Here is a 144,179-nt window from a genome sequence, read left to right on the forward strand (position 1 = left end):
GATTTGACCACAGGTACACAGCTATCAGTGGTAGAACCAAAAGTTATCCACTTGTTTTGAATCCTAAACCTGAGTTTTTATGTTTTTTTCTTTTTTTTTTCTTTTTTTTTTCTTTTTTTTTCTTTTTTGACAGATCCTTGGTCAAAGATCAGTGGGAGAAGAGGGATGGGTTTCTAGCAACCTTTATTATTGACTTATTTTCTTACAGCCTATTAATTTCTCTTGAGAAAATACTAAGTGGCACTCAAGGCTTGCCCTGAGTTTTCACATCCTTTCGGAACTTGTGAACCTCCTTTCCAGCATTCTTTCATACTTTGTTTTACCTGCTAGTCACTAAAGGCTCACGTCAGTCTCATCCTCTGAAAAGTGTGGTTCATGACATCTGAAGACCACTGGCTAACACCCACCAGCTCACTCCTAGACCACCACCCCCCACTTTACTTTCTTCAAAAGACATATCCCTGCCTAAACTTATTTATGTGTTTATTTTCTGTGTGCCCTCCAGAATGGTAGCGTGGCTAGGGAGGCAGAGTCTATTTTGTTCATTGCTGTATTACCAAAGACTAGAACAGCACCAAGCACACAGTACAGGTCTCAGTAATTATTTGTTGTCAAATTGATATGGACATGTTTTTAAACAATATCTTCCATTTACTGAATGTCTATGCAGAACAACTGTACTAAATGTTAATGCATTTCTTTGTTCCTATTCTTAAAATCTTCCAGCAAGGTTGCTCTACCACCTTCTTTTCGAGCCTCAGCAGCAGTTAGGTGACTAGCTGGAGAACACCAGACTGCATTTAAACCCAGATCGCCCTTGCATTTGCTCTTCACCTGCTGTGGCCGGCGTTCAAGTGCCCTCTAGCTGTAGTTTTCTAGAGTCAGCGCACAGCCACGCAGTGTGCTTTAGAGGTTCACAGAAAGGAAAATAACGACAAAATCTCCATGAGAATCCTGACTGTTTCGTAGGGGGCAGGTGGGGCGGATTATTCATATAATTGTTATACCAGAGGGACGCAGGCTTATTCCAATTGCAGAGAACCCGCTTCCCAGGATTCTGAGAGTCCCGGAAGTGCCTAAACCTGCCCTTGGGTTCTTGTCATCACCCGGGGCGGGCAGCCGAGGGGTGCCTCCCGCGTGTGCTACACCCTCTCTCGGCCCCTCCCCTCCGGCCCGTCCACGGCAGGTGACCTGGAGGAGCAGGCAGGCTGCCCTGGCCTCTTGCGTCAGGACAACGCCCACCAGGGGCGTTACTGTGCCGGATGCACCGCGCAAGGAGACACCCTTTGTAACTCTCCTCTCCACCCTAATGCCAGGTTAAAACCCTCAGCCCCACGTGCTGTTTGCAAACCTGCCTGAGGCCCTCAAAAGCCAGAGACCTCACTCCCGGGAAGCCAGCATGTCCACTGCAGTCCTGGAAAACCGAGGCTTGGCCAGGAAACTCTCTGACTTTGGACAGGTGAGCCACAGCACTCTGAGCTGCTCAGGTAGGGGAGTTTGGGCCTCCAGAGAAAGAGGGCTGAAGTCGGCTGGTGCTTCCTAGTTTCATAAGCTCAGTAAGAAGTCTGAATTCACTGGAAGCTCATGAGAATGTACAGGAAGTCAACAGACAAATGTCCTCAACAATGGTTTCTAAGTGGGAGAACATCTGTCCTGTGTGGCTTTCACAGGAATGAGTGAGCGTTGCTTTAAGGGGCTGGGGATCTGGCCTCCAGAACTGCGACCAATTAGCTGTGTGTCTTTGGACAAGTTACTGTCCCTTTCTGTTGTCTGTTTACTCTTCTGTACACTGAAGGGGCGGGTCCCTCATGGTCTGGGGTTGGAGATGGGGTCCTCTTGTTCTCTTCCGTAATATTTATAAAGTGCTCTCAGCCAGGTATCAAAATGGCAGAATGATAACTATCCTCCTTTCACGTTGGGAAGCCGATGAGGCACAAAGAGAATTTAGGCAGAAACTTACTCAGACCCGGGGAGGCAGGAACTAAGCAGAGAGGAAAATAACCAAGAGTTAGCCCTGGGCGTGAATGTGAAAGAACCCTAAATGTGACTTGAAAATAATGGCCAAGGTATATTCCATTCTCCAGGATTTGTTGGCATTTTCTTGAGGTGAACAATTGCAAAATACATTCTTTAATGTAACCTATACATTTACACAAGGCAGGAAGTCTACTCCTGGACTCTGAGATTGAGTCGTAAAGCCCAGGCCTGGGAGGTAATGTGAGTCTGCAGGCCCTGTCATCTGCAAGATTAGGGAGAAGAGTTGTCAGGAGAGAACAGGAGGCAGCTGTTAAACTGTTAAAGTTAATATAACTAGAAAGTCTGCAGAAGTTTGGACTGATTTTTTTTAATCCTTAAAAAAAAAAAAAAAAAAAAAAGGTGCATGGCTCTTAGGAGACGGAACTTACCTTGCAGAGGAACAGTGTGAGAGTCAGAGTGATCCCAGAAGAGATCCTGGCTTCATCCTCCACGTAGTTTCAGGGCTGCTGGCAACAGGGTCCCCACAGCTGTGGGAAGGGATTAGGGGCAGGGATTTGGTCAGGAAAATGTGGGGCTTTAAAGTTCTTTACAAAGCACTTCATAGCTTGAGAATCCACAAATAGTATTAATATCAACCAAAAGTAGTGTCTCATTATAGAGTAAATGTGAATTTGCAGACACATTTAGGGAAAATTTATAATTCAAAAAAAAATTAGGCTGTATATTTATCAATGGTTCCAACATTTTCTGTGGTTAAGAATCACCTGAGATGGTTTTGAAATGGCAGATTCTAAGACAACCTGATTTAATAGGTTTAGGTAAAGCCCAGGGAACTACATTATGAGGAGGAATCACCAGGATATTCTGGAGTTGAGATCCAAGGAACACTCATCGAGAAACACTAATTTAGAAAGCGTATGGAGAGAATGGAGCAAGTGAAAAGGGATCAGCATGGTGAAATGTAGGCTGTCAGGAGTGGTATTGACTAACTGCTGACTGGACCAGAGTAAATCTTTGACTTTGCAAGAAACAGAGAACTGAATTCCTACATTATGTTCATAGCAAGGGGAATTACAGAACAACTGATCATTAGGAACCTGAGTTCTTGACCAGCCTCCACTGCCTTTGTGACCTCAGGTGAGTTATTTTCTCCCTTTGCCTCTGGGTTTTGCTTCTCTCTCATGTGAGGGAGTTTAACTAGGTGAGCACTAAGGACAAATCAATCTGTGTGAGTCAGTTATCATTTCCACACGGCATCAAATGCCACGTGGAAAGCATAAAGAAGTGATTGTGCACGTGGGATGAGGGGCACAAACATTTCCTAAGAGAGGTGAGACCCAAGAGAGCCTTTAAGGAAGGGTGAGATCTTGGAAAGAGAAATTTGGTGATTTGCTCTAATGAAGAGTTAAAAAGGCAAGAAAGAAAGCAGCTTGGCTGGAAAGGAGGTTCCTGTAGATGGGCCACCAGAGGCGAGGTACCGCAGAGACTGCCAAATATCAGCAAGAAGCACTTTATTCTGATGATCGTGGGGAGGGAGCCTTTGAGGGATTAGAAGTAGAAGAAGGAAACAAGAAAAATCGTCTTAGGCTGGATCAATGCAGGCCACTAAGAAATGGTTTCAGGTGATGACAGTGGGAACAAAAAAGTGCCTGGCGCCCAGAGACATTTCTGGATAAGATGAGATCAGACTTGGCATTTGGCTGAACACACGCTGGAGTAGGGTAGGGGTGACTGAATTTCAAGCCCAGGTACCTTCAAGTCTGAATTGCCCTAGTCAAAGGTGGCATCTGTTGATGTGTATCAGAATTATCTTACTTTTCTCAGACGCCAACAGGAGAAAAGAGTGTTGCCAAGTGAACTAGAAACAGAAAAATCTTTTGTCATTTCTATGAAACTGGAAAGAACAAGGCTCAGTGTTCTTTGGCAGGAAGAACACTGAAGTCAGAGACTCTTCTGTACCTCTCTGGCAGGGTTTAAAAGGGGGAAGGAGTATAGAGGCTGTGAGAGATTGTGATTCATGGACAGTATGCAGAGATCAAATAACCTGGGTTCAGATCCTGGCTCCACTGCTGTGTAACCATAGGCAAGTTACTTGACCTCTCTAAGCCTCAATTTTGTCATCAATAAAAGGAGGCACTTGGTGCATAATAAAACCTACTTCTTACATTGTTGCCAAAATTACATGATATAATACAAATCAAGTGCTTATTATAATACCTGGAAATTATAGGCTCTAAATAAATGGTTCATAAACAGTTTTTTAGAAAGATAACATCATGATCAAAATAGGAATATTTAACAGTTTAGTCTTCCATGTCATTTGAAGCTCACTATAATCACTCTTGCTGGCAAATATGGTATTGACTTCACACCTCAGTTTCATGGGATATTTGGGGGAAAATCTGAATTTTCTGAATTGAAAGAATTTTTTGCTAAGGGTCATCAGTATTCATGCAGGGCTTGTTATTCTGAGTCACTATGAGACTTCTAACACAGCCTTCTCTCATTCAGATGATGTAACGTCTATTCCATTAATTTCATTAACTTGCTTACAAGAGAGTAATTGTTCTGCAAATTTTTTTCTTTCCGTTTTTAGGTACCTGCTGTTTATTGTAGACACACGTAGAATTTTATATGTTATTTTCAAACTTAGGCTAATGTTTTAGCAAACTCTGGAATGTCAATCCTAACCCTGCCTTTGTTTTCCGTCACATGCATGTAGTAAGTGCTAGATCCTGGACATTCTTTGAGATTTAGTTTAAGACTAAATTTATCTTCTGATAGGTTATTTGTGTACTTTCATGAATTTTGTGACTCTTTCTCAACAATTAGCTATTTCAGATCTCAGCATATGGGAACATGTTAATACTTGCTGAGAGCTTTGCCAAAGCCAAGAGGTCATTTTTGTGTATTTATAATATTTCCATCATTTTTATATATTTATCAATATTCTATTAAAACTGATCTTTTCCTTTTTTCTTTATTTTATTTTATTTTTTTATTTTTTTATTTATTGCATTTTAGGTTTTGGGGTACATGTGATGAACATGCAAGATTGTTGCATAGGTACACACATGGCAGTGTGCTTTGCTGCCTTCCGTCCCCTCACCTGTATCTGTCATTTCTCCCCATGCTATCTCTTCCCACCTCCCCACCCCCCCGCCCTTCCCCTTTTTCCCCCAACGGACCCCAGTGTGTAGTGCTCCCCTCCCTGTGTCCATGTGTTCTCATTGTTCAACACCCGCCTATGAGTAAGAATATACGGTGTTTGATTTTCTGCTCTTGTGTCAGTTTGCTGAGAATGATGGTTTCCAGGTTCATCCATGTCCCTACAAAGGACGTGAACTCATCGTTTTTGATGGCTGCGTAATATTCCATGGTGTATATGTACCACATTTTCCCTATCCAGTCTATCATCGTTGGGCATTTGGGTTGGTTCCAGGTCTTTGCTATTGTAAACAGTGCTGCAATGAACATTCGTGTGCATGTGTCCTTGTAGTAGAATGATTTATAATCCTTTGGATATATACCCAGTAATGGGATTGCTGGGTCAAATGGGATTTCTATTTTTAGGTCCTTGAGGAATCACCACACTGTCTTCCACAATGGTTGAATTAATTTACATTCCCACCAACAGTGTAAAAGTGTTCCTATTTCTCCACATCCTCTCCAGCATCTGTTGTTTCCCGATTTTTTAATGATCGCCATTCTAACTGGTGTGAGATGGTATCTCAATGTGGTTTTGATTTGCATTTCTCTGATGACCAGTGATGATGAGCATTTTTTCATATGTTTGTTGGCCTCCTGTATGTCTTCTTTTGTAAAGTATCTGCTCATATCCTTCGCCCATTTTTGAATGGGCTTGTTTGTTTTTTTCTTGTTGGTCTGCTTTAGTTCTTTGTAAATTCTGGATATCAGCCCCTTGTCAGATGGGTAGGCTGCAAAAATTTTTTCCCATTCTGTTGGTTGCCGATTCACTCTACTGACTGTTTCTTTTGCCGTGCAAAAGCTGTGGAGTTTGATTAGGTCCCATTTGTCTATTTTGGCTTTTGTTGCCATTGCTTTTGGTGTTTTGGTCATGAAGTCCTTGCCTACACCTATGTCCTGAATGGTTTTGCCTAGATTTTCTTCTAAGGTTTTTATGGTATTAGGTCTGATGTTTAAGTCTTTAATCCATCTGGAGTTAATTTTGGTGTAAGGTGTCAGGAATGGGTCCTGTTTCTGCTTTCTGCACATGGCTAGCCAGTTTTCCCAACACCATTTATTAAACAGGGAGTCCTTTCCCCATTGCTTGTTTTTGTCAGGTTTGTCGAAGATCAGATGGTTGTGGGTATGTTGTATTTCCTCTGAGGCCTCTGTTCTGTTCCATTGGTCTATATCTCTGTTTTGGTACCAGTACCATGCTGTTTTGATTACTGTAGCCTTGTAGTATAGTTTGAAGTCCGGTAGTGTGATGCCTCCTGCTTTGTTCTTTTTGCTTAGAATTGACTTGGCTATGCGGGCTCTCTTTTGGTTCCATATGAAGTTTAAGGTGTTTTTTTCCAGTTCTGCGAAGAAGGTCATTGGTAGCTTGATGGGAATAGCGTTGAATCTGTAAATTACTTTGGGCAGTATGGCCATTTTCACGATGTTGATTCTTCCTAACCATGAACATGGAATGTTTCTCCATCTGTTTGTATCCTCTCTTATTTCATTAAGCAATGGCTTGTAGTTCTCCTTGAAGAGGTCCTTTATGTTCCTTGTTAGTTGTATTCCTAGGTACTTTATTCTCTTTGTAGCAATTGTGAATGGCAGTTCGTTCTTGATTTGGCTCTCTTGAAGTCTATTACTGGTGTATAGGAATGCTTGTGATTTTTGCACGTTGATTTTGTATCCTGAGACTTTGCTGAAGTTGTTTATCAGTTTCAGGAGATTTTGGGCTGAGATGATGGGGTCTTCCAGATATACAATCATGTCATCTGCAAATAGAGACAATTTGATTTCCTCCTTTCCAATTTGAATACCCTTTATTTCTTTTTCTTGCCTGATTGCTCTGGCTAGAACTTCCAGTACTATATTGAATAGGAGTGGGGAGAGAGGGCATCCTTGTCTAGTGCCAGATTTCAAAGGGAATGCTTCCAGTTTTTGCCCATTCAGTATGATATTGGCTATTGGTTTGTCGTAAATAGCTTTTATTGTTTTGAGATACGTTCCATCAATACCTAGTTTATTGAGGGTTTTTAGCATAAAGCGTTGTTGAATTTTGTCGAAAGCCTTCTCTGCATCAATTGAGATAATCATGTGGTTTTTGTCTTTGGTTCTGTTTATGTGGTGAATTACGTTTATGGACTTGCGTATGTTGAACCAGCCTTGCATCCCCGGGATGAATCCTACTTGATCATGGTGGATGAGCTTTTTGATATGTTACCATTTGGTGTGTTTTTGGAGTGGCTGGTACTGGTTGTTCCTTTATATGTGTAGAGCCTCTTTCAGGAGTTCTTGTAGAGCAGGTTTGGTGGTGATGAAATCTCTGAGTGCTTGCTTGTTTACAAAGGATTTTATTTTTCCTTCACTTATGAAGCTTAGTTTGGCTGGATAGGAGATTCTGGGTTGAAAGTTCTTTTCTTTAAGGATGTTAAATATTGGCCCCCAATCTCTTCTGGCTTGTAGGGTTTCTGCTGAGAGATCTGCTGTGAGTCTAATGGGCTTCCCTTTGTGGGTAACCCGACCTTTCTCTCTGGCTGCCCTTAGCATTTTCTCTTTCATTTCAACCCTGGTGAATCTGACGATTATGTGCCTTGGGGTTGCTCTTCTTGAGGAATATCTTTGTGGTGTTCTCTGTATTTCCTGGATTTGAATATTGGTCTGCCTTGCTAGTTTGGGGAAGTTTTCCTGGATAATATCCTGAAGAGTATTTTCCAGCTTGGATTCATTCTCTTCATCACATTCAGGTACACCTATCAGACGTAGATTAGGTCTTTTCACATAGTCCCACATTTCTTGAAGATTTTGTTCATTCCTTTTTGCGCTTTTTTCTCTGTTCTTGCCTTCTCTTTTTATTTCATTGAGTTGATCTTCGACCTCTGATATCCTTTCTTCTGCTTGGTCAATTCGGCTGTTGAAGCTTGTGCATGCTTCACGAAGTTCTCGTGTTGCGTTTTTCAGCTCCATCAATTCACTTATACTCCTCTCTATGCTGTCCATTCTCATCAGCAGTTCGTCCAATCTTTTTTCAAGGTTCCTATTTTCTTTGCGTTCGGTTAGAACCTGTTCTTTTAACTCACTGTAGTTTCTTACTACCCACCTTCTGAAGTCTGATTCTGTCATTTCATCACCCTCCTTCTCCATCCAGTCTGGTTCCCTTGCTGGTGAGGAGTTGTGATCCCTTTTAGGAGGAGAGGTGTTCTGGTTTTGGGAGTTTTCATCCTTTTTGCGCTGGTTTCTTCCCATTTTTGTGGGTTTATCCACCTGTTGTCTGTCTCTGTCCCAGGGAGTTGGAGCTTTATGAGTTTCCCTTGCACTACTGCCTTTTTTGATTTTTCTTTCAGGTCTGACCCTCCCAGCTAGCAGCACGCCTCAATCTTTTCCTTTTTTCATTATCTGAATACTGTTTTGACAGAGCTTGTTTTTAGCATGCTTTTACAGATGAGAAAACTAAGAAAGCTGAGTGATTTGCCCAAAGTAGTCCACTTGGAAAATGAAAGAGAGAGGATTCCAACCCAGGTCTTAGGACTCAAAAGCCTGTGCATATTCTATTTTTAGTACTTTCCATACTGTGTTTCTCAATGTCTTTCTGGGACATTTTATAAACTATATTATATCACTTCTAACGATCTTTTGATTTGTTATGTATATGTCTATTAAGTTAAATTGTGAGCTCCCAAAAGATAGAGCATTGTCTTATTCATCTTTAAATTTCTCAGAGCCTGAATAGTGCCTGGAACTTAGTAGGTGCTTATTAAAAGGTATTGAATTTACAGGACCGAGTGGTAACAGCAATGAATAATTGAAGCTTCCTTAAGTTGATAACTGACCCAGTAGCATCACTGAACATTTAATTGCCCTGGACTTACTTATTTTCCACCACACTACATATTTCTATATAGAATATATATAGCTCTTTGTATTGCAAGACTTAACTAGAAGAAAGTGTTCATGTTTGCTTTGTTCATGGAGGTTTAATAGGAATGAATTGCTGAACCGTGGAAAATGTTTTAACCAAATGCATCTTATCTTGTAGGAAACAAGCTATATTGAAGACAACTCCACTCAAAATGGTGCCATATCACTGATCTTCTCACTCAAAGAAGAAGTTGGTGCATTGGCCAAAGTATTGCGGTTATTTGAGGTCAGTGCTTCATTCATGTTTGCTTGGATAATGGCATAGCAAACTTCCATGTTATTTTCTAGTTACATGCAATGAAAAGAATGCAGGATCTGGACAGGAAGGTTTGATTTTCAGCTCAGGTTCTTACGTTAACCAACTGTGTGACCTTACCTAAGTCATTCGGTCTCTCTGAACTTCAGTTTTTCCATTCACAATATAGTGCTGATAATATAATGGACTTTGCTTATCAAACACAAATTCCAAGGTCATTATTAAGAATTTCAAGAAAGTTGCAAAGGACATGAAACCCCAAGTGTGATTCCTGTGGGATGACACTGGTTGCACATCCCAGGAGCTGGCCCTGGCTTCAGTCCTCTTTTATCAAGCTTTCCTTGAATTAATTACAATCTTCTCAGTGTTCCCAAAGCACTTCTTATTTTGAACTGCTGTACTTCTTCGCTTGTTCAGTATATACATTTCTGTCTAGCCCTGAGGATGGCTGCTTCAAGAAGAGAAACTTGCCTCAGTCATCTTTGCATCCTCAACAGAACCTGAGTTTTATATACCTTGTGTTCAATTAAGAATGAAATTCAATCTAAAGAAAAACAAGTTTTTCATCGTTGGGCATTTGGATTGGTTCCAGGTCTTTGCTATTGTAAACAGTGCTGCAATGAGCAAACCACACAGCTATGTGTGTACCTATTGCAACAATCTTGCATGTTCATCACATGTACCCCAAAACATAAAATGCAATAAAAAAAAACTACCAAAAAAAAGAAGTTTTTAACTTAATAAGTTCTTTTTAAGTAAAAAAAAAATGTTTTAAAAGTCTCTTTTCACTTTTCAAGCCAATTAATTTTTTTTTTTTTTTTTTGATACAGTCTTACTCTGTCACTCAGGCTGGAATGTGGTGGCATGATCTCAGCTCACTGCAACCTCCACCTCCCAGGTTTGAATGATTCTCATGCCTTAGCCTCCTGAGTAGGTGGGACTACAGGCACATGCCACAATGCCTGTCAGATTTTCATGTTCTTAATAGAGACAGGGTTTTGTCATATTGCCCAAGCTGATCTGGAACTCCTGGGCTCAAGAGATGGGCCTGCCTTGGCATCCCAAAGTGCTGGGATTACAGGTGTGGGCTACCAGGCCTGGCCAAAGCCAATTAATTTTTACCCTGAGTTTTTAAATATAATTAAATCTTGTGATTGAATATATGAGTAAATAGAGAAAAGGCAGATTTCTTATCTAGAATTCCAAATAATTTAAGTAGTGGGTTTTGTATAGTGACTTTTTTTTTTCCCAAAAAGTACCCTATGGAAGGGGGAAAAGAGTCTCTTTACAGTGGTGAAATGTGACAAAGACACCTCAGCCATGTGACCAAAATCAGCATTATCAAAAAAGAAACTGAATATTAAAACAAACCTTTTCTTAATAGTAAAAAAGAAAAAAAAAAAACTAAAAATTAACATCATGATTGATGTCATATTGATAGAATGTATCCTTGGTAGGATGAAAATGGCACATTACTACTGTGGTCTTTCTCCCCAGAACCCATAACCTCAGTCTAACCATGAGAGAAAAAATCAGATGAATTCTAATTGAGGAACATTATCCAAAATACATGACCAGTACTCCTCAAAACTCTCTGGTCATCAGACACAAATACTGCCTGAGCAATTGTCACAATGAGAGGAACCTAAAGAGACGTGAAGACTAGGTGTGACATGGTATCTTGAATGGGATCCTAGAACAGACACAAGACATGAGATATAAACTAATGAAATCTGAATAAAGTATGGTCTTTAGTTTATGATGTGCATCAATATTGGTTCATGACTTGTAACCTATGTTCCCCACTAATATAAGATGTTCATAATGGGGGAGACTGGGTCCAGGTTATGTGGGAACTCTCTGTGCTATCGTTTCTATTTTTTCACAAAATTATTCTTCAAAAATCGCCTTTAAAAATTAAGCCTAGGGGAAGAGAATGTGTGTCTGAGTGAGAGCAAGTAATGAGTGTAGAGAAGAGAGAGCATTTTTGGAATGACAAACTGTTCACGAGAAAGAATGTATCTGTAAAACGCACCTTTGTAACTTTTTAGCTTTTGTATTAGATAATCGGCATTTTCTCCTTGAGAGGTTGCCCCTTAGGCCTAAGACAGAGTTAATAAATTAAATAATAGTAAATGAGCAGAATGTTTTCAACCTAATAAATAAACCACAAGTAACTAAATTACCAGAACTGGATGAAATGCACTCAAGACATGTGTGTTTGTGTGGCGGGCGGGGGTGAGAGAAGGGGGTGCATGTATGTGTTTGAACTCTGGGTGAACTCTCTGAAACATTATCCAGAATCTCAACTGCACAGGTCAGTAAGGGATGTTATTACACCCATTTTACGGAAGAGAAAACAGAGGCCACTCTATTGGGTGACTGAAGAAGAGTTGTTAGTGAGTATTGATTTTTTTTTTCCAAACATATTTCAGACGTTGCTGTAGAAATTGTATAGGCCAGCATACTTCTCTCCTTATTAACAGCCTGCCAAAATGTCACAATCATTCAAAGTGCTGAGTTAAGGCCAGGCATGGTGACTCACACCTGTACTCCCAGCACTTTGGGAGGCTGAGGCTGGCAGATCACTTGAGGCCAGGAGTTCAAGACCAGCCTGGCCAACATGGTGAATCCCCGTCACTACTAAAATTACAAAAATTATCTAGGCGTGGTGGTACATGTCTATAATCCCAGCTAGTCAGGTGGCGGAGGCATGAGAATCTCTTGAACCCAAAGGCAAAGGTTTCAGTGAGCTGAGATCACGCCACTGCACTCCAGCCTGGGCAACAGAGTAAGACTCTGTCTAAAAAAAAAGATGCTGCATTAAGAGAGAGAATCTAATTCTTCTATTTGTGGAACCACATTATGTGATGAGCCAGGCACATACGACTCTTCATTTAATCCTCATTAAACTAAGTGAAGGTAGTACTCTCTCTTTATGTTTGAGGGAACTGAAGTTCGGAGCAATTGAGTAATTTGCTCAAGATCACACAGCTAATGTGCAGTGGAAATGTCACTGAACCCTGAATATCAGATTACCAAGCCCATGATCTCTCTATTACACCCCACAGCTCTGCCAAATACAGCTATCCCTAAACATCTGAATCACTCTGGAATTTTTCAAAAAATGCAAATATCCTGACTGCAGTCTCCCATTCTTGGGGGAAGGGGGCAAAACTGTCTGTCTCTAGGTATTTTTTTCTTTCATTAAAAAAAAAAAAAAAACCTTAAAAATCAAGGCTTTCCACTCTCCCTAGTCTTCCAAATCTTTCTCATCTTCATACTTTCTCAAATATACCTGATGGGAAAAATGCATTTAAATGCAAGAAAATTAACTACTAATATTCCTTCCATCTATTATCAAACACTGTTAACATTTTGACATATCACTTTCATTTTTTCCTGTATGATTACAGTTTCAAAAACTACAAATTAACATATTGTTTCTTGAGAAAAAAAAATTGGAAGATAAAGCTACAGTCTTTTCTGATCTTCCCTCTATCCTGATCATTCTACAAACTTTCTAGCCAAGACAACGTAATTATGAGTGTAGCATATTTCCTTCCATTCCTTTGGAAAAGTATGTTGATATTGACCAGTGGCATGCTGTGCACGTTGGTCTGCAACCTCTTTCAGTAAGCACAATGGAGCAGCCAAGAGGATGGACCCCATGGATGCAGGACTGAGGCTTAGAGAGAGTCACTTGACTTCTCCGTGCTTCAATTCCTCATCTGTAAAATGGAAATAATAGTCTTGTCTACTAATAGGGTAATTCTGAAGATTAAATGACTTAATGCATGTAAAACCCTCAGAATATTTATTAACTGTTAAGTAAGAATTACTATATATATATATTTTGTGAATGCAACATTTAAAAAATGTACACACAGATCAGGTTCATAACTTTTAACTTCTGAAGTATGGTTCTTAATATATGTGTATCATATTTTATTTATCATCCCTCTATTTTTGGCATCCATACTGTCTTCTATTTTCTATAGTCACAGACAAATCTGCAGTATTTTGTTCAATTTTTTGGGTACATAATATGCAAAAATATTTTTAGGGTAGATACTAGAAGTGGAATCTGGTCCTAGAATATGAGCATTTTTAGTTTTAATTAAAACTATAAGTTTTTCTCCAAATGTCCTGTAGGAATTTATACTCCCACTGGTTCAACATGAGAATACTCATTTCTCTATACATTTAAGAATATATGCTTATTATTGCCTTTAATCTTTGACAATATAGTGAGTGAAATGTGGTAATTTGATTTAATTTTCATTTTCCTGATTATTAGTGATACAGAGGTCATATTTTGTGACTTTTTAATTTTTCTTTTTGTAAATTGTGACTTGTCTACACATTGCATTTTTTGTTGCAAATGTGCCTTTTTGTTACTGATTTCTTGACATTTTATATAATCTGAATACTGTTATGTGTGTTACAAAGATTACCTCACAGTCTTTCTTATTTTACTTGGGTTGATGGTATAATTTGTCATACTGAAATTTAAAATTCTGATATAATCAAAACATTTTCTGTCCTTTTTAAAAATGTGCTTTGGATTTTTGTTTGTTCTAAAGTTTTTTAAACTCTACTGGTGACTCTGATGCCCAGTCAGGAATAAGAGCCACTATTCTAAGCTATTGCCTGGGAAGAGATTCTTGCTGTGTATGAGAGACTGTGTTATCACTTCACATGAATTAAGTTATATTTAATACTCATGATAGTGCTATGGGGAGTCAGCGATGCCATACCCATTTTAGAGAGGATAAAAATAAAGCTCAGAGACTCAGTAGTTTGTCTAAGGTAGACAAGGTGGTAGAACTTCGGAAATTGACCCAGGTATATTATTCTATATATTTTTTGTATTTTTTTAATCAGAGAAAAACCAATTGCTATGAGAAAGCAAAATTACACAGCAGTTATTTTGCATGTCTCATTGTAAAGAGAATGATTTTTATACTGGGAATGTTGAAACAAAATGTTGAGAGCCAAGAAAAGCATGGCTGGTAGGTCTTAGGACTCTGCCCTTGGGCTAGTGACTCCACTTCATCACCTATCTGTTACTTATGAAGGGGTGAATCAGAGAGCTATCTGGGGCCAAGGTATTATGAGGAGTCAAGAGATCACTATTTGCCCATAGATGAATTCATATCTTTGGTTCCAAATATTATAGTAGCCCCATGTTGTGATATAGAGTAGAAGGAATATAGGCTTGGTACTGAACATCTAAATCTCAGATCTGCCAGTGATTAACTTATGGGCTACGCTATGTCCGATGTGACTCTGAGGCCACAGAAGATGCTCACACAACTTTTATTCCTTTACCCCTTCCACATGTGATCTATGAACCCCATCAGTAATCTTTGAGAAAGCCTGAAGATGAGAAAGATGTTGAAAGACTAAGAAGAGTAGAAAGTCTTGATTTTTAAGTTTTTTTTAAAACGAAAATCTAGAATGAATGATTTGTATTGTTTGTGCACACTTACAGAAAAATGGCAATGACCAATAATAGCTAGGGTTGAGCCATTCACCAGAAGAAAAGTAGCGTGGCAGAACAGGGGGACTGAGGTGAACATACTGTGCTCGTGTATTCATCTCTCTCCCAACATCTCTGTGAATGTGGTGGAGGAGCAAGCCGTAGATTAAAATACAGACAAGATCTTTAAGTTGTGCAGTTTACATTTCTGGGCACTATACAATGAAATTAAAGGAAATAAGTGGCGAAACAAATGAAACAATCTGGACTGTACTTTAGAGCAATGTTTCCTAAATAATATTCTGCCAAAATCTGTATGATAGTAGATGTTTTATCAGAGTAGAATTCCAAGGGTCATTATATCTGAAAAATTCCACATCTAGGTTTTAGAGAGCCATAGTGCACATGAATTTATTAAAGACTGAGAAGTTCTGCAGAGAGGAAACTTGTTCAATGTAATCTCATTCAGCATTTCCTATATGTATGGGACCTTGTTTATGGAAAATCTGTTAATACCTTCCAGGCACTAGTATTGCACTAAACTTATGCTGTTTTAGAGTTATGAACTCCAAACTATCAGCAATGACATAGGTTTGGGGTCCTGAGGGATGGAATAGCATTGGGGTTAAGAGTGTACCATCTAAAGTCAAACTGTTTGGATTTGGAACCCAGTTGCACAACCTGTGAGCTTGATGACCTCAGGAAAGTTATTTAACTTCTTAGTGGCTAGGTTTCCTCATTCTACAAATTAAGATAAGGAGCAGAAGTTCTAGTGAATTGGGGCCAAGTGATTAGGAATATATCAAAACCCCTATCTGCTAACCTAAAAACATCCCACTGACCTCAGTAGATTGTTCTAACTTTCAATTATTTATGCATTAATTTAAACATTTTCTGTGGTGCTCTATATTTTTAGCCTCTACTAACTCATGTCCATACCTTTTAGGAAAATAGTCTCCTGAGAGCCTTTCCTGTAAGTAGCTCAGTAATGGGTTACAAAATGAGAAGCAGGCTCCTGGGGGAAGTACACTGTTCACCTTACTGTGTATTCTCTAGGGAAGGGAACAAGCAAACAAGCAGATATACAAAGCTCTGAGCTCCAAGGCTGTCTCTGACATACATGGGTATGCTTAAAGACAGCATCATTCAATTGATGAAGACAAAGAGGCTCAGACTAGACAAGCTTCCAGGACCTAGACACTTAGAGCCAAAAGCTGCTTCAGAATTTACCATCCATTTTTACAGTAGACAGGCTTTTTGGAAGCAAATGGGAAAGGCACATTATCTATTAGTCATATCCACTTTTTTGTGCCCTTCTTCTGCCTAGGGGATCCACTTCTCCCCTCATCAGATGTTCAATGATCACATCAGATATTTAGTTATCCTACCCTCATCAGATATTCAGTGATCAATGACCTCAACAGATATTCAGTGATCTCTCATTTATACACTTAATTAATTTTTTTCTGATTGTCTACTTTGTCAGAGCCTATATAAATGTTGGGGACAATGGAGTGAGCCAAATAGTCAACCTCCATCCCTATAGAACTAATGGACTCCACATTAAAGGGCAGTTACAATTGAGATGTAACAAGTGCTATGAGGAACTTAAGGTTTTATGAGCATTCTTAATTCAGATGTGAGGCCAAGGAGGCCAGGGGAGGTTTCTTGGAGATGTCAAGCTGAATCCTGAAGGATTTGATAAGGAGAAGGAAGAAGTAAATTCTAGAATGAAGGAACAACTGATTTAGGGGAAGAGAGAACAAAACGTGGTCGGGTCACAGAATCCTCAAAAGCTTTCCCACTTGTGAACCGCAGCATTCCAGGGACAGAGAGGACATCTAGGCAGGTACATGATGTTTGTTACTCCCATATTTGGATTTTAAAGACCTGTCTGTGACCCCTGGGCCTGGTGAGCGGGACTGGAGCAAAAGTGAATCACGAGAATGGCTTTTACCCTCTGGTGTCAGGTACACAGCAGCCCGGAGCAGTGAAATGTTTACCAAGAACATGTTTTTCTTTAATCAAAATAAGAAGTTTGAGTTTCACTGGAGAAAAAAAATGTTCTTATAGCACAGATGACATTTTTATTTTATTCAAACCACAAAATATAGATAATGATATAAAGAACAGCCATGGAACTCAATTCCTACTTAAGAAATAAAATGCTGCAGAGATAACTGAAAGCCCTGAGTAACCCCCTCCCCATAGATTCCTTCCTCAGGGGCAATTATTAATTAGAATTTAGTATGGATTATTCCCACACATCTTTAAAAACTTTTGTTATATATGGATATCCATTAGTGATACATGGCATAGATAGATTTGCAAGCTTCTCAATTAGCAATAATTGATCCTCAGATAAACCTTACTGGTTACAATACTGCCACTGTGCAAAGTTTTGCAAGCTTCATAATATTGGAATCATATTGTACCTCTCCTTCTGCAATTTTGTGTTTTGGGCAGAGGGTGGTAAACACTGGTTTTGAGATTAGACTGATTTGCGTGTATCTATCTATATCTATGTCTATAGATATAGATAGTAGATATCTACATCTATGTGTGTTTTCACCTATCTATATTTATAGATATATGGAACTCTACCTATATCTAAATAGATATAGATAGACAGGTATAAACACATACATATCTATATAGAGAGACACAGAGAGAGAGACAGAAAATGAAAGAAGAATTGTGTTATGTGTATACAGGTATTGATCAACTTACGACCTATGCAACTTACAACCATTTGACTTTACGACCACAATCGCTATACCATCTCCGCTTGCACCATTTCAACTGTACATATAGCCTACTCAACTTACGACCAAATCGTGTTACGACCATTCCGCAGTCCCGACAGTGGTCGTAAGTCAAGCACTGGCTGTATATATATATGTATATATATATATATATATATATATATATATATATATACACATATATATGTATATATATATATATGTATATATATGAAGGAGCAAGAACTGTTGAGAGACATACATATATGGATATCTATCTATTTATCATCTATCTATCTGTCTGTTTCTACAGTTCTTGCTCTTTCGTTTCTCTTCTCTACATTCCATTGAGTGATTATACTCTATCCATTTTCTGTTGGTGAATATTTAGGTTGTTTCCATTGTTCATACAAGCAGTTTTCACTGAACATTTTATACAGGTCTGATGACTTTATTTCGTATCAGAATTTCAAATGGAAAGCTGGCACTGTGTTTTTAGCTGCTAAACAGTTCATATCTGGGCATACTTAAGAAATAGCAACACAAAGCTTGCATTTTAAGCTTTCGTTATAAGTTAGATCTTATACCGGAAACATCTAGACAGGGGCTGTGGTCCACGGATACCATGAGTTGTGATTTTGCTCATTGACAGCCTATACTGAAATAATCCACAAAATTTTTGTTGTTGTTGTTGTTGTTTTTGACAGAGTCTTACTCTGTCGCCAGGCTGGAGTGCAGTGGCGCGATCTTGGCTCCCCTCAACCTCTGCCTCCCTGGTTCAAGAGATTCTCATGCCTTAGCTTCCTAAGTAGCTGGGATTACAGGTGCCTGCTACCATGCCTGGCCAATTTTTGTATTTTTAGTAGAGAGGGGGTCTCACCATGTTGGCCAAACTGATCTCGAACCCCTGATCTCAGGTGATCCACCTGCCTCGGCCTCCCAAAGTGCTGGGATTACAGGTATGAGCCACCGTGCCCGGCCCACAAGGTCTTTTTGATCCAGAATATCTTACCAATTTGGTGGTATAGGAAAAGAAACACCAAAAAATGAGTTATTTTCCCTAAAGGCGTGAACAGAGCCAGATTAAGCTGCTACCCTGGCTCTCTCCAGCAAAGAGTCTCCTCTGAGTTAGGCAGCCCCTACTACCTGGAAGAGGGAGTAGGGGAAGAAATAATCTCATAAAGAGGGAGATGACTGAAAGAAAAAAGGTCCAAAGAATCATACAAGAGACATGCCAAGAGGATGCAAGAATGAGATCTCAAAAGATGGTCTTTGGGGTGAGAATCCCGTGGAAGGTCCAGCTTGAACCTCTCCAAGATCTCCTCCTCCAGACCAAAGTGGGGGATAATCTTGAGCTCCCTGTAGAATATAATTGTGGTGCTCATACTTTCTGGAGTGTTTCTGGTTTCCTGTAAATGACAGTGAATTTAATTCCCATATCCTTGGTCAACTGGGGCATTCTTGGCCCTCCCAGAAGAGGAAATCAGTGAGACATATGAGAAGTTACATCAATATCTCCTCCCGATTTCTCTAACCTTTGCAACTACCATATCTCACCCCCAAATATTGCTGTTGCCACCAGAGAGTTCCCGTCCCGTCCCACTGCAGTTTTTTCTCAAAACAGCTGCCAGAATGCATCATGTAAAACATGAGTCAAATGATATCTCTCTCCTGCCTAATTACTTCCCATAGCTTCTTATATCACTCACAGAGCAAAACCAACGTTCAGATAATGGCCAACGTGGCCTTCCATGGTCTATTCCTGGTCACCTCTCTGCCTGGTGTCCTCATACCCCCACCTCCTGCTCACTCTGCCGCAGTCACGCGGCCTCCTTGCTGGTTCTTCCTCACATTGTGCATTCTCTTACTCCAGGACCCTTGCATTGACTGTTCTCTCACATTTTTCTCCCTCACTGATTTTAGGTTCATGCTTACATGATACCTGTTTATTTTTTGATGACTTCCTGGCTGCATTGTTTAAAATGGCACCTCCATGCACAATGGTGTAGCCAGGACCTCTTTCCTGCTTCGTCTTTCTCCATGGTGCTTACCACCATCTGAAGACTGTAAATATTATTTTGCTGACCATGATCTGAAGACTGTAAATATGTAAATATTTTACATATTTACTGTAGCTCCTGTTTGTCTCCTCCTTTGAGAACATAAAGTTCCACAAGAGCAGAGTTTTTTTTTTTTTTCCTGCTTTTCCCACTGTTACACCTCAGCACCTAGAACAGGGGTTAACACAAAAAATGAATTATTGAACATTCCTGTCTATTTACCTAAGACCAGTGATTTAGAGCATTTTTTGTAAATGTCTTGGTTGTTATTCGCAGTAACCTCTGAACTAGGCCAGGACATAACTTCATTTAAGTTTACTTCAAGGCAACAGCACACAGGTGGTTCAAGAAATTCTCCCTTGCCAGCCTAGTCTCATCTCAAAAGATGATCAGACTTTCCTTCTTTTTGAAGTGTGCTCTCAAAAAAAAAAAAAAAGCTGAGAAAAATAGAAAAATTTAGGGTAAAACAAATATGAAAGGATAAAATGACAAATAAAATGTAATGTGCTCCATCTTTCAGAGAAATGTGTATCTATACCAAGTTGAGGAGGCAGAGTATAAGGAGTACCTACTGAGTATCTATTAATGAAGACAAAAATTGTTTTGTTTTGTTTTGTTTTTATTGCATTTTAGGTTTGGGGGTACATGTGAAGAACATGCAAGATTGTTGCATACGTACACACATGGCAGTGTGGTTTGCTGCCTTCCGTCCCCTCACCTGTATCTGTCATTTCTCCCCATGCTATCTCTTCCTACCTCCCCACCCCCCGTCCCTCCCCCATTTCCCCCCAATGGACCCCAGTGTGTAGTGCTCTCCTCCCTGTGTCCATGTGTTCTCATTGTTCAACACCCGCCTATGAGTGAGAATATGCGGTGTTTGATTTTCTGCTCTTGTGTCAGTTTGCTGAGAATGATGGTTTCCAGGTTCATCCATGTCCCTACAAAGGACGTGAACTTACACCAGAATTAACCCCAGATGGATTAAAGACTTAAACATCAGACCTAACACCATAAAAACCCTAGAAGAAAATCTAGGCAAAACCATTCAGGACATAGGCGTAGGCAAAGACTTCATGACCAAAACGCCAAAAGCAATGGCAACAAAAGCCAAAATAGGCAAATGGGACCTAATCAAACTCCACAGCTTCTGCACGGCAAAAGAAACAGTCAGTAGAGTGAATCGGCAACCAACAGAATGGGAAAAAATTTTTGCAGTCTACTCATCTGACAAGGGGCTGATATCTATAATTTACAAAGAACTAAAACAGATCTACAAGAAAAAAACAAACAAGCCCGTTCAAAAATGGGCAAAGGATATGAACAGATACCTTACAAAAGAAGACATACAGGAGGCCAACAAACATATGAAAAAATGCTCATCATCACTGGTCATCAGAGAAATGCAAATCAAAACCACATTGAGATACCATCTCACACCAGTTAGAATGGCGATCATTAAAAAATCGGGAAACAACAGATGCTGGAGAGGATGTGGAGAAATAGGAACACTTTTACACTGTTGGTGGGAATGTAAATTAATTCAACCATTGTGGAAGACAGTGTGGCGATTCCTCAATGACCTAAAAATGGAAATCCCATTTGACCCAGCAATCCCATTACTGGGTATATATCCAAAGGATTATAAATCATTCTACTATGAAGACACGTGCACACGAATGTTCATTGCAGCACTGTTTACAATAGCAAAGACCTGGAACCAACCCAAATGCCCAACGATGATAGACTGGATAGGGAAAATGTGGTACATATACACCATGGAATATTACGCAGCCATCAAAGACAAAAATTGTTAGGGGCTTTTGCTTTTTAAAATTCTCGTTAAGCTGCCAGATAATATTATCATCTTCATTTTAAACATATAATACCAGTTTTGGAATGGTCAATTAATATATCCAAAGGTAGTGAGTTAGCAGAACCAGAATTTGAACTCTGATTAGTTCCAAAGCCCACATACTTTGCAAGATACCATTCTCCCTTTCAAGGAATAAAATAGAGGAGGAAGAGAATACAGGGCCCTCAGTTTGGGGTCAAAAGAAGATCCAAGAAGGCAAGCCAACTTTTCACCATTATGAATTCTGTTTCTATAGATTTATTTCCTTGTGACCAATACCCCTTTACAAAGATTTTCTTAAAGGATAGGAGAAGAAAGGGGTTTCTGGTGAATCCTTAGAAAAATTGGCAGTTCAGCCGGGCACAGTGGTTCATGCCTATAATCCCAACACTTTGGGAGGCTGAGGCAGGCAGATCATCTGAGGTCAGGAGTTCAAGGCTAGTCTGACCAACATGGTGAAACCCCATCTCTACTAAAAATACCAAAAAAAAAAAAAAAAAAAAAAAAAAAGAAAGAAAAGAAAAGAAATTAGCTGGACATGGTGGCTCATGCCTGTAATCCTAGTTACTCTGGAGGCTGAGGCAGGAAAATCACTTGAACCCTGGAGGAAGAGATTGTGGTGAGCTGAATTCGTGCCATTGCAACTCCAGCCTGGGTGATAGAGTGAGACTCTGTCTCAAAAAAAAAAAAAAAAAAAAAAAAAAAAAAAAAAAAAAAAATAGAGAGAGGAAAAATTGGCCCCACACCTTCTATTGGAGTCCTCATTAAGCAAGGTTTTATGCTGCCATCGTTTATGCATAAGTTAAACATTAGACAAATCATGTTTTTGAAAAGTGTAAGCCTTTATTGACTTCCCCTAGACATCCACTTGTAGTAGTATCAAGAGTGCTTTCCTTATCCATCGACAAAGATGTGGTGAGTGTACATGGGTCCATTTGTAAATCTTCACAGACCTCTTGTTGAAAAGTAAAATTTATTTGTTAAAACTATAATCCTAATCAGGCTTGGAAACTAACTTTTGAGGCTCTCTTAGCAATCAAAATTATTGGTTTCTGAGGATCCACACTAGTAAATTAAAAAGATGCCAATAAGGAGATTACATGCCAAACTGGAGGGTTATTTATTAACAAACTGATTCAAATGGGTAGGAAATGATTTAAACAATTCAGCTATATGTTCAATGTGTAATTAACCAGAAACTTCACTCATATAAGACTTTTGCCAAGTAAGTAGCAGTTAGACATAATCTCATCATAACCCCCACACCCCACCCCCAATTTGTTAGCCTAGGCATAATTTTTTAAACATGTTTTCATAATGACTTACCTATATCTATCATAAATATTTATCCCTATGTTTATCATTATAACCATTTCACAAATAAATTTAATTTTTCATTATAAAAGTAATAAATGTTTTTAGGAAAGTTAAACTATGATTTTTAAAAAGAGAAAGAAGGAAACAAAGTCACCCCTGAGCCCTTCATCTGTAGACCAGCACTATGATCATGTCTTGGAGTGCTTACTGGCACGTTTTTTAATGCATGTTGTTGTTTTTGTTACTCCCTCTTTAATGATTGCCTAATCTTCCCTTGTGTGATTATACCACAGTCCACTTCATCATTCCCCTATTATGGGAGTTTAGTTAGCTCAGAAGTTTTGGTGAAATGCTTTGTGAAGTTTCTGATAAGATAAATCTCTAGCACTAGAAAAACTGAGTCGTGAATCATAAATTGTTTTATTGTTATCCTCAAAGCTGGAAGCCTCTCTGTAAAAGTGGATGCTTCCAGGGGTGGGGTATGGGTAATGTGCACTATATCCTATGGTCTGCTTCCCAGCACTTCTTCCCCTCTCCCCTCCTTTCCCAAACTCTCCCACAAATAAGCATGCCAGAGGTGTATCCATTCTTGGTTCTTGGATTTGCTGTGCTCTCAGCTCTACATAAGGCAGGGATTGGTTGTCTTCTTTTAAAGTTTCATCTTAGGTAAACAGTAGGTGGAACCTAACCATTCTCTTTCTTCCTGAGCCAAGAACGATGACATTGCTCTTTGCTTTGTTTAACAAATAATCTCTGTTTACCAGAGAAAGCTTCAGACCTACCACTGTCTCTCTGGCATTCCCTCCCCACTATTCTCTCTGTCCCCAGTTGGGGCCCTTCTGTGGGTTTCCCTAGCCTCAGCCCTCAGGGGTGTGTTCTCTGCAGTTGGAACCATAAATAATGGCTGCACTCTGAGCCTGTTTGTGGTTACTTATTGTATTTACTATACACAGAGGTTTTAATTATTTGTGTTTGACATAATTATAATAATAGTAATAATAATAATAAAAGTTGACATTTGTGGAGTGCTCACTGTATGTATGCCTGGCAGGAAAGACAGTGTGGGTAGAAAACTACTGACTCTGAGCTTAGAAAAAAAATGGGCCTCACTCTCCCACTACTTACAGCAAAGCACCTTCATCTCTGATTTTATTTTTTATGTCTCCGTTAACCTTTTCAAAGGATTGTTGGGACAGTACAGAAAAGAATTCTATGCTATAAAGTGATACTTAAGTATGAAAAGGTATCACTACCTTTCTTCAACCTTATACCATTAATGATCAAGGCAAGATACACCTGTTCAACTACAAGTTCAGTGAATTTTATTTTTTGAAATTTTAGAGTTAAGTTATATTTTCAGATTACTTTCTGTCCATTTAAATATTGGAGCAACTCCTATCATGTGTTTGTTTTAATGCATGTATATGATACTCCTTGGTTTTAGCCATAATAAATGGCATTACCAAGGAAATCACATATTTTCTGACTAAGTAGCAGATGATTTGCTAGGCATTTATATCAGAGACCAACTAAAATAAATGACTGTTTTTGTAATAACTATAAGAGCTAAAATGTCAGCACCTAAAGACATTAAAATTGAGTAGCTGTAGTAAATAATCATTATTTTCACATTTTTATGGCATTTAATGAAAACAGCTTCCCAGCTCTTTGCAAGAATGTGGGAGTGGGGTGTTTTCATGCCTAGTAAGTACTTCCAGCAGGAAAACACCGACTGATGACTGTAAGCTGATGTCTTTGTATTGGGGTTCAAGGTATTTTAGTAGACTCTGCCAAGTTTTGCTGCTGACCAGCTTCATTTTCTAGTCCATTTCTGCTTCAGAACCAGTATAAAGAGTCCAGGTTTTGCAAGAAAACTGTGGCATAATTACAAATGAGCTTCAGTCCCCTACAGCCCATTCTCAGAAAGGGACAACATAGATGTAAATAAGACTCTTGAGTCATCCAGTCAAATTTTTTTTTAGGGGATGCATTTGGACAAATTATACAGTCCACCTTGTGCTTCCTATTTATGTCTGGTGATTTTACACCTAGCACTCAGCGGATGCCATAATAATCCAGAGGAGTCCAAGGAACTTGGTTCTACAATTAGGGAGCACTGGAGACATCAAGCAAATGCAGACACTCAGACAGTTACTGCCTTTGAGAAAAAAGTTATTGACTTTTTCTGAGAACACAGCATAGCTACATTCCTTAAAAATTCTAAGACTATTAATACTTGTGATGTTCTAACATTTTTTAGAGCATTTTAAAAAGTGTTTTATTCACTGAGATGTTTAAGAATAGTCAAGAATAAGTGTCAGTTTGAATATATATGAGAGTTAATGTGAAAATATAAACAATCATTATAAATCAGTAAAAAAACTCTGTAATAAGAAAATAGTATAAATTGATACTTAATAAAAGAAATGCAAATGGCCACTAGACCTAGGACAAATGTTTAATGTCATCAGCAATTAAATAAAAATTTGAGTGATGAGTTATTTGCTGTTTTCATCTGCCAAGTCAAGAATATTGAAAATCCTGAAAGTTGGTACAGATAAGAAGCATGGCTCCTCTAGTGGAAAGATAGAAGAGAAGAGTATAGTCTTTCTGGAAGACAATGGAACAATATATAAAGAACCTTTAAAGGGTAGTTTCTGGTTAAACAATTTGGCCCCTAGGTATTTATGCTGATAAATCAGCTAGGCAAGAAGGCAAATATTTATGTATAATGCTGTCCATTGGTTTCTAGTGGCAGAAAAATAAGAAGCAACACACATATCCATCACTAGAGTATTGGTTAAAGAATTTACGACCACATCTATGCACTGGATCATTAGGCAGCCGTTAAAAATGTTCTGATGAGGATAGGAATGGCTAATGTAAAAGTAGGAAATATTTTATTCATCCTTGCATTGTCTAAGTACCAGGTTGGCCCGTGATATTTGATTTAAAGACAGTATTCCTCAGGGAGCTATGATGTGCTCTTTTCTTCCCCGTGGATTCCTGAAATTCTCCTTATTTATTCACATAGTCATCAGAGTGGTAGTCAAATTTGAGGGTGGTATGGAATATGATGGACTTTTTTCCGTCTTCTCACCCACAAACTCTTCTCCTGTCCTTGGATAATTTTGATCCTTTTGAGGAGATTCTAGAAGATATCCTGAATATAGTATCTTCTTACCACCTTCACGCCCAACACCATGGAGATAGCCATCTTCACATCTCATCTGTATTTCAGCAATGGCTTCTTGACAGGCCTTACTTGGTCTATCTTATCCCTTAAAGTTTATTCTCAACTTGATCCTTTTAAACCTGTGAGATCATATTATTCCTCTGCTATAAACCTTGTAAAGACTCCTATTTCTTTCAGAATCAAACCCATACTCCTTAAAATGGCCTGCAGTGACCCTATGATTATGATGACAATGTCTCCTGTTATTTTCTCCTTTACTTCCTCCACTCTTGTGAACCCACCTCATGGCTGTCTCTCCAACAGGCCAGGCATGCTCCAGCCTTCACCTTCCTCAGTTCCTTTAGGACTGTACCTAAGTCTTGTCACCCCAATGAGGTGAGGCCCCATGTGCCTGCCCTATTTAGTGCTGCAGTCTGCCCTTACCCTGCCTCAGGAATGCCATTTTCTTCCCCCTGCTCTGCCTCGCTTTTTTGCCTTAGCTCTTCTCACTTAACATGCACAAATGAGTTTCTTTTATATTTGTTGTTTTTATCCTCTCAACTTGAATGTAAGCTTTATAAAGGAAAGCATCTTTAGTTTGTTCACTGATGGATCCCAAGCTGCTAGAAGGGTAATTGGCCACTGTTGAGTGCTACAAATGTATATATTTATTGACTACCTTGAATAGAAAGTAATTATATACATATATTAATGGCAATTATATTAGATAATTTTCACTGAGCATGTATGACGTGCCAAGTGGTATATATGTATGATCGCATCCAACACTTCCAATGAACTTATGAAGCAGGTATAATTAAGACCGGCAAGTTATAGATGGGGAAACTGAGGGTTAGAAACATGAAAGTACATTGTCTCAAAAGCAATATAATTTATATCTTAGATATAAATCAATTAAGTCTGACCCCCCTATTCAAGCAGAACAATGTTGCTTCTATATTGTTTGTTTATCGTAATTCCATAGAATTTCATTTGGGAAGGGCGGTTTTCCTATGTCAATATTTTTGGCAACTACTGTCCTAGATATTTTAACCAAACCAAAATCTTACAGTGGCAATTCTAGACCTTTAGCAAATTTTCATGTGATTAAATTGTGACATTTGAACTAACTGCCCCCCTCCTGCCACTTAATATTTGGTTTTAAGGAAGAAAAAGTAAAAAACTTTTGCAAATTGAAGGACTTTTTTATATCCTTATAAAAATAATTCTATACTTGAATTTTCCATTTTGTTGTGCTAGGTTTTCTTGTTCGAGTTCTGCATATTTGGCCTTCATTAGTTCCAGTGACTCTCCCCTCATGCTCCCCATTCTCTCTTCTAGGAGAATGATATAAACCTGACCCACATTGAATCCAGACCTTCTCGTTTAAAGAAAGATGAGTACGAATTTTTCACCCATTTGGATAAACGTAGCCTGCCTGCTCTGGCAAACATCATCAAGATCTTGAGGCACGACATTGGTGCCACCGTCCACGAGCTTTCACGAGATAAGAAGAAAGACACAGGTGAGAAGTAGAGAAATTTTGCAACATAAGTAACTCCACACTATCTTCATAAAATACTAGCAATATTTAAATATATGTATATTTAATGTATATATTGCTGTTATTTTATGGAAGTAAAATAATATATATGTGTTGGAAATAATGACTGGAGGATTAAATGAGTGGACCTAGACTGGGGACCTGGACAAGTGCCTGGTGTATTTTAGACATATAACAAATATTAGTTCTTTTTTCCCTTCCTAAAGATAGCTACTTTTTTCTTTATAAACTTTTAAGTTTTTTTCTCATTTTTTTTCTTTTGATGTTTATTTTAAATTCAAGGGGTGTATGTATAGGTTTGTGACGTGGGTAAATAGTGTGTTATGGGGATTTTGTGTACAGATAATTTTGTCACCTAGGCAATCAGCATAATACCCAATAAGCAGTATCTTAAGTTTCAACAAAACCAGTGAAAATAAGCAATGGGGAAATGACTTTCTATTCAATAAATGCTGCTGGGATAACTCAAAAGCCATATACAGAAGATTGAAACTGGATCCCTACATTTTACCGTATACAAAAATCAACAGAAGACAGTTGAATGGATTTTTGAATATCTCCATTCCAACCAGAGAGATCTCCCCAAGTCCTTTTAATAACATGACAGTTCCGGAGCTGGGACTGCCTGGCTCCTTGTTCCTAGGGCTTTCATTGTCCCTTTCCTTCTTCTTATATGAGCTCCTTGTGAGTAGGTGACTCTCTTATTTACATTTCTGTCCTCAGAGTTTAGCACAATGCCTGGTACACAGGTGCTCTGCAAATATTTCCTAATGAATGACTAATATAGGAATTGTCAAACTTGAATTGTCCCATTATTTACATACTGAAATGCTACCCATCTTCTGGAGGGGAAGAGAGTGATAGAGTGTAGGAATTCTAAGTGTGGGCTTGAAGTTGCATAGACTGTGGTTCAAGCCCTACTTCTTCCACATACCGATTTTGAGACCCCTGACACGTTGCTTTAACTGTCCTGACCTCAACTTTCCATAAGGCATTTGTGAGGATTAAATAAAATCATACTTAAACAGTGCTTAGAACAGTGTCCTGGTGCATTATAAGGTTGGACAAATTATAGCATGTGGTTTTTATTATGATTATGATTAGCTTGAAATCAATACAGAGGAGCAAGCTGACTGCTTTTTAGGACCCAAAACATATTCAGATGAACCATGTTTTAATGGATTTTTTAAAAAGAGCAGTATTAGGCTTACAGAAAAATTGCACAGAAAATACAGAGAGTTCACAGGTCTTTCATCCCCACCTCAGTTTCTCCTATTAACATCTTGCATTAGTGTGGTATTTTTTTCTTTTTAAAATTGATGAACCAGTATTGATATATTATCACTAACTGAAGTCCATAGTTTACATTCAGGATCATGCTTTGTGTTTTACTTTGTTACTGGTTTTGACAAATGCATGATGTCTTGTATCTAGCATTTCAATGTCATACAAAATAGTTTCACTGCCCTAAAAATGCTCCATGCCCTAGCTGTCCATTCCTTCTTCCTTACACACCTCCTCCAGCAACCAGTGATCTTTTTAGTAGCTCCATAGTTTTGCTTTCTCAAGAATGCCACATAGTTGAAATCATACAGTACGTAGCGCTTTCAGACTGGCCTCCTCCATTTAGCAATACAATTTATAGTTTCTCTATGTCTTTTTGTGACTTGATAGCTCATTTCTTTTTGTTGCTGAATACTATTCCATTGTCAGGATGTACCACAGTTTGTTTATTCATTCACCTATTGAAGGACATCTTGGTTGCTTCCAATTTTTGGTGATTATGAATAAAGCTGTGAATAAACATTTATGTGCAGGTTTCTGTGTGAAGATAAATTTTCAACTGATTTGAGTAAATACCTGAAAATGTTATTGTTGAGCTGAAGGTTTTTTAAAAAATTATTTTTTTTCCTACTTATAAAATCAAGTTTCTTTCCAAAACACTTGGAAAGACTTTGGGTCAAGAGGGGTTCAAGCACCAGAGCTGAAAGAAGCATCTTAATAGGCAGAGATGCTTTAAATGAAACAATACCCACCCTGTAAAACAGGTCACTGAAACATTTATTAAAAGGTAGCTCCGTGGCCTTTCTAGGAGACTTGTCTCTGCCTTCATTCTCCTGGGTGTAACCAAGGCAAGGAAAGCCCACCCCAGTGTTCTGCCCTTGCAGAGAGAGGACAGCCATGCAGATGGGCTTAGGACCCTGGAGGGCAGGCACTTGGAATTCTTCCCTGGGTCAGCCCTATCTGCCTTCTTTCCCCTTCAGCCTCCCAAGCTGCTTCCCCAGTGACTGCCCTCTTTGCATTTTTCCGGCCACCTGCTCTCAACAGGAGCTGCAGACCCTCTGGACAAAGGACCTGCCAGATCCTGGGGCAATTCTGCCTCTGGTTGGAGCAGGTGGAGGCAGGGCCAGCTGGGGCCACGGGGGAGGAAATCAAAGCAATTGACAGGCAGGCAGCCAGCCCCTGGAAGAGCCAGGGAAGATGTAGTAAACCAGCTGGAGAGCCAGCAGCCTGAACTGGAGGCTCAGAAAGGAGGTTCTTAGCAGGGATATAGAGGGGAAGTTAGGAGCTCAGATTCAGGAACCATGGTGACCACACTTGGTGTGACTTTGAGCAAATCATTGACCTTTGCAGTTTCCCAGTGTATCAAATGGGAGTCACAAGAGCCTCTGCCTTATAGGATTTGTGAAATCACACAAATGAAGCACTGGGAACAGAACAGAGCATGTTTAAGGAATTAAAGATATTCTCTATTCTTAACATTATCATCATCAGTATTATTATAAACACTTGCATGAGCACAAAAATGACCAAAATGCAGCCTGTACACAACTATTTTTTCAGAGAGTCTGACAACTGAGAAATGACCTGAGAGGTCACGCGGCGCTACAGATCCCTTCATTTTTCACTGTGAAAACAGAGGCTGTAATTTGCCTCAAGGCAAACAGTGGATTTAAGGGGGTCCTGGGCAAGGGTGTGTTGAGTGCAGCTCTGTGCTGGGTACAGTGCTAGGAGAGAAAGGGTCAAACTGTCTGTTCTTAAGAAGCTCATAGCCTGGTAGAGGGGATGAGACACCCAGGTAAGTAGAATAGAGGGACAGGTGCTGTGATGGAGACAGGGTTGGTGCAATTCGGCCTGTGTTTAGCTCTGAGGATCCAGGAAGTATCAAAGTAAAAAAGCTATTTTTTTTTTTTTTTTGAGACAGAGTCTCACTCTGTTGCCCAGGCTGGAGTGTAGTGGCACGATCTTTGCTCAGTGTAACCTCTGCCTCCTGGATTCAAGCGATTCTCCTGCCTCAGCCTCCCTGAGTAGCTGGGACTACAGGTGCATGCCACCACATCCAGCCAATTTTTATATTTTTAGTAGAGATGAGGTTTTGCCATGTTGGCCAGCCTGGTCTGGAACTCTTGACCTCAGGTGATCCGCCCACCTTGGCCTCCCAAAGTGCTGGGATTACAGGTGTGAGCCACTGTGCCCAGACTAAAAAGCTAATGTTTTCACATAGAGGCACTGTATAAAAATTGGGCTTACTGGAGCCTGGAGGTAGCACGGGTTCAATTCCCTAGCAGGGCTTCTGAATTCCTTGCTCAAATTGGCAAGGTTGTTGATATTTGAAATGGGATGACATTTTCCCTAGGAAAGAAAAACTGGCTAAAACCAACCCTTTAAAACAACTTGTGTCTTGTGACTCTTACTTCTTCAGATGGTTGGTCACCCAATCCCATAGCAGCTGCCCCCAACTGACCTTAACTTACCTGTAATGAGACAGCAGATGCAGACGTGCCATGAACTGGCATCTCCTGAGAAACACTCTTTGGGTTTCTGTGGTAGTTTCTGTAAAGTGGGGTCTGGGCCAAGAAACAGGTCTTTTTAGGGGGAGCAACCATTCCTTTGCTGTTTCTATAGGACTCAGTGGGAGAATAGTCAGAGGAAGAAAAGCATTGTGGTAGATCTGAACCTTTGATTCTTTCTGCGGACAAAATGCCCTTTTTATTGAGGGACTCAGATCTCAGAGGCAAGTCTGACAGCAGGTTCAAGTAGGAGATCTGAACCCCTCAAATCAATTAAGCTAAACCACTTTCCACTCTAGTTTTTAAACCATTCAAAAAGCCATGTGAGTGATAGAAAATAAAAGGTTTTCAGTTTCTTAATTGCTTAAGTTCCCCACCCAAAACAGCTTAAGGGGCGGTTAATTACGGCGACATGGCAAAGAAACCCCAACCTTCTCAAATCCTCCTGGAGAAGCTGATGTGAGTTTAATAGGATTTTAATCCAGAGAGTCTTTTGAATACTTGAGGTCTATTCTCCTGCTACCCTCTTTCCTGATGGCCTCAAATCCTTCTTCAACCCAACATGAAAGAGCATTAATATCTTTCATCGATCAATCTACTAATCCTTTTACCTTTCCCTTTAAGTCGACTGCATGACATTACACTTACTGAGGGCTAGAAAATTCCTTCATGGAGACAGATTGCAGCCAGGAGAAGCAGACAGATGAAGGTCTTGGATAGAGAGAGGTATACAAACATCACCTTTTGAGAAAAATGTTTGGAGTTATTTTCCAAGAGCAGATAAACATTTATTGGATTTTGTTTAATTTATGGTGACTATAAGGGTCCTGGTGGGGAAGAAAAGTGAGTCCAAATTCCTACAACAACTGCAGGTTCTTTGTCTGTGGGAAGCAGGAAGATCTATGTGCCTGTCTGTCTGTCTGTCTGTCGATGTATCTATCTATCCATCCATCCATCCATCTATCCATCTATCTATCCATCCATCTATCTCTCTATCATCTGTCTGTCTATCTTGCCTGGGGACACTTGTGATTACTGTGAGAACACAAAAGCAACCAGTATAGTTATTCCTTCTCTCTTGTTGCCTCTCCTTGCCTTCTTGATTTTTTTTCTGCTACAGCATTGCTGACCGACAGTGCTGAGTAAAGCTGACATTTCAGACCAGTTGGGACTGGAGGGAGGATAGGATTTCTTAGAGGGCTCTGAAAAGTTCCTGGGATTGTGGGCAATCCCAGGTGTGCCTGCATATTTTTTTGGGAGACAAGATTTTTCAAAAGGGCTATGGTTCCCAAAGTGTTAAGAATTTTTAGAGAGAGGCTGCTTAGGGCTGGAAGGGAATCCATATGGTTGGAGTTTTCCCCACTCCCACCACCTGTGCTTTTCTTTCCTCTCTTTTTCTCTGCTTGGCTTTTCTGTCTCCACCTCCCCACTCTCCTCTTCTCAGCTCTAAACCTCCTCCTCCCAGGCATTTCACTTTGTGCATTCCATGTGTGCCTTTCACAGTGGTAGATGTATGTGGCTCTGCATCCGCAGGAGACCAAGTAACTGAATGTTTGGAAAAACACACAGGATTGGCTGCCTTTTTCAGTCTTTACCTGTATACTTGCTGGATGCGCTGATGTAGCACTAAGTCCTGGCAGCTGGGGAGGTGACTCGTTTCCACAGACTGTCTAACTGAGACAAGCAGACCCCAGCTGAGAGGATCAGCTCATTCAGCGGTACGTGACACCAACCCAGGAGCAGGAAGCAGAGTCTCTTCATATCGTTGGTAGACTGTCTGCTTCCTGCACTTGGTCACAGGCAGCTCTCTTTGTTGGTAATGGAAAATCCTGTGCCAATGCTATTTCTGCAGCCCATCTTGTTTGCCACATCACAGGGCTTCGAGCTCAGGAAGATTAAAAAATTATAAGGAGCCTCTCATTCTAAGAGGAATCCCTCACTAGTATGCCAAATTTAGTGTTTTCCAAATTCTTTCCCATTAGGTTGTCTCATTTAAGCCTTGCAACAACCAACTCAGACAGCTAAAGCTAACACAGTGTTATTCTTGTTTTTAATATTAGAAAAACAAGTTAGAAAGGTATAGTTAAAAGGTTGCATGGATTTTGTAGTCTTCACTGCTCCGGTTCAATTCCTGGGCTGTAGCTGTTTAGCCAAGTTGCCTTCCCTCTTTAGGCCTCACTTTTCTCACCTGCAAAATGAAGAAATCCAGGTATCAGTGTGGTTGTATGGATTATATGATATAATTTGCATAAAGTGCCTTGCATGTAGGGCCCATGCAAAATATTACATGTAAATTTATCCTTAAGTCTCTCATAAGGATACACAATGAATCTTAGGGTTGAGCAAGTCCAAACTCCCCAAATTCCAGAACTTTGATAAACAAAGGCAACCATGAAATGCTATTTGGGTCAGTCCAAAAGACTGTGAAAGTTAGAAAAAATTAGACTGGGAATACATTTCCTCTGTACGACAGGTGTGTTGTCTCAACTGAAGAAGGAAGAGGACATGGAATGATTGTAACTGAATGTCACTTTGCCACCATGCTGGATTAAGGGAGTATTGTCCTGACACACTAGAAGCCATGAATTTAGAGTCAAGAGCCTGGATTCAGGTCTCCATTTTGTATGCTACTAGCTGGGTTTGAATTCCATCTTCAAACCTTCCAGATAGATGACCCCTTCCAGATAGATGACCCCTTCTCCTTCATCTGTGAAATGTAGCAAAGACCCACTTTCCCAATTCCTGTGGTTCGTGGAAATTATGTGGAATACCCTGTGCGTTAGGGTGCCTGAAGGATCAAGTTGAACTTGCTTGAGTTGAATAGGCCCTTGATCTTAGACATCCTTAAGCTTCAGTAGGGAGAGCTTTCTATGATCTATAGCCCCAGCCAACAACAGGTCATGTGTCACCACCAGCTTCATGGACACAGACAACGACCAGGCCAATCATACTTACATAAGGAGTTGCTGGCAGCCACCACCTCATTGAAGCCAGGGCTTACATAGCAGCCATGGAGACAACTTTGTGTGTGGGATTGGATGAGGGGCCCTGTGAATGATCTCTCATTTCCAGTTATTTTTTGTGCTTAACATCATCCACTTGAATTTGTGCTATATTGAACGTGGCACTGGTGAAGGAGATAGAAGGTCAGCTTTTCATGCAGCTTTTCTTTCTCCTTCCCTTTTTTTCATCTTCCCTTCCCTACTTCCACCATCCTCTTTCCTCCTTGCTTCCTTCTTCCTTCCTTTTTTCTTCTCTTCTTCCTTTCTTTTGTACCATTCTGACAATACTCAAAACCAGTAGCCTCTTCTTTTTCTTCATCCTCTTTGACATTTTTATAGCATTTGACACAATTATCCCCCAGGAATTTTCTCTTTCCTTAGCATTTTATACATTATGTGGCTCTTACTTTTGAAAAATCTTGACTATTGGGATTTTCATTTTTCACTTACTACTGCTTCTCAAACAACACAGCTTTGCCAACTTCCTCTCTCATTCACATCTGTCTCCTAGTTTAGTCGATCATTTATGCCACCGATATCGATTAAGTGCCCACTGGGTGTCAGCCACACATAGGATACGATAGTGAAAAAGACAAACATGGTACCTAGACCCATACATTTTATAATCGAGTAGGTTGTGGCTACATAATACATTATGGCATAATACATGGTAGTGATAGAGAAAGTAGCCTGCCTCAGGAGTAGTCTTAGGAGGTGCACTGAGGCACTGAGCCCAGTCATGAGTTCAGTTGATGAGAAGAAGGGGAGCGGGGCCAAACAGGTGCTGCTGGAGTGAGATAAACAATACCTGGAGAAGGCTAGAGATGTCTCGTGTCTGACCCAATGTTGGCTGACCGTAAGTAGAGTTGTAAGTAACAGGGAACCAGATCTCATGCAATTGTGAGCTCTCAGAAGACAGAATTGGATATCTGGGGATATAAGGGCCAACCTGCCAATGTATAATGTTTATGAGATACATAACATCTTTAAAAGGATATTGGGCAGATAGTTCCAATTTAGGTGAGTGGCTGGAATAAATATTCCTACAGGTTATTTTATTTATTCATAACTTCACTCATATCTATTCACTCACTCTCTTCATTAAGCACAGTTTCACTCTTTATTTCATGTGTGAGATCTCTTTTATTCATCTGGTTCCAGGATTCTTAATTTTCCATGTGAACAGTGAGAACAGATGCTTTGCTCTAAAACAACCACTCCTGACTTCTGACCACTGCTGTCTCCAGGAGGCAGAGAGTAATAGCTGGGCACCATCAGCCAGCCTTTGGCTCATCATTCTTGCCAATAGCTTTCTGAAGAGCATTCCTTCTCCAGTAAGAAAGTAGAAGCTACTTAAAAGAGAAACATAAAACCCTCAAAACTCTTCCTCCTGCAGGATATTGGCAAGCTGTCTCTTCTCCTTTTTTGGAAGCTGTTGAGATCAGTGCACAGGGACTGGAAGCCATTGCCTCGGAGGAGACATCCGGGAGCCTGGGAGGGGGTGGTGAAAACAGCCTTCTATTTCAGACCCAAGAAACCAGGATTTATTGCTCTCCCTGAGACAGGCTGGAGGCAAGCCTGGGTGCCTTGCCGGCTAACCCCTGGGGCTGGTGAACCTCGGGAGGAGGGAGGGGGTAAGATTGACTCAGGCTGCACCTTGAACTGCTGTAAATTGAATGAGCCTGCTCTGACCCACTGGCCAGGAAGCAGGCTCCAGCCAGGCCTGGGGGGCCTTTTGCTCAGTGGTGCTCCTGAGCCAGCCGCCCCTTGGCGTTCTGGCTGAGCAGTTGACCCCGACTTAATGGGACCACTACGTGGGTGTCCAGGGCCAGCTCTCCAGCGGGCTGCTTCCTTTGGAGCCAAATCAATATTTATTAATGATCTGCCCCCCACCCCCGTGCCTCCGCTCCACAGAGGGCCTCTGTTGCCCCAGCCTGCCCAAGTCATTTATTAACCATGGAGCCCAGCCGCCCGCTGGAGAGGCTGTGGAGGGGCTCACAGAGGCCAGCCCACCGACCGAGGTATTTGGCAAGGCCATTAATGAGCTAATCTGATTTAACTTTTCAAAACGGAGGCCTGGGTCGCTGGGGTCAGTCTCTATTTCCAGCTTTGTGAGAGAGACTGGGTAGGGGGAAGGGACCTGCAGCCTTCACTAATGAAAATAAGGGGTATGTGAAGGAGAACTTAGGTTAAAAAGTGACTGTCCCTAAATCCAAGGATGCTTAGGATGGGGTGGACCCAAGGCTGCCCTAGGGAGCTTCTTCAAGCACCTTTAGTGCCTTCCTTTAGTTTGTCACACTTCCTTTCCTCAAGATGAGAGAAAAGGAATCTAAAATTTAAAAGCACCCTTCACCACCACCACACATTTATTCTAAGCCCAGCATCACTTCTTAATGAAGTGCATCAGCTGCAGAATTCTTTCAGCTCAACTATCTCCGTGATTTTGAGCAAGTCCCTTCATCTATTTGAGCCTATTTGCTTATCAGTTGAGCAGCAATAATATCTAAGGCCTAGGACTGTTTTGAGAATTAAAGGAGATAATTAAAGTAAAGCACTTAGCACAGTATCCAATGCACAATAAGCTCTCAAGAAAATGTAACTTTAGAGGAAAAAGGGTAGCCATACCTTTATGCCTGGGAAAAACCGGAAGAGCCCAGGGGCAGAGGTTAGAGGCACAAGCAGGGACAGGCTCTCCCTCTAGTGGCGTCTTAGACAAGCTGCTCTGGAGTTTATTATGAGGTTCAGGTGCAAGGACTGATGTCACAGATGCACCTGTTGTGGGTCAGTTTCTTCCCACCCCGAACAAGGAGGCAGGCAAGGGCTCAGCACCTTGCCAATTTCACAGAGGCAAAGCCAGAGACTCAGGAATCAAGCAGCTTGCTCAGACTCCCATGTTGTGTGGGTGGGAAAGATGACACTTGAACTCAGACTTGCTGGCTTCAAGCCTGAGATGTGCACACTCTGCACAATGTAAAGAGTCAGTACATGTGTCAAGGCTCAGCACTGAGTTTGTCGGGAGTCCTCTGTGGTCTCTCCTGCGGTCCTCACACGGCCTGCTTCACACCTCTGCAAGCTGAGAAGAGAGCCACATCAGGGATCAACCCTCCATCCCCAACACCCAGCACCCAGGTGTGTCTTCCTGGTCTCGTTCCTCAGGCTTTGTCCCTGCTCTCCAACTGGACAGCTGGTGAATTTCTCTTAATGGTCAGGCCTGACCTGGGTCTTCCTCCTACCTCAGAAGACACATAGGCTGCATCTGAGGGCGTTAACTTCAAATGAGGGAATAGATCAAAGGTGGGGCTGAGCTGCTGCATGGAGGAAGTGAGCAAGCACCAGGCCTTCTCACCCTTTCTCACTTGCCCTTCTAGAATGAGAATACCACTACCAGATACTTATAAGTGCTTGCTGTGTGCCAGCCATCGTTCTAAGCACTCTTTATACATGAGCTCCTTTGAATCCTCCCATCGACCCTCTGAAGGATGCACTGTTATTGTACCTATTTCGTAAATGGGAAACTGGGGAATAGAGAGATTGAGCAATTTGTACAAAGTTTCAAAGTTCCGAAGTTGAGATTGGAGCTAGGCGGTCTGGCTCCAAAGTGTGTATCATGAGTCCCCGGTCTTTGCCACTTCTCCAGCCTGGCTGCCTGTGTTTTGGGCCTTTTTTGAAGGTGATGGGGTCCCAGAGCCACCAAAGGCCCCTGGACTCAGGTGAGCTACCTCAGGGTCACTCACAGCCCCTGCGACAAGGTGCTGAGCTCAGAGGTCTGCAGTGTGGTGAGCTGTTTTGATCTTTGTCTCCTTTTTGCAAAGACTTGAATCTTCTGAGTCTTGACAACTTTCTCAAGTTCTTCAAAGTGTTTGTTTTTATTTTGTTTTGTCTTTCCCCTGACCAAGGGGACTGAATGAAGCCAGGTGGCCCAATAAGAGGTTTCCTTTGGAGAAAGGAAAAAAAAAACTGGAAATAGGCTGGTTCTGCTGCCCTCTGGCGTTCACTGGGTGTCAGCCAGCTCGCACAGCCCCGAGTCCAGGCGATGCCCACAGGCTTCCGTCTGTGGGGAAGAAGGTTGTTTCTCTGGTTGGAGGAGAAAGGGAAATGAGGCAGTGCATTTGGGAGCTGAACAAATGTAGTGACTGTACTAAAAATAAAGTTGACACATTGATTGAAGTGGAACTGACTTTTCAAGTATCCTCTGGCCAGTTTCAGCCCTTTACAGGATCCCGCAAGTCCCAGAATATGAAACTCAAAAGGGTTTGCAGCAGCCGATTAATCTAACACCCACGTGTTACAGAGAGGACACTGAAGCCCAAGATTAGAAACCTCTTAATATCAAAGCTGGACAGAAAACCAGTTTCTTGATCCCAATCTCTGTTCTTCTCCTTCCTCTTCTTCCTCCTCCTCCTCCTTTCATCATCATCATTAAAATCTTTGTCATACTGACAGTTAACACTGATAAAGCACTTATTATGGACCACTGTGCTAAGATGTGTCATATTGCTGCCCCATTTGATTTATCCAATAATATGGAAAGAACAATTTTATTTATTTTGTGGATAAGGAAACTAAGGCTCCAGGAGGTAAAACACTTGCCAGTTATACAACAAAATAAGTAGCAGATTTTCTAGCCCTGCTGGCGAACTTTCCACTCTGTTCTCTGCTGTAGGGTGGAGTAGAAAAACTCTCTCTATATATAAAATTATATATGTATAATTATATATAACATAATAATTATATATTTTAATATATTATTATATAACAATTATATATTAACACATAAATGTAAGAACTTTAATATATTAGTTTTATAATATAAAGTGTTTTATTTTTTATAAATATAAATTTATTTATAATATAAAATATTTTTATATATAACGTGTGTGTGTATATGTACATAATACACAAACATCATGTAACTCACAGCTTAACAGTGATACTATCTACTATGTGTCAGTATCGTTTATGATAAATCACATATATTAACTCATTTAACATTATGTTGTTCTTATAAAGCAACAGTTTGTAGTACTACTATTATCACCATTTCAAAGATAGGAAGAGTGAGGCACAGAGAGATTTAATAACTTTTTCTTGGCTCATAGATCGTTAAGTGCAGAGATGAAATTCAAACCTGGGCTGTCTGGCTGTTACAAGACTCTCAACCATTGCTGGACTGGCTATTCATGACACAAATAGAAAACCAACTCTGGACTAGGGACAGATCCTGACTATCCGAGATTCTATTGAGCCATGACAAGGCAATGTCAAGTCCCAGGGTCTTTCCTCTGGGGTCTAGAGGCATAGGATGTCTCAGTAAATAGCACGTCGTCTTTAACATCAGAAAGACAAGAGATAAGTGTTGGCAAGGGTGTGGAGAAGGGGAAACCCTTGTACTTTCCTGGTGGGGATGTAAGTTGGCACAGCCATTATGGAAAACAGCATGAAAGTTCCTCAAAAAAAAATTAAAATGTAACTACCATACTTTCCAGAAATCTCACATCTGAGTATATATCCAAAGGAAATGAAAGCAATATGTCAAAGACATGTCTGCACCTCTTGTTCATTGCAGTATTATTCACAAGAGCCAAGGTGAACCACCTACATGTCCATCAACAGGTGGATGAATGAAGAAAATGTGATATTATTCAGCCATAAAAAAGGACATCTTATCATTTGGAACAACATGGGTAAACCCTAAGGGCATTATGCCAAGTGAAATAAGCCAGACACAGAATGACAAATACTGCACGATATCACTTATATCCATTAAAAAAAAAAAAACCTCTTGAATTCATAGAAGCTGAGAGTAGAATGGTGGTTTCCAGCAGGCAGGGTGATGAGAGAAATTGAGAGATGGTCAAGGGTGCAAACCTTCAGCCATAAGGTGAGCAAGTGCTGGGGATCAAATATGCTGCGTGGTGACTATGGTTAATCACACTTTCCTGTGTGCTTGAGATTTGCTCAGAGACATCTGAAGTGTCTTTGTCTCCTCCATCCCACACAGAAAAAAATGACAACTACATGAGATGATGAATATGTTCATTAACTTGATCATGGTAACCACGATGTATGCATGTATTAATTACATTATATTTATACTTTTACAATTATAAATATATGCAGTAGGCCAGGCGCAGTGGCTTACGTCTGTAATCCCAGTACTTTGGGAGGCTGGGGTGGGTGGATCATGAGGTCAGGAGTTTGAGACCAGCCTGGTCAACATGGTGAAACCTTGTCTCTACTAAAAATACAAAAGTTAGCCGGGGGTGGTGGCACACACCTGTAATCCCAGCTACTCTGAGGCAGGAGAATCACTTGAACCTGAGAGGCAGAGGTTGCAGTGAGCTGCGACTGTGCCATTGCACTCCAGCCTGGGTGACAGAGTGAAACTCTGTCTCAAATAAGTAAATAAATAAATAAATAAATAAAATATATGTAATATATACAAATATAATTGTAAATATATAAATTATATAATTTTAATGCAATTTTATACAATTGTAATTTTATATTATAAAAATATATACGATTTTGTTCAGTTATACCCCAATAAAGATGGAATAGTTAAAAAATAATTTTAAAAAAGAGCATCCCCATCACTTCCTATTTTCTTGTCCTTCTTTATTCTTCTTCTTCAAGAAATTCCTGACATTGTCATGCATTTACATTTATTTATTGCTTATTTTGTGTTTCCCCTGCCAGAATGTTAGCACCACAAGGGTGGAGACTCCCTTGTATGCACCCCCACTGCTTTGTGCTTGGTATGCAGGAGGTGCTCAGTACATATTTGTGGAATCTCCTTTGGTGATTCTAAGGGTCCCCTAAGTAAGAAGGGGTACAGCAAGAAAGGACCGGCCTGCCTTATTTCTGGGGCAGCTGTGACTGCCAGAATTATGAATGATTCCCAGGCAAAAGAGAGATAATGAATGAATGGAGACAGGATACCTCTGCAGTGAGGGGATGGGGTTATCCATGGTTCTGAACACACCTTGTCCAGGTGGGTGCCATTCATTGAAACCTCTCAGTGGCAATGTTCTGGAGAAACAAGAAAGGTCTCTCAGAAGATCCTGAGCACTGGATGACTCTGAAGTGCTGATTCCTTTCTGAAGCCCTTGCAAACCTGGGTAGGAAACAGTCCCCATTTCTGGCACTGACAACAGAGGTTCAGTGTGCAGTGCAAATGCTGGACTCAGAGGAAGGACAACTTGCAGAGGAGTGTAGGTGACAAGGCAGGACGCCAGGTTCTTCAGCAAGTCAGCAGAGCATGGTGTTGAGTCATCTGAGACTCCAAAGTCTCAGCAGTTGGCACCAGTGAGGTCTATCAAGAGACTTGTCCTCATTGTTCCTCAATTTCTTCATCTGTCAAATGGGATAATAATAATACCTACCTCAAAGGATTGCTGCAAAATCGAAGGGGGTAGCATATGTGAAATGTTTAGGGCAGTGTGTTATCTGGAATGATGGCTACAGCATCTGCTTCTGTTCTTGCTGACCATAAGGAGCCAATGTGGAAAAGAGGGCTGGGCTTGGGGGCATGGAAACCTCTGGGCAGGAAACCTGGCTCCAGAGCCAGCCATCCTCACCAATATGCTCTGCCACCTTCCCATGAGTGGCAGGATGGATTGGTGATCAAGACCAGAGGCCAGAGAGTCAGCTGAACCTGCATTTGAATCCTGATTCCACTGTTTCCTAGCAGTGTGTGTATTTGGGTGTGCACTAAACCTCTCTGTACCTCAGTGTCCTTGTCTTTAAAATGGGAATGTTAATAGTATCCACCTCACAGGTAAAATATTTAAAACAGCAATCAGTGTTAGCTTGCATTGCTAACATGGGTGGTAGAGAGCCTAGGCTCCTCGGCTCTGCAAGGAGCTATCAGTGGATTTCTGTGAACTGCTGGAATCAGCTCTCCATGCTTTGCTGGAATGCAGCTGCTGCTCCTCCTGAGGTTCCTGTTTAGATCACGGATGACATTTCCAAAGGCTGGCCACTAGATGGCACGCATGCTCTTTCCTTCTCCATCTAAGCCGGTCAGAACCAAGAATAACGGGTGTCAGATGGAAAGTCACCTTTCACGTGCCAGACACTGCGCGGCGCCCTTTGCCTGTTTCTCATTCACTGCCCACAACGATCCTCAGATTCAAGGAGCTACTGAAGCAGAAATGCGACGCACAGTGCCTGGCACATGGGAAGTCTTCAAAAACAGCAAAAACGTTTGCTGTTCTTCAGTTGTTTTATTCCCATTTGATGGAGGAGTGACTGAGACAAAGAGACGATAAATAGGTAGATGGAGCCTGTATTCTAAGCCAGACCAGATGCTGATTGGAAGTCCAGTATCTTGCCCTCGATCTCATTTCAGGCCTGGAAGCCTTGAGCTCATTTCAAGTTTCCCAGCACGTCTATTTTGGCTCTGTGGATTCTTTTTGAATCGACCACTTTCTTACTCCTGATGTGACCAGCTTTTAGAGTTTATTTTTAGAACCTCAGTTTCTTATCCACGCAAGAGGGGTTATAATGCCTTCCTTATCTTGGAGGTACTTCAGAAATAGCAGCTATACCAGAGCAGGCACTCTGGATGGTGGTTACTGCTGTTAACACCTTAAATGTTAACATAGCAGGGTGAGCCCATGACTTTTAAGATGACTTCTCTTTCCCCCTTCCCTCACTCCCTTCCCTTTTCCTTCCTCCCTTCTTTTTCTCTTTATGTCTGGTACAACAAAGTACCCCTGGTTTCTGCCCTCATGGGACTTACAGTCAAAAATGTCCTTGTCTCTGTTCATTCCTCGGACAATTTCGCCCGCGATGTGTCTGGTTTCCCGTAAGCCACAAGGACATTGGTGCTGCCACCTGCCTTTCCTCTCTGCAGGACCTGGGCGCTGTAGTCCACCCCACTCAAGCCCAACCCCTTCCCCTGTATGCTGCTTCAGAAGCAAATCTGAAATCCTTTAGGTGCTGTGAGGCGTCTTCACATCCCAACATCCATTCACTCTGCTTCAACACTAGCTTTCTAACTGGTTTTGGGATAGAAAGATTTTGCTGCAGTGCCTGGGGCCTTTGGGAGGGAAATACATAATGGGAAGATGGGGTCTCATGAACTTGTTTACATGAGAACAGTTTGGTTTTATATAATTTATATTTTGAGACTGTATGTCTTCTGCTGCTAATGGCCGGACACAGTGGCACATGCCTGTAATCTCAGCACTTTGGGAGCCCAAGGGGCATGGGGTGGGTCACCTGAGGTCAGGAGTTTGAGACAAGCCTGACCAACATAGTGAAACTCTGTCTCTACCAAACAAACAAACAAACAAACAAACAAAAAACAAAAACAAAAAAAAAACTACAAAAATTAGCCAGGCATGGTGGCACACTTCTGTAATCCCAGCTACTCAAGAGGCTAAGGCAGGAGAGTCGCTTGAACCCAGGAGGCAGAGGTCACAGTAAACCGAGATCATGTGCCAACATACTCCAGTCTGCAACAGAGCAAAAAATGTAATAAAATAAAATAAAAAATTCTGCTGCTAATGAAAACCATCAAAGAAAACTACCATGATGGGTGGTTTTGAGGGAGATGAGTTTTGAGATAATTCAGAGAAAATCTCCAGGAAAGAGAATGTATTTGGGAATGGGTTTTAAAATGAGTTTCTAAGGAAACTGAGTTTAACTTTTGAATAATAGTAATTGGGGGGTTATCTGGAAGCCCACCTGCCATCACCGCTAGCCGGGATCCCCAATTCTGATCTCAGTGAGGCCTTTGGCCATGCTACTCTGCACTCAGGACTTTGCCTTCTCTGTGTTGCAGTGCCCTGGTTCCCGAGAACCATTCAAGAGCTGGACAGATTTGCCAATCAGATTCTCAGCTACGGAGCAGAACTGGATGCAGACCACCCTGTGAGTTTACAGCACGTAGAATGAGATTCTTTCAGTGCTTCTCCTCCACTCCCATCCCCTCTTCCTACCTCCTCCACTTGGAGCAATGTGCTTGATCACTTGTTCAACATACCCTTACTGTGTTACTATTTACACGAGGGCTGGGAAAAAATTAACATGACATTGTCATCATCATTATCATGGCCGTTATTATTGTATGAGCAAATCTAAATCACTGTCCAGAAACTATTGTCTCTATATACTAGATCTACGTATGCCCAAACACACACACCCATGCAAATCATCACTGTTTCTGCCTGTGTACATCTATGGAGGTTTACATCCAGTGCTCGGTAAACAGCAACCCATGCCGACAACTCTGCCAACTGCAGGGGGCAGCAGGGAGTTGCGACATTGAAACTGGATCTTAACACCTGGTCAGATAAGGAACGCAGAGGGCTTATGGCTGAAAGAACAGTGTATGAGAATACTCAGAGTCCTGGAAGCATCCACAATATTCTGGGAATGACTGGTTGGTGCGTTAAGTATGAAAATGAGAGATGGATCTTGGGCAGTGGGTTGGGATCAGATTGTAAAAGGTCTGGTGGACCACAAAGAGGAACATGGACTGGGCCTGTGTCTTGCAGCCACGGAGACAGGCCCTTTAATGGTTTTTGAGTAGAGGACTGGGGTGGGGGGAATTTCATTGTTCCCTCTATTCTGGGGCAGAGGGACTGGGGAGGAATAGCCCAGGCTGCCGTGGCTCGGGGCCGGTTCTCAAGGCCTCCTTCTGTGGGAAGTACCACCATCCCGTTGCCTGCCCTTTATTCCCTGCCAGGCAAATGGCTCCTTCATCTTTAAATGACTTGTAGCCATTTATATCAGTGAGGGTTTAGCAGAACTCAGAGGAAGCGTCTACACTTCCACAGGAGTCTGTTTTCTCTTCACATCTATGTGGGTCTTTACAATCAGCAAAGAATGTTCACAAGGGCCCTTTCCAGGAGGCAAAGAAGATGTTTCCATCTTACAGAACTAGTGAGCCCCGAGGAGCCAAGAGGACTTTTTAAGGCCCCGTGCTAGACTGAATCCTGAGAACTCATGGTACCTGAAGACAAAGGCCTGGCTAGTGGCAGAAATCCAGCCTCTTCCCAGAGGCCAAAGGCGAGCTATGAGGGACATGCTGGCCTTTTGAAATAGGAATGATTGATGCTTCTGATTCAAATCGTAAAACCTGTTATAGTGGGCTTGAAAACACAGAAGAGCATGAGGAGGAAAATGAAGATCAACCATAATTTCAGTTTTTTTCTATTTTTCTGTCCAGACTATTCTGCATTTGTTAAATAATGAGAAAGTACATACAAACAGAAACAAAGGTGAATTTCCTCCCATCTCCCAGACTTCAAAACAGAAGAAAAAAATCACCTATTATCACATTATTCTGAAATAATCAATAAATCCATATTAATATTTGGGTATGTCTCCATCCTTCTTCCTTTCTCTCTCTTTCTCTCTCTCTCTATAGAGAGATATAGAGATATATATATCTATATACATATATCTATCTATGTATATAGATAGATAGATCCATATATATAAATATATATATATATATAGAGAGAGAGAGAGAGAGAGACAGAGAGAGACAGAGAAAGTAATATATACTTCATTTTCCTCCTCATGTTCTTCTGTGTTTTCAAGCAGATAGACATACATATATATGAGAGACAGAGAGAGAGACATATATATGTATGTCTATCTGCTTGAAAACACAGAAGAACATGAGGAAAATGAGGTAACATTATATAATATATATTTAATATTAATATAATACTTAATATAATACTTAATATAAACTTAATATAATACTTAGTATATACTATATATCTAGTATATATTGCTTAAATACTCCCTCTCCCCCAAAACTAAAGGTAAATGCAGGGACTTTTGACCCCATATGCCATGTAGCCTACTCCCAGGAGCCCTGGGGTGCCAAGGTCACTCCAGGTGGGACTCTGCTCTGTGTACCCCTTCAACAGGTTTCTTGGGGGGACCTTTCAGTCATCAACTCTGCCAGCAAAGCATCTCCAAAGATGCTTGTTCTCAGAAAAGCTGTATCTGTTCGCCTCTGATCCCATGCAAGGGGTATGATTCTCCTCTCACCAAACTCCTGTCTTCCTGTCCCAACCCGGCATTCTTCCCAGCAGCCTGTCTTCTCATTTGGGGCAATGGGAAACGCTAGTGCAATGAGATGGACATTTTTCTCCCTGTACCCTCATGTCCCCTCCAAAGCAGCTGGCACTGCTTTAAGACTCTCTGGAATTAATTGGTCTCTAAAAGCCACATCTTTGGCTCCCTGGCTTCTCAATGTTATGAATTTTATTGTAAAAACACAATATATCAGGTACACAGGCCCCTGAAGAGGAAGCGCCAGGCTCTCTCTGTTCCTTTGGTTTCTCATTAGATCCCAGGGACGCGGGCCAAGGACAAAACAAACCGTCCAGCGTGCTTTCCCAGGGACCCCGGGGCCCGCAAGGCCTGGCCTCCGTGTGTGGCTGCAAACAGACACCAGCACGGGGAGTGGTGCAGGCAGGGGCTGTTCTTCTCCAAAGGACCCTCTGTTCCCTTTGTCTGGTTGCATCCCATGTGACCTTTGTCCCTGATCCCGGCCTTTGGCGGTACGCATGGATGTTTGACCCAACATCTCTCTTCAGATTTTGAAAAATGAAGGAAAGGAAGGATTGTTTCCAAAATAGAGGGAAAGGGGCCTCTGCCTTTCAGTTTTCGCTAAGTGGGAAAATGAAACGGGGGGGCTAGATGTCCCTGCGAGCCCCTCGTCTCCCTCCTTTCCCCTTTCCCGCCTTGCTTGCTCTTTTCCACAAGCTTTTATTTTATTTATTTAGCTAATGATATGAGGAGCTAATGTTTCTAGAGCAGGGACTGCGTGCCAGGCACAATGTTAAATGCTTGGCATTCATTTTTTAATTTTAATGCTATCACCACCCCATGAGGGCTGTACATCCCATTTTCGGATGAGAAACCTCAGAGGGCTGTGTAGCCTCACCTGTACGTGAACTATGTCTCAGGTCATATAAACAAAAGGGTGTTGAAGTGACAAATAAGACATGATCCTTGCCCTCCAGGGGCCTGCAGTTGTACAGCAGAGGGAGAAGGGATGCTGACTGTTTTCAAAGCAGTGCAGGAAGGAGCTGGAATAGCAAGTGTAAATTTGGCAGGCAGAATCCAACTGCTTCTATTTAATTTCCATTGCCAAAATTTACTCCCCTTTCTGTACGTGTTGTTCCCTTTACCTGAGATGTTTTTTTCTTGTCAACGCACCTGTTCTTTCCCCACTGGAAAACCTCTGTTCATCTAAGGTCCAACCCATATATCTTGCCTCCCTAAAGCCTTCCTCCTCTCGCTCACCCAGACTTAAGTTTTTTACACTGTTACTCTACTGTCTTCTCAGAGATGGTCACTATCACACTGTGTTTAATACTTTAAGTACAGAGTATCAGATCACAATAAATTTACTTCTTCATGATTTGTACCTCATGAGAGACACAAGATATATATATATATATATATATATATATATATATATATATATATATAGCAAGTGAAAGGATCATATGCATGTTTCCCAAACTGTAGTTTATAGGAAAAAAATTCCATGATCAAAAAGAGAAACTCTGTATTCTATAACTCTGCTTTAACTATAGAAATTCCATGATCTCATTAGAAATTTTGGGAATTCCTGCAAAAATGAAACACGCGCTATCATTTAGGTCACTAAATGATAAGGTCACTGTGGACCTTCGGAATGGTTAGGGAGGACTTGTAGAAAGAGAAAGGTCTGCATTGAGCCCTCTAGCAACCAGAGCAGTCTAACTACTCAGCAAACAACCCCAAGATCTCCGTGGCTAACCCAATAAAAGTTCACCTTCAGTGTGGGTCAGTAAGAAAACTGCTCCACATGGTCTTCTGGAAGCGAAGCTCCTTCCTCCAATGGCTGTACCCTCCTCCAACTCCTTGGAGCCCACTCATTTTGCCAGTGGATGAGAGAAGAGAGAGTGAGAATTGCTTCTGGGAAGTTTTCATGGGCCATGTCTGGAGATGACTCACATCCCTTCAATCAAATTCCATTGAGTAGAACTCAGTCACATGGCTGCTATTTACTGCAAAGGAGATGGGGAAAAATACTGTAGCAATATTGTCTGAGCAAAGGAGAGAGGACAGATCTTGGGAAGCACCAGGAGCCTCTGCCACATAGACCCCAACTCCAGAGCTACCTACTCCCATTTACTTGGTACCCATACTAGAGTTTAGGCTACAGATTTGCAATAGAGAGGGCTTCTTAGTGAAGAAAGTATCAGCCAACACAGCTGTCCTTCTGTGTATATTTCTACTTTTTTTTTTTTTTTTTGAGACAGAGTTTTACTCTTGTTACCCAGGCTGGAGTGCAATGGCGCGATCTCGGCTCACTGCAACCTCCGCCTCCTGGGTTCAGGCAATTCTCCTGCCTCAGCCTCCTGAGTAGCTGGGATTACAGGCACGTGCCACCATGCCCAGCTAATGTTTTGTATTTTTTAGTAGAGACGGGGTTTCACCATGTTGGCCAGGATGGTCTCGATCTCTTGACCTCGTGATCCACCCGCCTCGGCCTCCCAAAGTGCTGGGATTACAGGCGTGAGCCACCGTGCCCGGCCATATTTCTACTTCTTAATCCAAGTCTTTGAAACTGCTTTTTTTTTTTTTTCTTTTGAGATGGAGTTTCACTCTTATTACCTAGGCATGATCTTGGCTCACTGCAACCTCCACCTCCTGGGTTCAAGTGATTCTCCTGCCTCAGCCTCCCGAGTAGCTGGGATTACAGAATGTGCTACCATGCCTCGCTAATTTTTGTATTTTCAGTAGAGATGGGTTGGCCAGGCTGGTCTCGAACCCCTAACCTCAGGTGATCCATTTGCCTCAGCCTCCCAAAGTGCTGGGTTACAGGCATGAGCCACCGTGCCTGGTCTGAAACTGCTTTTTAATCTTTCAAGGTATGAACATCAAATTGCCCAAGAACAAGACTGTATTTTTCAATACTTTTCTCTTTTCCTTTTGCTCACCTAATGTTGTCCACCAGAGGGCCCTGTCAGAGTTTATTCTAAGAATCAGTCATCTAGTTGAGTCATCAAAGATTTGTTGCATTCTTATTAAGTTGCTCTATCAAAGCATAATTTGCAAAAAGTTAAAAACATAACTGTCATACAGGAATATAGTGAACAGCTGTCAAGGTTCCATTTAACTCATTAATGAGGGAGGCAGCAAGATGACAAAGATAGTGCAGAAAAGATACAAGAGACCAAAGCATATGTGGTCATTGGAAAACTGAATGCTAGAATAAGATCACAAAGATGGATGCACAAGTGATTAATGTTCTACAAGGCAATATAGCCATGATCATGTGTCTTATCCTTTCTACTATAAACAACTTACAGTTTGATCATCAAATGAATATTTTGCAACTTATTGGTCTTCTAAAAAGCCAGCATCTACTTTGAAGTTGTTGTAACTTTATAAGTAGTATATATGTGTCCCTTTAGAGCACAGAGTGAGATTGCTAGACAGTGATCTCATGATATTTAAAAGGCACACAGTAATTCTTTTGCCCTTTCTCCTAGGTTTTGCTAATTTTTTAACAGCTTCTACTTGGGGGTATGCTGAGTGTGCTATGCACTGAAAATCCAGTGATAAGACAGTTTCCTGAGTTTAGCCATTATTAACACGTGATAACCATCTGAAAAGAGAGACATACAGCATGCTGAGGGAGCATATTATAGAGGGAAACAATAAACTTTGGAGAAATCCAGAAAGACAGAAAGAACAGGTAGTAACTTATTGGTCTAAAAGAATGGGGAAGAGGACCCCACTCCGCGGGTAAAGGACGTGTGAAGGCCTTGATGTGAAAAAGAGCGTGGTGTGTTTAAAGAATTAAAGTAAGACCAGTGCAATCTGGAGCATCATAGGAAAGCCAGAGTGGATCAGGACAGGGCTGGACACATACAGCTGGATCATGCAAAGCCTTGTGGACTGTGCCAAGTATTTTGGACTATAGTCTAATAGTAATGAGAAGCCACTAAAGGGCTTTTGAGGAGGTGAGTGGCCTTACCATGACAGTCTTATTTTACTGGGAAGGAAATTAAGGCTCTGAGAGATAAACTGGCCACCCCCAGGCTATGCTCCTAGTTAATGAATAAATTAGTAGTCCAATAAAGCCTTTATGACTTTAAAATCTGTGTTCTTGGCTGGGCGTGGTGGCTCACTCCTGTAATCCCAGCACTTTGGGAAGCCAAGATGATTAGATCACAAGGTCAGGAAATCAAGACTATCCTAGCTAAGACATTGAATCCCCATCTCTACTAAAAATACAAAAATTAGCCAGGTGTGGCGGCATGCACCTGTAGTCTCAGCTACTTGGGAGGCTGAGGCAGGAGAATCCCCTGAATCCGGAAGACGGAGGTTACAGTGAGCCGAGATTGCGCCACTGCACTTCAGCCTGGGCCACAGAGAGAGACTCTGTCTGGGAAAAAAAAAAAAAAAATCTGTTGTCACTAGCCTAAAGAGCATTTCTGAGGTTTAACCTCAGCTATGATATTAGGAAATGATGTAATAAATATCTCAGTCTAGAAGTATACTCAAGACTTTCCATGTATGTAGTTACCCCAAAACCCACCCCGCCATAAAAATTATACCTCTCAATACACCCACATAAAAAAACTTGTGAGCTTAGGAAAAGGGATTGCATGCAGACTTCAGCCAATGTCAGGACTTGCATCCTGTAGAACTGTGTCGCCTTTCTCCCATCTTCTCCTATCCCCTCTCCCTCCCCACTCACCACTCCTTCACCGACAATATATTTTCCTGTCAAAACATACTTGGTTACATGCAGTGCAACCAAAATTGCTGCTATTAGTTTAATTGAGACAGGGTGATTATAAATAAATTACATGCAGTGCTACTGAAATTGCTGCTGTTAGTCTAAATTGAGACAGGGTGATCAGTCATCACCAACTGTGATTTGATTCAGAATGTACTCCACATGGATGCCCACAAAGGCCCTGTGGTCATCTGGTAGCCCAAGGGATGTGAGGCCAAATCCCCAAGACGCTGGGCTTCAGCCCACAGAGCTCTCTGACTACTGGTAACTGTGAAAGCAAAAGTCCTTGCAACCTGGTTGCTGGGGACCCCTTGCAGGCTGATAATGAAATTCTTAGAAAACAGGATCTGGAAAGGGCCATGGTTAGAAACCTTCCCACATGGAAGATCTGTATCATATGTTAGCTATGCGTGTTTTCCTATATCCCAGTGTATGAATCTCCTGCTACTTCACTAAAATGATTTGACATGGATGTTTAATACTATTTTCTTTTTTATCTTATTCTCAAAGAAACCCACTGTCATATTAGAAAACTTGAAAAGCATAAAGTTTTCAAGAATACAACTGTTACTGTTACCTGTCTTTACCACTACCTGGAGGTAACATTTGTTAGAGTTTGGTGTATTTCTTTAATCATTTTATTTATATACTTACATATTCCCTCTGACATAATTGATATATGGCATAATTGATTATATCAACTGGGTATAAGGTTGTCCATTTACCTTTTATTTTCACAAGTGGAAAATCTTTAAACAACCCAGGCAAGGTACACGAAGGATAAACAATAAAGCCAAATGAGGGTAAGAAATGTTCATGGACATCTTATTCCTAGACACAGCGGGATGAAGTAGAAATCCATGGATTGAAGTAATTCTCTTTTCTTCCTGGATTTCTACTTTAGTGCTCAGATGTCAACTTGCCATGCCAGGCAGGACCACGAAATCCAAATGGAGGTGCTAGTTTGGCAGCGAAGGGTCTTTAGGCAAATGGCTCCAGGGACTTTACGTTTTTCAAGTCTAGATCAAAATACAGAAATAGACCTTCTCCAAGGTGCCTTGCAGGGTCAAAAGTCTGCATGTCATCCGTAGGGCCTGGAGAAAGCTATTCACTGCTAACTAATAAATAAGAATGGCAGGTGAGAATGACTGCAACAATCAAACCTTGATGACTAACCGACATTGCATTTTTATTTTGAGCTCAAAGTATGGAGATGCGGACAAATAAGTGTTCTTCACATAGTCCAGTAGACAGGTTTCTAAAAGGGTGTGTTACTGATGCTTGGAAACTAAATCATGGTGCCCAGTTTTTTTTTTTTTAACCACATCATCTCAAACCAACTTATCCTCACCCAGTAGAAATGAGGCATAACAGCAGTTTTAAGTCCTCAGATTCCTAAGCTTTCTACTCTGTAATTAATGATTAAAAACCATTCAGTGCTCTAGGAAAAAGAAGAGTTATATTTTGTAATAACCGTGTCATGAAATCTTTCAAAACAGAATAATCACATGATTTATCTTGGATTTAGCTTTGGAGTAAAAAAAAACAAATGTGTAATAGTTTTACTTCACTTTTCAAGTGTGAAACATTTGGATGTTTCTATTCTTCAAAATAAATTCCAGGAAATAAACTAACTCCTTTCCTCCCTCCCTTCCTTTCTTCCAACAAATGTCTGTAGTTTTCCTGTGTGCCAGAATTGATGCTGCAGATTCTCAGAAGAAATTACATTATATTACATCGCCCTCTGTGTCCTTACAATTACTGGTAGGCCCTAATACAAAAAGAGAGAGAGAGAGAGAAGAAAAAAAACCCTCCACCAAAACATAACATTCAACCCATCAAGCAACCAAAACAAAAAACAATATCTAAAAATCAGGGAATAGTTCTCTTTTTTTTCCTTTTTGAGATGGAGTTTCACCCTATCACCCAGGTTGGAGTGCTATGGCACGATCTTGGCTCACTGCAACCTCCACGTCCTGTGTTCAAGCAATTCTCCTGCCTCAGCCTCCTGAGTAGCTAGGACTACAGGCACGCACCACCACGCCTGGCTAATTTTATGTATTTTTAGTAGAGACAGGGTTTTACCATTTTGGCCAGGCTGGTCTCAAACTCCTGACCTCAAGCAATCTGCCCAACTTGGCCTCCCAAAGTACTGGGATTACAGGTGTGAGTCATCGTGCCCAGTCAATATCTGTCTTTTTAAAAGGCACCTTTAAAAATTACACTCTGTGATATAAGCCTTTGTTTAGAATTCATTAATGCCTTGGTTTGGAGGGATAGTGGAGCAGAGAAGTTGTGAGCTAAAGTGGTGGATGGCATGGCTTACTAGAAAAGGCTTGGAGGAACCATGGCAGAGTTCTACAGCAATGACAGTCTCTTGTCTTACCAAAATTTAGACTGCAATCAACTTTTTCTGGAAAATTGTCTTTTAATCAATTGGAGTCCCATTCCTACCCCAAACACTCAAAAGACACACTTAGCCTCTTTTCACTCAGAAATGTGCTGCTTACAAATCGTGGAGAAAAGGCTTCCTGTGAGTCAGCCTCAGAGGAGAAGGTATTATCATCCTTTTTAGGTTCTGAGACAGACTTCTCAGTGAGCTAGGCCCCTGCCAGGTTGTAAAGGCTGACAGTTACTGATAGTGCTCCAAATCCTGGCCTCACCTTCACCATGGCTCCACTTCTCTGAACCACCATTTATACTGGAAAGAACAGGATAATCATACTGATCGAACTTGCAAGTTTATTGTGAGAATTATAAGTAAAATCACTTCCTAGTATACACAGACTGGCACATAGTATATACTTAATAAATGGCATTTTTAAAAATTGCAAGAGCAATAAGCACATACCTTGGTTGTCTATCAAGAAATTAGAAGGCAGAGTTAGACACATACCTTGAATAGCTGGGAAATGCGTGGGGGATCCACAGCAGAGCTCTACAGCAATTAACAGGAATTAAGTGGATATTGTATATCTTCATAATAGACATTCATCCTATGAATTTGCCTGATATAACAGGTTTATCAGTCAGATATGCTGTAGACTGGGTTTCTTTAAGAACAGAGTTGGCTCACGCCTGTAATCCTAGCACTTTGGGAAGCTGAGGCGAGCGGATCACGAGGTCAAGAGTTCAAGACCATCCTGGTCAATATGGTGAAACCACGGCTCTACTAAAAATAAAAAAAATAAAAAAATAGCTGGGTGTGGTGGCATGCGCCTGTAGTCCCGGCTACTCAGGAGGCTGAGGCAGGAGAATTGCTTGAACCCAGGAGGCGGAGGTTGCAGTGAGCTGAGGTCCTGCCACTGCACTCCAGCCTGGTGCCTGCTGATGGAGTGAGACTCTGTCTCAAAAAAAAAAAACAGAGTATGAACCTTGGAATCCATAGCAGGGATTGATGGATGCTAAATTGAAGGAATTACTGATAATGTGTCACTCATAATATCTCGTAGGAGAACTTATCCTAAGTTTCAATGAGACTTTATTTTTAGGGTATAACCAAGGAAAGGAGACATGTACTGTCATGGCTTGAGAGCTCCCATTCAAAGCATTCATAAAGATATCAGACCACTTTCTACAAAGCTTTGAAAATCAGGTGTCTCTTTTCTCCTAGGGTTTTAAAGATCCTGTGTACCGAGCGAGACGGAAGCAGTTTGCTGATATTGCCTACAACTACCGCCAGTAAGTCTGCCTTGCTTGTTGTGGGGAATACCTTCTGTGTGTGCATGTGTGCTCATGCGTGCATGTATGTGTGTGTGTTTAAATCCTCCCTTTAAAAACACACGTTGGAAAAGATTGCTGCTAGACAAAACAAAATTACCCACTGTGCTGGGGCCCTGCTCTCTCCCAAGCTTTGTTGTCTAATTAGACAGTGCTGTCTGCAGTAATTATAAAAGGCCTCGGTCCTGAATAAAACTGTCTCTGGTCTTCTCCACATTAAACAGGGAAGAAGGAAAAAGAGAATCATTTATATTCAGGAAGGAGCTGGCTGCTTTACTGATATAATGCATCATTCAAGATTTTAGGCCAGCCAAGCTTCAGCGTTCTACTTTTATCTTGTCTGACCCAGCTGTGAAGGACAATTTTAGGATTTTTTTTCTCTTTTTTTTTTCCTGTCTGAGATTCTATGTTCCTTTCCTACTCTATTTTAGCCAAAAGAAAATGCAAATATCAAATATGTTTCAGAAGAGAACAGCTTTGGTGCTTTGAGTCTTAAGGAACTACAGAAATGCTCCCATGGGAAACTTAATGTTTTGACAAGCACCGTTACTGAGTTAAGGGATTAAGAAAAGACATGCACAAGAAGAAATGTAACAGTCATCCGGACCACTGGTGGCATAGTAGTTTGACAGCTTTGATTGAATCTCAGGGAGTTGGAGAAGATAATCGGCCTTTCTATACTGAATACAAAGTGACTTTCCACGTGGAAAAACCTCCAGAAAAAGAGTTTTTTTTTTTTTTTCAGAATAACTTCTGGTAGTGGAAGGATACAAAACTGTGCTGCCCTTAGTCAGGTCTAAGCCCATCGGGGCCTTGGCTCCTGCTGAGCAGGAGTCACAGAAGATGGTGACCTCCCTCTCCTAACCCCACCTTTGCCCCAGCACAGTCAGGTGGACACCATCAAAGCGAGTACAGGCAAGAGTCCTTCGGATAGTCAGCAATAACAGATCATACTTAATACTTTCTTGCTATGTGTCTGGGGGCTTCGTTAAACGCTTTGTATATATCATTTTGTTTAGCCTTAATAATAATAACTTCTCATTTTTCAGTTGGGGAAACCAAAGCTTATAAAGGTGAAGTAAGTTGCCAATATCATATAGCTAATTTGTGACACAGGTTTTAAACTCAGGTGTGTTGAACTCAAAGGGTATTTTCAGCCACTTCTCCGAGTGTCTGGAAACTACATTTTGTATCATCAAGGAGGAGGTGCTTAGAAAGTCCACTTACTTCCTTCTGGGTTGCTGGGATTTCGGGAGGACAGAGACAGGTCCTCCTCAACTTGCTTCTCATAAAACTATGAAACCTCATGAAGAAGAGTGAAACTGATGAATTACCTCACAGTCCTGGATGTTCATCAGTTAAACTAGTTATTGAAAATCATCTATAGATGGCTGGACTCTCAGAAATGGGTTAAAAATTTTTAGTCAATTTCTCACCTTTTATAGATGAATCCCAGGTGATTAACTAGCTGATGTGCCCAAGGTCATGTGGCTAGTTAAGGGCTCACCGTTTTTTAAAATTCAAAGCCTATTTCAAACCTTATCTCATCTCGTTTAAGCTTTTGATGCCATGTCTTCTTCAAAATAGTCTTTTACTTCAGGATCTAGTATAGTTCATCCTTATTCTTTTGGAGACTCTAATGTGAATTTGCCTACTTTCTTAAGTGTATTTGTGACCCCGAAATCAATACTCACTGTGCACTTTCACAGTCATGCCCAGACTTGCACAGGGCAGGAGAAAAAAATTGATTCTACTGAGGTGTATATCTCCAACTGAGGTCAAACAAGGCAACACTCTACCTTTTTCTACTCTTGTTTTGACAACATCTGTCTTTATATGGTCTATTTAGTGTCACATCTTTAACATTTTTGTGCTTTCGTTTGTGATCTTGCTTTTTAAAAACTGACCAAGAGCTCACTCAGGTAGGAAGTTGCAGAATTAGAATTGAGACTCTCCTGCTTTTCACAGGAAAGCAGAGACTACTGAGCCACTGCTATCAAGCTTGGGATGAGCATCCCCAATAAGTTGTAAGGGGGATAGAGCTGTCACTGCTTTAGACTTCAGGGACTGGTGCTAACTGGATAAACCTGCAGAAAAGCAGAATCAGAATCTCAAATAATGATGTGAAAGCTAAATGGAAGACTCGAGAGTGAAGCAGTGAGGCCCTATCTCCTCAGGTTTTCATTTAGATGTTACCTTCTCAGCCATGTGCCCTCTCTACACCCTATGTAAAATAGAAACCCCACTCTGAAACTCCCTATACCTTTGCCCTTTGTTTCTCTATAGCATTTATCACCATCTAACGAATTGTGTTGGCTTTCTGCCTCTCCCTACTGGAAATGTGGACTCAATGAAGTCAGGGGCAACTGACTGTTTTATCACAGTGCTCAATTAACATTTGTTGAATGAATGAATGAATCCAAGAGACCGTATAAGAGTAAAGACTCAAAGTGGTGAATTGGAGGCAGAGCCAGGAATTGTGTCTAGAACCATCTAGAAGGCTGCTGCAGCAGGTTTTGATGATATTACTGGAGTGGAGATTAGGCTTTTAAGTTTTATCTAGGAATAGATAAAATGGATCATAGGAGCTTATATTTTTCAACTGCAAAACAACTCAAACATAAAGGAGAGCTTTACTGGATCCTATAAATAAAGTGCTTAAGGGGAGTAGTTTAAGCTCAGGCAGGTCCAGGATTTACCGTCTCATTCTCTGCCTCTCTCTGACTCTGGTGTTCTTTGCTTTGGTCTTGCTTTCAGACATTGGCCTCAATTCTCTTGGTGAGGGAACCTAGTACCTCTAGGCTGATACCCCAACTCAGTTAGAGGTCCTGTCTATTTCAAACAAAGTCAACCAAGTTCTGGCATTGAGTCCACTGACTCTGTTTAGGACACAGGCCAATCTCTTAGTCAGACACAGTGCAGGGGAATGAGAGATTTCAACTGGCTTAGCCTGGTCACATGCCCACTTCTGAAGGTAGGAGTGGAGTCTCTCCTCACTGGAACCTCAGAGACTGAGAGGGGAGAAAGGTGCTTTACTGATGAATGGGGAACAGATGTTGAGTCCCTAGAACAGCAAGTGTCAACCCGCAGAATATCTTGGTGCTCAGGATGTCACCATCTCTTGAAATTTGTTGCAGGAGTAACAGATGCCTTTCTTTTAAAATGAGAAGCAGTAGCAATAATAATGATCAATTATCCAATTGTTATGATTTATCAGTATTAATACTAGGTGATTTGTACATAGTATTAGACTTAAATTTATCTATACTATACAAATAATTATTTATTTTTAGCCCATGTAGCAGCTGCTCAGATTGAGGCTCAGAGAGGTTTACTATATTGCCTTAGCTGACATAGCTAGGGAATGGCAGGGCCAAGGATTTAACAATCTCTATCTGTTTCCAAAGTCTGTTCGTCTGCTATATCAGTGCTTGGCCTTGATAATGGCGCATTCTTGGGCAAGAACTACCTGATTTTTTTTTTTTTTTCACCATCACTGCAAGACCTTCTGAGCTTGTCTGGCTTAAAATGCTGTCTTTTTTCCTAATCCTTGTCACCCATCTGTAGACAATAACAAAGAATGTGATCTAATGTGTTTGGATGAGGTGCAACTCTGAAAGGGCAGGAAAGACCTAATCTGGAGCCAATGATGATCCATAATTCTGACATAAACAGTCTCACTTTGTCCCAGACTCTGTGTTCCTGATAGGGAAACAGACCTGCAGCCTAGGGAATAGTCACTGGTCTTTGAAGTCAGGCTTTATTTGATTTTCATCTGTTTGTGCTGTTCAGAACACAGCTCATTCCTAGGTGGTTTTCAAAAGGACTTTTTAAACTAATGACTTTTAAACTATAGTTTGCATCAGAGTCACCTGGGGAGCTTGTAGAATCCAGATATGTGAGCCTTCTTTTCCACAAGAGATTCAGGATCTATGACCTGGCATATGTACTTGAACAAGCTCAGTGTAGAGAAGATATACAGTATTTTATAACTTAGCATGGATTTATATATTTTTCTCTCCCTTGTTCCACTATTTATTTATAATCCTTGATCTAGAATTTATTGCTTTTTAATTGATAAATAAAAATTATATATTTTATGTTGTATGACATGATGTTTTGATATATGTATACAATGTGGAATCTTAGCGTGTATTTAAAAACCTTTATAACTTCCCAGGTGCAGAAATATCAAACCCAGTAGGTATGTGCCTACCAAACAAAGGTGATATCAAACTTGGCTTTAGTTGACACTGTGAAATGCACTATGTTGCTTTAACTGGACTTAGATGCCCTTGTTGAGAAAAGGAATGCATTCTCTAGCTGGCCCCCATTCTCCTTGTTGCCTCACATCTGCAACTTTACACCTTTGTGATACCTGTCTGGCCCCTGCAGGTAAGTGAATTTCTACCCTAGGTAAGCAATTAGAAAATTAGAAGAGTAAAAAAAACCAAGTGATTTCCCCAAAGTGAGAGAAAAATCCTCAATGCAGTTTGTATCGTTGCTTAACCAAATCACTCTTTCATGTGGGAAATCAAAACAATAATGTTTCCTGTATCAAGATGTGGAATTTTTCTCTTTCAAATAACATATGAAATTTACTATAGCAAGTGATGGCCACTCATAGGTTCTGGCCCCGACTCCATCTGCTAACCTAACCTGTGTTCTGGTGCTCCTCTCTGCCCTGCTTGAGACCCCTATTTTGTGCCTGTATTCTAGTGGGCAGCCCATCCCTCAAGTGGAATACACGGAGGAAGAAAAGAAAACATGGGGTACGGTGTTCAAGACTCTGAAGTCCTTGTATAAAACCCATGCTTGCTACGAGTACAATCACATTTTTCCACTTCTTGAGAAGTACTGTGGCTTCCATGAAGATAATATTCCACAGCTGGAAGATGTTTCTCAATTCCTGCAGAGTAAGTCCACATCAGTGTCAAAAGCTCTGCAGAAAGTAGGGGAGGGCTGAGGCAGAGGAGAAGGAAGGGGAAGATAAGTAGATGGAAGCAGGTATAAACGCATGTTTTTATAGAAATGCGTGCAGGTTGATTCCTCCAGGAAGAACCCGGTTTCACTGCCCTCTGCTTTCGCTCTAGCCTCTACTGTGTTTATCCACTTTCATTCAATCAAACACATGAGACTGTCGTGGACCGTCCGGGACGGGTAGGCACGTCTGCCCGGGGGTCTCTCGACCTGCAAGAGGGTCCCAATACCTGGAAGAGGGAGTGCGCCTGGAAAAATAATAAAGACAGAGAGAGAGAAAGCGAGGCGTCTGGAGGGCTGATAGGCTGTGCCTAAACAGCAAATTTTATTTTTCAAAGGCCAGGAATAAATACACTTTCTTGGCTCTGGTTTACGTCATAGCAAGAGGAATGTAAATGTATGCCTCACATGGCCTATACAGTAGAGAAGTCAAATACACAATGGTTGCAAGAGGAAGTGCAAATGTATACCTTACATGGCCTATACAATTGAAAAGTCAGATATACAATCAGTGGTTGTAAAAAGTAACAGAATTTCCTGTGATCACAAAGCTTGTTTACATCCAGACATTATTCCTCCTGGCTGCAGGTATCTCTGGTTTGATCTTGTTTTAGAACTGAGATGTGAAAAGGTTTTCTGGTTTTGCTCATCAGAATATCTTTTAACCGGATTCTCCTTTGTCTACTCCTAACTCAACTTAACTCAATTTCCCCATTCAGGAATCTCTGAGTCAGGAATCAAAGCCATCCCTTATGGTGGCATTTTGCTTTGCAAATATTGACAGTTAAACCATTATCTAGGGTACAAGGCAGTCTGGTAAGTAAGGTTTAAGGATTATTCTTAAAGTCATAAAAAGGTTAAAAGCAGGAACTGGTTGCCGGTAGGGGGTTACTCGGTCTAGCAGCAACGCATAATTTTAGGCCCAAATGATATTGTGGTTGATATTAGAAACTGATCATTCATCTTTCAGTTCCCATATTTCCGGATAGCTCGACTGCCTCCAGTAGGAAACTGTGTTTGGGATCAAACTCACCGTATAGTGAGACTCACGCCTTTTAGGAGTCTCACACGGGAGTGTTCCCCACATGAGACCATGAATTTTGCTGTGTGCCTGTCCCTGAAAAGTATTTTCTTTCACACTTAAAGCCCAAGGTGCTTTACTGGTCTTTTTGTTTGTTTGTTTGTTTGGGTGGTTTTTTTGTTTGTTTGGTTTTTGCCCTGTAGCTCCTGCTGGGTTATGGGTTAGTAGTGTTTGTGTAAAAAATGTGCTATTTTGGGGGATGGTATCAAGAGCCCTGAGCTCTGAATCTGTGCAACTGGTATGAATCCTGACTTTGAACTTCTCCAACTGAGTAAACCTGCCTCAGTTTTGTCATCTGCCAAATGGACACTGTGTCAACTCTTTAGCTTTTCCCAAAGGGAAATTGTGAGAATGTAGTAAGATGCTGCATATGAGAACATCCAGCACAGTGCTGCATATACAGCAGGTATTCAGTGAATTTGGACTTAATTGAAATCTGAGTAGCTCAATAGGTAAGTTCATTGAGTCACAGGCCTCTGCACAGAATTTCCAGGGGAAATAGGTGTTGTTCTTTCTGCCAAGAGGATGTTAATTTAGCAAAAACAGAACAATGAACTAACACATATTGAATACCTACTATGTGTCGGGTAGAATAAGAAAAAGTAGGGAGGCAGACTATAGGTTAAAGAATTTCTGTATATCAGAACTATGCAGAAGTGGGCCATGCTGGAGGCAACGAGCCAAGGAAATTACTTGGCAGGTAGGGAAATGGTAGTGAGGACAGATTGGGGGTGAGCTAGATGACCTTTTGGGTCCCTTCCATTAGAGACTTTTTGCTTCTTAAAGAGTGGAGTAAGGGTCCAAGCAGAGTGTGCTTCAACTTGAAGACACAGAGAACATGGGGGCAGGAGGCAGGGGGATCCCAAAGACTTCTTTAGCTAAGTACTCCCATTGCCATGGCCAATAGTAAGAATAATAAAACAGTAATACTGGCAGTTGGGAAGCTACATAATAGTAATTAAGAGAACAGACTTGGAAGCTACACTGCCTATGGTTGTGACCTTGAACAAAAGCTTTAACCTATCTCTGTCTCAGCTTTCCCACCTGTAAAGTCATAGGGCTATTGTGGGGATTAGTAGCATATATAAAGTAGCTTAAAAGAATGTCTGACACATGGTAGATAATATACAGTGCTAGCTATTACCATTATCACTGTCATTGTCCTTATCCTCCCAAGTTTGGAACAAAGTGGGAGACAGATACAAGAACCACAGAGATGGTGATCAGAGGTCAGTTTTAAAATAAAGCGATTTAGAGAATGTGATATAGATGTGCATACTAATGGACTTGCTAATATTTTATCCCTTGATTAGATAAACTTCCCTGCCAATTCATGGATCATAGTCCATTGCATGGCCAAGAGCAGACTGGAATGAGGTCCTCTGTGAGCAATCAAGAAAGAGCAGCACAGAAAGAGTTAAACTGATAATGTTCATATTCTCTTCCCAAATGCTCTAGTCAGACAGGTCACTGCTACTCATGGGGTGGACTGTGTGAGGCTCAGTACAGAAGCTGGAAGCACTCCTTCCATACTCTTCCCTTCTGGGAAATGAGGTACCACTTCCCTCTTCACCCTAGAAGCAAGAGAAGTAGGGAATATTGCTCCACCCTAACAAATGGTCATGAAGGCTAAATGTATTGCATGTTTCCAGTGCACTACACTCTGTGTACTTTACGTTCATTAGCTCTTTTATTCTTGGAATATCCCTAAGAAGTATCTATTCACATGCAAATGAGAAAACTGAGGCTCAGGAATGTGAATTTACTTGATCCAGAACACCTAGCTAAAAAGTGGCGAGGCAGACATCTAAAGCCAAGTCTACCTACCAGCAAAGCCCATGTCCCTGGGTAGTTATGTGTACCAGTCCCCTATCTGAAGGTCTTCTAGTGCCTCTGGCTCAGTGGTGATGAGCTTTGAGTTTTCTTTCTTCTTTGCATCCCAGCTTGCACTGGTTTCCGCCTCCGACCTGTGGCTGGCCTGCTTTCCTCTCGCGATTTCTTGGGTGGCCTGGCCTTCCGAGTCTTCCACTGCACACAGTACATCAGACATGGATCCAAGCCTATGTACACCCCCGAACCGTGAGTACTGTCCTCCAGCTACCAGTTGTCAGGCACAATGGGTTCCATCCTTCCCTGCTGTAAGAATGAGGTTTGGGTTCATTGCTGGCTGGTCCACAGGACTAGTTGTCTAGATTGTTTGCTGGTAATACTAAGAGAAAAACTCATCTATTCTGGAGATTTTCTCCACCTAAGTAGATAGACCAGACTGATTGGAGACCTGGGCATCCTGTGATCCAGTGATTCAGGACTCCCTTGGCAGTGAGAATGAGAGATCCCAATCAAGTTGCAAAGTCAAAGCTACCAAGTTGTAGATGAGAACAGGAACAAGTGGAAGCCAAGCTGTCCCAATACCTCCTAAGTGTACATCTAGATTGCCCTCATCTTTCTTTGTCTAGACTGTGTATTGGGTAGAGGTACAGAACAGCAGCCGCTGTGCTTCTTACTTGGGTGTTTAGTTATCTCCTTAGTCTGATAAAACTTATGCAACTTATAAAAAAATCAGTAGAACATTCAAAATTATTTTTCCTTGCCCACAAAGTTCATTGCTACAAATCCAAAAGACCTGTTCCCAATGGACGTAGCACAGAAAGTGTTAAATAAATATAGCTTTTCTTCCCTCACTGCTTTCCCCCTCCAGACTAAGAGAAGAGCAGCATTGTTTTTGTTTCAGTTCCCAGTGGAATAGCTGAGCATATTGTATCTGCCCAGGGAAGTCAATACCAGGGAGAAGACAGGATGAGAAGTGTTCATGACTCATAGCTCACTTAGGTACATGGGAACATGTGCACAAGATTATTAGCTCTTCTTCCTTATACCCCACTGGACATACTCCTAAGACCAGGCGTCCCCAAACTTTTTACACAGGGGGCCAGTTCACTGTCCCTCAGACCATTGGAGGGCCGCCGCATACTGTGCTCCTCTCACTGACCACCAATGAAAGAGGTGCCTCTTCCTGAAGTGCAGCGGGGTCCAGATAAATGGCCTCAGGGGGCCGCATGCGGCCCGCGGGCCATAGTTTGGGGATGCCTGCCTAAGACCCTTGGCTGCTGTGTCCTGCAATGTACCTGTCTCTTACTTTTCCTTCCTTTTATTCCTTTTATCTTGTACCTTGCCATTTCTGATCCCAACATTTGTATATCACTTATTCCTGGAAGAGAGATCATAAGCCTAAAAAAAGTTATTTCCTTTCTTTCTGCCCATTCCTCATGTAGAAAGACTGAGTCTGGCTTGGCTTAACCCTCCTCCCCTCCAAGCTCTCTATGCTTTCTGTCTTTCAGTGACATCTGCCATGAGCTGTTGGGACATGTGCCCTTGTTTTCAGATCGCAGTTTTGCCCAGTTTTCCCAGGTAAGGAATGGATTTTTTAGCCTTCTAGTTATAGGACTGTGACCTGAATTTCTTGAATAAGTTGAGCCCAGGGAGGGGCCCTCATGCCCTCTGCGAGAGAGGAAACTAGGATCCCACCTGAAATGGATGTTGGTTCTGGGAAGTTAAGTACTTCTTCCGGGTATTAAGCATGGAGTTGGTGATCACTCATCTTCTGAATCATATGTGTGTTCCTCAATATGTTTAATCTCAGTTTTCCTGCTAGGTGTGGTTTAAAAGCCTTTCATCCAGGAAAGCCCCCGGACTCCCATGCAGGAACTACCTCACTTTCTTCCAATCTTTCAGGGCATTGCCCTCTTTTTTTCAGGGCCATTGCAACCTTGGCAGGCAGTTATTTGTGTATATGCTTTAATTAAGTAAGATGACATTTGCCAAGAATCTAATGCCAATACCCTGGCTTACAGTTGACAAAGAAAAAAAACGAGCTGAATGTTTTATCACCATTATCAAAGCTGCAACCTAGAATTTCATTCATCTTTCACAGTGATTAACAAGTTCTCAGAGCTGTTTTTTATTTTTTTTAAATCAGGGTCTCACTCTGTCACTCAGGCTGGAATGCAGTGGTGTAATCATGGATCACTGCAGCCTCAGCTTTCTGGGCTCAAGCAATCCTCCTACTTCAACCTCCTGAGTTCTTGAGTGGCTGGGACCACAAGCACATGCTTTCATGTCTGGCTAAATTTTTTAATTTTTGTAGAGATAGAGGTTCACTATGTTGCCCAGGCTGACCTCAAACTCTTGGCCTCAGTCTTCCCACCTCAGCCTCCCAAAGTGCTAAAATTACAGGTATAAGCCACCTCACGTAGCCAAAAAGGAGAAAGTTTTGGGATGAGTACAATAATTCTACTAATTATCTCTGGGCACTGAGAGGCAGCCTAAAACCATGGCTGCGTAGTTGGGATCATGAGAAGGCTGAATGGTGGTTCTGATGTGCCCAGACTCCAACCCTGCCACTAACCAGCTGTGTGACCTGGGGTTACATTGTCAGCCACCCTATGACTCAGTTTTAATAAATGTGGATCAGTGGAAAGCTCTCTCCACCAGTCATCTTACTCACAAGGAACCACGAGGATCAAATGGAAAGACCTATGAGCAAATGTTGAGCCGCGTTGGGATTTCAGAATAATGGGATTGTGTGTGAATTTGATGGGCATTCTCCCTCAGCTGGAAGAAATAAACATTCCCACTGTCAAGTAAAGAAGCTACCACTTAATATTTGAAACAAACAAACCAACAAAAACTTATTGCTTGCTAAGTGAGGGAGAACTATACTTGCAAGATGCAGCCTCTCGAAACAAAGGGAAAGGTTACTTTTATGTGAGGTTTGGGGAATTTTGGAGTTCAAAGATTGTTTTAATTTTGGAAGTGGGAGTGTTTAGGGATTAGTTGAACTTTAACTGTAGAAGCATCACTAATGACATTGAGAAGTGTGGTTACTGCTGCCAAGATATCTTTGATTGATTGGGAGGGTTTTAAAATCTAGATTTGTTACTGTGGCCAAAGAACAAACAGGTTTTTCCTTGAAGATAGGAGCCTTTTATTCTTACCACTAGAAGCCAGTTTACCAAGTCCGAGGCTAAGTGGCAGTCCTCCTTAAGCCATTTCCACTTTGGGGGACCGCACAGGAGAGTGGACAGTTACTCAAGTCAACAAACAGGAGCCCTGGGGCATCAGTGTCACATGGTTACAATGTCGATCTGGACAGTCCCAAGGCAGGGAGTCATGTTGAAAGTGTCCTGAGAACGTTCCTTTTTGACCAGAGGCAGGATTTGCTTCCTACTACAGTACAGGATGGAGTGGGGCTGGATCATAGGGCATATTAGGGCCCCTTGTTGTAGGCAAGCTCTAGGCTCACAAAGAACAATGACTAAGAGAACAAGGTGTCATTTTGGTCTTGGATTTGTCAGTGGCTTCTAGTTGAATTGAGACTGTGGTAGGTCTGGGCGGGTGGATGGAATGGAGCTGGGTGAGGGTCAGGAGAGCAGATCTAGGCTAATAATTTGAATTTGGTTCCGTCTAAATCAGAAAGCATTTTGTAAGCATAATCTGAACCAGGCTCTGGGCTTGACCCAGACCATGTAGCTTCTTGCTTCAAAGTGGGTCTAATCATAGTCTTCAGCTCTGTCTACACCCACTCCTCTGGTGATCTCACTCAGTTTCTTGGCTTTAAACACCATCTCTACTCTGATGATGGATACATTTATATCTCCAGTCTAGACTTGTATCCTAAAATTCAGACTTACATATTGAACTGCCTATTCAACATCCCCCGTTGGATGTCTCTAAGACTTGTCTATCATCCTGTCCAAAACTGAATTCTGGATCTTCCTGCTCAAACCTTCTTCAGCACAGCTTTTTTCTATATCAGTTCATAGACACTCCTCCCTTCCAGATGATCAAACTATAAGCACTTTGGGACATTATCAACTCCTTTCTCTATTAACCCCACAACCAATATTTCAGACAATCCTGTGTGTGCTACCTTCAAAATATGTGTAGCATCTGACCAAAATATGTGTACAATCTGACGCTTTCAATTATGTCCAGTGCTACAAACTTGGTCTCAGCTACTATCATTTCTCATCCTGGTAACTGCAGTAGCCTCCTTACTGGCCCCCACTAGTGGTCTTTACCCTGCCCACCCCCACTCACCCCCAATCTCCTGGTGTCCTGTCTACCCTCAACCCCTTCAGTCTCCTGATGTCCTACTCTATCCTCCGCCCCTACTGTCTCTTGGTGTCCTGCCTCTACCCTCAACTCCTACCGTCTATTCTCAGACAGCAGCCAGGAGTGCTTGATAAACACGAGTAAGATCGTGACCATCTATCTGTTCGTATCCCTGCAGTGGCTCCTGTTTCACTGAGAGGAAAAGCTCAAGCCCTAAAACGTCTAAAAATACTCTACATGAGCTGGCTCTGGATCCTTCTTTGATATCTCCTGCCACTGCCCCCTCACTAATTCTGCTTTAGCCACATTGGTCCCTCCCTGTTTCTTGACTCAAACAATACTTCCTTTTCTCGGGAAAGAAATGCAAGCTTCTGCACTGGCTATATGTTTGGCCTACAGTGTGCTTCCCTCAGATGTCAGTAAAACCAACAATCCCACTTCCTTCAAGTCTTTGCGCAAATGGCACCTTCTCAATGATGCTTACCCTGGAACCCTATTTAAAATTGAAGCCTCCCCTTGATCCCCTGGAGCTCTTAATCCCTCTTGTTTCTTTCTCATTTTGTTTCTTCTTTCCAAAGACCTTATATCATTCTAACATAGTTATGTGTAGGTTTATTATTTATTGTCTGTCTCCACTAAAATCCACAAGATATCTTTATTGATTTTGTACACTGGCACATCAAATGCACTTAAATATTTCTAGAATGAATGAATGTGTACAGTAGGAAAGACACATGCACACAAGACAGGCTTGAGTAAGTGCTGTAAAAGAGACAAAAAGACCAGTAAGGACTTCTGCAATAGAAGCTGTGGTGCGAATTAATCTATGACGTGTTAGACTCTCCAGCTATATATATGCCTGGATGGATGCCATCACTTATCTGCAATTCTCCTGTGATGTTTCCAGTATATGTGATTAAGACTCATTTAACACTCCAAGAATGTTATGCCGGTGAAAAATTACTGAGCTGGAGTCCAGAAGAAGCTTTAGATAATAACCGACTCTGTGACCATGAGCAAGTCAATTTCCTTCTCTATGCCTCCGTTTCCTTGTTTATAAAGTGAAAACAAAGGACCAAGTGAGGGTGAAAGGGTCCCCTGCCCTAGAGATCTGTGATTCTATAACATATGGCCAGGAAAAGCTTGACAGCACATGCAGGGTCCATGTGGGCCCTTCTGAAGGCTTCTGGCCATCCATCACCTTTTCATGGAAAGTACCAGGTTGGTTCTGTGGGTTAAGGTTAAAGATGGCCAGTCACCCACTGATCCAGTGACTCTGTTTCCCCCAATTACAGGAGATTGGCCTTGCCTCCCTGGGTGCACCAGATGAGTACATTGAAAAACTTGCCACAGTAAGTTCCTTCTCTCCCTGGGTGGATGGTGGGAGTGCTACGGGCTATGGACCTCAGGTCTTTGAACATTTGCTACTCCCCTGGAAGCCAGGTTATTTGGTGGGAAAAATCAGAATGTAATGGGTTGAATTTGCACAAGTGAAACTTCACATTTTGATTGATTTCTCCTTAATGATTTGATTTTGCAATCAGCTACCTGAAGACGTTTACATCCTACATTTTAAGCAGTATCTTGAACCCACCAACAGGCTTTAATAGTAGCCCTTGGAAACCCTTGGCATAAAGTGTGTATATGAAGTACTCTGGATTCAGAGCTTTAAACAGGGAATATTTACATCTCTACCTTCATGCCAGAGCATGTGTTAGGATCTTTCCTTTCTCAGACACAAGGGAGTAATGGGCTTTCCCCTTCTTGCTGAACACTTTCCTCTCCCAGGTATATCTGATGACACTTGTCCCTTGGGGCTATAGAAGCAGCAACACTGCATAGCAGGTGATTTCCTCCCCTCATACTCCTTTCTAATTTTAGTACATCTCACCCCAGCCATTAGCCACATTGCCTGTCCTGGAAGTTGAAAAATAAAAATGTATAATTGAATTATGGACTGCCAATGACTGCAAATCTATCATTAACATGTATCTATTTAGAAGCTTATGAACACATTCCATCAGAAAGGCTACAACTCCCAGGAGGTTATTTTCTCACTGACCAGCTGCTACTAGGCCTTGGACAAGTGGCTTTTTCTTCCTCATCTCTAAAAATGGGATGCAATAACTCATATCATGCCCATCTCAAAAGCAACTAAAATTTTAACTATATAGTTAAATTTAACTATTCACATTTTTGTGAACATGGGTTTTTAAATGCCAGAGGCTACAGAGATACAAGGAGTGGCTATCAAAGAAGCTACGGAGCTGAGTAGAATTTCTCACTTCTACAAAGAAAATAAACTTGGAACTCAGAGCATCACACTACCCGCCATAACAATATTAAAAGGACTTATCACCAATTCAGCTTCTCTAAAAAAAGTTACTGATTTAAAAAATGCTACTGATTGGTTGGGGAACAGTTCTGGATTATTGCTGCCCTAAATTTTCTGTGTAACTACATGCATGTTGGCTTACCTTCTTGGGCTGAAGACTCCTCACCTGTATGTGAGGAGATTAGACTGACTAAGCTCTGACAGCCCTCCCAAGTGTAACATTCTCCAGTCCAATAAACAGATGTAACTAATAACCTACCCCTAAATTTGCCAAAACTGTGACTGTCTCCAGCAGCTAACTGAGCTCTGGGTTCCCCTTAACTCCAGAACCCACATATTCTTTTTTACAGGGCAGGCGTCTAGGACATATTGGACTGAGAGCTATTAAAAGAGACAGATTTGGTTATTTGGGGAAATAAATGCAGAATCTGTCTTCAGAAACACCCCCCAAGTTTTAGCACCTCACAGACACACCCCAAAAATAATGCTTTACTAGCTATGCAAGTATCCCTTCATCCAGTCAAGGTGACATATAATGGATGATGGGGTATTCCCCTCATTGATTCTATCACTACCCAATCATCTACCTCCCACTGTTGTGTCTGATGAACTCTACCAGCTTCAGAACATCTGAGGAACATCTCACTCTGGCTGACACCACAGAGGAAAAAAAAAAAAAGAGAGATGGAGGAGTTCCTGTCATAGGGGTAAAAAATTGTTGGGGGTCTCCTTTGGAGGTTTCTCAGTATCCCCTGATATTTTCCATCATGCTTTACATTCAGCCAACACTTGATTCAACAGGTGACTGGATAGAGTGAAACACAGGACACAAAGAAGTGATCACAGGTCATGCTGATTCAGAGAACAGACTTGCACAGACTCCTACCTGGACAATCCTGTCCATGGCACTGGGGCAGTTGCTAATTTCTCCTTCTTTGGGGTGTGTACTAGTCAAGGATCTCCAGAGAGAAAGAACCAGTGAGATACATAGAGATAGAGGAATAGAGACAGGACTGAGAGGGGACTTATTAGAGTAATTGGCTTACACAGTTATGGAGGCTGAGAAGTCCCACAGTATGCTGTTTGCAAGCTGGTGAACCTGAAAAGTCAATGGCGTAGATTAGTCAAAGTTCAAAAGCCTCAGAACCATGGAAGTTGATGGTATAACTCTCAGTCTGAGACCAAAGGCCTGAGAATCTCTGGGCAGTGGTAGGGTGCAAGTCCCAGAGTCCAAAGGACAGACAGCCTGGACTTCTGATGTCCAAGGGCAGGAAAACAGGGTGTCCTGACTCCAGGAGAGACAGAATCCAAATCTGGCTTTCCTCTGCCTTTCTGTTTGATCTGGGATTCCAGCCAATTGGGTGGTGCCCACCCACATTGAGGGGAGATCTTCCCCACTCAGTGCACTGACTCATAAGCCAATCCCCTCCAGAAACACCCTCACAGACACGTGCCCAAAATAATGCTTTACTAGCTATCCAAGTATCCCTTCATCCAGTCAAGGTGACACATAAGATTAACCATCACAGAGGGTGTCTCAGCTTGACTTTCCATTCCAGATTTACTGGTTTACTGTGGAGTTTGGGCTCTGCAAACAAGGAGATACCATAAAGGCATATGGAGCTGGGCTCCTGTCTTCCTTTGGTGAATTACAGGTATGACGACCTTAACAGGAACCAAGGATGGTTGTAAAAGTGGTGGGTACAGAACACCATTATTGTGCTTTTGGTATTGTTGAAACCCTATATGTATCCATTTTGAGATGTAGCCTAGGAATTCATTCTCCAGTGACTGGTACCTTAGCAGCAATTATTTGACTATGGTTGTGAGGGTTACAGATAGAAATGGAATTGCAGGTACACATATCTCTGGGGAGAAGGGACCTACTTATTCCAAAGCTGAACTATGCATGCAGCCTTGTGAGTATGCAAACACATGCCAGAAAGTGTGGTTGGCTCCCACGTTATCCAGTGACCACCTTACTTGAAAGTAATTGAAATTAATTACGACTTTCTCCCTCAGCTGCAGATTTTAGATGAGCTACGAAGGGTAGAACCTAGTATATGCAAAGTAATTTGGCTCACTGCATTTGGGCCACAATGTAGAAGGAATCGGGGTGAGATATGAGAAGGTGCACAAATGACTTACGGGATGCAGCAGGCAACACTGATCCTGATTTAACAGTGATAACTTTTCACTTGGTGCCTACAGTACTGCTTATCAGACAAGCCAACGCTCCTTCCCCTGGAGCTGGAGAAGACAGCCATCCAAAAGTACACTGTCACGGAGTTCCAGCCCCTGTATTACGTGGCAGAGAGTTTTAATGATGCCAAGGAGAAAGTCAGGTGAGGTGGTGACAAAGGTGAGCCACCAGCTCTGGGGACCTCCTGACTGGTGACACTCATCTGCGGGTGGTTGGCCAGGAGAGTAGACTCGAATGCCCACAGCAACTTTGTAACACAGGCAGTTTCTCTCCCATGTTCTCCACCTTCCTTCTCTTCTGCTCTCTGTTGGAAGGTTGGGCGTGCTGACCTTTACACACATCCCTGCCACCTGGTCCCTGTTAAACATAACCACCAAGTCAAGACACTGAATCCTCCTACATACAGAGTGGCTGCAGAAGTCTCCCGACCAAATCAAAGAAGTCTTATAACCTAGGAAGTCCTTTCTTTACTTTCTTCTCCAAACACCTACAAAACATGCTTGAGGAATCTTTGTATGTGCTTTGTGTCTTTACTCAAATTTAATCTCTATATAAATAACCAACTTATTTCTACCCATCCCTGCCACCAGTGCTTCTGAAATACTTATTAACTTGTAATATATTACATAAGGTAAGCTCCATGTGGGTAGAAATTTTGTTCTTTCTATCTTCTGCTTTTCCTCCAGCCCCCAGAAAATACCTAACACAGAGTAAGCACTCAGTAAATAATTGGTGAAGGTATTAATTAATCTCAGAGGCAGTTCGGCAAGAGGTAGATAGAGTGGTGCTGGGACTGTTGGCCCTCTGAGTACATAGCTCCTGCACCCAAGTAGGAGACAGACTGGGCAGAGGGTCCCCCTGGACATGGATTCACTGTATGTTACCACTTAAAGAAATGTTATCAGTGATGGATGATAGGCATGGAACATACGGGCCTTTGACTCTATGTAGCTGGGTATGTTGGCTTTCAACCCTATCTATGGTGTCTGAGAGGTCAGAGGAATGGAGGGGAGTGGTGATAGAATGAATGACTTCTCAAAGAAATTCACACTTTTAAAAAAAGTCATGAGGGAGAAACTCAAGACACAAATAAACACACATTTTAGTCCTTCCTTTCAAATCCAAATTCCATCCTCCCCAGGACCCTCACAAAAAAAAGGTAAAAATTATCCCTTCCACGCAACTCATTCATTTACCTTACATTTGCAAAGCAAGATTGTGGGACAACACAGGTCCAGCTAACATTTGTTTAAGAACCCTTTGAAATTAAGAGACCTCGAAGTTTAAGTTTATTTCTTTTAAAATAGATATTCTTTAATTTATGTCTACTTCTATATTTAGATACTTAATGGTAAAATGCTGGTCCACAAATCCACTTGGTTTGGCCTAAAAAGACTTTATTTCTCCATCTCTGTCCAGAACTCTCAAGTCCTTCCTGCTCTGCTTTTTTAGTTCTCTCCAAAACTGGGAGCCTAGCCTCCTTCCAGCACCATCCCTGCCCCCTCTTCCTACAAAGGTCCTAAGTTTGGACCCAGGCACTGAGGCTTAGAGGCAGTGCTGATGAGCACCATGTCATATCAAGATCACATTTGGATGGGCCTGGAGACAACTGTCTAACCAGCAAGTGGTCAGTCCCAGAGAAGCAGGGAAGACCTTAGGACACAGGCCTGTGAGTACCGAGGCCTCAAGTGAAATAACCATGAAAACTCCATTCTGCTGAGAAGTGGCTCATAGAGTCAAAGAGAACGCTAAAGAACAGGGTTCAGGGCAGGCCACGGTGGCTCACACCTGTAATCCCAGCACTTTGGGAAGCCGAGGCGGGTGGATCACGAGGTTAGGAGATCAAGACCATCCTGGCCAACATGGTGAAACCCCGTCTCTACTAAAAATACAAAAAAATTATCTGGGTGTGGTGGCACATGCCTGTAGTCCCAGCTACTTGGGAGGCTGAGGCAGGAGAATCACTTGAACCCATGAGGCAAAGATTGCAGTGAGCCGAGATCTCGCCACTGCACTACAGCCTGGGTGACAGTGTGTGACTCCGTCTCAAAGAAAAAAAAAAAAAACAGGGTTAACAAGAAGAAAGGAATCTGTGCATCCCTTTGGATTCCCTCAAAGCACCCCAGCCAAGAGAAACAAATTCTCACCACGTGGAGTTTCAAGATTCAAGTTGTAGACAGAGATCTAATTGGCTGAGCATGGTTCACATGCTACCTCCTGGCCAGAGGAGAGCTGGCACTGAATACTGACTTCTGGACTGAGACACACCTAGTAGGGTAGGGGTAAAATCACCCAAAGCAAAAATGAGCTGCTTTATAGGAAGAAGGAGGAAGAGGTACAGGAGTAAGCAAAATCACAAATGTGTCACGTGGCTCATGCTGCAAGCTGGGCTGAGACAGCTCTTTTCAGAGAATAAGAGGTGGAAATACGTACTTGACCATTTGTTCTTCATGAAAGGTAGCAACACTCCTGGGGCACATACTCCATACTATAACAGCACTTGCTACAACCTCGTAGGGCAGGTACTTCTATTGCTCCAATTTTACAGAGGAAATTGGGATGCAGAAGAGCGGTGCCCTGTGCCCATGGTCACAAGGGCTGTGATAGGCAGAGGCAGGGTTTCAGCCCAGGCAGCTTGACTTGGAACTTGGGGAGCCTCTCTTGCCAAACTTGGAGATCCCGTAACTTTTTTTTTTTTTTTTTTTTTTTTTTTTTTTTTTTTTTTTTTTTTTACAGTACAGCAGCTTATACGTTCACCAGAGGACAACTTAGAAATTTGTGATTACCTTAGAATATCTTATTAATGGTATTGCATGATGTCCCTCAGAGGCCCTCATGGTGGATTTCTCCCAGATTCAGGAGTAAGTCATTGGGAAGGCAAGAAAGCAAAGGGCCCAGGCCAGAGTCAGACTGCCTGGGTTCCTTCCCAGCTGCGTGATTTACCGACTGTACAGCCTTAGTAGTCACATAGCCTTCCTGAGCCTCAGTTTCCTCATCCACAAAATGGACATAGTAATGGTGCCTTTCTCCTAACGTTTTTGTGAAGGTTAAATAAGGAAAGCTATTTGTAAAGAGCATATGGCAGTTAGAACTTAACACAGTTCTTGCAACCTAGAAGGTATTTCATCCATGTTAAATTTCGTTATTAACATAGTGTGTTATTCGCCTCTTTAGAGCTATTTCCCTCTGCATTGATTGTCAAGCATTTCGGAGCTTTTTTTTCACTCTATATAGCATTCTTTAGCTAGAGTTTACTCACTCTGGATTTTATTTAATGATAGGAGTTTGTGGCTTTATTGTCTTCAGTACTTTCATTATAAGCTATTTCTGTCTTCTTAGAGATAGGTGACTAAATAAATATGTGTATATGTTTGTACATACACACACACACACACACACACACACACACACACACATACACAAGGCTTCCCAAGAAGACTCACAAAAATTCCACTCCCCTTCTCAGCCCTGGCCTTTGAAGCCCATGTTCTAGGGAGGTGTCCACATTCCTAAAAGAGAAGTAAAATGCCACTGAGAACTCATGCATTATTACCTTTCTCCAAATGATGTCCTTCATTCAAGCCTGCGGTTTTGGTTTTAGGAACTTTGCTGCCACAATCCCTCGGCCCTTCTCAGTTCATTATGACCCATACACCCAAAGGATTGAGGTCTTGGACAATACCCAGCAGCTTAAGATTTTGGCTGATTCCATTAACAGTAAGTAACTTATACCTTATGATGCCATTCTGTTTCTCAGTGATACAAGACTGTTTCCCTACCATCGCCATAGGAACAGTAAGAAATGTATCGAAACATTTAATTAAGGAGAAAAGCATCTCCATGTAAGGCATGAGTTCACTGATGAAGAAGAACTTGGCAAAAAGATCAGAATTACCCTTGTGTCCTTTTTCTTTTGACCTTCCTAGATTCCATTCTGCCTCCCACCATCATTCCACCTTTCCACACTTGGCCTGCCACTGCCATGTTCCTTTTTCTCCTTCACCTCTCCATCCCTTCTACCAAAAGTGTCCAGTTACTATCACTCTGCCTGGCTCTGTCCACTTCACAAGCTGTCCAGTGGCTCATCTGTTGGCCTTCCACTCTTCCTTCATAATGAGAATATTATAATAGTTGCTCTTAAGAATATCACAGGGTTACCTCATTCATCACCTGACTATCTCTCTAGCCCTTCATACTCTGTTCCAGCAACACTGATCAATTTTTAGTTCTCATGCTGGCTCCTAACCCTTGCCCATGCAATTCTTTATGTTTAAAATATTCTTCTTTTCACTTTCATTTACTTGGGCATGCATCCACCTCCAGTTCACTTTTGACATCTTGCATAGATATCTCTTTGTGTAGGAATACTGGTTTGTATGTCCTTCCTGTGTCTCTGCATTCCTACAGACCCCTCTCTCAGATGACTTATTGTTTTATAATTATTTTCTTGTCTCTCTCTCCAACTAGACCTGAGCAGAGAGCCATGTCAGATTCACTGCACCTACCCCTATCCCCAGAACCTGGCCCTATTTCTAAAAATTATATCAGGTACCTAAGAGCTATTGAAAGAATGGATGAAACTACCAAAGGGAGGAACCTAAAGAGAGAAATTCTAGGACAGATCAGGGTGGAATGTTCCCTTTTTTATGTAATGTCAATGAAGGCCAAAAGGGCAGATGTGCTTGAAGAGTTTCTCCAATACTCCTTTTGCATTGTCTAGGGCCACTTCTAATGCAAAGGGTCAAAACTGGCCATTATCATCGTTGTCCATTAGATGTGGCCACCTGTGATCTGCTATTTTGAAAAGCCCTGGGCTGATTCACCCTCACAGATGCTATCCTGGATGCTCAGTTGGAGTAGATTTGCTCATTAAGGAAACCAGCTGAGGGCTCTAGAAGCTAGGATATAAGACAGACAGAGAAGGCCATACCTGGTTTTGTTCTTCGTCATTTGCCCTGAAAAGGCAAAATTAACTCCACAGGCTATAATTTATAAAGGCATTTTTAAACTCACAGAAAAACAAATTTAGAAAATGAAGGGTCCTTAGAGCCATGTGACCTTATGTGAGTCGTCACCACCTCTCTATACTTTGCTTCCTTGAGCTCTAGGAGGGAGTGAGGCTTGTCTGCATGCAAGGCTCCTTCCACTTCCATGGAGAGCCACCCTGTGTCCTATCCATATCTACCTCACATCCTCTTGGTATGTAAGAACATGACATAAATGGAAGGCTGCATCACACCTTCATCCAGTGATCTAGCCATGTAGACTGAGTTATCTGCTTAGACCATGGATTCTTAAATTTGAATGTGCATCAGAATCAAATGAAGAGCTTGCTGGAAATTAATAGCTTTGAGTCATAGTCAAGGCTAAATTTACCTAATCTGTGATAATTCCTGGGAGTTTATAGACCTCAGGTGATTCTGACACTAGAGTTTTGTGTGAACCATACTTTTAGCTTCAATGATTTCACTTCTTGAAATATCTGTAGATGGTAATATAAAAGAGAAACACGACAGCTAATGATTTGCCTGGGGAGAGAGCTGTTAAGTCCTTCCCTGGGAAATGACCTATGGAAAAGGGATGCTGATTACATTAACAGCTCTGGCACTTTCTAAAACATACAAGTACTTATACCATAATGAAACCGTAAGCTCCTTGAAAGTTGGGGTGGCATCCAGCTTATCCAAGAAGCCCGCTTATCTTCTAATGTTTTGCACTGTGGACACTTGCAGTGTGTGTGTTTATTATATGAGTGGCCCATTTTGATGGTGTTTTTCTTTGTAGGTGAAATTGGAATCCTTTGCAGTGCCCTCCAGAAAATGAAGTAAAGCCATGGACAGAACTTGGCCTGTTAACTGCGAATCTATTGATGGAGATCCAGCTACTTCTTTTATCAGAAAAAAGTCTGAAAAGCAAACCTTAATTTGAAATGACAGACTTAAACTCTTTTTTAGAACAAGATGGAGAAAGAAAAAATAAGTCAAAATAATCTGAAATGACAGGATATGAGTATATACTCAAAAGCATAATGGTAAATCCTGTGGGGTCATCTTTGATTTAGAGATGATAATCCCACATTCTCAATTGAGTTAAATCAGTAATCTGTCGCATTTCATTCAGGTTAATTAAAATTTGGGACCTGCTTTATTCAAGCTTCATATATACTTTGTAGAGAGTTCATAAAGAATTCTATAAGGCTAAATGTAAATCACAAGACTGTCATTATAATTGAATTTTGGGGCTTAATATAAATCATAACCTATGAAGCTTATTTTCTATTTGAATTAACTGTGATTCCAATCACTGCTTAGCTATTGTACCTAAGTAAATTTTCTATAATTCAGAACCCCATTAAAATAGTTATAAACATTGAACTTCTTTAGAATTATATTAATATAAAAACATTTTTTATGTTTTATTGTAATCATAAATACTGTGTATATGGTAATAAAACTCCCCACCTAATCCCTACAACTTCTAGTATCATTTTTCAATTAATTATCTCGTCCATTTTGGAAGACATTTTGAAGACATTTATAATGCAGCAGATGTTGACTAAAGGCTTGGTTGATAGATATTCAGAAAATGTTCATTGAATGAATAAGTGAATACAGTATTGAAAAGCAAATCTATAAATGAGAAAATTTTACTTTTATTTGAAATAAAACATTAATAGTTTATGCAATTTTACAGTTTCAGATATTTCTTGGAATTAAATAATCCTCTCACTGCCTTAGAAATACATTAGCCAGATAATTTGTTAACATGAGAAAATGGACAGAGGCTCATATTTCCAACCCTTTGCAGGAGCTCCTTGTGACAGTCACAGTCATGCCTGGACAGTCAACAGACCTTGACTTTTGTTGATTGTGTGTTTGACATGAACACATGAATATCTGAGAAGCAGTGGGGAGAAAAACAATGTCTTTAAAGCTATGATTTGAAATTCTCACACTACTTCCCATTTTATTTTGGAAATAGTTAAGTTTTAAAGAATTTGTATAGTGTTTCTTCGAGTGTCATTCTCAGATCAGTTGTAGTATCATCAACAGTAAATTCTGGGTACCTTCCCAGCTCCACCCAATTTGAATATCTGAAGATAAGGCCCAGAGACCTGTATTTTTAAGCACCCCAAAATTATTATTTTTATTATTCATAGCCAAATTCTACCGGGTACATTCAGTTTGAGAAAACCTGACTTGTGGCGGTCAGACTGCCACTTGCCAATGAGTGAATAAGCCATTTCCCTTCTTTAGACCTCAGTGCCACTCTAACAATGTGGGAGTTCAACTTTGTAAACCAAGGTCCATTGCAGCCTTGACATATGATTCAACTGTTCGTTCGTGTCTTTAAATAGCTATACCTGATCCACTAATGAGGTGTCATAATACCTGCTTACATAAGCCAGCTGGGAGGAAAGAGGCATTGACTGAATGTGTCTCAAATTTCATAGTTTTGAAGCTGGAATTTTATGCCTATATCTATGTTTATGCCTTTGTAGAACCCAGTGATTTTAAAGTGAAAATGGACTTTTTTCTCTGGTGTTATTCTAAACACCAAGCAATACTGCAAAGGGATTGTGTTCTGATGTTTATTTCACATTTAAAGTTAATTATTGACTCTGGAACTTAAATATTACATAATATCTTTGACAATAAAAGATGTTTTAATGAGCTTGAAGTTAAAGTTTTGGTTGAGTTATGATTTTCACAGGAAATTACACACTGAATGAAAGATATTATTTGTATCTTTGGTAATGTGCTACTCAGTTCTTAGCTCTTTTTTATCCAAATATAAAAGCCTGGTCTATAGCAGTGGGATTTAATAAATTTCCAATATATAAGTAAGTGTTTTTATATGTTTAATTTCTAGTAAATGAACAATATTTTAGAAACAGTATCAGTTTTTACTGACAGATGATCTTGCTGAGTACAATCAAAAGAAATATGCAAAAAATTCCAAGTGTGTGGCATCGATGTTTCTTAAGTTACTGAGAGCAGGAATCTAAATTTTAATTCTAGATTTCTAAATATGACAGCTTTATGAAAACAGAAACCTTGACTTTATTTTCACCTCTGAAACCATTAGCACTTAACACATAATAGATGCTCAATAATTTGTTTAAAAACCATTTCTGAGCCAGCTGTATCACAAGAAGGTAGATAACTAAGATTGTCTATCGGAAAAAAACTATTGTGAAAGAAAAGTTTAAAAACAACTAAATTTGTATTTTTTCCTTTTAAAAGTTCTTGATAGTTTATAAATTAGTCCAAATTGTGATTTTTTTTTTTTTTTTTTTTTTTTTTTTTGAGATGGAGTCTTGCTCTGTTCCCCAGGCTAGAGTGCAGTGGCACAGTCTTGGCTCACCGCAACCTCAGGCTCCCAGGTTCAAGTGATTCTCCTGCCTCAGCCTCCCAAGTAGCTGAGATTACAAGTGTGTGCCACCACGCCCAGCTAATTTTTATATTTTCAGGAGTTTTGCCAAGTTGGCCATGCTAGTCTTGAACTCCTGACCTCAAGTGATCTACATGCCTTGGCTTCCCAAAATGCTTGGATGGCAGGTGTGAGCCACCATGCTGGCCCAAAATTGTGATTTTTTTTAAAAAAATAAAGTTACCCCTTATATCCAGTTTAGACTAGATTATGGCTAGTTTGTATTTATAGTGCTTGGACAATAACTGCGCTATGGGAAGTGCTTAATAAATGTTTGTTAACAAATAAAGATAATAAAGTATATCAATGAAACTTCACAGTTGTCCATAGTCAGGCTGAAATGCTAAGAAAGCACTGAGCGACTTCCCTAACATTTGCAAAAAAAAAAAAAAAAAATCACTGAGGAAATAAAATTAAGAGTGTCTAAAAATGTATTTTGCAAAGGAAAGATTAAAAATGTGATTAAAGTATCCTCTTTCCAGTAAAGTGTGCATGCCCCTCAACACACACACACACACACACACACACACACACACACACACACACACACGGTCACTGCCTTTTAATAGATTTCCTGTGCAATTTCAAAAGAAAATTGCTTGAAACTTGAAAGTTGCTAAGATAGATTTTAATGTTCTCCCCCAAAATATAAATATGTCAGGTGATGGATATACTAATAACCTTGATTTAACCATTTTACAATGTGTGTGTGCATATATATGTATGTATATCTATATTATGCATATATGTATATGCATAATATATCTATATCTATATACCACATTTTACACCATAAATATACACAATTTGTATTTGTAAATTCTACAGCTTTTTAAGAAAGATGTGCTTCTCTGAAAGATGGGATTCTTAAGTAACCAAGAAAAGAAAACATTATTAAAGAAATTATAACAGTCTGCTAACTTTTTAATTTTCCTAAAGGAATAAAAGATAAATAGCAATTAAGCTTGAACTGTAGTACTTATTTTTCCTTAGATCATTCTTAGGTTGTACATGTTGCCCAGAGGAAGTAAGTGGATCAGCATCTTTCACTGATGTTATTAAAATTTGTCTACACTGGATGCCTATAATTTACTATTCCTAGAAGTAGACAGAAATTAAGGAATACCTGTTTGAAAGAAATAAACTTGGTCCTCTTTGAGGTCTCTTTATTTCAAAGTGTTATCAAACAAATGTTAGCTAGACCTGCCTTGTCCCACAATCTTACCTTGCAAATATATGGTAAGTGAGCAAGTTGTGTCAAAGGGATCATTTTTACCTTTTCTTGTGAGGAGCCTGGGGAGGATTGAATTTGGATTTAGAAAGGAAGCACTAAGATGTACGTTCATTTGTCTCTTTGAGTTTCTCCCTCATATCTCTCTTTTCAAAAGCATGGATTTCTTTGAGAAGCCATTCATTCTATTAGTTTGCTCATTCCCTAAGACCCACCCTGCCATATATTGGAGTAGAACACATTTTAAAGCTGTTGATTAGAGAGCCCCCAGGGATCAAAATCATCCAAAGCAAAAAATTAGCTTGGAACAACTACTTTGGTTGCAAAGGGCAACTATTGGTCTAGAAAGACTTCCTAGATCCTGCAGTGGCCAAATACTACTTCTGACCACCTGCCCAAAATCTGTGATGCTAGATGAGCTTTGTTTCCTTAGCCTAACAAAATAAATCAAGTTTGAGAGTGGAAAAGGAGGAAGCAGAAACTTTCAAACTTCCTGTTCCTAGAATGTTTTGGGGAAAGCCAAGAAGGCAGGAGGTTCTCTTTAAAGTACCTCTTGTGAAAAATAACTTAATTTTCCTATATGGAGAGCAGCCTGGAGTTATACAATAGAGGTTTTGTGACTGTGAAGTGGCTTCTAAGACAAGGCACCTCAGCCTGGGACAAAGAGAAGAGCAAACTATTTGTGCCTTCCAGAGTGGAGATTCTCAGCACCGAGGACAGCAACCACACTTGGTGCCAGTACTGAGGGCAGGGATGGGGTAGTAAGCCTGAAAGCCTATTTTTTGTTTTGTTTTACTTATTTATTTATTTTGCAGACAGAGTCTCATTCTTGTTGCCCAGGCTGGAGTGCAGTGGAACCATCTTGACTCACTGCAACCTCTGCCTTCAGGGTTAAAGCTGTTCTCCTGCTTCAGCCACCCACGAAGCTGGGATTACAGATGCACACCACTACGCCTGGCTAATTTTTTGTATTAAGTAGAGAGGGGGTTTCACCATGTTGGTCAGGCTGGTCTCTAACTCCTGACCTCAAGTGACCCACCCGTCTCAGCCTCCCAAAGTGTGGGATTGCAGGCGTGAGCCACCATGCCCAGACAAAAGCTTATGTTTTTATGGAGCTAAAGTCTGTCAGGGAAGAGAATGAGTTAGTACAAAGACCAGGAAACAAGATTGTGACAATCATTTTGCTTACAGAAAGCTTTGAATTAATTTTGGCCGAATGAAGGAAAGACAGAATTAAAACCTATGTCATTTATCTTTTTAATGACAATGTCCAATATTTTGCATTTTACACAGACAAAACTCTGGTACCTTTTTTTTTTTTTTTAAAGAGCAGTACGCTCCTACATGTTATGATTTCGGATAGAGATAGAAAGATGCAGCATCTTTCGGGAGGATGCTCTGGTGATTCCAATTCAAATAGCAGTTTTTCTATCAAGCTGAACCTATCTAGATAGACTCTTAATCTCCCCATGTCTCAATTTATTATCTGTAAGATGGAGAAGATGCATGTCTATCACATAAGGCTGTCACAAATATTAAATAACGTATTGTGTATATAGAAGCCCTCAGTCACTTCCAGTATCATTTAACAATTTTAAATATTTATTGTTCTTATTTAAAGCTCAAATAAAAGTTGATTATCATTACTCTGATCATCTAGGTCCAGCAACATAATCCCAACAGACCACTCTTCCCAAAGAGATGACAACTGTAGAGAAGCTTCCATTTAAGAAAAGAGTTTTAACTAAAGTAGAATTTAAACCTTTCAACACACACCACACACATACACACACATACACATACATGTACACATATGTGTGGGTGTTATGAACAATTAAATAATAAAATTTGCATCAACTTGAAACTAAAAATTTACAAAACTGAAACTTTCGTATCTTCAAAATGGCAACATTAGAGATCAAAATTGAAATTTCAGATTTGAAGCTTAAGGCAATAGACTTTCATTCTTTTACCCAACATTGATTTAAAAAAATAGCTCACCCTACGGACAGGTTTGTTTTTACTAAGAAACCAGCAAAATAAAGCATGGCTTCACTTTGCTGCCCAATTTTAAGTTAATTTTGGAGATTGAGATCTGGGAGGTTTGTTGTGTTTCCAGGCGCAGGAGAACAATTTTTAAAATAAAAGTCGCTGGCACTGTGGCCATTTCACCCTTTGGGCACTTTGCAGCCTACCGAAAAAGCCAATTTAAGAGACAGTTCTTGCAAAATAGAGTAAGACAAACCAGTGTCCCTTAAATACGAAGAAGTGATAAGAAAGCACCCTGTTGCTCCAGGAATATTGTTCCATCTCCACTCTTTAAAGGATTGTAGAATAAACGTTGCCAAAATCTGCCACCAGGTGTATAGTTTGACTAGGGGGAAAGATAATCTATTAATATACAAGGTTTTAAAGCTCAATTTATTGCACTTTTTGGGCTTAATTCCACAAGTATTTATTTGAGCATTTACTTCGAGCTCAATGAAAGACTAGACACATTAAAATGATGGTAAAAAGACTAATCTCCTAAATCAACGCCACGTGGTGGAGCGATGCAGCAGAGCCTCTATTGCTCCACCACGTGGCGTTGATTTAGGAGATTAGTCTTTTTCCCAAAGCACCGCTGGATTCCTCGACCTCCTTTTCTCTTCCGTCCCCTGGAGCGCTCCAACCCGAAAGGGAGCGCCTTTCACGCATCAGTCCTGGCTTAGAATTAGCTTAGATGGAACCAGAAACTTACTCCATTCATTTCAAGAGATTCAATCCTCATCGTTGCAAACATTTAGTTTATATGTCCATTTGATGGACTTAAGGTTGCATCCTATCAACATATAGGCCTGGACGGTGGGTTTAAAACCAGTCCCATCCTGAGTTTGCCTCAGAGTCCCCAGGGCCAGCATGACTGCTTGGAGATGAGGAGTAAAGCTGGGGATGACCATTTGGCTACTGCAGCCCTCATTTTGTGCTTTTCTGCCTAGATTCGTTTGTGGGGCAGGGGAGACAACGGGCGGGGGTGGATACATTCTGGAGGATAGGGGAAACTAGAAAATGAGAGGTATCCAAATAAAGTTTTCTAAGTCCTCAAAGAGAAATGGGAGGTATCCAAATAAAGTTTTCTAAGTCCTCAAAGAAATCCACTCTTTAAAGGATTGTAGAGTAAAAGTTGCCAAAAAGAACCCGAGAAGAAACCTTCAGATTCGCCCCAGCAGTGATTTGCGCTGCAAAGGGCGCAGAAACGTGGCTCTCAGACCTTGCCTACGAGTGGATTAATTAAAACCAATGCAGTTTCCGCAGCCCCTGACTCCTCCCTTGGGTTTAGCAGAAGGTAGGCGGGCTGCCCCCCTTTTAAATGCCCACGCGTCGACGCCGGCCAGAACCACGGACAGCTCCAGCCCTGTGGCCCTTGTACCCTCCCTGTGCTGTGGCGTCTGCAGTTCCACTCGGAGGACACAAAGTGTGGCTGCAAATCGGATCGGCCCTCTCTTGCTCTGCGCCCTCCCCACCCACACTTGGTGGGTGTCTTCTCGGCTGCCAGGGTCCAGCATTGAGCTAAGCACCCCAAAAGGAATCAGAGCCCGAGAAATGAGAAAGGGGCGCCCGGTGGAGATCGAGGTTGGCTCCTCGAGAGGCAGTGCTCAGACAGAGGGGAGGAGACGGCCGCAGAGGCCCCGGAGACGGCAGGGTGGAGGCCCGCTTAGAAGGATCCCACCTCCTTCAGGTATCACTTTTCTCCTTTTGCTCGCAAATGAGAGAGAAAGGGATGAGAGACATGTCATAGGCCTCGCTGTACAGTGGAGCTGAGGTTTCCCAGCATAGCAAGTGCAGTCCTCATCCACTTTCCCCTCCCCACCCCATCTCCACATCCTTTCTAACTTGGTTCTTCGTGGGGAGAGGTTGGCCAGATGTGGAATTCCCTTATCCATCCCTTCTCGGTGTTCCCCTTTCCCCAGCCACTGGGAGGTCTTCACACTCCCCACCTCCCTTCTTCCCAGACCTGCAAATCTTCAGGTCCCATGGAGACAGCTGAGAAGAAGGTCGGGTCTCCAGGACCCAGATAAGTTGGGACCTGGGATTTCTCTCCTTCTGCTGGAAGGTGGAGAGACAGTGTGAGATGCTTCAGGTTGATCTTTTCTACTGGCTTCCATTTTAAATGCGGGAAGAGCTCAGTGAAAAAGTCTGTTTTTTCAAGACTGAAGAAGCTTTTTGCAGATGCAGCCTTTGTTCAAAGAGTTGGATCTTTGTGTATGCGTGGGGAGGAGGGTGGGGGGATGGGTGGGGAATTCTTGGAAGCATATTTTAATTCATCTGAACAATGGCCTCCAAGTGTTTGGTCTTTGTGAACCCCCCAAAGGACTCAGGGCTGGCCCTAGAGAGAGTGGGAAGCTGGACCTAGGCAGCAGGGAAAAGATAGAAAAAGATGGAAGGTGGTCATTAAGTCTTCTTCTTTGTTGGGCCTTAGAATGGGAATACAAACATGCTGTTGTCTTTAAGAAATTAAAACATCAATTAATACTATTGGTTATGGGCATCTAAACTAGAATCAGAAGCAGGAAATGTTTGTAAAAGGGTTTCTGTAAATCTGAAAACAAAATACTCAGTTAGGCTTTACCTACTTAATGGAAGAGAGACAAAAACAACCACCTGATATCTTCAGGCAAGTGCTACATGCTCTAGAAAGACACTATTTGGGGAGTACAAAAGAATACACCAACATGATCTTTGCAGCAAATGTTGCGACACAAGGCAAATGTCCATTAGCAAGAGATTGCTCAGATAAATTATTACCTATGTAACAGAACATTGTTCAAGAGTTCAAAATAAAATGAAGTCAATCTGTAAATGCTGACTTAGGGAAGTCTACGGGGAATTTTTGAGCAAACAAAAAGCATGACCACATTTCCATTTTTTGAAAACAGCTATTAATGGTGTATATGTATGTACGTGGCACATATGTATATTTGTATGATCACAGAGGAAAAAAGAGACTGGCAAGTGGAAATGTTGCCAGTAGTTACTATTGGGTCTGAAATGATGGTCAAAGACCTGCTCTTGCTCTTTACCCCACCTGCTGTTTTAAAAGAAGAGAGATGATGTGATTAAAGGTAATTTGAACTTGTTACTGTTGCTGCTTTTATTTTTATCTCAATATTTTATGTAATAGAAATATACTACTGAAATTTGAGGGGAAAAAAGCAAGTACATGGGCTGGGCATGGTATGGCTCACACCTGTAATCCCAGGACTTTGGGAGGCTGAGGTGGGCAGATCATGAGGTCAGGAGTTCAAGATCAGCCTGACTAATATGGTGAAACCTCATCTCTATTAAAATTACAAAAATTAGCTGTTTGTGGTGGTGTGCACCCATAATTGACTACTCAGGAGGCTGAGGCAGGAGAATCACTTGAACCCTGGAGGCAGAGGTTGCAGTGAGCTGAGATGACACCACTGCACTCCAGCCTGGGTGACAGAGCAAGACTCTGTCTCAAATAAATAAATAAATAAATAAATAAATAAATAAATAAATGCAAGTACATAAAGATTTCAATTACTGAATCTCTCCCTTTCAATCTTTTGAAGTAAAGATTCATCATCTAGAATTCAGACTGGCTGCCAAGGCCAAGGGTGCTTTGTCTCAGGTGAAAATTTATACAAAATGTAACATTTGTTAAGTCCATTGTCATCATGTTAATGATGCCTTAAAACAAGAACTCAGATGTGGGCATGCTCACTCAAACAAAAGAGGTAAATCATTGTATTTCTCTATGCAGATGCTCTGAATAAAAACTGAGAATGGAGATAAAGTTCTGCCATTTCCTGGATTGGCTATGATTACAAATCTGTTCCACTTTAAAGGTAGTTTCTGGAATTGCCATGTGCCACAGTCTACACACAACTTTGTTATTTCAAACCTTTCTAACTAAGGAGACAGCAGAACATCATGGTTAAGTGATGGCTGAACCATGGTTTTGCCATTCACTGAATATATGACCTTAAGCAAGATATGCATCACCTTGTGCTATGGATTCCTCATTGGTAATGTGAGAATATAACAATATTCACCCTACAAGTTTGATGGGAGTATGAAGTAAGACAAGCCTGTAAGGAGCTTAGGAGTGTGCTAACTGTAGTAGTTATTATCACTAATCCTATATGGAAAGAATGCAAATCAAGGAGAGTGGAAATCCGTTAGAAGAAAATTGGATCCTTTTTGGATTAAAATATCCATCATGGACAAGAGGGATGGAGCTGGAAATTAATAGGTTAAGGAACTTGAGGCTACAGTCTGCATAGTTAGATGGAATAACATGGAGGGTTTGAGTCAGTCCCTCTGGATTCAACTCCCAGCTGTGGCACTTACCAGCTATTCCCACATGAACAAATATATTACCTCTCTGTACTTCTTGTTAACTCTGAAATGCCAACAATAATACACATTTTCTACACAGTGGAAATTAAATAAATTCTAATCATTCAGTACATGATAGCTACCATTTGTCTCTTACTCCCTAAAAGCAAAATTGCTTCGGATGCTCTCAGTGACCCTCCCCCACCCTTCTGCCCGTTCTTCTTCAGTGCAGGATGACTGGCTGCCAACAGCACCTCCTAAGTTTATCTTTTGAAAGTTTTATTCAGTTTCTAAGGCACTTTTCCCTTATAGTAGACCAAAAGTGCCTAGGAATTAATAACCTCTCATCATCTCTCGACCAATGACCAGGCTTTCTCCCTCACTGGCTTTCAAAGTTTTATCAGAGGCAGTAAGCTCAGCTGCCCACAATAATAGCTGCCTGCCTGATAACACTCCAGGTAATTATTGCCTTACCTCTATTTCCCATTTTTCTATTTTTGGTTCCCAGCTATACTATTTTCACAAGGAGCCTTTTCTCAGAGTCTGCTTCTGAAAGACCCAAACTAGGACAGAGGTGCATACGATGGCAATGAGGACAACAATGTGGATAATGATGAGGATGAGGATGATGGTGGTGGTGGTGATGGTGACGATAGCATGTGTTGCTCAGACAAACTTCTGCATTGTTCTTTTTCTCCAGGATTCTCATCTATAAGCCCTTACCCTATAAATTATTAATTCTAATATCTCTTTTTTCTCTCTTACCTCAGGTATCTTCATTTCTCTTGCTTACAGTTTCCTGATTTCCACAGAAAAATACAAGATCTCGACAACTGCTGTTTCCTGGTGAGCAATCATGAATCTAGCATGGACCACTCTCACCTTGTTATCAAAATGAACTTGTTTATCTTAATTCCACCTCACAACTTATTGGATACACTCTTCAACCTTCCAAAAAGAAGATTCCAGTCAAGTTTTTTATCTGCACTGAATATAAATGCCATCATAGCCACTATCATACAGGAACTAACTAACTAACTAAATAAATAAATAAAAAAGCATTGTTGAGCAATGTAATTCTTTGCTGGAACCTTTGGAAAGGACAACTAAGGGAAATTCCATTTCTTGACATATAGTAAAATGCCCTGATGTGCGACAAGTGGCTCTTCTCTCTCTTGCCTGTACTTTTTATCAGCTTCTCAAACCTCCAGCATTTCTTTCCCTCTCATATTTATCTTTCTGACTTCTTCTGTCTTTCTGGCTCTATAACAGTGTTATGGTACACAGCATGGTCTCCAAAACCAAACTGGCCAATTAGCTTTGAACCTTGGCACTATCATGATTTGTTTGTGGCCTTGGAAAAATTGCCCAACATTGGTTGACCTATATTATATTGACTTTTACCTTGTGCCTGGCAGGTATTAAATAACTTGCCCAAAGTTACTTATCTAGTTAGTGATACAGCCAGGACCTGGCTCAAGCAGCTGGACTCCAAAGCCCACACTCTCAGACTCTTTTCTTTTCTTCTCCTCCTTTTCTTCTTCCTTTTTTTTTTCAGAGTCTTTCTCTGTCACCCAGGCTGAGTGCCATGGCATGATCTTGGTTCACTGCAACCTCTGCCTCAGCCTCCCGAATAGCTAGGATTACAGATGCATGCCACCATGCCCAGCTAATTTTTATTGTTTGTATTTTTATTAAAGACAGGGTTTCACTATGTTGGCCAGGCTGGATTCGAATTCCTGACCTCAAGTGATCCTCCCACCTTGGCCTCTCAAAGTGCTGGGATTACAGGCATGAGCCACCACACCTGGCCAAAAGCCCAGATTCATAAGGACTATGCTGTTCTACTATGTTATACCTCAGTTTTTTCATCTTTAAAATGGGGATGATAATAATACTGCCTCATGGCAGAAAAAATAATGTACTGCTAAGTGTTAAGGCTATACATATATTAATTTCCTTCTGACATCAAATGGTCTTAATGGTTGCTTTTACTGAGTCAACTAAAACTCAGTTACATTAAGTTTTTTTTTTTTTGTAGTCTCCATGATAAGTTGTTGCTGAACCAAACTGGACTTATATCTAAATCTATATTATTGCTAGCTGAGGCATTAAAACTCATACTCAGCCATCCAAGGATGATGTAATATTGGGCGTGTGATTTTTACCTTCCTAGGCCTCAGTTTTCTCACGTTTAAATTAAGGGTGTTCACCTCACAAACCCATGGTAATTGTAAAAATTTAATTTATAGACCTTCCAATAGCATGGAAATATTAAGTGTGGTATTAAGTATTATTGGAACTTTCTAGAAGCGTTTGCCTAAGTTGCAGAGAGCTGGGGAATGAACAAAATTTCATGGAAACACCAGATACAACAAAATCACCCAAGGACACCACAGATGGCCTTTCCGCCTACTGGGGAATCTAGTAAGAGAATGTACCGAAGACAGGATAGAGGGAAGGCTGCTAAGGTACCCGAGGCCAGAGATACAGGAAAATTAGCTGCCCTCACTGCGCATGTGGGGATGGAGGAAGAATCCCTGTTCTGCTGGAACAATAGCCCTTCAGAGAAGCTACTACTCATGGTGAAGAAGGAAGCTTTAACAGTTGAGATCATGAAGATCACAATCACCTACACATCCAATCTTCCCTTATCCCCTGTGCTAACAGAACTACTGTATTTGCCTTTCCTTTTAATTTGGGTTGCCTCAGGCATTTGTTCAACAAATATTTCTTAAGCACCTACAATGTGCCAGACACTATTCCAAAGCATACAGACAAGATTCCTGCTTTTATAATACCCATATCTTGATATATAGATAGGGAGGCAGGAGGGGAGACTAAAAGAAACAAAAAAAAGGATATAATTATTTTGTCTGATAAAGACTGTGAAGAAAATAAACATTTGATTGCTCGTCAAAATCATTTTTGGTCATAGATCATAATATACTTTTGCCAAAGAACCTGAAGGTGTTCAAAGAATTGAGCAGCATTACTATACAGTTTCTCACCATCTACAACTATAAAAAATGGGGGAAAAACCCAAACAAATATAATCAATACAGGTTCCTGCTTCATTTTAGTAACAAATAAATTTTATATAAACTAAGAGTTTAAAAATTTTCCATCTTTCTAATTAAATGCATTTCCAATTCTGTGCACTCTTGTGGTTACCAATTATTTGTAAATTGTTTATTAATAATATTTATAAATGTCACTCAATCCAAAACATATTTTAACCCTCAGGATCTTAGAGTCATAAAAAAATTTAAAAGAGGCTTAATTTATATTTTGTGTGTGTGAAGATCAATCAAATGCTTTTAGGAATAAAATATATTGCATTGCAACAAAATTTTGTGAGCAAAAAAATGAAATGAAAATATGGTTTCGAAAAGGGAGGCCAGATAGAAAATTTCTAACTATTAGCAAAGTGCATATCACAGCTTTTGGCTGGATTATTATATCAAGTTGCAGTGGAATCACATTTCAATTTTAAATGTGAATATTTTAATACAACAGGAATGATATTTTTATAACATAGAATAAATTTTAGGCAATAACTTAAAAATATCTGAGGGGTGTACACACGTGCAAAATTCTTTTAGAGAGTGTATAAGATTTGAATGTCATGTGTGTAATCTTTAGGCTACACTATATTTAGTGGCCCCTAGATGGAGTCTCTCCCCACATTTTGCCCCAGTTCCAAAAGGACACCCTGGAAGGGTGGAGAGCTCTCATTTGCATTAACTGCTCCACAAATTATTGAAAAGGACTTGATGGGAAGCTCACTGGAAGGAAAATGTGGCTAGTGGAAATAGCAGTAGATTTTGCTCAATATTAGTTTTCCTGATTCTTCTAACTAGTTCATTGGCTCTCTGAGCCTCAGTTTCCTCCCCTGAAACATGAATGGTATGATACAGTGATAAAGAACACGAACTCTGGGATTGGACTACCTTAGATCAAATTTCAGCTTTGCTACTTACCAGTCGGGTGACCTGATATATGTTTATGAAATCTCAGTGCCTTCTCTCTGTCCCCTAATAATCATAATAGGAATGATAGTAGTACCTATTGAATAGAGTTGTGATGATTAACCAAATTAACATTTATAAGGTGCTTTGGATCATGCCTAGCACATAGATATAATTACCTTAGCTATTACCGTGATTACAATCATTAACTTGGCTATTAAAACAACAAAAATGAACAATACATGGGAAATGCTTTAAATCCCATGGCTGCTATACAACTAAAAGAAATGCTAATAAATCATATTAGATATGCTGCTTTCAGCAGCAAATTACAAAAACAAAACCAAAACTAAAATAGGTTTAACCTGTGAAGAGATTTATTATTTCCCATGACAATAAGCCCATAGATGCGACAGGCAGGACTCCAGTGCCATAATTCCGGGCTCTGCCCTGTGAGGTGTTGTCTTTGTGCTCACAGTATCTTTCCTCTCACTCACAAGACAGCTACTAGTAGAAGCTGAAGCCCAGGTACTTCCTTTCTCCCTTCCATCTAACTGGCCAGTGTAAGTCAGGTGCTCACCTCTGCATCACCATATTTCTTAAGGAAGTTCCACCCACTGATTGCCTTAACCCCAGTGTCTGAACTGATCACTGGTACATGAGATACTGTGACTAGATTAGGGCCATCAAGATCCAGACCCTGGAACTGGAGATCTGAGTCACACATCTCAGTCAGTGTCCCAGTAGGGAGCAGACAGCACATTTAAACTAGTTTAGTGAGAATTTAACAAAGTGTCTATTTATAAAGCTGTGGGCAAAGTTTAGGAAACTCAGCAAGGGATGGTGCAGTATCCAGGGCTGGCAACAACAGGAACCAATACTGCCCTCAGCCTGAGGATTAGGGGCTATTAATAGAACACAAGTGCTGAGAATCAGATAGGGAGGGTTACCCAAGAGGTTGTTTGTCCATTCATAGAGGGATGCTGTCAACTTGCAACTACCTAGCAAAGAAGGAAGCCAGAAGAATAAATATCCAACCTCGCTCTGAAAGCCACAGTGCAAGGGAATCATTAATGCCATCAATGCACACCCATCACCAGATCAGGCACTCAGACTCTAGGTCACAGTGGAGAAGGATAAGCAAATGGAATTTGAGCATATATGGATGTTGAATACACATGAGCTGTACAGAGGAGGGGACACATACCTAAACAAAATTATATCCTGTTAGGAAAGAGAAAGGGGAATGCTGATTAGACATCTAACACAATTCTCTCTAAGTATTCCTTTTCAAAGCAAGATTGCTCTGTTTAGGTTTCAAATATAAATTATCTATAATTGCAGATATCTTTAATTTTTTAGTAAAATTCCTCCTCAAAAGAGAGGCACAAGACGATAACAAAAAGGTTGAACCATCACTACTTGATGAGAGATTCAGGGAAAGATGGATGTCTTGACCTTTCAGGGGAAAGTGAAGAAATCCATTCCCAGAAGGGATTGCAAAGGGAAGTGGCTGTTCTCTTGATAAGGCCAAAGAGGGCAAGCCTAATAAGGCCTAAGCCAGTTACATGGTGTAATTTACTGAATGGTGTTGGCTGCCTTGCAAAGTTTCAAGGCAATCTGTTTGCAATACATGATTAGTAGAAAAAAGAGTTTTGGATGTTGCCATTTTCCAAAGGAAACTTGACTGCATTTAGCAATACAGAAAAATGTTCTCTTTGAAAAGTCTCATATTTCTATGCAAAGTGGTGTCCCAAGTCAGAATTTACACAATGTATTATTGCCTAGTGTATGAGGATCAGCTAACTATTTCTGAACTAAATGTCAAGATAAACCCAACCTGTAAAGAACTCCCAGAAGTCCTGTGACTAAGTGGCACCATCAAGGACGAGAAGAATGGCGTAGAGAAGAATCTACGCCAGTGATTCTCAACACTGGCTACATATTAGAACTTTTTGGGAGATTTGAAAATTTTCTGGGCCCAGATTCCACCCCAGAGCAATTAAATAACAATCTCTTTCAGTGAGATACAGGCACTGGTACTTTTTCAAAAGCTCCCCAAGTGATCCTCATATGCTTCCAGGGTTGAGAAGCTCTGGTCTATAGAACACCTATATTTTCTATAGATGCAGCAGGCTCAAATCAATCAGATCAGTTGCTGTGCTGATGAGTCAATTCAGTCCAAGTAGCCATGTTGGCATGTGGCGCCTATGGCCCCGTTTTGCTGTGTCTTTTAGCCAGATATTGAGCCAGCATAATAGAGCAGTTAAAAAGGAGGGCTGCCCGAGGTCAAATTCTGAGTCCACTCATGAGCTATGTGACTTTGGAAAAGTTAACCCCTTTGAGGCTTAGTTTCATCTTCTGTAAAATGGGGGCAATGGTAGGAATTACAACATAGATTGTGTTGAGCATTAACTTAGAAAATATTTATGGAAATCTTAGAGCAGTGCCCATCGCAGAGTGAACCCTCACTAAATGCACACTGCAGTTATGTGTCTAGATTTAAGCCAACTGGAAGTCCCAGGAGGATCCCTACATGTTGCCCACTGGCTCTGTAGAATTCTGTCTGGCAGGGAGTTGGGAAGCAGAGGTTGTTTTTATTTGTTTGCTTGTTTCCGGTTTTTTGTTTTGTTTTGTTTGCTTTTGAGATAGAGTCTTGTTCTGTCGCCCAGGCTGGAGTACAGTGGTGGAATCTTGGCTCACTGTAAACTCTGCCTCCCGAGTTCGAGCAATTCTCTGCCTCAGCCTCCCGAGTAGCTGGGATTACAAGCACCTGCCACCACGCCCTACTAATTTTTGTATTTTTAGTAGAAATGAGATTCACCATAGTTGATCAGGCTGGTCTTGAACTCCTGCCCTCATGATCCACCTGCCTCTGCCTCCCAAAGTGCTGGGATAACAGGTGTGAAATGCAGTGCCTGGCAAGGTTATTGAAGTAACTGGTTATTTTGGCCCCTCCCAATCCAGAATCTATGGGTCTATGAGATGCTCTGGAGTATCTCTGCATGACAGGCAAGGACTTTAACACTGAAAATGACTACTATTTCTGCCAGTAATAGCCACTCTTTAATGATCGTGTCAGGTAACTTGTCAGGCAGTTTCTATTTTCTTGTAATCTTCACAAGAATCCTACAAAAACAAGATGTATCCCCCAATTTACTGATAACAATCCTTCAGCCCAGAGATGATAAGTAGCTTTCCCAAGGTCATCCAGCTAATAATAAATGACCAAATTAGTATTCAAACCCAGGTGTCTCTGGCTTCAGACGTCATGCTTTTTTAACAAAGCTACGTTGCCTACCTTTAATGATACTTTTCAATCTTAGGACTGTGGTAACTTCTTATCTTGGGGGGAAAACAAATAAAACTCAAAAAAACAAAATCCCTTGCTAAACAAATCAGGCCATGTCCCAAAATGGAGCCTTCTCAGCAAGTCTCTTCCCTTCTAGGACACCACAGGTCTAGAATATAGAAGTTAAGGGCAGACATTGTGAATCTGGTTTTGGGTTGTGAAGAGTAAGTAAACCTGTATGCGGTATTCTGGGGTCCAGAGCTTTTCTTGGAAGGAGACATTTTTAAAGGGAATATTTGTAATCATGCAGGATGGGCCATCAGGTAGGGTTGCTCCATGAAGAGAAGGCAGTGTGTACCTTTAGTGCTCATCTGAAGATGGACTCTCATCACTGTTGGGTTCAGTGGTTGGGAGTGATCAGTGGGCAGAAGCTGCTCACAGCCCCTCTCTAAGAAGTTAACGTAAGTCAATCCATACAATTAGTTCAGAAACCTCCTACCTACCTACCCCGAGAAGGCTACCAGAACAACTATAATCTCACTTTCTCCTGGCCCAAATGGAGACACTTGGTCACACATGAATCTTTACTGAGTTTGATAAGTGCTTATGTGAAGTCTCTTACAAAAATAACATTTTTAATCACATTTATAAAAATACATTTAATGTCCTCATTGCAAGGACAAAATGCTGATAATAATAGCCTAGGTTTGTTAAGGGTTTTTTAATGTGCCAAGCTTTACATATATTAACCCACTTAAGCCTTACTGTAACCCTATGAAGTATTGACCTATTTTTTAGCTGAGGAAGTGTAGTGCAGAGACACTGAGTAATTGCCTGATGGATTCTGTGGTAGTTCTCTATTATCTATCAGGACCCAGCAGGAACAGAAGGGATACTCAAATTGAGTAAATTGGGAGGAATTCATTATGGGGACTGGATACAAGCAATGGGCAAGTTGTAAGGAAATCTAAAAGAAATAGGCAATACACGAGCCCTAAGTGGCCTTAAATGGAAAGAAAGACCTTTGACAGGAGCTATCGCCTTGAGTGGAGGGAGGTAGCCAGGCCACATGGCCCAGCAGGGAAGGAGCTAGGGGAATAAATACCCCAGTCACTTTCCTCTTTTCTTCTGATCTCCTGCAGCACTCTCCATTGGCTGAGCCCAACTGGAAGTCAGAAGGCAAAGGGCACATGACTCTTTCCATTCAAGCTGACCTGCCTGGGGCTCAGAGCAGAGTAGACAAGAGTGGGGAAGAAAGAAGAATGGGCCCGGAGAGGCAAATCAGAAATATTCAGTGCACATCTCATTTCAGTTTAGCCAATCAGGTCCCTTCTGTCTGACTGTAAACACAGAGATACAAAAACTGTCATTAGAAATGAATAGTGTTAATGATGCATTACAGAGAGCTTGTGAATTTCTGCTGCTGAGGAGGCTTGAGCTTTTCTGCTTCCATTCCTTAGACACATTGGCACTGGGAGCCAAGCTCCTTGGTGCCTTTCCGATACATCCTTACTTCTGCTTCACCTAATCAAAGGCACTCACTGCTGCTCAGCAACTCCGGCCTCACTTATTTGCTCTACTTTTTCTTAATTCCACCTGTGGGGAGCTTGGCAGGGCAGACTCTGGGTTTCTGGCCAAGTTCTTTCTGTCCACCTGGGGGCAGCAGACTCTCACACAGGAAAGTACCTCGAAGGAAGCAGCTGGTTTTCTGAGCTCCTGACTTTCAAACACAAGCCTTCCAAATTATGAATCCATGAATATTCTAAAGACTTATACTCGCAGGATGCTTCCAAAATCAAATAAATTAGGGTTGAACAAGGTTAAACAGGTTTTTAACCTGCAGAACTTCTCACAATGTTTAATATACTGTTGTTGTTGTTGTTGTTGTTGTTGCTGTTGTTGTTGTTATTACAGAGACTCGACTCGCTCTTTTGCCCAGGCTGGAGTTTGGTGGTGCAATCTTGCCTCCCTGCAAACCTTGCAGTTCAAGTTATTCTCCTGCCAGGTTCAAGTGATCCTCCTGCCTCAGCCTTTGAGTAGCTGGGACTACAGGCAAGTGCCACCATGTCCAGCTTTTTTTTTATTTTAGTAGAGATAGGGGTTTCACCACATTGGCCAGGCTGGTCTCAAGTTCCTGACCTCAGAAGATCCATCAGCGTCAGCCTCTGAAAGTGCTGTGATTACAGGAGTGAGCCATTGCACCTGACATAATATACTTTTGTGGTAGAAAACACTATGGCATACTTGCTCTGTGACTGGCTCTGTACAAAGTGCATTACCCACACATTAAATGGCCTATTTAATCTTGGCAATAACTCTATGAGGTAGGCACTAATTGTTTACAAATTAGGCACTAATTTTTACAAATGAGGAAACAGAGGCACAGAGCTTATAAGTGGTGGGTGAGTTTCGCGTTTGGACCATTAGTTACAGAACTTGCATGTTTAATCATGACACCATAATGCCTTATAATGGGAGACTGCAAGAGGGGGAATTTAACATTCAATGTTTCCCAAATGTATTTGGCTTTGGAACGCTTTTATTCCTTCTGATTAATATAGAGGCCAAGTATGAAATGGGATACTCCGATAAATGCTTCAATAAAGCAATGGCTTTATGCCACCCCTCTTTAAAATATAACTAAAAATTTAAGTCCACAGGCCCATTATATAACAGAACAGGTAATGGTTAAATTTTGATTTGATGGAAAAACTCTTATCATGTTAATCTCAGTTCTCAAAGCAAATGCCACTAAACGAAGACTATTCAGTATATTTGAAGTAGGTACAATACCAGTTAGAATTGAATAGGGACTTCTCAGGAAGAAAAAGGTATATGGCAGACAGGTAAGAATAAAAAGCTACAGGTCCAGCAGGGAAGCTAACTATGGTGTGGAATGTGTTGGGGAGATAGGGAAAATGCTCACCTTTTCATGGAAGTTCAAAAATAAGACTGAGATTATAAACAATGCTGGAGTATTACAACTGGAACAAGCACGATTCCTGTGGCCAACACAAGGCCTTTTTAGAATAAATCTAAAACAATTAAGGGATCATGTGCCAGGGGGTTGATGCCAGGTAATACTGATGGTTACCTTAAGCAATATTTTCTAAATTTCAGTTCTTAACATACTAACTTCATGATTTTTCTTCTATCAAGATGCCACTACTGTTATTTATCTAGCATTTTCTTTAAATTTTCTTATATCTTTGCTTAAATTTATGTTTTAAAACCTTAATATTTGAGAATTCATGATTTTGAAGACATAATTATATTTTTCTAAGATATACATTTTAAAGTAATATATTAGCTTTATTCCATCTAAAGTGGTACGTGTACCATTCTTTGGAAATGATTTTCTAAAGAATTAAGAACTTGGCCGGGCGCAGTGGCTCAAGCCTGTAATCCCAGCACTTTGGGAGGCCAAGGCGGGTGGATCACGAGGCTGAGAGATCGAGACCATCCTGGTCAACATGGTGAAACCCCGTCTCTACTAAAAATACAAAAAAAAATAGCTGGGCATGGTGGCACATGCCTGTAATCCCAGCTACTCAGGAGGCTGAGGCAGGAGAATTGCCTGAACCCAGGAGGCGGAGGTCGCGGTGAGCCGAGATCGTGCCATTGCACTCCAGCCTGGGTAACAAGAGCGAAACTCCGTCTCAAAAAAAAAAAAAAAAAAAAAAAAAAAAAGAATTAAGAACTTGTCAGTGTTGGAAAAAAAGGAAAAGGGGGAATTAAAATTGAGTTAAAGAAGATGAAAACAAAGTTGAAGAATAAGAGTAAAAGTTAGACATGAAATATATCTATCTCTAATTTGAGTTACAATGTCAAACTCTTTTTGTAGATTGTTCTAAAAATACCAGTTGTTCTTTTTCTTGTGTTTTAATTCAATAATTAAATAAACAGATGACCTAGTTTAATTACCAGATTTCTTTCTTAGTTCTGTATGATAACTGTAACAAAAATATCAAATACCCCTTATTTAAATTATCAAACCAAAAGGATGTTTATTATATGGAATATTTTCTTTATGACCACCTGTATTGCAGCTTTGATTTAACATTAGCTTGGGTGGCTTTTTATTTTTATTTTTATTTTTTTGAGACAGAGTCTCACTCTGTCACCAAGGCTGGAGTGTGGTGGTGCAATCACAGCTCATGCATCCTCAACTTCCTAGACTCAGCCTCTCGCGTAGCTGGGACCACAGGTGCGCACCACCATGCCCAGGTAATTTTTGTTATTATTTGTAGAGATAGGGGTCTCCCTGTGTTGCCCAGGTTGATCTCGAGCTCCTGGGCTGAAGTGACCATCTCACCTTGGCCTCCCATAGTGCTGTGATTACAGGTGTGAACCGCTACACCCGACCTTGGGTGGCAATTTAGAAATCAATTTTGAATTTTAAAAAACTCTTCTTGTGCTTCCAACAAGAAAAATGCATATTAATGTACTACAAAGTCCACTTTATTAAAGAATATTTCATCATTCCATTGATTACTCATGGCACTAAACATTCTTTTATATTGTCATTAGACATAGAAATTGAAACACAGATGACTAAATCTGTTTCAACAAAATGTGAATCAGCAGATTATTTGATAAGAGCAAGAGACCAGCCCTACAGCAGTACTATCCACTGAACTTACTATGATGGAGGAAATATTCTACAACAGCATTGTCTAATTCAGTAGCTTCTAGTTACACGTGATCACTGAGCACTTGAAATGTCTCTACTATGCCTAAAGAACTGAGTTTTTACATTTATTTTATTTTACCTCATCTAAATCTAAGTGCAAATGACCATGGGGGGCCAGTGGCCTACACAATGGAAAGGGGAGCCCTGTAGGGTAGCAGACCTTCTGCTCAGAATTCTGTCTTTTAAAGAACCTTTGGAGAAACTCACTTACATTTGACTCCTTTTCTTTATAGAGGAAGTCACAATTTTTGCCTATATTTTAATAAAATGGCTTGAACATTGTTTCATAATTAGTCTTGTAATTGGTCATGATCAATATGTTCACAAAATATCTTCCTTTGTGTTATCTTTTTCTCTACCTTCTAAGTGTAGATCCCATGATAGACAATAGGCAACAAGTCCAGGGTCAGACAGGTAATAAGAATTGGATGGAATGAAATGGATGGTATACAAGATCCTAGAGGCTAAGCTGCTTATATTCTCATCAAGCTAACTCCTAAATAGTTTTATTGCCTGTTAAAATACTCCCTTAGATTAACAAAATTAGAGCAATTTCAACTCTGAGAAAAACTAAAGACGTTATCTAGGCCCTAAGTTATTTTTAGAACTTCTAGAAATGGTTGAACCTTAAAAAAAAATTTTGGTTCCAAAACATAAAAGGTAAATTATAAAATCAAAAGTAACATTTAATTAGATAACTACAAAATGTAACATGCTAAACCAACCAACTGCAATTTAAGTATTTTGTAACTAATTTATATTATATTTAATTTGGAATGTCAAATAGGGTTGACATTAACATACTTGCTTGATAGATTTTATGGCCATACAAAAAAAAGAGTGCCTAAAGTGCCGAACAAAATGGCAATAAAACACCCTTCTGGAAGCTATGTGAGGTCACCAAGCTGCCAGTTTGCAAGCCCTGGATGATGTGTTCATTGCCTAGTTGAGAAAGTCATGTCCAAGAAGGCCAAGTGATAAGTTCCCGTAGCTACATAGAGGTGTTTCCCAACTAGAATTTTTATCTCTTACTTCCCACATGAGGGCTTATGCACCCAATGTCATATAAAGGCCCTGAATCACCTGCATCTGGTTCATCAGGATGCTTGCTAAAATCCAGATTCACAGGTCAGACCTCACATCTACTGAATTAGAACCTCTGGGCTTCAAATCCAGGAATCCACATTTTGCCCCAACAATGCTAACTATCACTTTCCCTCTTTCTGGTGATATATTTAGCTATATGGCTCTAGTCAGTTCAGCTAGGCAATTTGTTTTCAGTGAATTGATTAATTGGATTCCATTGACCTGTTGACCCAATGTGGCTATAGTAAGTCCAAAAGCGGTTTCTTTTTCCTTTTTTTTTTTTTTTTTTAATGACCCTAAAATGGAGAAACAATAATACTTAGATTCTTTCCTCACCAATGCCATTGGATCAAATATTCCAAATTTCTCTTAGAAGAACTGTGGAGATAAAATGCCTAGATCTACCCCCCTTCCCTTCACTTAAGTTTTTGCTCAAATGTCACCTCTGTCTAGAAATCTAGGCAACTGTAAAAAAGTCTAGGCACCGGAGACAACAGTGAAGGAGGCACTGAGGACAGACACGGAAAAGCTTGCTTGGTGAAAGTTCAGGGATAACCACAGAAGCCACCTGGGACTCTGTTCTCTCTGCTTCTCTAGCTTCTTTTCCTATATGTTAGGTCAAAATGGTGGATGGACTGTTCTACATCTGTCAGTGCCAGGCACTGTCCTAGGTGCTGAGGAATCTAGGATGAGCAAGTTAGACTCAGTCCTTGTCTTAAATTTGCTTACAGTCTAGCTCAGGAAGAGGCAAACTAGGCTTCAATCCCAGCTGTGCCACTCACGTGCCGTGTGATGTTGGGTAAGCCACTTCACCTCCATGCATTTCTGCTTTTTTATTTTTACCTCTTACTCAGCACAGCCCCTGCAGGAGCATCTGTGGCCCTATAGAGCCAGTGGGGTTACCATCCACACTGATAATTCATGAGTGTATGTGACTGTCTTCTTATTAGCCAATTCTTGTTTTTGCAGAGTGAAGCCATGCCAGTCAGTGAAAAGGCTGTCTTCTCCTTCTGACCCCACCCAGGGACCTCTGGGACCAATTACATCAACCTTTTCAGAATTTGTTCTCCAAATTAGCTCGTGTGTGCTCTGGCTGTGTGTGAGGGCCACATTAATTACCTCATAGAAGTGAGAGCTCCAGCAAAGCCCCAGGGAAGCTGTGTAGCCCATGACAACCTCCTCCAAAGGCTTTCCGAGGAGCCGCAGCAGGAAGCCTCCCCACTGCAGAGCCTTAGGTCCATACAAAGAGAAAAAAAGTGATCCCAGAGTCAAAAGATTCACTTACAAAACAGTCCAGGGCTAAGGAAAAACTGTTGGGAAGAACTGCAGAGAAGGGGATGAAAGATACAGAAAGAAAGTGACCTCTCTGGCTACTAAGAGAAAATGTGGATTGTTTCAATCACAAGCCTAACCAAGTCTGGCAATTCTGATAGTGGCATTTTTTGAACATTTAAGCTTAATCTGGGATTTCCAATTGCTAAATTAGTTCAGAGTACACACTCTGGGAGAGTGTACAGATAATCAGTCAATTTGACTAACATGTACTGAGTACCTATTATGTGCCTGGCATCATCATGTGCATTTTCAATGCAATGGTGAAAAGCCACCTTTGCCCCTATGGTACGTACATCCTAGCTAGGGAAAACAGAAAATAAAAACAAACCAGTTAAATAAAAAGATATACATGACATAATTTTAGGTAACGGTAAGTGCTAAGAATAAAAGGATAGCAGAGAAGGGGATAGAGAAAAAAGAAAGAAAAGGTTGCTCTTTAAGAAGGGGCTGAGCAGGCAAGACTTCTAGACAGAGGTGACATTTGAGCAAAAACTTAATGAAGTGGGGAGATCTAGGCAGATATTTGAGGAACGGATATTTCACACCAAGGAAAGAGCCTAACCAAATGCCTATCAGGGGCTACCTGCCATGTATTGTGTATACATTACAAATACGTGTTGATTTATTTTATAAAATATGATACAGATGTTTTTACTATTTGAAAAACCTGGGGCACAGAGAGGTTAAGTGATGTGTCCAGGGCAACACAGCAAGTTAAGTGAAAGAGTTGGAAAGTGACTCTAACGTTTCACTTTTCGATCCTTTGCCAAATTATTCCTGGGACTAGGCACTCCTAAGATTCACTGGAATCTGATTCTCTGCTCCCTACATGTAAAGCACATTTCCCCACCATCTTAAGCTTGGGTGCAGATCCCTAGAAACAGAGCTTAATATTAATGCCTGATTCTCATAAAGAGTTAGACAAGGAGCCCCTGAGAAACAACTTGAGGCATGTGCCTCAACATATCTGGGTCTGAAAGCACCTGAAGGCATGGTGGAACTTGTCCTAACTGTGTCAGTGGTAAAAACCAGCCTTTCCCAGGCACTCAGTTAGACTGCTGAGTCCATGGTCTGACTCCATTTCTGTCTTTCTGGGGAGAGCTGGGTGTGGGAGGGGGTGTCAGTTACACCCTCCCTGACTAAGGAAATGTGCAGAATGGAAAGACAGCCATTACCCATGGCTGGCTATCGCCTCCTTAGCAACAATAGCCATGTACACACTCACACACAAACACAGCACCAAAACAAGCAAAGGTCATTCTCTCTGGGTGCTTCCAAGAATGATCTCAATTTTTCATAAAACAATGTTTATAAATTAGACGGAACCCCAGAGCAGTCCGGGAATAGAAATAACCATTTTATGAGGCTTCCTGCCATTACATAATTACTTGTTTGCTTTAAATAAGCAAAATACAGTGTGTAGTGGACCCTAGCCGACCCCTTCTGGAGCCAAGCAAAGACCCCTTTCAAAGCCCCCAGGCAAGTGGGTCTGAGTTGGGAAGGATCCTTGGTACTGAGGAGGAGGAGCACTTTCCCTCCTGGTCCTTTTGACCAGAAGTGTCTTAAAGGCAAGAGCTGTGTCCTATTCACCTTCCCATCCTAGCACCTAGCACAGTTACTAGTACAACATATATATCGAAGAAATGATTTCATTGTTGAGTAAGTCAATATGTTAACCGAATCAATGAATGAAAGGATGAATGAATAATCTGATCCCTAAGGCTAAGTGCTGAAGAAAATGAAGATACCCAAAAAGAGCTACAAACACATTTGGGCCCTTGTTACATGTCAGGCTCTATGCTCAGAGCTCTATATGTGATGGCCATGGAGATGCATCCCATGCTCTTTGCCCTTCTTCCTGCTCCTACTGGCTTTTCCTCAGTTCCTTGGGACCTCCACGCAGCAATCTGCAGCCCCTGACACAGGCTGCTTCTTAATTCTAACTCCAGAATTTACTTTTCCTCTTCATCTAAAACAATCCCTGCTATCTCATTCCCCTGAGTGTAAGTGTCTGTCATAAAGAAAAATCTTTGATAAAGTAACTACCTCAGGTTGACTTTCCTCAGAAGCAGACTCTGAGCAAGCATCCAAGTGCGGGGGTCTATTTGGAAACAGAGGCTGGGAAGGAAAGACAGTCAATCAAGGCTCACAAACAAGCCAGCTACCACTACGGGCAACCTGAGTTGAAAAATCTTATGCAAAAACTCTGAAAAATGGTAAGAAAAATATGCCACCTATTCTGAGTTAGCTCATCCAGGGGCAAGAGAGCTGGGGTCTTTATACATCATCTTGACAGTCCTTGTTTGAGGAGTGTTAATTCTCAGGCATAGCCAGACTTCCTTACACAGAGGCAGACTTGGATTTTCTGGACTTCGGAGGAAAACATTCCAGTAAAGTGATGCAGATACCTATGGCTGGAAATACCTGAGGCACATTGAAGTGGTGAAGCTGAAGGAGTGTGGGTAGGGCACTGACAGCATTGGCCACTATAACTCTTACAGGTTGAAATGGTTGACAAATTTCCACCCCCCGCTAGAAGTGTCTGACCTTCTAAGGAAGGATTTGGATGGGGTATTAATTTAACACAAATGAGTGTGTCTTTTATTCAGGTTGGAAGATGAGAGGGAAGTACAGAAACTCATTTGACCGTGGAAGGGTCAAATGAGTTTCCACTTAGATATGGCAGATATACGAGCTTCTCTCGAGATTATAGGTGAGATGGGATCCACTTTGATCATGGAGTGAAAATACAACCAGCATGCCTTCTACCAAAAACTAAGTATCCCCTAATAAACTCAAGCCTGTAAGCAGCACCTGGATCCCTTTCTGCTACCAGAGAAATTCTGTGGGTCCTCGACAAGTGGGTGTGGAGGCCCAGGATGCAAAGTCACTTGCTCAGTGTTACACAACACAATGGTTAGTGGCAGGTTGGTTTAATCAGGCAGTTCAGCCAATAAAAGGGAATCATACTAGGTCTGTCAAGCAAAAGGGGATTTAAACATTGAGTAATAAGTCCTTATAAAATCACTGAAAAGGCTGAAAGGGCAAGTTAGAGGGATTAGCATTAACTTTTAAGCTGGGGTGCCAAGAGTCATAACATTTATGAAGCTCTGCAGAGCTCAGAAACTTGTTATCTCCATAGACCTGAGGCAGGTAAATTTCAGGAGATGATTATAAAAGCATGTCTGCATGGCATCACATGCTACTCCTTCCAGAGGAAAATGATGGCTTTGGTCTGTCTTTCCCCTTCCACATCTTATGCTACTGCATCTTACTGGCAGACTGAAAATCATATTTAGACTAAATCACATTTAGACAATCCTGGAGACAGAGGATCCTGGGAAATGCAGATCCTTGGCTCCAGCCTCTGAGATTCAGGGGCAAGCATTAAGTAGGTAGAAATAAATGCATATGGTTTAAACAAAGCAAAACAACATTCAGCATTGTGACGAGCCCCAGTAAGTATAAGAGTGAACCTAGATAGGAAAGGGAACATCTGCTCAGTGGGACATGCCTCTCCCAAAGAATACCTGGGGAACAGGGGCAAGGAAGAGAGTCAGCCAGAATTCTGCACCTGGCCCTACCTTTGGCAGCAGTTCTGGAGACTCAACACTGGAGAATTTCCAGCATCATCATTCAGCTCATCATGTTCATTGTCTTCATTATTGCTGCCTCCCCACATCTATTAGTCCATAATTCTATACCCTGATTGTATGGTAAGAAACCTCAGAGAAAAACTTGGGGCTCTCAGAGCCTGTGGTAACAAGCGTAGCAACTAGATATGGGCATCCAGAAAACCTCCATTAGTGAAGCATACAGATGTTCAGCAGAGGCTCTTGTCAATACCTTATGGGTGTACAGATATTTGGAGTAATGCGGCTTGTTAATATCTATACATTAGGGATGACTTGGTTGGGGTTATGGCTCTCACACTAATTTGATGCATGACTTTGGGCAAGTTATCTTAACATTCCCTCCAGGAGGAATGTTATCATGCTACATTTTATCTGGGTTCCCAATTCTAGTATCTTCACTCAAAATATCTTAATTACAAGGTTACAACATTTCTCTGAACCCCAAAATATGGCAAGGTTTCATGAGAATCTGAGACTTTCTATCTTAAGGGGAAAAGTTCTATTTAAATATTTCCCTCCTGATCATCTCTCCTTCAACCAAAGTTAAGATTGACCGTTTGAGGCCAATATGGTCACTACAGTGCTTGGTTTACAAATGAATGTGTAAACTCTAGTGGACAGCATACTTTTGTTTCATTCATTAGAAGCCAACCCAAAGCCCTGAATCATGTTTGAAAACAATCCTTGTGCCAAACTTTGAGGACAAGAAGACCTCTGTTTTCTTGCACATGTCCAGAGCCTTCCTATCGTGCCCCTGCTTCTCTTCTGGTATGGAGACATCTCATGTTCCTAACCTCTTTCTCGTGAATCAAAACCTGCCAAGTGTCACTCCTTCCCAGGATTTTCCTCTCTGTTCTGAGGGTGGCCTATGTAGATAATCAAATTCTTGCTAACTTATTAATGAATAATTCTTGCTAACTTAGTATCTCATCATATTTATAGAATATTTCAATCAATTAAAAATGTGACATTTATGGTAGGTTTATTAGAAGTATTGTTACTGTTATTATTAGAGTAAGGTGATTATTATTCTTATGATTGATAATGATAATATAGCAATTTGCTTTTGCAGAGAATTTGTGGTCTTCAAATTATCTTACGCTTGATTTTCTAAGGAGAAACTAAGTCTCAGATCAGTTAAGAGATTTGCCCAAGATCGCCTAACTGATCAGTGGCAGAGCTAATGGAAACAAAACCCAAATCTCTTGGCTTCCAGTCAATGCCATTTTCGTGGCATATCTCACCATTGGGAGGAAAAGCTGACAGATGTCTCAGAACAGGCATGACTCAGGAGGATAGACGAACCAAATGAAAGGACTGATTCCATGGTAAGTCTTAGTGTGCCATTAGCCTTGCAATCCTTCACAGCAAAATATCCAGAAATAAGACCAAGTAGCTGGTTCACAGGATGGTCTGACTTCTGAATTTTAGAGGTAAAAATTTATTTTAACTATATCCACCTGGTTTCCTGCTCTAGGAAGCACAGGCAGAGCTACCATCTTTTCGTAGGTTGGATAGTGCAAAACCTCTGGGGGTCCCATTTACAAGAAAGGCACTGTAGATTTATATACCTATTATTTAAAGTTTTAAGAAGATGATAGTCAAATGCCTCATTCTAACAAAATCAATGCATTATGACATTTTTAAATAATTGTCATAATTGTGGAATGAATTGATGAGATTGAAGAGATGGACGTAAAGTATCTTGAGGAAGGAAGCATTTAAAAAATGTTTCTGATCTACTCAAAGCCAGATAGGTGGGTGTTTGATATAGACACAATCCAGCATCCAGCTAGATGAAAGATATGGAGAGTTATTTGGCTTTTATTCATTTACTTATTAGTTTATTCATATAATGACTCATTTATGCAAGCATGCATTATGCATCATCAAATTAAAAACTAGATTTTGAGTGATAGCCTCTGCAAAACATTGCACTAACACTGCGATGCTTAAGACCAAATTCCTGCTTTCAGGGAGTTCAGCCTAATGCGAGATTCAGATGAGTAGATAAAATGCTTTCAGGTAGCATAGTCTTCCATGAGAACCCAGAGGCAGGATTCATAACCCAGCCTTGCATGGGAGCTGATCGATAGGATGGAGAGAGTCAGAGAAAGTCCCTTTCCTTCTTAGGAGGTAGCATGAGGGTGTTCCAGGCTGAAGGAGTAGCAAGTACAAAATTCTGGAGTAATAGTCTGTGTCCTAAGCACGTGACACAAATTTGCTCATTTAAACCTCAAAACAACCCTATGAGACAGGTGCCATTATTATTCCGATTAGTAGATGAAGAAACAAAGGCACAGAGAGATTCAGTAAATTGCTCAAGGTTGTACAGCTGATAAAGAACAAACCTAGCACTCGAACCCATAGAATTCAGCTACTTAGAACACACTACTCTCATCTTCATGGACACTTTTGGGAGAACCCTGAGAAGGTCAGTTTGGCAGATGCTCAGCCTTGGGGCTGGAGGTGGGACAAAGGCTGAATGAGAGCAAGCGTATGAGCCAGGCGATCCTCAGAGCCTGGAGGAGGTTTGGTTCAGGGCTGGCTATAAGAACATTGAGCTTTGGTCTTTTTTAGCTCCAGCTAGTTACTCTGCCTTTCCCTCTGGCTGCTTCCCGGAATCCATCGCCCAGTCCCCCAAGGGGCATATACCTAACAAACTATGGGGACCCTAGGAAATTACTCATCTTCCCTATCCCATGTCTGTGCTGACTCCAGAGACATTTTCCAGAAGTTGCTTTGTCAATTTTTAAACTAATTTTCATGTACTTGTTTTGTTGCTATGAAGCTCTTTTCTCTGAAACTTGAGTGATGGGAAGAGTAACCCCAAAACTAAATTTCAGTTATTTGAGCTCCGGTGTAGATCAATTTCAGTTCATTGTGAGTTTATGCTATTGTGTTATCGTGTTGCTAAAGTTCCAGAAAAGCTGGAAAGAATACACAAATTTCAAAATATCTGTTACTTGCCCTCTTGGAACTTTTGATCTATTCGGCCAGAGCCAAAAAAAGTATCCTTGGGAGATTATTTGAAGAAATCTAATTAAAACTTAATTGAAAACCGAACTTATTCTGTACATAAGTGTAACAGCCCTTAAACTCACCATGCAAGTTCTTGCCACTGTTCATAGGGTCTAATCAAACGAGCAGGGAGTATTTTTTTTTTTTTGCCTCTGTCCTGGGTTACATAATCAGTTAATTGTTTAATCATTAGATACAAACACTCAACCACTAAAATACCAGATCATTACATACACATAAGTTACAGAACATGTTTTAGCCAACACTAGAGTATGTCTAATACATAGCAAAAAGATCTTAATAAAATTTTCCTAGTAAAATCCAGTTCACTGTAGGTATTTTGCTATTGATCATGGAAAGCAAAGATCTGTCACTTTGGCCCATTTTCGGGGGAGATTAGCTTCCTTGTTTGAGAAGCAGCTCATATGGTGGAAATGGTACTGACCTGAGATTCAGGGGGACACTATACCAACCTCAGCTCTACCATTAACTTAACTCTGGGCAAATCACTTTGTACACCTCAGTTTCATACATGAAATAGCTTGGGCTCTATGATTTCTGAAGGTATTTGTTGTTCACCTAATTCTACAATGAAAAAATACCAAAGCATTGATACTGATGGGGATAGGCAAGCCTCATGTGACCTTAAATTTTATTTAGGTCAGAGCTGTACAAACTTTTTCTGTAGAAGGCCAGGTAGTAAATATTTTGGGCTTTGTGGGCAAGAGTCTCTTTATCACGACTCTGCCATTGTAGCAGGAAAGCAGCCATAGAAGATATATGAATAAATAAATGTGATTGTGTGCCAATAACTCTTCATTTACAAAAACAGGCAAAAGTCAGCAGGCCGGACTTGTCCAGTGGGCTGCAGTTTACCAATCCCTGATTTAGATGATGGCTGTCATAGAGAGCGTTGTGAGAAGCAGTGACAGCAGAACCTTGGCCCGTCTCAGAGATCTGATCAAACAGGGAAGACCACAACATGCTCCGGGCCCACCCGGCAGAGGCCACTCCACCTGTTCCACCTCCTCAACACCCAGGAACAGGCTTGAGTGTGTCTCTTCCCCAGTGATGAAAGAGTTAAGGAGGAAGGGACGAATGTGATTGTTTCTTTCTAGGGAAGCTATTTGGAATTAGGAATTTGCTCTGCCACACAGCTGGAACTCATTACTGCTCATTACAAGTTTTTCAAGTTAAAAAGTTTTATTTAGGCCCCTGCAAAGGTTTTCTTAGGCCAAGAGTGAAACCTCGTGCTTCGTGCTTGCACTGCAAGCTGTCTTCAGCCAAGCACTTCTGTCGGGGGTGCCCACGAGACACCATCCTCCCTTCATGCATGGTGCCCTCCTCACCTCCTGATGCCTCACCTCTTCCCTTCATTTATTCTAGCATCTTCCGTAAAATATCAATCCACAGACATCCTCAATGGCAAGCAGGACAAGTCTTTTTCAGCAATATGGACAATTGCATGGCTGAACAATAGAAACATTCACCTTCTTGTTAGCTAGGACCAAAAAAAATGCTGTTTTAGGTGGATTCCAGAATCTCTCACCCAGAGCCTGGAGTACAGGCACAGAGGGTGTGGTTCACAAACCACTGAAACTCAGGCCAACACATGTTGGAAATCAAGTGGAAAAAAAAACAGAATATCTTTCCTTCTTTCAGGTTAATTCAGACAAAGGAGGCAAGGGGTGGTCTGTCTGGTTTGAAAGATGACATGCCTCTTAAGTAACTAAAGTCCAATAAGCAATAAATAGCCCTTAGCTAACTATATCTTTTTCTTCTTTTTTTTTTTTTTTTTTTTTTTACTTTTAGCCTAAAGAAAAAAAGAAAGGCAAGGAACCAGCTGGTGTCAGGGTTTGACACACAATGTTTATCAAACAATGTTTATTAAATGTTGTTTCTGGGATCCTATCTATAGGGCAAGAGTTCTGCAGAATGTTGGTAGGATGGTAAGACTTTACGTTCAGAGTACCTACCCCTCAGCACTGCAGATTCAGAATCATCACGATTCGACTGCATTCCCCAGCCCATGCTTCATCAAAATGGGAAAGGATCATCAGATTTGTCAACAAGACTCTGACCAGTTTTTCTGGCTAACCTTCTACTTCATCAGAAAACTGCTGAAAGGAGTAACCTTTTCTCAAAGCACGATGTTAAAGATCTACTAATTCTAGGTAACAGCAGGTTACCCTGGTCAAGTCAGCTGTTCTTTGGGAAATTTGGTAGCAAGGCAACATGTAGCTGAACTAGAAATAGGAATCAGAGGATCGAGAGACAAATATTTAGGTTCGAGGTCTCATTGAATAAATTCAGCATTCAGATTAAGCCAATCAAAGTATGCTCAAACTGGAAAGGACATAATAATATTAGTCATATTAGTGATAATACACACTCTCTGTGTCTTTATGGTGTACCAGTCATTGTGTTTAGGGAATTTCAAGCATGACTTGAGGCAGATACAACTGTTCTCATTCTACAGACAAGGAGACTGAGGCTCAGAGAGAAAATGATTGCTCAGTGACACATGGTGACCATGTAGCAGAACCAAATTGCAGGCCAAGTTTAGCTGATTGCAAAGCCTGTGCTTTTCATCTTTACCTTAAAGATCTGGAGACCAGTAGAAACTCTGCTACCCAGCAGCTAGGGAAACCCTTTTTCCTCCCTAGGCCTTCAAACCCACCTTCACAGTGAAGGGTTGTTTCAGTGGATCTGGGAGTGTGGTGGTAGCCTGGGACTCTGCATCTAAGGTCCAGCTCATTCTCTTCTCTACAGGCAGACAGAACAGACTTTTAGCTGCAGGGCTGCTGTCAGCTGGAAACTTCCTTTCCAGCCTCACTTTTCAGGTCCTCCAGAGCACCCAGTACATCAAATACCTGTCATTCCACGAAGCAGTCCCCTGAGCTGTAAGTGCAGGGGCTATCTGTGGTCTCCCCATTCCTAACTGCTCTGTGCTTTGTTAACTTAATTGCTCCTGCTGCACATCCCTACAGGGCTGAACCCCACAGGCTGTATCTGTGAACACTCTCCCAGGAAGGCCCTCTTCCCTGCAAGGGCACCAGGCCAGGCTAACATTCAGCCAAGAGCCAGGATGGAGAGGTAGTGATTATGAAAATATTTAAAGATGTCTGCATATCTTGGTAAAGCAACTGCTCCAAGGTTCCTGCACAATGCCTTAGGACCCCACCCACTATCCTGGAGCCCCTGGAACATTCTAGAATCTGGCCATTGAAGAGTTGATGCCTTACTCTAAAAGCCACTCCAGTGTTCTGCTGAAATAAGAGTCATGAGCGGAAGCTGCCATAGCAGTCCTTACGTATTTCGAATATGACTTCTGGCCCCAAGTGACCTGCACTAACCACGGGAAGAGCAGGTGGAAGTCTCTGGATAAACATTTTCAGGGACATTAGAGTAGCTCCTTCTCCAGCCACTCACAAATGCTTAAAATTGGACAAAACTTTTCTTAATAATATAAGTAGAAAGGAGTCTTACTCTTCATTCACTTATTCCCTCATCAGATATCTGATATGTACCAAGTCCCTGACTAGTGTGGAGAACACAGCTGAATATGAGTACAAGAAGGAGACAGAGACAGAGAGAGAGAGAGAGAGAGAGAGAGAGAGAGAAAACATGAGAAGCTCTTAAGGAACACACAAGATTTGTTCATCTGACAATAGTTATCAACCCTGACAGTGTACCAGACTCTGTTCTAGGTGACAGCAAAACTGCATAGAATGAGACAAGCTTCCTCTCTCATGGGAAGACACAGACAGCAAACATGAAACAAATATACCAATACAATAACTGCAGGGTCCCAGGTGCTATGAAGAAATTAACACAGGGTCAGTGAATAACAGAGAAAGGAGACTCGAAGCCTGCACTGCTCAAGGAAGGCCTTGCTGGGGAGATAATGTGTGCAAGGAGGATTCTCTAGAAGCCAACTAGGCAAAGACCTGGCCACTGTTAGGGGAGCTGTGTGGGGATTGGCAAGCCCGTAAATGCTGCCAGAACCAAGAGGGGGAGCAAATAACTCTGCCTGGGAGTCAAGGCTTCAACACCTGTAACAGGAAGGGTGGCATTTATGTGAGATGTGTCTTAAAGGATGGACAAAGTTCACCAGGAAGAGGATATGAGGAGATTAGGGGCTTGGTGAGAGGCAACAGAGGGTATGTGTTGACAGAGCGAACAAAGCCTAAAAGCATATTGTTATGTGGGGCAATGGATGCAGCGAGTGGCAACCAAACCCCTCTTTTGGGGCGGAGATTTGGGGCCACCAAAGGATAAATTGCTGGTATTAGCTTAACTGAAAGCACTTTTTGATAATGGGGAGCATCTTGCATATTTTGTGGTGTTTGTGGGGAGGTGGAAGAAAGTAATAAGAAAACAGAGAAGGAAAGGAAGGCACATGGCAAAGTGACCCTCCTCCCAGACGATCCTCAACAACCCTACTGCAGCCTTTCTCAGGCCTGAAGACCACCCTACACACTGGCGTGTCCAGTCCGGTATACTTGGAGGCTGGTAAGGGGACTCAACCCTGTGTCCTGGAGCATGGGAGAATCACAATTCTTCTCTCTGTAAGTTCCTGTAGAAATCACCTTCAATTTTCTCCCTCCATAGAAGGGAAAACTGAATCTCAGAGAGGTGGAGAAACTTTCCCAATATCACCCAGGTCAGGTTTAGGCTCCCCTGTTCCCCCGCTCCCCTGTGCCCCTTCAAGCTGCTTATTATCCACGCTACAGGTTTGTGGTTTAAAGCAGTTGTTCTCAATCGTTTTCCTGCCAAAGCACACATAGTGGGTATCACTTATGTTTTTGACAAATGCCCTGAAATGTGCCAAGAAAAAGCCCTGTGAGATACAGCTCTATTGTAGGATGTGTATAATTCACAGCTGAGACTCCAACGCTGTCCCTCCCGCACTCCAGAAAACACATTGCTATGCAAATTAATAAGACAGAGGCTATTATAAAAGGGATCAATTTTGAAAATTATTAATGTGCTTTTTTGCATTCTAATTGCAGCATTCCTAATTTTTCCTCAATTCTCTGCAGATTGATACACTGAGCCATACACATACTGGTAAAAGCAAAACAGCAAAGTCTATTATTGTCCCCATTTCACTTTCTCCTTGGTAAAGTTTTACATACCCATTAACATCTTTTACTTATATCTAAGTGTCACTTTTTTTCAAGTGAGTTTGGGATCAGGTCTCTCTCAAATCAGTTTTTCTCTCCCCTCTTCAAGCCCTCAAATTCTGCCTTGGTAACCTTCGGTACTGATGAAATCTCACCTCCTGCCACTAGGTGCCGTAACTCAATCCCCAAAGAGGCTTGATTCACCCCTAACACAGACTCCAGGAGTCCCCAAGGAGCTCTGTCACCAGCGCAACGAGTGTCCCTATGCAGAACCAAATCATGAGTGGGTCCTATGCAGCTGGGAGTGAGCAGCTGGTTTGTTATGGCAAGCACTGATTGATAATTCAACTCAAACATCCATCATGTTCCCCTCCCCACCATCCTGAATGGCTCCTGCCTGCTGGCATAGGAGAGGAAGTGGTACTAGCTGAAATAACTCTTGTGGAACCAGTGTTCTCCCATCCTGCCTCCCATGGGCTTTTTAAACATTTCTCCCAATGTCTGCATTACTACCAACATGCTTTCTGAACTTGTTATGAAGTCCCATCTCTTCCTCCAAGGTGTCTCAGAAGTCCCAGGCCAGTGAATTAATGGTCTGAGTTCCAGCTGCAATTGGACTTTCTTTTCTGAAGGAACAATTCATCTTTTAAAAATTTCAGAAGTCAAGAAAGGGCCTCAGGATAAATTGTCTTGTTCCTCCCATCTGCTGATTATTCTACATCTGTTTCTGACTTTGGCCTGGTATACTTTCCTAAATTTAGTTTGAGCATTTATTAATCTACACAGAGGCAGGATAGCCATTGATCCAGAAACCCTAATAGAACTCTCATGTGTAGCTGGCCACAAATTTACTCACCCAACAATTTGAAAGTGGAAAGGAAATGCAATTTTATTATTTTATCTATAACTAATTCTTATCTGCCTTCTGATAGCAGGTGGGGGAATAACTTTTAGTCCTAGTTACATACTTTAAAACTTTAGTGAGATCTGATCACTAAAATAGTTCTTTTTGATGGTGCTCAGTGTCTCAGTGATCTGATCATTTCCCTGATTCTTCTGTAAGATGGCATCTGGGTATATGGGGTCGGGGTATGTGGCTCATGTGACCTTGTGAAAGGTGGTAGGTTCAGAGACTTTGGGAGATGGTATCTTTGGCATTCCTGATCTCTAGGGTGATGGTTTTTTTTGTCTGAAAGCTAGGCACTTGCTGGCTTCTAATGCTAACCATTCTTAGACCTAGCCAGTACTCTCGGGGAGAATTGTCTATTCCTCCCATTTCAGCACTGGCTTCCTCTTTTTCTCCTGGTAAAATGTCCCACCTATCTTCTGCTACAGAATCATTTTACCCACCGTGATGGTTAATTTTATGACAGCTTGACTGAGCTAAGAGATACCTATACAGTTGGTAAAACATTATTTCTGGGTGTGTCTGTGAGGAAACCTCTGGAAGGGAGAAGACATTAGCAACTGAGTTGCTACTGACTGAGAAAAGAGGATCTCTCTCACCAAGGTGACTCCCATTGTCCAATCTGTTGAGGGCCTTGTAAAACAAAAAGGTGTAGGGAGGGTGAATTTACTGTCTCTTCTTGAACTGGGACATCCACCTTCCCCTGACCTTCAATGTCAAGGCTTCTGGTTCTCAGGCCTTTGGAGTGGGACTGAATCACACCAGTGGCTTTCCTGGTTTTCACCTGCCTGCAAAGAGTAGATTGTTAGACGTCTTGATCTTTATATTTGTTTCCATAATAAATTTCTTCATATCTATACCTCCTATTGGTCTTGCTTCCCTGGTTACACTAACCCTGACTAGTACACCCATCACCCATAGATCAGACCAACCACTAGCCTATTGGCTCTCAATTCCACCTTTTACCCTAAATGGGAACAGAAGGCAACTTCAAATAATCTCAATTCAGGGCCACCTTCAGTCTGACAACACTGCCCTGTCAAGCCTAAGGTAAAGTCTGTGACTTAAAAACAGAATACCCTCTTTTTTTCCTTCAAGATTATCTCTGCTTTTCTAATATACTTTCCTTTCTCCAGTCCAAAGATGAGAAAAGAGAATGTGAGGACATACAATGTACCTGTCTTCTCTTTTCCTGAGGTTGATGTCTGGGTATATGGGAAGAGCAATGTAACTTTTATTTAGTACCTTTTTTCATCATGGACTATAATGAACTGATAGGCTCCTATCACATAGATGGGGTATCCTTACCACCTTACAGAAGAAGTCTTAAAGCCGGGTCTTCCAGGAATGACCCAGGCTAAAAGAGAGACAGAGATTAGAAAATCTTCCTCTAAACAAACACTCAAGTTTCACACCTTTTTTCTAGTTCTGAAGTCTTATTTTTTATTAGTATCACCCTCATCTTTAGCAGTGTACTCCTTTATAATAGCCCTACTCCCCCAGAAAATGGATGAATGGGGCCAGTAAATGGAAAGTCAAGTATGTAGAAAGAAAAAGGAAAAAAGGAAGGCATGTTACATTTAAAATTTTTAAAAATTGTCGGTTTTATTATAATAAAAATAATTTCGTATCCATCTTCAATATTTTAGCCATTATCAGTAAGCAACAACTTGTTACTTGATAGTGGCTAGCAGTGTGAGTGTGTTACACCAGGGGAATATGTTACAGTAGATTGTAGTCGAGTTTTGTAAGACTACTTAATAGACTTCCAGGTTATCCAAGTTCTCGTACATGATGCAAACTTTTAAATAATAAATTGTGTCCAGTGATTTTCCAAAATGCACGAGGAATTGGTGAGTTACTGGAATCTTCAATGCCTCTGAATCATCATTTGGAGCCATAGTTACTATTGCATCGGGTGCAAGTGAACTTTGAAAGTACAGAAGATTGAACTGAAAGAATGTTTAACCCTGGATACACTCTGCAAGTAGTCCTCTCGCCCTTAGTCAATTGTTTATGCCACTTGGTTTTCTTCTCACTTCAATTTTTAATTTAAATGTAGGAATAATGTGTCTAATTGAAAGCTCTTGTTGCTTCAGTTCTAGTTAATCAAGATGTTGCTGTAATTCAAATATAAGCATTCTTCTTGTTATAAAATTTGAAGTAAACCTTCTGTAGTTTCCTTATGAGAGCCAGTCAAAACTATTCAAAATCTGGCTAGCCAATTGAGTAAGCTTGCTTTAAAGCTGTGGAAAGTCTCAGGGCCGCCTCTCGAAACTGTTCTACAGAAAGCCCCATCATCATCTCCCAGCCTTACTCTTCAGAATGCTCATTTCCTGCTGCTTAATTTTAGCCTTTACAATATTGGCATGGCTAATGGGTCCCCAGTCATCTCAGTTTTTCTGCTTCTCTCTGGTTATCATGCCCTGGCTTCAGAGGGGAGCTTGAGGAAGAGGGTCAGCTTGGTGCTTCTGACTATGAATTTGATTTTATACATCTTCATTAAAGACAGACTTCAAAAGTCTGGGCTTCCAAAACAGACTTCCTGTTCAAATAGCATTTCTCTTCATGTCTTTAGTCAATCTGACAGGTAGAGCATGGATATGAATTTATTAACTTTCAGAGACTGTGCTGAAATTCTTCCTTCTTCTAAATGTCCCTTGGCAACAAGTAAAAAACACACTGGACCAGGCCAGGCCTATAAGAACTTATTTTAAGCCCACAGACTTCCTGTACTCTAAACATACCTGAGATTTTGGCTGTATGTGGGAAATGAAGATTTCCTTTTGAGACCATCAAATTGGCCAGGTGCAGTGGCTCATGCCTATAATCCCGGCACTTTGGGAGGCCAAGGTGAGTAGATCATTTGAGGTCACGAGTTTGAGATCAGCCTGGCCAATATGGTGAAACCCTGTCTCTACTAAAAATACAAAATAAACTGCGCTTGTTGGCATATGCCTGTAATCCCAGCTGTTCAGGAGGCTGAGGCAAGAGAATTGCTTGAACCTGGGAGACGGAGGCTGTAGTGAACCAAGACTGTGCCACTGCACTCCAGCCCAGGTGACAGAGTGAGACTCTGTCTCCAAAAAAAAAAAAAAAAAAAAACCATAAACAAACAAACAAACAAACAAAAATACTCTATCAAATTTGGGATGGATACTCTCTTTCTTGACAACCACCTACTTTAGCCATCATTCACTCAGATGGAAACAACAATATCTTATTTGTAATGTGCAGACATATGATGTATAATCTAATAGGGATTAAATTTCTATTATTTATTTCCTTTTATAAATATTGAAATCATTCAATAAATAGTTTTTGAATGCCAACTCTATGCCAACACAGATTCTAGGTCAATGGTTCTCCAACTTTTTGATCCCAGAATCCTGTTACACTCTTAAAAGTTATTGAGGATTCGGCTGCTCTGCCTATAAAGTAGCCATTCTTTTACTCTTTCACTTTCTTAATAAACTAAAAAAAAATTATTTAGGACTTCAAAGGATTTTGTTTATGTACTGTGTTTATTATTGTATTAATCAAAATTTACTCATTTAGAAATTAAAATTAAGAAATTAAAATATTCATTGGTTGATTTAAAAATAATAAACTATGTACTAATACAAATATGAATTATGAATATAAAATTGCTTTATTTTTCAAAACAAAAAATAGTGAAAAGAGTAAAATTGTTTTACATTTGTTTTTGCAGATTTCTTTAGTATCTGGTTTCATCTGGAATCTGAATTCTCATACTCTACATCCAATCTGTGGTGATATGTGTTCTGGTTCAAGCATATAAAGTAAATCCAGGCTCACATAGTTACATAGCTGGGAAGAGGAAAATCTTTTAATAGTCTTTTCAGATAATTGTGGATAATCTTTGATGCTAAAATAAAATCCAAGTGGCTGTAAGTTCTTAAAAGTCAGTTGCAAGGAGGAATTTGAAACCATATCAATCAACTTTTCAGGCTCTTATATTAAAATTCATTGGTCTATCTTGAACTTGGAATAGAACCTTTAACCATGAATAATTTTGTAGACTCATGCATTGTTCACTTGGAAAATACCGGTTTTCTGAGTAATTAACATAGTCTAAAAGCTGACACATTACATTATACTATATAGACTAGATCCAAAAATAGCATGCATTTGTTAACATCACCTATCAATTTCAACAGAAACATCTCTTAAGGCTTAGGAAGCTGCCAAACCAATGGTGGCAGATACAAGCTTTCCAAAATTCTAACGTTCACTTGAAATTCTGAATTTTATCAAGTGATATTTTTTCTTTATATTTGAAGAAATGTCTGCCAGATATGCAAACCTAAGTAACCATTGCTTGACTGGTGGTCATTCTTTCAAGTAACAATGGTGTTTCATGAAAAATGTAGCTAGTGCAGCTCACAATCAATCACACAAATGCTTTTCCTCAAGACAATTATTATACTTTGTGATGCGAGGAGGCATATTTTAAGTGTGCTATTCTATTTATCACATGGCACATCAAAAGAATGTGATCCCACTTTCAAAACAATAATTTTTACTGCTTCATCATGGGCATTCTTTAGTAAAACATTTTTTTTTTCCTGAAAGGGTGTGAAAAAGAAGAATGCAATGACCACCTGTGCAGTTTGGTGCCACTGCTTGACTTGTACAAATGAGTCAGCAGTTTTGCCTACTGTTGCATTTACACAGTCGTTGCAAATGTCAACACAGTGAAAAAGGCATTTAAGGTCTTAGGATTATTATGAAAATAATGTGATCAGGCATCTACAGACCACTTTGGGAAGTGCTATTCAAGGCACTGAGAATACTCACAAAGTCCCTGCTTTAATAATGTGGGGATTACATTATTCTGGAGATCAAGCACTAGGGAGAACACTACAGACAAATATACAAATAAATAAACAAGCTAACATAGAGTAGTAAATGCTGTGAAGAATATATAGCAGAGTCATATTGTAGAGAAGAAAGACTAGAACCAAGGGATTGCTTTATGCTGCATGGTCAGGAAGCATCTCTGAGGCAATGATACTGGAGCTGAGCCATAACTGATTAGAGCCAGTCATGTAAATATCTGGAGGAGGAAATTCCAGACAGAGTGAAGAAATGGTGCAAATTCCTGAGATGGGATTGTGCTGGTCACGTCTGCGGAAGGCAAAGGAGGCTAATGTGATTGAAGCCAACCAATGAGGTACCTAAAGGCAGGAGATGTGTTTATAGAGGTCACATCCATTTATAGGCTATCTTAATCCATTCAGGTTTTTATAACAAGATACCCTAGCCTAGGTAATTTTTAAACAACAGAAATTATTGTTCACAATTCTTGAGGCTGGGAAGTCCCAGATCAAGGTGCCCAGCAGATTCAGTGTCTGGTGAGGGCTTGCTCTCTGCTTCAATGATGGCACCTTCTAGCTGTGTCCTCACATGGTGGGAGGAGTGAACAAGCTCCCTCAGATCTCCTTTATAAGGGCACTAATTCCACTCAAAGTCCCCATCATCTAATACTATCATCACTTTGGGGATTAGTTTCAACATTTGAATTTTGGTGGGAGGGGGCCCACAAAATTCACCTTAAAGGATTGGTGTTCTCTGGAGAGAACATGCAATTTGCCTTCAAGTTCTGTTTCTCTTAACTCCTAGTAATAACTTGAGTCAAGTTACTTAGAGTCATTGGTTTGGATTTCCCCAGGAACCAGGCCTTGAGGCAGAGATTTGCATGCATGGTATTTACTGGGGGAGTGGGGGCAGACCCTGGGCATTTACACCTATGTTGGAGTAAGGAAAGTAGAACTAGAAAGAGGCAAAAGATGAACTCTGTGATGAAGTTGCAACAGAAGATTCAGGTGATCCCACAGTGAACTATGAAGCTGGGATAGGATGGTTCTTCAGGGATGTCCTGAATCCAGGCAAGGGAATTAAGTTTTGTACCCTTTTACTGGCAAATCAGTAGATGTGAGCTGCTTCAGGGAGGGTGCCTGAAATTGAGCAAGGCAACTATCTTTGGCAGAGGGCAACTCCTGGAAAGAGAAATAAACTGAGATCTATTAGCAGCTTCCCATTCTGGCTGGGGAAAGGAGAGCTCTGACCCTAAGGGGAATCTGGGTGGCACATCACAACATCCATTAAGTCTCTCTCAGTTTTTGTTTTATTTTCTTATCTGTAAATTACCAATAAGATCAGAATTGTATAAAAATAAAAATATTTTTTAAAATCCGAATAGTTGAGTATTTCAACTATTCAGATTTTTAAAATATTTTAAAGGACCATATTGATGACAATGACACAGTTGAGTAAGTAGGATTTTTTATATTACAGGGAATATGCATGGATTTAGTGCTTCTACCATGAATCCTTTATGCTATTAAAACTTATTTGTACAAATGTAGTAATATTTGCTTTATATAGGAATACATTTTTTGAGTAGCTGGACTTTCTGAGATAACATTATTTTAATGAGCTGGAAAGTGAGATACTCTGGAATAATTTCTGAATGTCAAAGCAGGCATCATGTTTAACTTTTCCATAGATGTGCTTTCCTGGGGCCTTTCCTATGTGACTATGAATTATATTTATCACCTCTTGTTTTTCTTCTCTAGAGGCTGCTGTCATGAATTATTAGATCATAGTCGCATGTTTGCAGATAAGGAATTTACCCAGTGCTCACAGGTAATTATTCTTTTGGTTTTTTTTACGCATACTGTCTTGCTGATAAGTCTAAAATTTCTAGGCCAGGAATTTCTTGAGGGAAAAAGAAAGAATTTCATGATCAAATAAGTTTTGAGCAATAGCTAGTGAACCAGTTTATTTACTGCAGGACTTCTTGGAGCCTTTATTAAGCTAATATACATTGTGATCTCTAGGCATAAAACTATGTGCAATTCAAGAATGCAGAGTCTTTTCCCCCCCAATGACTAAAATGCTGCAAAGCTGGCTTTGATACGTCTTGAGTAAAATTGAATAAAGTGATTATAGAGCTTAAATGTATCTCAAAGTTTCTGCTGTCATTCCGTTAACTCACTTTTATATTATCGATGTGCAAACAAAGGCACATCCAAGAGTTCAGTACAGTAAGGTAATTCTGTTTCCAGTAAATAATTTCTGAAGAAACATATCTTGCATTGTAGACAGAACACCACCCAGTAATCAGCCTGATGAAACTGTCAGCCCAGTCATCACCTCTCAGTTCAGGCAAATCATACGCCCATGTGGTTCCTGGGCCATATGGAAAGAACAATTTCACCATCAATTTATTTTTTTGCTTCTCTCAACACATGAGTAAAAATTTAAATTTTATTTCAAGATGTGAATTTTATATATATATATATATATATATATATATATATATATATATATTCCAATTAGGGCCTAATCAATTCTAGTTTCTTGAAAAAACACTTGGCTGGTAGTAAGCCAAGACCTAGTCACAAGGATCAGACACGGTGTGGGCAAGGCCTGGCATTAGGACCTTTTGAGTGAATGAGGCATGAGGGAAAGAAGCAAACTTGGAAGGGAAAGTGGAGCAATGAGAAAGGAAGGCAGGTACAGTTTGATTTCTGGCTATCAGAAAAGCGAGCATAGATGCCTGCATTAGCAATTCCTATTCCTCATTTGCTGATTAGAATACTTGACTTACTTCTCTTAGCTCATCCGATGTTGATATTAAAATCTGGCACCATTAAGTGCGCACTGTACACTCATGGTTTATTCTCAGGTTAGGAGAGAGAATAAGAGACATAATACTTTTCTGGTTTGTATTCATACAATGAGTCATGGATGGTTGTCCTTGTACAAAGATGATACACTGGAGAGAATACTGCACAAGGAGTGAAACCTGAGTTGAAGTCTGGCCTTTGTCATGGATTGACTCGTCTCTTGAACACCTCTCTGAACCTAGGTTCTCTCCTTGGTTCCAGGTGGAGGCTCAGCTGAATGAGGTATTTTCCAGACATTCAAGATTTCTTTGCCTCTATATAATTCTTATGTTATTAAATATTGATCTACTCTCCCATTTCTTGTAGGATCAAGGCCAAAGCTCTTCAACTGTTATTCAAGATCTTCTAGCTCCTGGTTTCACCCTTCCTTTCCAGTCTCAGACTTTAAATGACACCTCTGATTTCTTGTCTTTTTTTCAGATACACATCACATGAAAAGCCAACCCAAAGTGTCCCCCCTCTTCTGAAGTTCTCCCTGACCACCTTTCCTGGAAACTATCTCTACCCCTCTAATGTTGATGGCCATTGGTGTGTCTTTGGCTCTACCCACTTACTGTAGAGCACTATTAGGTTTTTTTCCCATGTAAATGTTTAGTTCCACAAATATACTAATCTACTGATATCATCCATGATAATGAAGAGAACATTATGGAAATGGTAATAAAGAGAACATAGTGGAAATTTGTTAACTACTGTCTCGTGATTGAGTGATATTTTGATAATTTCCAATTGTTTCTAGTCATGGTGATAAATTCCTCCACAAGTTCTAACTTAGGTCAATGCATCAACAATGAATTCATTTATTAAATAGGTTTTCTATGAATCAAGAGTGAGGCTTGTGACTATGGAATAGTGACAGGTCACTATTCAAGACTCCTTCTCTTGACACTGGGCTATTATGATCCTTATGATCCTAAATGTTCTGCCCATTCTCATATTCATCCATGCTTCATGAACATAATATCATTCATGCCTTACAATCACCCTCTGGAGGAGGAACTATTTGTAGATTAGGAAATTGAGTCAAAAATAAATTAAGAGGCTTGGTCACACAGCTAGCACATGGAAGAGTCAAACTGGAACTAGGACTTCCTGAGTTCAGGGTCAAAGTTCTTACCTGGAGTGATCAGAAAGAATACACAATATGTAAGTTTGATAAAGTACAGTTCATATCCAATATGCTATAGAAGGTTACTTAGAATGTTCTCATTTGTAGAATTTCTTTTCAGTATCTGACTGAACTAAAGGAGAGCTCCTTGTCTCATTGGTTCATTTGGGGCAGGGAATGAGTTAAAACACGGAAAATCATGGCTCTCTACTTCAAAAACCCGATAGAAATTATGGTGGAAATGCTGACAACTTCAGGCAAAGAGAATTGGCATGGAAAGGACTAGCATTAGTGATGGTAGGACTAAGCCTGCAAGCTACTAGTTTTAAAAGATGCAATATTATGGAGGGTGAACCAATATAATGGTGCCCTACTGTAAATGGATCAGCCGAATAAACAGCAATGACCATCAGTGTGACCTTAGACACATTACCTAAACCTTTATTTTCTTCCTCTTTGAAATGAATAGAAAAGAACATGCTTCACAAGTTTGTTGAGAGGATTAAATGATATGATTCTTAGTCTGAACACATGATTTCTGAAGGTTTATTATGTATCAGGCATATTTTTGATACGGGATTTAACATGGAACAAATTAGACAAAAATTCTTGCTCCCGGAGATTGTCCACAATAAATAAAATAAATAAGGACCTTACAGTATGTTGAACAGTGATTAACACTAGGGAGATGAATTAAGCAAGGAAGTAGAGGTAGACCAGGAAGGGTCAGAGGAAGTCTTCCTGAGGAGATCACATTGGGGAAAATCTAGAGGACAGAAGAGAGTAGGCCATGTAATTAGACAAGGAAAGGGTAAATCTGAGGGTACTGAGGCAGAAATGTGCCTGAGGAAGAGAAAAAAGGCAGACCATAGTGGACAAAAGAAAAGGGCAGTAGCAGATGAAGTTAGAATTGGTAAGGCCACATAGGTCACCATGAGGACTTAATTCACTTTGAGTGTGGTGTGCAGCCTTTGGAAGGTTCCGAGCAGAGCAATGACATAAGTTTGATCTAACTTAAGTTTGAACAACATGACTTTGACTGCTACATTGAAAACCGAATGAAGGAAAAAAGAAGGAAGCAGGGAGACCATTAGGAGATTATTGCAATGATCCCAGCCAGAAATAGCAATGGCTTGGACCATATTGGTAACTGTGGAAGTGCTATATGTTGTAAGATTGTGGATGTAGTTTGAAGATGAAACTGACAGAATTTGATGACAAACAAGTGGTAAAGAAAAGAGTCAAAAACTGATGCCAAGGTTCTGAGATTGTTCAAATAGAGAAATAGAGTTTCTATTAACCGAGATGAAAAGAATCATTTTTGTTTGTGTGTATATGCATATAGGGATCAAGGATTGGCTATTGCTCATGTGACATTTGAGATGCCCATTAGATTTCCAAGCAGAGATATCAAATAGGCAGTTGGATACACAGGCTGAGTTCAGGGAGAAATGTGAGCTGAAGAATATTGAGAGTCATTAGTATTTAAGTGTTATTTAAAGCCATGCTACTGATTAAGATCATCAGAGGAGAGAGAGACAAGAGAGAAGAGAAGAGTTTCAACGTATTAGGACATTTCAGCTTTTCAAGAGCCTGAGAAACAGTAGTCGTGATGTGTGAGGAAGATCAGGAGAGTGTAGGGTCCTGGAAAACAAATGGTGATTTCAGAAAGACAGAAGTGATAATGGAGTCATAAGCAGCTTCTATGTCAAATAAGATGAGGACTAAGCATTCACCATTGGATTCAATAATGCGGAAAGTATTGAGACTTTGACTAGTATAGTTGGTTGAAGTGGGAGAGATCAAATTCTGACTACAGTGGATTCAATAGGACAGAGAAGACTTGGTGATGGAGAATACAGTCAACTCTTTCAAGGAACTTTGCTATAGTATGAGTCAAAGAAGTGAGGTGGTAATTGTTGGGGAAAATAGGAGTCAAGAAAGGTCCTCCTTTCCCCTCTTCCCCTCTTCCCTTCTTTTTCCTTCCTTCTCCCTCCTCCTTCCCTTCCTCCCTCCCTCCTTGCCTTCCTCCTCTTCCCTCCCTCCCTTCCTCCTTATCCTCCTCCCTCCTTCCTATTCCTTCCTTCCTTCCTTCCTTCCTTCTTTCCTTCCTTCCTTCCATGTTGATAATGATACATTCCAAGAGAGAAAGTTGACCATGCATGATATGAGAAAGGAAAAAATCTGGAGCAAGAAGGATGTGATTTAAAGCTCAAAGGGAGAAGTCACTTTTGATAGGAGCATGAACAGATAGTTCATTTGGAAGAAATGGCAGAGTGTATGGGCACAGATGCTGGCCAATAGGACACTGGTTGAGAAAACATGTAGATGTTCTTTCCTAATTTTTTCCATTTTTCTCAGTGAAATTATAAGCAAAGACATCAGCCAACAATGAAGAAGGAATAATAAATGTTAGATTTTCAGATAGAGGTAGATGAACTAAGGAAATGTGTGTTGATGCCAGACAGATTTAAGGGCTAACATAAGATTAATGATCCTTAGTTTAAGTTATTATGTATTAGTTACTGTTGTTAAATTGGCACCATATAACAAACAACCAGAGTCCCATCAGCATACCACAATGAACATTCTCTTTAGCATTTTGCAGGTTGTCTTGGGGTTGGCCAGTCTCTACTGGGGTGAGCTGGACAGCTCTGCTTCAAGCTACAAGTCCAGCTGGACTTTATTCCTCACTGCTGATTGTACTTGGGTCAGCAAATATGCAAGGGAAACTTTTCTCAAGGAAATGCAGAAGTGAAAGGGACCTGGGTCCAAAGCTAGCACATTGACGTTTCTGCCTACATTCTTCTAGCTAAAGCAAGTCACGTGGCCAAGCTTTCCATAACAGATCAGGGATATATGCTTGCTCCATTGGGTGGTAACACAAAGTCCTATAGCAAAGGGCATAGATCTAAAGTTCCAAAAAAGGGCAGTTCTAAATATTACAGTGATGCAGTCCCCCACACATTATAACCCACATGGCTGTTTGTTTTTCTCTAGCTTTACTCAGGTATGTGAGTATAGCTGAGAAGTAAAAAGAGAAGAATGCACACAAAGCACATTGTGTCTGGCACATACTCGCCAGTAAAAATATCATTTACCCTCCACTTTTTTTTCTTTAAGATGGAGTTTTGCTCCTGTTACCCAGGCTGGAGTACAATGGTGCAATCTGGGCTCACTGAAACCTCCACCCTCCCAGGTTTATGCAATTCTCCTTCCTCAGTCTCCCAAGCAGCTGGGATTACAGGTGTGTGCTGCCACACCCAGCTAATTTTTGTGTTTTTAGTAGAGATGGGGTTTCACCATGTTGGCCAGGCTAGTCTCAAACTCCTGACCTCAGGTGATCCTCTTGCATCAGCATCCCAAAGTGCTTGGATTACAGACGTAAGCCACTGCACCTGGCCTCTGCTTTCAATATTATAGTTAAAGAAGAAGAGTGACACATGACAGATAAATAAATAGTTTGCACTGATTGAGCACTCATTCCATGCCAGGCATGGAGTGTTTTACATCAGTAAATGTTTGCTCTGTCTTACCCCAAGCCATACACAAGTTGTAGAGAAATAAATTTAAGAGTCATGAAGAGACACAGAATGGAATATTTGTATAATGAGTTGAGACCTTGCTATGTTCCCAATGTTTGAAACGCACCTCTAAAACTGTTAAGGTTGATAAGCCAGCAGTTTGCTTGCCATTAGCATTCTACAAAAATTTTATTGGTGTTAATGTCAAATGGATAAGCTGGGGTAACAGACCATGGGTCTGAGCCAAGGGACAGTTTGTTGGAAGAGATGCCATGTGTACAGCATCTGTTATGGGGCACAAAGTAGGTATATAATAGCTGCCATCTTCCACATGCCTTAGAGATGTGGTTTCCATATTTTCAATACTGATTTTATATCCTTTTCTCAAAGAGATCCTTGTTTAGAAATATTTTAACCAGAAAACCGCAATTATTAGGTAATAATTATTTTGTTGCAATTGTATATCAGTGCTTTTCCATTTCACCATAATAATGATGCTGATGATAACCATAAAATATTAATTAACATTTATTGCTTGATAATGTCCATATAGCAGGTACTGTTCTAAGTATTGTGGACATTATGAAATTTAATCTTTATAAGAAGCCTGTAAGTCATGCACTATTATCATCCCCACTTTCAGATGAGAATATTGAGGCACAGAGAGGTTAAGTAGCTTGCTAAAAGTCACACAGCTAGTTTATACAGCTAAATACAAGATTTTTATAAGACTGTTAAATATTCATAGCAGCTCAGGGACCCACTACTGCCTTTAGGTCCCTGGAGGAGGAAACTAAGGCACAAAGAGAGAGATTTCCCCAAGGTCACATAGCTAGGTAAGAGCAGAGTCATACTTTGACTCAAATACATTTAAATTTCTTTGCTTTGTCTCTATCTGCAGATGACATGATTGTATATCTAGAAGACCCCATTGTCTCAGCCCAAAATCTTCTCAAACTGCTAAGCAACTTCAGCAAAGTCTCAGGATAAACAATCAATGTACAGAAATCACCAGCATTCTTATATACCAATAACAGACAAATAGCAAAATCAAGAGCGAACTACCATTCACAATTGCTACAAAGAGAATAAAATACCTAGGAATACAACTAACAAAGGATGTAAAGGACCTCTTCAAGGAGAACTACAAACCACTGCTCAATAAAATAAGAGAAGACACAAACAGATGGAGAAACATTCAACGCTCATGGTTTGGAAGAATCAATACTGTGAAAATGGCCATACTGCCCAAAGTAATCTATAGATTCAATGCTATCCCTATCAAGCTACCAATGACCTTCTTCACAGAACCAGAAAAAAAACACTTTAAACTTCATATGGAATCACAAGAGAGTCTGCATAGCCAAGACAATCCTAAGCAAAAAGAACAAAGCAGGAGGCATCACACTGCCAGACTTCAAACTATACTACAAGGCTACAGTAATCAAAACAGCATGGTACTGGTACCAAAACAGAGACATAGACCAATGGAACAGAACAGAGGTCCCAGAAAAAACACCGCACATCTACAACCATCTGATCTTTGACAAACCTGGCAAAAACAAGCAATGAGGAAAGGACTCCATGTTTAATAAATGGTGGTGGGAAAACTGGCTAGCAATGTGCAGAAAGCAGAAATTGGACCTCCATCTGTCACCTTACACTAAAATTAACTCCAGATGGATTAAAGATTTAAACATAAAACCTAACATCATAAAAACACTAGAAGAAAATATAGGCAAAACCATCCAGGACATAGGCATAGGCAAGGACTTCATAACTAAAACACCAACAGCAATGGCAATAAAAGCCAAGATAGACAAATGGGATCTAATTAAAGTTCAGAGCTTCTGTACAGCAAAAGAAACCATCATTAGAGTGAATTGGCAGCCAACAGAATGGGAAAAAATTTTTGCAGTCTACCCATCTGACAAAGGGCTAATATCCAGAATCTACAAAGAACTAAAACAGATATACAAGAAAAAAAAACAAACAACCCCATTTAAAAGTGGGCAAAGCGTATGAACAGACACTTTTCAAAAGAAGACATATATGAGGCCAACAAACATATGAAAAAATGCTCATCATCACTGGTCATTAGAGAAATGCAAATCAAACCACATTGAGATATCATCTTATGCCAGTTAGAATGGCAATCATTAAAAATCTGGAGACAACCGATGCTGGAGAGGATGCGGAGAAATAGGAATACTCTTACACATTGGTGGGAGTGTAAATTAGTTCAACCACTGTGGAAGACAGTGTGGCAATTTCTCAAGGATCTAAACATAGAAATACCATTTGGCCCACCAATCCCATTACTGGGCATATACTCAAAGAAATATAAATTGTTCTACTATAAAGACACATGCACATGTATGTTCATTGCAGCCCTGTGTAATAATAGCAAAGACTTGGAACCAACCCAAATGCCCATCAATGATAGACTGGACAAAGAAAATGTGGTATATATACGCCATGGAATACTATGCAGCCATAAAAAATGATGAGTTTGTGTCCTTTGTAGGGACTTGAATGAATCTGGAAACCATCATTCTCAGCAAACTGACACAAGAACATAAAGCCAAACACTGCATGTTCTCACTCATTGGTGGCTGTTGAACAATGAGAACATGTGGACTCAGGGAGAGGAGCATCACACACTGGGGGCAGTTGTGGGGGTAGGGGAGAGACAGTGGGGGGTGGGGAGGGAGGGGAGGGTGAGGAGGAATAACATGGGGAGAAATGCCAAATATAGTATTTTCTTTGCAACTACACCTCAGTACCTATGATGAAGCCTTTCTTTACAACGTAAACCTGAAAACTTCATGTCTCACACTAACTTGGTCCCACTGCTAAAGTCATTTTGCCATATGTTTGGTAAATGAAACTTGTACTCACACCAATTAAAATTCTGGTTTAGTACTGAAATTAATGCTAATTTTAGTTCTTTTCTGAAGGAAAGCCAGAAAGTGTATGGGGTGGGGTGTGTGTGTGTGTGTGTGTGTGTGTGTGTGTGTGTGTGTGTGTTTGAGAGGGAGATTAGAGAAGACTGAAAAAACTACGTTTTACTCTTGTTTTCTATTAACGATTTAAATTAAATCTCTTTTAGGATAGAAGCCTCATGATTTTTATCTAGAATCTTGATATCAAGATCAAGGCCATAAGGCACACACAACATGTGGAGCCTTCTGCACCACCACACACTAGTGTTCTAATAGTGTCTACCCTAAGTCCAAATTTGGAGGTAATGTACATTCAGTTTGCAATATAGTTCTTCTGGGTCTTCTAAGCCCACCCTGCCCCACTTTATTTCCTGCTCGTATACATTTAACTATATTTTTCTTCCCTCATGGTCTTTACTCATTCCTTTTAGTCCTGTCTCTAGCATGGCAGAAAGGAAAAGGCTTTGGAGGCAGCAATCCCAAGTCTGAGCCCTGCCTCTAACCTTCCTAAGAGACCCAGAAAGCTGATGAGCCTCAGTTTCCTCATCTATAAAATGGCTTTCAGGGTGGTGGTGAAGGCTAGTAATAACACGAAGATGTTGTGTGGCACTGTGGAGTGGGAAATGACATTTATGCTGTGCTCTGATAATGGGAAGGACTTTAAAATTAGAGAGGAGGCAGATTGTAAGCTCTGTAAGGACAGGATTCTTTGATCACTACGTCTCTAGCACCTAGCATACCATTTGACACACAGAAGGCATTTGACAAATACTTTTTACATTAATGAACTAATGAAGAGAAGGAAAGACACTCCAGGTACAAAGAGCACATTTGAAAACTGGCCAAGAACCTGAGATCATTATAGATTGTGGGGAGTCAGACACAGAAACAAATAGAGATAACAAAAGAATGAAATCAAGAACACACAGAAGTTAGAATAAAGACGTCTAGGCTGGGCATGGTGGCTCATGCCTGTAACTTCAGGACTCTGAGAGGCCAAGTCAGATGGATCACCTGAGGTCAGTGTTAGATCAACCTGGCCAACATGGTGAAACCCCATCTCTACTAAAAGTACAAAAATTAGCCAGGCATGGTGGCACACCCCTGTAGTCCCAGCTACTTGAGATGCTGAGGTAGGAGGATCACTTGAACCTAGGAGGTGGAGATTGCAGTAAGCCAAGATCACACCACTGCACTCCAGCCTAGCCTGGGTCACATAATGAGACTACATCTCAAAAGAAGAGGAAGAGGAAGGAGGAGGAGGAGGAGGAAGAAGAAGAGGAGGAGGGGGAGGAATAATAAGAAGAAGGGAAGGAGGAGGATGAAGGAGAAGGAGAAAGCAAATCTAGGAGTGCAGAGAAACAAAAATCTATCACAGAATAGAAGAAAAGAATTTCCAGAGGAGTTAGAATTTTGTTCATCCCTTCAGCCATTATTTACATGTTGGATAGAGGAAGAGAAGGCAGCAATGGTTATGAAGGAGGAAACCCAAGATAGCACAGTATCATAGATGTTGAGTAATTAAGGTGTTGCAGGAAAGGAGAGGGTAACTGAATTCACTGCCACTGAGAGATAAGAGGGATGAGGGCACAGAAGCAATAACGGGATATGAGAATACTGGGGCTGGAAGAAACCATGACAATTAAAATTCAGTTACAGGAAGAGGGACAAAAGCCAGACTTGGTAGATTAAATGGCAAATGTGTGCCAAGGAAGTCAGGATGATGGGTTTAAACAACTCTTTAGTGAAATATTTCTGAGTGAGTTCAGAAATCAGAAATACCTGGGAAGGAATTGAGACCAAGGGAGAGTTTTAAATATGGAAAATCCAAATAAGTATAATTCAAAGTGTGGTTCAGATATCTGGGTTAGTTCTGTAGATCTGTGCCAGTCTATGAACAAAATGTGGCTCAACAACATCATCACGGAACCAAATTCTTAGTTCAATTGACATTACTTTTTTATAGGAAGACTTTCTCAGTGAAAGAAGCAATGCATTGATGTACACTCTGGTGCAAGCTTATCCGTTCATGGCCTAGCCTGTTATGTAGCACTGATGTGGAACAGGTTTATATGCTGATAAAAATGATGCAGAGTGGGACAAGCAGAGGATGCAGAAGCTAAGTGCCTGAGATGGTGTATGAACTGTTCTCATGCTACTGATAAAGGCATTCCCAAGACTGGGTAATTTAGAAAGAAAAAGAGGTTTAATGGAGTCATAGTTCCACGTGGCTGGGGAGGCCAAACAATCATGGTGAAAGGTGAGAGCTACGCCTTACATGGTGGCAGGCAAGAGAGAATGAGAGCAAAGCAAAAAGGGAAACCCCTTATAAAAACATCAGATCTTATGAGATTGATTCATTACCTTGAGAACAGAATGGGGGGAACCTCCCCCATGATTCAGTTCTCTCCCACTGGCTCCCTCCCACAACACATGGGACTTATGGGAGCTACAGTTCAAGATGAGATTTGGGTGGGGACACAGCCAAACCATATTAGATGGTGAGAAGGTGAATTTCAGATATTAAATGAAGGCAGGCAGCAGGGGCAGGAACACAACTTCCATTATGGCAGCAAGGTAGGCAAAGAATGTAGGTGAGGATAGAGGTCTATTCTTGTACATGTTTGTGCCTGGTAGATAAAGGGGTTCTGACTTTTTGTTCCTGCTTTTTCAAGTAGGATCATCAGTTGACAATGGGGAGAGAGGTAGAGAAAAATCATGTGAAATTTTGGAGAAAGAAGAGAAGGTATACAATAACCATCTCAGAAAGATGTAAAGTGAATTTATGAGGAAATGAACTAGATCAATGTTGAGTGATCATGAGTGATCATTTGAGATTTGGGATTATGAAATTCAATCAAACTGATCAGCACATCCATTTGATTTTCTCCAGCAACATTAAGCTACTTAGACATAGGCATGGAGAATATATTTAGAGTTAAATCGAATTATAGTTTTTCCAGGCAAGATGCTGGAGGAGAAAAAAAGAAGCAGGGAGGGAAGGAGAGGAGAGAGTGGGGTGGGGAGAGGGAGAGAACCAGAAAGACTGCTAGGTGGATTAAGGGAGAGCTCATTGTTAGGGCCTAGGTAGCAGTAATGGAGTTCAAGATGAAGAGGGTTTGTGGTTAGAGGGGATAAGCTTGGAACAGATTGAGGGAGTAAAGATTTTAGTAAGGATGAGACTGGGGAAATGGGTATCTGAAGTGAGGTGAAAGCAGCACTGTATCAGTGGCAAAGAGTTGAAAAAAACTGAGAATGCAGGGAGCTAAATGAGTCAGCCTTATAAGTGTTGAAGTTACCAAGAATGGCGCCAGAAACAGAGGGGGAGAAGAAAGCGACAAGGTCGGTGCTGAAGTCCTGAATGGATGAGGCCATTCATCAAGAGGTCAGTAAGAATCAGCAATATGGAGGTATGGAAGCCCAAAGAAATTGTATTGTTCAAGGAGGAAGTAAAAATTGTTTCCAATTAGTAATCCCAAGCATAGAGGATGCCTACCCCATCTTTTCATCTTGAGATATTTGGAGAAATGGGAGGAAAAAGCTACTGTTTGAGAGGGTTACAGATAAATTGGCTTTTTGAAAGGCATTTGTGTTGTTCTTGAAAGAATTTTATGAACAAAGAGAGGGAGAATGGTATCATAGCAGTTGCTCTGTGAAATAACATTTTTTTCCACCCTGTGGATATGGACATCTTCTAAACATACCCTAGTGTCCTTGTGCATCAGAGCACACTGGACAACTGTGGAGACAGACTTCCCTGGCTCTTTAGTTGGGGCTAGATATGGAATCCTACAGGACAAAGGCCATAGGCACCAGCTAGCTGCTGTCAAGACAGATTGGTGGCTTCAGAGGCATCCATCTAAAAAAGAGAAGGTTCGGCTGGGCGCAGTGACTCAAGCCTGTAATCCCAGCACTTTGGGAGGCCGAGGCGGGTGGATCACAAGGTCAAGAGATTGAGACCATCCTGGTCAACAAGGTGAAACCCCGTCTCTACTAAAAATACAAAAAATTAGCTGGGCTTGGTGGCACGTGCCTGTGATCCCAGCTACTCAGGAGGCTGACACAGGAGAATTGCCTGAACCCAGGAGGTGGAGGTTGCGGTGAGCCGAGATCGCGCCACCGCACTCCAGCCTGGGTAACAAGAGCGAAACTCCACCTCAAGAAAAAAAAAAAAAAAAAAGAGAGAAGGTCACTTCACTGGGTGGAGGGACCTCCCCAGAATGGGTGCTGACTCAAGCCTTTCTCTCATGGGGGCTATGGGAGGCTCTTCTGCTGGGTCTAGTGATCAAGCAGACATAGAATCAAATTTCAAGTTCTCTGGGGCCCTGGGGTGGCACTGACACCATCGAAGTAGTATATCCTGGGAAGTCCCAGCTTGTTCTCTCTTGGGAGCATACTTACTGGACCACAAAAGAAAACAATGTGTGTAAGACAGTTTCCACTGTCATGAAATTCTCCCTAGTTACAAGAACTTGGCTTCATTGCTATTTAGAAGCAGGTGAAAAAAATTTAATGAAATTATTATTAAAAATGTTTCAGATTACCTTAAGCAAGCATTGGTGGATGACTGGCTCCCTCTCACATGGTCCGGCCATCTGGCCTGACAAAGTTGTTCCATGCTTTCAGCTGGACATACCTTGAATGAGGTCTTTGACATGGCAGCTATGGAATTGGCTTTGCCAACCCTGACAGTAAAAGCCAGGCATGCTTACCCCATGTTCCCTTGTTGAAGCACTTAATTTAAGGATTTGGTGAGCAATTCAGCCTGCCCCAGGTTATCCCAGACCTAGCAACCCACAGCCATTCAAAAACACAGAGGCTCCCCCAGGACCTTCTTCAACAGCTCCTTGGCCAAATGCATTTTGGCATACGGAAACACAGCCTTCTGCTGGAAAAGTTTGCTTGCTACCCACCCTCTAAGAGCTGGAGACAGGGCCAAAGCTGCCTAGAGCCTGCACCTATTGAAAAGCAGCCATCCCGACTTTCTCCCAAAGGGGTGAGTGTTCAGTAACTAAAAGTTCATATGGCACAGCTACTAGTCCGTCCTGCCTTTGGGAGCTATCAGTCTCCTACATCACTTTGAAATCGTCCCCATGTTGACTGGCCCTCTGTACCCTCTGTATGGTGGGATGAAGAGTGCCATCCCATTTCTAGGACAGTAACTCTTAAAGGGAGAGGGGCCAGATTGCTTAGGTGTACATGAATGTGCATTGAAGAGTACTATGGTTAGAGAGATGATATTACTGTGCTATCCATCTAGCAGAAGCAAGTGAGTGGTAGCTACAGTGGCAGTTGCTTCAGCATCAGGGGGATAAATCTAGACATTTATTTCTTCTTCTTATGGAATTGTGCCACAATTAAAGACCACAGATGAGCTCATTTTAAATTCTTATTTAACTTAATATGCCAACTGTTAAAAGTATTGCCTCGGTGTGCAAAACTGAAGTGTTCATGCACCCTGCTGCTGCTCTCTGCTCAGAGCTTCCACACTGAGACTCCTCACAGGGTCAAGGAATGCCTCATCTTCTACAGGAGCCTGTCTTCTGCACAGATTATGTGACTACAATTTTCTTTTTCTTTTTCTTTTTTTTTTTGTTATACTTTAAGTTCTGGGGTACATGTATAGATCTTGCAGGATTGTTACCTAGGTACATACATGCCATGGTGGCTTGCTGCCTCCATCCCCCCATCACCTACATTAGGTATTTCTCCCAATATTATCCCTCCTCAACCTCCTGACCACCTGCTATCCCTCCCCTAGACCCCCAGACCCCAATGTGTGATGTTCCCCTCCTTGTGTCCATGTGTTCTCATTGTTTAACACCCATTTATAAGTGAGAACATGCAGTGTTTGGTTTTCTATTCTTGTGTCAGTTTGTTAAGAATGATGGTTTCCAGATTCATCCACATCCCTGCAAAGAACATGAACACATCCTTTTTTATGGCTATATAGTATTCCATAGTGTTTATGTGCCACATTTTCATTATCCAGTCTATCATTGATGGGCATTTGGGTTGGTTCCAAGTGTTTGCTATTGATGGGTCAAATGGTATTTCTATTTCTAGATCCTTGAGAAATTGCCACACTGTCTTCCACAATAGTTGAACTAATTTACACTCCCACCAATAGTGTAAAAGCATTCCTATATCTCCACATCCTCTTCAGCATCTGTTGTCTCCAGATTTTTAATGATCACCATTCTAACTGGCATGATGGTTTTGATTTTCATTTCTCTAATGACCAGTGATGATGAGCATTTATTCATATGTTTGTTGGTCACATAAATGTCTTCTTTCAAAAAGTGTCTGTTCATATCCCTCACTCACTTTTTGATGGGGTGGTTTGTTTTGTTTGTTGTCAATTTGTTTTAGTTCTCTATAGATTCTGGATATTAGTCCTTTGTCAGATGGGTAGATTGTAAAAAATTTTTCCCATTCTGTTGGTTGCTAGTTCACTCTAATAACTGTTTCTTTTGCTGTGCAGAAGCTCTTAAGTTTAACTGGATCCCATTTGTCTATTTAGGCTTTTGTTGCCGTTGCTTTTGGTGTTTTAGTCATGAAGTCCTTGCCTATGCCTATGTCCTGAATGGTATTGCTTAGGTTTTCTTCTTATATTTAAATCTTTAGGTCTTATGTTTAAATCTTTAACCCATCTGGAGTTAATTTTTGTATAAGGTGTAAGGAAGGGGTCCTGTTTCAGCTTTCTGCACATGACTAGCCAGTTTTCCCAACACTATTTATTAAAAAGGGAATCCTTTCCCCATTGCTTGTTTTTGTCAGGTTTTTCGAAGAACAGATGGTTGTAGATATGTGGCATTACTATTGAGGCCTCTGTTCTTTTCCATTGGTCTATATCTCTGTTTTGGTACCAGTACCTTGCTGTTTTGATTACTATAGCCTTGTAGTATAGTTTGAAGTCAGGTAGCGTGATTCCTCCAGCTTTGTCCTTTTTGATTAGGATTGTCTTGGCTATGCAGGCTCTTTTTTGGTTCCATATAAAGTTCAAGGTGTTTTTTTCCAGTTCTGTGAAGAAAGTCAATGGTAGCTTGATGGGATAACATGGAATCTATACTTTGGGCAGTATGGCCATTTTCACAATATTGATTCTTTCAAACCATGAGCATGGAATTTGTGTCTTCTCTTATTTTATTGAGCACTGGTTTGTAGTTCTCCTTGAAGAGGTCCTTCACATCCTTTGTTAGTTGTATTCCTAGATACTTTATTCTCTTTGTAACAATTGTGAATGTGAGCTTACTCATGATTTGGCTCTCTGTGTGCTATTGGTGTATAGAAATGCTTGTGATTTTTGCACATTGATTTTGTATTCTGAGACTGCTGAAGTTGTTTATCATCTTAAGGAGATTTTCGGCTGAGACAATGGGTTCTCCTAAATACACAATCATGTTGTCTGCAAATAGAGACAATTTGACTTCCTCCTTTCCTAATTGAATACTCTTATTTCCTTTAAGCCCTCAGAAAAGGACTTGATATTTTTTCCCAGATCACTGTTACATGTTAGCCTACAAAATGCAGACATTATACCCAGCAAACTTCAAAGCAGATATTTTTCCAAATGCATTTTCCATTCTGACCACCTTAGACTAGAAATTGATTGGGCTTTGATGTCAGACCTGAGTTTGAATCTTATCTTATCCACCTACCAGCCAGGTTACCTAGTGTGGTGTTATGACCTTTAAAAAAACTCTTCTCCAATATCTCAAGGATAGTAATCTTTATTATTATGAACTTATTGCAATTAAAATGTTCAGTGTATATCAAGTGTTTGGATAAGCTGGGACTCATAAATGGATAAGTTGGGACTCAATAATCCTTATTATAACTTGCAGAATTGGGTGATCTTTAAAGAATTCTTTAGTACTATTACAAAAATCGAGTGTTCATATGAGTGGTATGTAAGAAGTAATTACTGGAGTGTTATATAGGCCATGCTAAATGACAACAGCCTCTAGAGGATTAATAATAAACATGGATTTGATTACAGTAACTAGTCCCTAAAGCAAGATGATTGATGGACCAATATTAATCTGGAAGCAAATTTCTAGGGCACATACCTGTCAGTGATTTACATGAAAATATGGAATGCATGTTTATTGAATATATATATAACTAGAGGATAGGAGAGAGAATGAATAATTTAGGTAACAGAATCAGAGTCAATAAGCATCTTTGCAGGTTATAAATTGATAGGCAAAGAGGAAATGCAGTGAGGATTGATTAAAGCTCTTATACCTGGTTCCAAAAGAAGGAACAAGAAGGGGAAGGATGATATAGCACTGGTGAGGTAACAAGGACTTAAAGATGATAAGGACCAGTGAACACTTCAGAAATACATAGTCTGACTTCCAAGACTAATGGAAATACAGATTAATAAAACTAGAGCATATATAATGAGAGAATCGTATTTGAGACTGGTCCTGAAACATAGGCATATAGACAAACTAGAGGAGAACAACCAAGATAGTAAATTAATTTCAGTCGTCTATATTATATAATTGAAAGTACTAAGGTTGTTTGTCCTAGAAAACTGGAAACTTGATGAAGACTAGCTGTTATTTTCAACTAGTTTATATAGAGAGGGGATATGTATGGTGTTTCCCAAATGGGGTAACCATACTACCGTTGCTACATTAATGATAATATAATTAGTAATACATTAATATAAATAATATTTAACACAAATAATATATATAATTAATAATACATAATATTAATGTGTTAGAAAACCATAAAGCTAACACATCAACCTGTGATTTCACAGGTATATTTGCTTAGTTGTAAATTAAAACAGGTAAAGTTATAATGAGTTGAATGAAAATATTGAGTATATAAATGTGTAGTACAGCAAGGACCATAGGAGCAGCCTGGAAACACTATTCCTGGAGATGGCAAATCCCATTTCCAAGTGACTCCCAGCGGAGAAAATTAGAAACAATGAGAAGCCACTTGAAGCAGGTTTCAGCTCAACATATAGTGAACTTTCCAATGAGCTAATTCTAAAGATAAAATGGGCTATCTTAAGCATGAAGAAATTCTCCAACTAGGGGTATCCAAGCACAGGCTAGAAGGCACATTGGGAGGGGAGGATTCTAGGAGGTTCAAATAGGTGACTGTTAGACCCTCTTTGGTCCCGTTACCATGTAACCCAAGTTATGTATCAAGATTCACTCCGTGCAGAGACACCACATCTTTTGGTGTTAAGAAAATCTGTTGTTTGTTTCACTTTATTTGGAAAACGTTGGGAGGATATTAAGACTGCATTATCAGAGATGCCCTTGGCTCCTATTAGGCTGGGGTTGGTAATGATTGCCTTTAGGGCATTAATTTCAGCTAATAGTCATGACACTCATCTCCAGCTGCGACACAATAGGTAGAACTCATCACCTCATCCATCGCCATTTGATTTCATCTGGAAAAGAAGACCATGTTCCTCAATAATAAATGGTGTCTGGGAAAAGAATGAAACTACCCCTTAAAGGAGATGGAAAATGTGAGTGTGTTCTCAGGCCACTGGTTCCATTATTATTTGTGCTTATAATTTTGAAGCCCTGGGAAAGTTACTTAATATCCCTGAACTTCATTTATGCTCATCTCTAAAATGAGAATATTCATACTAAACACCATGGTTGCTAGGAGGACAATGATAAAAAAAGTACAGAATCATAATTAACATATCATAAGAGTTCACTAATTCATAGGTATTGTCATTCACCCCCTTCCTTTCATTATGATTGTTATTCATGTAGAATATGAAATTTATTAATAATGTTTCTAATTAATTATTCTACTCATTAATTTATTCAGCAAACATTTCTGAAAGTGCCTATGAAACCAGGCACAATGCCAGTAAGCACAGTGAGATTCTCTATTTCAGAGACCGGAGGCTATGCTTGATGGCAGTATTGTTGGTGGGTTGTTACATTATAATAATACTCTACATTTACCCAGCCTTTCATGTCGGAAAATGCATACATCTAATTTAAGCTCACTGAAATCTCCACAGTTCTGAGACATAGACTCCAGGAGGGCAGGGACCACGTCTGTCTCGTTTGTTGATATATTCCCTTTCCTTAGCACAGATTCTGGCACATAATGGAAACTTTATATTATTTCAATGAATGAAGAAAAAACGATGAATCAATGAAATCTGAATAGATAGTTACTGGTAGCATCATTTTACAGGGAACGGAATAAAGCATCATTGGCATTAACATTTGTCAGCAGTCACTGAGAATTGGAGTAATTTCACAAACTAAACCATTTGTGGAGGAGATGGTATCTTACCCTTCAATTTCATTGTACAGGAACAGCAGAAAGAGAGGAAAAAATGTAATACAACATAAATATAATACATAATAGCAAGAGTGGTAGTAACAACACAAATAAAATCTAACATCTGTAGCGTGCTTACCCTGAGCCAGGTTGTGCTCTGATAACTTCATGTGATCATGGTGAGAATGCTGTTGGATGTGTTCTACAAGGCAATGTGCCCGCAACTTACTGTTTCTTCATCTGCTGAGGCCTTCCTTAGAACTGAGCCTTCCTTGTTCCCTCTTCACATTCTCTTCCAGTGGTAAAAATTGTGAGCTCCTTTCAGGAGTAGGATCTGTGTCTATTTCAGATCTGTATTTCTTAGCACTGTATCATGCTTATGCTAAACGTTCAATATGCTTTTAATGAATACATGAAAGGGTGATCTAATTGAAGAAAAGGAAATTCTCAGTGGGGCCCAGAGTCATGAGAAAGTTTGAAGAAGAGAGTCCTTGAACTAAACCTCAGATGTAATTGAACTTTGATAGAAGAGGGGTCCAGAGGACTGAGGATGGTGCATTAGGAGAGCTGTAAGAAGGCTCTCTGCCCTGCCTAAAGATCCGTATAGGATTGAATTGGGAAAGAGCTGAGTTACCTCTCAGCCCCTTGAGGGATATTCCAGTCCTTGGCACTATTGGTTAGGTATTTGGTTTTAGTCACTGCTCTGTTCTTTTCCCCTTTTTGTGCCGTGGTCAGCTCTACTGGTTTACTTAGAGTTTAATCTTTGCAAGCAAAGTGGAGCCTTCAAAGCTTATGGGACAGAACTTGTCTTATCAAATGGGAAGCTGAAGGTAGGGACTTCATTTGTGCTTTTTCTACTAGCATTGCCCAAAGTATGTTCCATGAGAAATTGTGTCAGGGGATGACATGGGGTTAGTGGGGGTAAAAAAATAGTTCAGGGGTCAAATGTTTGTGGGAAATGGAGTTTTCATCACTGTAAAACTTCCCAGCAGCTTTCTTTAAACACTGAACCTGTAACAGGGGCTTGCAGAAGACTCTAATGATGTGCAGAGGATTTCAAAACTTATTTAACCATGGGGCACTTTAAGGGTGTGTGCAGATGGAATCTCATGTGGGATTAGTATTTCACAGAACGTGATATTCTTTCTATTGGAAGTGCTCCCTTAGATCTTTCTATTAAGGAAGTGCTTTACCTTAGAGCACTTGGATATTTATTGATTCATGGGCTTCTTGCTGATACAAGGATGTTTCTCTCCCATTACCTTCTCCAGTCTTCACCAGTGCCTTTGTTATGAATAGGCTTCAATTCCCACGACTGCTCTTTGTGTACACTAGAGGGTAGTGTTGAGCCTGTTTAGAATTTCACGCACTTGGGACTGAGAAAATGTATGATGAAGTTGACCTTCCTTTTTATATAAATCAGGGAAGACTAAGCACCCGGCAGCTGTTGCTCTTACTGTGAAAGCCATTGTGAGGGGCAGGATTTTGTTCAAAATTCCTAAATAACGGAAGGTCTTGAAAATCACAGACCAATGCTCCTAAGTTTCTCTGTGTGTCCTTCCATGCCTGGAGAATCAAATCCTCATCTGGGCTCTCTAGGGGTTCGTGAGTGCACAACACTGAAAAAATAAAAATGTTTTCCTGTTTTGTTGTATCTGAAATGTTACAATGGTTGGAATGGAATTGAAATAGCTGACAAACTTATGTCACTTCTGAATAAACTCAGTCTTCCTTTATCTATATTCAGTTCTAACCTTCCTATCTTCTACTCAGTCTTCAAGACAAAGTTCAAATTCTACTCACCTTAAAATTCAAAAGCTGAGGGAATCACAATCTCTGAACTCTTATGCTCAGCCTCGAGTCTTAGAATAATCTTCAAAAGTTTTCATTTATGTTCCTTTTTCTATCAACTCTATTGTGAGGGCTTCTAGAATAAGGGCTACATCCTACACTTGTCCATATTGCCCAGCAAAGGATTAGAAGCTTGGCAGAAGGAAACAGGTATCTACTGAGTTCCTACCATACAGTAGGCACTGTGTCGGGTACTTTCATGCCTCTGCTCAGTTAAGCCTGAATTTAACTGGTGGTAAAGCCTGTGGTCTTTTCACAAGATTGCAACCATTAAACGAGTACATTTAAAGCAGTGGCAGAATATGTTGGACAACCTCATGGCCTGGTTTGCCTAGGTCAGTCTTGGTTTATATCTGTTGTCCTGGCATAATGATTAATAGTATCTCCTGTCACTCTCAAAAGTGTTGCAAGTTGGTCTATAAATGATACAATAACCAATCTCTGGAACCAGACAGTTTGAGTTGGGACCTTGCTTCCACCATTCACTAAACTCTGTGATCTTGAGCCAGTTACTTAACTTCTCTGAGTTTTGGTTTTCTCCTGCAGAGATTGAGGATGATACCTTTCTTAGTAAGGTTGTGATGATGATTATATGGTAAAGTGCTTGGAAAAATGGCTGGCACACTGTAAGCACTCAAAGATGACAGCTATTGTTAAAATGAGCTCTCGATAATGTGAGCAACACCAGGAAGGCACAGAGCGATTGCCATATAAAGTGACTCCAGAATGAGAGAGCAGTTAAAAACTGAGTGGCAGTTTTAAGGAGAAAGCAAACATCATAGTTAGTGATTAGTGAGTAAGGAGTCTACAGCAGTGGTTCTCAACATGCCAACCCTGGACCAGCGGCCTTAGCATCTGGGAGTCTGTAAAAAGCACAGATTCTCAGGCCCTAACTCAGACATTGTGAATTGGAAACTTTGCAGATAGTACCCAACAAACTGTTTTTATTTTTATTTATTTATTTATTTATTTAATTTATTTATTTTGAGACAGTCTTGCTCTGTTGCCAGGCTGGAGTGCAGTGGTGCGATCTCAGCTCACTGCAAACTCTGCCTCCCAGGTTCAAGCAATTCTCCTGCCTCAGTCTCCTGAGTAGCTGGGACTACAGACGTGCACCACCACACCCAGCTAATTTTTGTATTTTTAGTAGAGATGCAATTTCACTGTGTTGGCCAGGATAGCCTTGATCTCTTGACCTGGTAATCTGCCTACCTTGGCCTCCCAAAGTTCCGGGATTACAGGTGTGAGCCACCACACCTGGCCACAAGCTGTGTTTTAACTAAGCCCTCTAAGTGGTTGTGATGCACACTAAACTTTGAGAGTCTTAGTGGTTCTTAGAACCAGTGGCACTGTGGGGTTTTCCTGGAAAGCAGAGGGATCAGCTGGGAAGCGCCAACCAGCAACAGAACAACTTGTTTAACCAAGGGGCTTCAGGATCACCATATGCCAGGACTCTTGCATAGAAAGCAACATTAAGGAGGCCTACTCTGAAAGTTGCAAGTGTGGGGCTCAAAAGCCCAAATATGCCCCATATGTGTAATTTTATTTGGCCCGTTAAAAAGAAATTAGCCAGAAATCAAAAAATTGGGAAATGTTACATAGAAATTCTGACGTCTAGCTTCCCTAAAATGTTCCAAAGATTTGGCATCTCTGGGCCCCATTCCCATGTGGCCACAAATGACTGCACTGGAGGAGTGACTGCCTGCTTCAAGCTTGCAGCCTCCAGTTTCCCTGATTCCCATCAGGCCAGCGTCATTCCTGTCTATATGTCACCTGTCCTGTCCTTGTTCCTACTTGTGACTTCAGTGCTGCCCCCTGCTTTAAGAGGAGAAAGGTCTGGAGAATTTAAGTGATTTGTGTAAGATGTGTGGCCCAAGCTCTTGACATTACCCTGTGTGTTGGGGGAGGGGAGTCTCTGATCTTCTGAGCCAGGTCTTGAAGGAGAAAGAATTTGGGAAGCCCGAAGGCTGGTCTTGCTGAGGCTCTTAAACTTTACTATATTTCACAATCCTGGGTCAAGGATTAAAAGTGCATATTTTCAAAATTGCCCCTACCTTCAGTCCCCAGTCTGGTTTAGGGATTGGAGAACTGAACCCAGGAATCTGTATGTAAAAAAAAAAAAAAA

The 144,179-nt window shown here is 40.8% G+C and overlaps 1 protein-coding gene and 1 non-coding gene across 2 annotated transcripts; one reads left to right on the forward strand and one right to left on the reverse strand.

The window, feature by feature from the left end:
- Positions 1–1,259: 1,259 nt before the first annotated feature.
- On the forward strand, positions 1,260–79,220 carry PAH (phenylalanine hydroxylase). Its single transcript, XM_003929620.4, has 13 exons — positions 1,260–1,459; positions 9,197–9,304; positions 27,309–27,492; positions 44,118–44,206; positions 54,721–54,788; positions 59,547–59,743; positions 62,832–62,967; positions 64,227–64,296; positions 68,298–68,354; positions 70,897–70,992; positions 71,549–71,682; positions 75,142–75,257; positions 77,325–79,220. The coding sequence occupies exons 1-13, from the start codon at positions 1,400–1,402 to the stop codon at positions 77,366–77,368; spliced, it is 1,359 nt and encodes a 452-aa protein (XP_003929669.1). The 5' UTR covers positions 1,260–1,399; the 3' UTR covers positions 77,369–79,220.
- LOC120365101 (U4 spliceosomal RNA) lies at positions 17,075–17,220 on the reverse strand. Its single transcript, XR_005580120.2, has one exon. It is a non-coding gene; the product is annotated as a U4 spliceosomal RNA (small nuclear RNA).
- Positions 79,221–144,179: the final 64,959 nt, after the last annotated feature.

Source organism: Saimiri boliviensis, chromosome 7, assembly GCF_048565385.1.
Source record: "Saimiri boliviensis isolate mSaiBol1 chromosome 7, mSaiBol1.pri, whole genome shotgun sequence".
Taxonomy (NCBI): domain Eukaryota; kingdom Metazoa; phylum Chordata; class Mammalia; order Primates; family Cebidae; genus Saimiri; species Saimiri boliviensis.

What these genes read in the sequence shown, in the direction of transcription:
- PAH (XM_003929620.4), top strand. Translation starts at nt 1,400, where the DNA reads ATGTCCACTGCAGTCCTGGAAAACCGAGGCTTGGCCAGGAAACTCTCT. An exon ending in CCTATGTACACCCCCGAACC is followed by an intron (nt 62,968 to 64,226) that starts GTGAGTACTGTC and finishes TCTGTCTTTCAG; the next exon opens with TGACATCTGCCATGAGCTGT. An exon ending in TTTGGCTGATTCCATTAACA is followed by an intron (nt 75,258 to 77,324) that starts GTAAGTAACTTA and finishes TTTTCTTTGTAG; the next exon opens with GTGAAATTGGAATCCTTTGC.